The 114,239-nt window shown below is 38.0% G+C and overlaps 4 protein-coding genes and 1 long non-coding RNA gene across 7 annotated transcripts; 3 read left to right on the forward strand and 2 right to left on the reverse strand.

Annotated features, from left to right (window-relative positions):
- Positions 1-7,067: 7,067 nt before the first annotated feature.
- Positions 7,068-10,824, reverse strand: LOC129434487 (uncharacterized). The gene is made up of 3 exons (XR_012372539.1): positions 10,772-10,824; positions 10,314-10,444; positions 7,068-7,776 (listed from the first exon to the last, which is right to left on the reverse strand). It is a non-coding gene; the product is annotated as an uncharacterized lncRNA (long non-coding RNA).
- Positions 10,825-16,430: 5,606 nt separating this feature from the next.
- ak3 (adenylate kinase 3) lies at positions 16,431-25,514 on the forward strand. The gene is made up of 5 exons (XM_055208932.2): positions 16,431-16,751; positions 20,681-20,800; positions 20,919-21,091; positions 24,130-24,248; positions 24,529-25,514. The coding sequence occupies exons 1-5, from the start codon at positions 16,604-16,606 to the stop codon at positions 24,644-24,646; spliced, it is 678 nt and encodes a 225-aa protein (XP_055064907.1). The 5' UTR covers positions 16,431-16,603; the 3' UTR covers positions 24,647-25,514.
- A 6,606-nt stretch (positions 25,515-32,120) lies between these two features.
- Positions 32,121-50,862, reverse strand: cdc37l1 (cell division cycle 37-like 1). The gene is made up of 8 exons (XM_055208930.2): positions 50,595-50,862; positions 49,733-49,996; positions 44,947-45,040; positions 44,712-44,827; positions 44,512-44,634; positions 36,488-36,661; positions 36,016-36,087; positions 32,121-32,411 (listed from the first exon to the last, which is right to left on the reverse strand). Exons 1-8 carry the CDS (start codon positions 50,646-50,648, stop codon positions 32,298-32,300), a joined length of 1,011 nt encoding a protein of 336 aa, XP_055064905.2. The 5' UTR covers positions 50,649-50,862; the 3' UTR covers positions 32,121-32,297.
- Positions 50,863-51,428: 566 nt separating this feature from the next.
- exd3 (exonuclease 3'-5' domain containing 3) lies at positions 51,429-105,594 on the forward strand. 3 transcript variants are annotated; one of them, XM_055208926.2, is made up of 20 exons: positions 51,429-51,850; positions 53,651-53,718; positions 58,111-58,175; positions 60,998-61,348; positions 63,413-63,466; positions 63,564-63,703; positions 63,919-64,025; positions 64,136-64,209; positions 66,068-66,106; positions 67,766-67,932; positions 68,009-68,159; positions 68,498-68,696; positions 69,210-69,319; positions 69,513-69,690; positions 71,909-72,069; positions 72,307-72,510; positions 72,792-72,845; positions 72,924-73,055; positions 104,518-104,584; positions 104,756-105,594. In XM_055208926.2, the coding sequence occupies exons 2-20, from the start codon at positions 53,694-53,696 to the stop codon at positions 105,112-105,114; spliced, it is 2,637 nt and encodes an 878-aa protein (XP_055064901.2). In that variant the 5' UTR covers positions 51,429-51,850; positions 53,651-53,693; the 3' UTR covers positions 105,115-105,594. The 3 variants fall into 3 exon arrangements, with proteins under 3 accessions (XP_055064901.2, XP_055064902.2, XP_055064903.2); XM_055208927.2 differs by lacking the exon at positions 51,429-51,850 and adding an exon at positions 52,844-53,038; XM_055208928.2 differs by lacking the exon at positions 51,429-51,850 and adding an exon at positions 52,844-53,017.
- Positions 105,595-108,961: 3,367 nt separating this feature from the next.
- On the forward strand, positions 108,962-112,562 carry nrarpa (NOTCH regulated ankyrin repeat protein a). Its single transcript, XM_073874075.1, has 2 exons — positions 108,962-109,139; positions 109,233-112,562. The coding sequence occupies exon 2, from the start codon at positions 109,629-109,631 to the stop codon at positions 109,965-109,967; it is 339 nt and encodes a 112-aa protein (XP_073730176.1). The 5' UTR covers positions 108,962-109,139; positions 109,233-109,628; the 3' UTR covers positions 109,968-112,562.
- Positions 112,563-114,239: the final 1,677 nt, after the last annotated feature.

Consider the following 114,239-nt stretch of genomic DNA (forward strand, 5'->3'; position numbering starts at 1 on the left):
TTACCCCGCTCTCCACTACTTACTTATTTATTAACTCTTTAGGTGCAAAGGTGTATTTTTGTACTGTACGTGTACTGCCCCAGTGACAGCTAGGAGCCATTGTTTCTGACCGTATTAAGTAAACCAGAAATATACACTGTAAAAAGATGAATCTACTTAAAGAAATACTTAAATTTAGCCACTTTTAGTAAAACTTCACCTAAAATTTAAGCTTTTTCAACAAAAAATGTTCACTTAAAGTTAGAAAATGTAAGTTTTCCAACTTTACAGTGTACTTGTAATAGGAACTCTCCTGCAATGAGCGCAATCACCAGCCTTCTAATCACCGTCCCCTGTCCCTCATTATCCAGCGCACACTATTTAAGCCACTCTCACTTACACAGTCACTGTATGGTCTCATTGAAACATACCACTCACCTGTGTGTATCGTGCACTGACTCTACTCACCTCTCCGAAGATAGGAAAGTACCATTATCGTTCTATTGTCATCGTCTGTATACCTGCAAAGTAAGGAAAGTTATTTGTCTTGTTATCTGTGACTGTCAAGCGTGTATGTGTGGAGTTTTCCTGTGTTCATCATGAATATATCTCCATTTCATCTGCCTATTATCTGCTCATGTACAGTAAATATTCACTTTTATATATTTCTGTCTCAGGGTCCCCTTACATGGAAGTCGCCATTTTGTGCCGCCATGTTTCTACAGAAACCCTAAATGGACAATTTTTTTTACTAAGTTGTCTCCGATGACATGTTTGTCTGGTGGTGGCTACAGTAGCTTCTCTATGTGATTAAAACACAAGGGGTAAGCAGTGGACTGAGCCATTGGTTGCAATTCACCAGCATCTCACCACCAGATGCCCTGTCGTCATTATCATCATCTGTATACCTGCAAGGAAAGTTATTCGTCTTGTTATCTGTGACTGTCAAGTGTGTATGTGTGGAGTTTTCCTGTGTTCATCATCAGTATATCTCCATTTCATCTGCCTATTATCTGCTCATGTACAGTAAATATTCACTTTTATATATTTCTGTCTCAGACAAACACAGCAGACCAACACAGCTTTTAATCATGAGTACTTCCAGGAACTGGTCGACAATCTCCGCAGAGCTCTCTTCCGCACTCACAAATGCTATATTTCGAGATAGCATTTGTGACCCCTACTGACCATTTTGAATATTTAGTCATGCCATTTGGATTATTCAACGCCCCTCTGTCTTCCAAGATTTTATGCACTCCATCTTCAGAGAACTCCTCAATCAGTACATTGATCTACATTGATGATATCCTCATCTATTTCATAAACCCAGCAGAACACCTCCATGTTAAAGAAGTCCTCTAATGAATACTTCAACACCAGTTGTATCTGAAAGCAGAAAAATGTGAGTTCCATCAATCCACCCTCTAATTTCTTGGATACATGGTCTCCCAGGAGAGAGTGAGTACAGACGAGAGGAAGGTGGAAATCTTCAAAACCTGGCCAACACCCATCACCATCAAAGATCTGCAAATATTTCTGAGATTCGGCAATTTCTACCATTGTTTCATCCATCAGTACAGCTCCATTTTTCAACCACTTACCACTCTACTCCTATGTTAACCAAAAACCCTGAACCCTGGAAGCGGGATGCATCATCTACAAGTGTCGGAGCTGTCCTTTCACAGCCGCAGGGGAATCCACCGTTATATCATCCATGTGCCTTCTACTCTCATAAATTCAGGCTGAAGTTAACTATGACATCAAAAACTTAAAGTTGCTCGAAGTGTTGGGGGTAACTAGTTACTAAGGAATTTGTTACTGTAATTTAATTATTTTTTCCTTAAAGGTGCAGTGTGTAATTTTTTGATCTCTTGACAGAAATGCAAAATAATATACAAAACTATATTATCAGTGGTGTATAAAGACCTTTTATAATGAACCGTTATGTGTTTATTACCTTAGAATGAGACGTTTTTATCTACATATACCGAGGGTCCCCTTACATGGAAGTCGCCATTTTGTGCCGCCATGTTTCTACAGAAACCCTTAATGGACAAACTTTTTTTTTACTAAGTTGTCTCCGATGACATGTTTGTCCAGTGGCGGCTACCGTAGCTTCTCTATGTGATTAAAAAACGAGGGGTAAGCAGTGGACTGAGCCATTGGATGCTAGATGCCGCTAAAATTTACACACTGCACCTTTAAAGTAAAGTAAGGGATTACTCTTTTTCAGTATTTCCAGTAATTTAATTAGCTACTTCTGATGTAAGTAAACTAAATACTGTGTATGGACTGTAGAACATTTATATATAATACAATAGTGGATTTAAAATTATTATTACATTTAAAGTCTAAGGTTAAAATGCATGTTTTTTATGTATCCATCTCAATTTAAATACTTTGGTGAGTCAATAAGAATAATGGTACCACTCTAGTGTAGTTTCCAATTCTAACTATTAACTGGTTGGTTATTAGCATTAATATTACTGAGATATTGGCTGTTTATCAATACTTAACTCTTTCCCCGCCAGCGTTTTTAAAAAAAGTTGCCAGCCAGCGCCAGCATTTTTCATGATTTTCACAGAAGTTTAATGCCTTCCAGAAAATGTTCTTCTTTAAATATATAAACAAACAATATATCAGATGAAAGAACAGATCCTCTGCTTTCAAACAAAAAAAACGTTCCATCATACCTTCATTAGTTCTCTTGTAATCACCTCTCAAACATGGGTAGGTTTCTTCAAAAACACCCAATTTTGAGCAAAACGCTGAGATAATTCCATTTTTGCGAAGGACTTTTGATAGAGATCAGATGCAGAGCGATCTTTAAAACATACACGGAGTTCTTTCTCTTTTACGTGAGGCGCTACTTCCGGGTTGTATAAGTTGCGGAACCTGGTGGATAATAGCGGTATTGCAGAAAGACGGAAAATCTTGTCATTGGCGGGGAAGCGTTTTCTCTTAATTGACGAGATATCTCGTCAATGGCAGCAAAAGAGTTAAAAAGCACATATTAATGCCTGATTCTGCAAAACCTTATTCTACATCTTTAATCCTACCCAATACTTAAACTTAACAACTACTTTACTAAGTATTTATAAGCCGTAATTAGGACTATATTGAGGCAAAAGTAGTTAATAGTAGTTAATAGTGAAAATTAGACCTTAAAAAGTGTGACCAGAATAATTTATGTACTTGTATATGATTTATTCCAGCCGCTTCGACTTTTTCAAACCACAAAAATCTGCAATACTCATCTGTGAAGCAAAACAACTCAACCCCTGATAAGCACGCTGAGCTTTCTTCTTCACTAGATTCAACTTTACTATCACTATCGTCTCAGAAATAAGAACTGCAAAGCTGTTTCTCTCTCCAGGTTGTATGCTTCTGAAGAGATGAAAACCTCTAAAAATATCCTTACTGATACAAACTTTCCTGAATACTTGAAACTCAAGATGTTCTGCCGGGCTGTCCACCAAACCACAGGTATGTTCCACTCATCCATCGTACACCACTCATCACCAGAGCACATACTTCAACTGGCACTGGTAACCCTGGTGCAAACCAAACCCTCTCACTGGTTAAAGATTGGTTCTGGTGGCCCAATATGGCTCAGGACGTGAGTGGATGTAAAGACTGTGGCAACCCTAAAACTCCCCGTAGACTTACATCCAACTGTTCTCACCAACCACATCTGTTCTCCTGGATTGAAGAACCGTAGGAGGTCCCCTCAGTTCAGCATTGGTTCCAGGAGAGTGAGAGTGTCTGGGACTCAGCATACCACCACCTCCTGGACTCAAGATGGTAATCTAGAGTACCTGGTAGACTGGGAGGGTTTTGGACCAGAGGAATGATCTTATGTTCCAAGAGACAATATCCTCGACCCTAGACTTCCCCAATACCCACCCAGAAAAACCCGCTCCCCAAGGCAAAGGTCGACCAATGGCCCTAAGAAGTGGACCGTGAGGGGGGTACTGTTACAGAATCACTCAGTTCTCAGCACATTCTCTTGCAACAAGCACAATCACCAGCCCTCTAATCACAGTCACCCGTCCCTCATTATCCAGCGCACACTATTTAAGCCACTCTCACTCACACAGTTACTGTCTGGTCTCGTTGAAACATACCACTCATCCATGTGTTTCATAGATTCTTACCTGACTCTACTCGCCTCTCTAAAGATTGGAAAGTTCATTTATTGCCCTGTCGTCATTGTCATCATCTATATACCTGCAAGGAAAGTTATTCGTCTTGTTATCTGTGACTGTCAAGTGTGTATGTGTGGAGTTACCTGTGGTGTTCATCATCAATACCTCCATATCATCTGCCATACCATTTCCTCTGCCTATTTCTGTCTTATTTGGTCTATGGTATTATATTACAAATAAAATATATGAATAATTGTTGTTAATTCAACTGATTTTTTTGCATTGAATTCAAAAGACAATGGTACTTTACTTGGTAAACTGAGTTTTGGCCACTGATCTATATAAATGACTGGATTGCGCATGACGTCACAACTGTGAAGCCACCGCGCCGCCATGTTGGTATACCCAAACGTTCTATTAAATCAATGGACACGATCAGATTTTAATGATAAAACATCACTTTACTAGTCTTCGTTTTTATATATGAAGTTACCCAGTACATTATGACAACACAAACGTCCTAAGCATGTACATAGTTATTTACTGAAAGTTGTACATTTTAGTTTTTAATCAGTAATTATACATTCATCTTCATTACGGTAATAGATCAGCAGACAGACCGCAGCATATTTAGAATTAATGACAAACGTGCTCATTCTGAAATCTAAATAAATAATCATACTTTGTACCATATGTGCATGCAATAATTTGCTGGTTTTATGTTATCTAAACTTACAAGTTACCTGAACTTATTTAGAGAAATAACGCTGACCGTGTAGCTGAATGTCAAAAAAAACTTTATTTATACCCGTGTCATTAACAGAACGCAGCAGACACACCCTCCGTAGCCGTTTCTCAATGTCAAGGAAGTATCCTTGGAAGCTAGAATTTCGAGGATGCTACGTCATCGACGTCCGTCGAAGGACTGTTCCAATGTCGAGGATCCTCGAAATTTCAGCCAAGGACTGAGTCCTTCGTTCGAGAAATATCCCATATATAGGAAAGGATGCAAATTTGTATCCTTCGCGCTCTTCACGCGCTGAAATCACCCACAATCCTATGCGCGCAGCACCGAAAGCACACCTTTCAATCACGCAATGACGTAATGACGTGCACTTGCTAGCCTGTGCCATTTAACGTGTTCTCCGAATGCTCAAAAGGAGCCTCGCCTAGCCTCTGAAGGAAGTGACTTGTAAGGACTAGTCCTGCCAAGGAAGTATCCTTGACATTGAGAAACGGCTCGTGTGTCTCAATCAGCTCCCTTGTTCAGTAGTCAGGGCACTGATCAGGGAGTCGGCCATTTTAAGGGCTGTCTCAATCGCAAAATCCGTTCAGTGCACTGGAACGTTCGTTCCCTAAAAATTCCCACAATGCAACGCAAAAACCAGTGAGCATCGATGATCCCTATGTTCCCTAACCGGAAATCACGTGACCTTTTCTGAAGCTCGCCAACCGAACATCACGTGATCCAACTCAATAAACTGTATGAAATGTTATAGAACTTTTATAAAGACAAACGTTTGTTTTAGTTGTAAATATAAACACACATTGCTACACAGTAAGGGACCACAATCTACTCAATATTTAAAAGAATAATATTTATTTAAAATTGTAAATATATTTATTACATTTAAAATGTAATTATATGCCTCCAATTTTATGCACAGATATGTAAGAGAATAGTGACAGCATTTTTCGAAAATGTACTGTTTTTAAAATTAAGTCAGAGAGATGTTGGTTATGCCGGTTGTTGATGAGTAACAGCTGTGAGTGATTACATCGCGCTTAAGCAGCCACGTGACAGAAAAATAACACGGCCTGTGTCTCAATTCGTTCCCTAGCTCCCGAGGTCGTGAATCAGTATATCGTGTACACAGGTTCGGGCACTGGTAAGGACCCTAGCTCACTTCACTTTGGGACACTGTTCACTTATAATGGCCAAGTCTTACAACATAGCACCAACTACTGTTATCTGGGCATCGACATTAGCGCTTCGGGAAGCTTCGGTCTGGCTGTCAAGACACTGAGCGAAAAGGCTCGGAGGGGTTTTTATGCTATAAAGTCACGATGCGGTCACTTAAAATTACCCATTAAAACTTGGATAAAGTTATATAATTCAATAATAAAACCAATTCTTTTATATGGATGTGAAATTTGGGGACCAGTACAAAATCTTAGAAATTGGGATAAAACTTCAGTAGAGAAATTACAATTGGAAGTTGCCAAAAACATTTTAGGGGTTCACAGAAACACATCCAACGATGCTTGCAGGGCTGAATTAGGTTTGTACCCACTGAACATTGAGATCCAGAAGAGATGTGTTCAGTTCTGGCATCATCTACATCAGTCTGATCCTGATTCAGTCCAATATAAAGCCCTCCTAGCCAATGAAACCTCAGCAGAATCTCATCCTCTAAACACGCTCGCTCTTCAACTGGTTCATGAAACTCAATTCCCAATTGATCACAGCTATAACCCCAAAACAATTATTAAAGAAATTGACAAAAATCTAAAAGATACTCATGATGAATCACTAAAAGCACATTTTAAACTCCAAAATAAACTCCAATGTTACTCGACCCTAAATAGATCCACTAAATTGGCAAACTATCTATTGATGAAACAATTTAAAGAAAGACAAATCCTTTCCAAATACAGATTAAGTGACCATGATCTAGAAATAGAGAGAGGAAGACATAGACAAACATGGACAGCAAGAGAAGAGAGGATATGTAGACACTGTGATCTACAACAAATAGAGGATGAGAAACACTTTCTACTCATATGTCCTAAATATCACAATGTAAGAGGAACATTTCTTCCTATATTTGAAACCATCCCTGTCAACACACCCATGTGGGGCCCATAAGGGATGGATATGGGCTGGTAAGTGGGCCCCATGTGGGCTGCCCAGATGGGGCCCAGTTAGTTTTGTCCGGGGGTTCCATGGAGCCCCCACATGGGTTTGCCCAGATGGGTTGAAGATGGGCTCATGATGGGCACCTTATTGGGCCCATATGGGTAGACCAAGTAGACCCCAATTAGGACCCACATGAGACTACCCACATGGGTCAATGATGGGGCCCAGATAGGACTTATTTAGGGCACTTATGGGTTACAACTGGTATATTTATGGGCTACAATATTTGTTGGTTTGGGTTACCTTATTTTACAGTAAACCCCTAAATGCAAAACTTCCAAGCATTAAACTTCAATAAAATGTTAAAGGTATTCAATGAACAGAAAACAGCAGTTCATGCTTTACTTCGTTATGCAGTTTATTAATAATTTGAACATGACTATTAGGACTTGTACATTTAAAACTTTTTTTAAAACACAACTAAAGAAAGAAAAAAAAAGTTACATTTACAGGGTTATGTTCTTCCAAAATTTAAAATTTCTTTCATTAATAAGTTACCCTCATGTCATTCCAAGGTTTTGCCTTGTGTGGAAAGACATGAGGAAAAGTAATTAATTACAGATTTTTCATTTTTTGATGGACTAACGCTTTAATTCACTCTTGTAAAACTTTATTTGGAAAAACTTGTTTTTATACATGCATATCAGAAAAATCTAAAATAAAGGTTTTCACAAACAAGACAACATTACTGCAGCTCCTCACTCCTATGTTGTCGCTGTCCCAACGGCCCTTTGAAAAAAATATAAAATTACCTTTCATGACATTATTTTAAAGGGTAAGTTCATCCAAAAATAAAAATAATGCCATTTATTACTTTCCCTCATGTTGTTCCACACTCGTAAGACCTTTGTTAATCTTCAGAACACAAATTAAGATATTTTTGATGAAATCTGATGGCTCAGTGAGGACTGCATAGCCAGCAATGACATTTCCTCTGTCAAGATCCATTAATGTACCAAAAAGACATTTAAAATGGTTAATGTGAGTGTAGTGGTTCAATATTAATATTATAAAGTGATGAGAATATTTTTTGTGTGCACAAAACAAAAGAAAAAGAACCCCACTTATATAGTGATTGCTAATTCCAAAACAGTGGAGCGGTTATGAATCAGCGTATGGAATCATGATTCAGATCGTGTGTCAAGCTGCCACACTGCTGAAATCACGTGACTTTGGTGCTTTGAACACCTGATTCAACACACTGATTCATAAAAGCTCCAATACTTCCTTAAACAGTGTTTTGAAATCAGCCATTACTATAAGTTGTTACTTTGTTTTTTAGGCACACCGAAAATATTCTTGTCACTTTAAATTATTAACATTGAACCACTGAACTCACATAAACTGATTTTAATATGTTTTTAGTACATTAATCAATCTTGAGAGAGGAAATGTCATTGTTGTCAATGCAGGCCTCACTGAACCATCGGATTTAATCAAAAATATCTGAATTTTTGTTCTGAGGATGAATGAAGGTCTTACAGGTGTAGAACGACATAAGGGTGAGTAATTAATTAAGTTTTTTTCATTTTTGGGTGAACTTACCCGTTTTAATCTCAGACAGGTCAGAATATTTAGCATATTTAGAAAACCCATGATTCAATATCTTTTGGCTACGATCATATTAGGATCATATGTTTCCACAACCCAGCTAACAAAAAAAGTTCTAAGAATTTTCCCTGAAAGTTCCCATCGTTTCCCAAAAATGTTTTGCCAACATAAAAAGTGTTTTCTTGACGTTCTAAGAATGTTTCTGGGTTGTCTGAATGTTAGAGGAATGTTACAATGTCATGTTTTTAATGTTCGCACAATGTTTAAAACAACTGTTTTTTATATTAACTTGTTTTCTTGTGATAGAGAAACATTGCATTTTATTATTTAAAAGTAACATTATTTCTAAATGTTCGGTAAAAATGTTGCTGTAGAAAACACTATTCACTTATTTGGTTTAGATGTTGATGTTTTTATTTTAAGTCACAATTATTTAAGTCACCATTATTGTGACTCTTGACATTTTTTCTAGCTTTTCCCTGGCTGTGTCAACCCTGTGTTTACGAAACACATCTGCCACAGCAATGCAAAGCTAGTGCAATTCTGCGATGGCTAGAATGCAATGGTTAAGATCATCATGTAAATAATTGCTTTACTGATCAAAAGTTTTTCTTTTAATAATGTACATGAGATCCAGCACCATCACAACAGTTCGCCACTAAGGAGTCTCAGAAACTTTGGACAAAAATTAACAGCTGTATACTTGGGCTGCACAAACATCAGGAATCGGAATATGACTCTCAACCATGGTGACAAAGAAAATTGTAAAAAACAATAATTATTTATCCATGCTGTAGTGCATTCTGGGAGTCCTGGATGAGATTTATAATTTGTTGATACCAAGCATGCATTGCAGCATGAAGCTTTTCATTTAATTGTTACCATGGTTGAGATTCATACTCTAATTCTTGATGTTTGAGCGTCCAAAATATAAAGCAGTTAATTTTTGTCCATAGTTTTAAATATCCTCAATGACAAACTGCTGTAAGATTTCTGGATCTCATATACATTACTGACAGACAAGAAACTTGATGAGTAAATCAACTAATTATACTGTGATCTTCGTTATTATGTACCAACCACTACAAAATTGCACCAACTCTACATTACTATAACAAATGTGCTTTATACACACAAAGTTAACACAACCAGGGAAAAACTAGCAAGCAAAAAGGCAAGAGTCCAAATACAACACACACTAATCACCATAATGGTGACTTAAAATGAAACAAAACATCAACATCTAAACCTAATAAGTGAAAAAAAGGACATTTTTGGGAATGTTGGGAACTCTCAAGGAACATTCCCAGACCTTTTTTCTGTTAGCTGGAAAATTAAAATTCGCAAGACAAAACTAAGCTAACAGAACATGTCCCCTCCCGGTCACTGTATGTAATAGCACACACGGTATAACATTTTTGAAGTTGCATTGGGGGAAAATCACGGGGTAACGGAGTTACACTCCCACTAGATTATTTTAATGCCACTTAGCAATTGTAACTGCTACAGAGCACTTTCTTTCTTTAAAATCATATTAAGATTTTATTTCACCGGAACATTTTGTGTTACTATTTAAGTACATGTATTGCTGAGTGACACTAAAAATCTAGTGGGAGTGTAACTCCGTTATCGCGTGATCTTCCCCATTGATGTGCACTATCATTCGTCTTTTTAAACTTTGTATTTTCATTTAAAATGTAAATCTTAAGACTTACCCAACATTCTCCAACATGTGCCCTTGCAGTGCGATTTCCTCCCTTTTCCCGGCACCAATTAGCCACTTTGACACAGCCTTTTCTGCCTCTCTTCTTGTTATTTTGTTTGTTAGGGCATTTTTTCAAGTTTCCTGTAAAATCCATAAAGAGCATTAAAGTGAGATTAAATTTCATCTGAGCTTTGCAAGAAAGAAGCAGTCATCTACATTTTCCAAAAATACTATAACAATATCAGATATATTATTCAAATATATATACAAATGGTTAGATAGATAGTTAGACACTAGACAGACAGACAGATAGATAGACACTAGACAGACAGACAGATAGATAGAGTAAGATATTTGTCAAAAGTACAAAGTGTTAACTTTTATTAACCTTTAACAATAACCTTTGATTATGTTTTAACACATACATGCATGCTTTACTAACAAAGAACAACAACCTTAAATACTTACTTCTGACATTCTGATATTCATCTTTGCAATTTCTCGTTTCCACAGCAAACAGAAACTAGGGCTGCACGATTAATCGTTTTTAAACCGAAATCGCGATGTGAATGGATGCGATTTTCGAATCGCAAGAAATGCGATTATTTCGATTCAAAACTATTAAATATAACAATCATCTAGTACGCAGTTTTTGACAGTTCGCTTCCTGCGCATTTTGTTTGATGCAGTTTAGACCAATAGAGTGCATGAACACTGACGTGCTGACTACACGTCATCACACCATTTGGAAAACATGAGCGCGAGCAGCAGTTCAACTCCTCAACAAAGTGTACGGCCATATGATTTCCGCGATGCGGAAAACACGGACAGAATCGCGAAATGCATACAAATGGAATTAACTGCACAACGCGGAATGTCATGAAGTTGGCAGATTTTGGATTCAGTCATTTTAAAAACGCATTATAACTCATTAACCGGCAAATGAAAGGACAGAAATGCGCGAAAACATTTCCCTTTTGTGTAATGTTGGACTTAAAGAAAGGTGTATATACGTCCGTTTCTCGTCATGCATCGCAAACAATGACAAGCGCCTCATCAGACTATAAGCAGGTTTCATTAAAGCCCGGAACACAGCAGACGAAACAGGTACATTATACTTTCTTGCACGCGCACATCTGCACCGCTTTGAATATTTACAGGCATGAGGGTTCATGAAGCGCGCACACAGAGAGCAGTCAGCACACGCGTGATCACTAAACTTAAGTTTTCTTTCTTATCTAAGTGAACATAAACAGCTGGATGTTTATCAGTAGGCTATATTGAAGCAGAGCAGTTTAGCTGTCTTGTGTCTTAAAGTGACAGTAACCTGGTGCTTTCTGTGTCAGAATACACCAAAAATTAAAATCACTCCTTACTCTTAACTGAACAAGCTTCTGCAGCTCCACATTGTGAGGACTGTGCAGTCTTTTATTTGTATTTTTTGCTTATGTTAAATCATAGATTCTAATAACTAATATATTTACATTTATTACAGATGCCTGAAAAGTAAAACAAGATGAGTATAGTCTTATGATTAAAAGAAAAACTAAACATTTGCTTGTCAGATGCATTGTTGTAGTGACAGCCAAAATACATAGGCTTATATGTTATTTTAAATAAAACTTTCAAAAAAAAAAAATTTAAATTGTATTTTTTTTAATGTTCTTAGATTAAAAAAAAAGTTTGTATGCAGTATAGCAAAGTCCTGCAGACAACTTGGTACAATGTTTAAGAGGTTTTAAAAAAACAGTAGCACAGCATCTTTCTTTGGTGCTATTAAAACCACCACAACAAACCTGGATGTACCTCTTTTATTATATACTAATGAATCGCACTTTAAATCGCGAATCGCAATTTTAATCAGAAAAATCGCAATTAGATTTTTTCTCCGAATCGTGCAGCCCTAACAGAAACACTTTGTCTGTATGGTCCCATATGAAGGGCACAGTGTGAAACTGCAACACAAACAGTACAGATTAAACAACACTTTAGACAAATATAGAATAGACAAGCATTTCTATGTAATTAACTGTAGTCTCAGTGTTAATGTATACAGCTTATCTGAAATGTCTGTAAACCTACAGTGTTTTGCATTCCCTATGCATATTAAAGTTAACTTAGAGAATCTCTTAAGATAGTGACATGAAATACAAACCGATTTTAGACAAAACTCATGTTTTCTTATGTTGAGTATCTCATGTTGTTGTAAGAAGCAATTACAACATACAGTACAGTATACATCTAGACAAGCATCGATAGATTTTCGTCATTCTGTTGTACAGTCACGTGTACAGTATTTCGGAGGTTGCGAACGTGTAACTATGTCTGAATTCAAACAGGTCGCGCATATATAATGGCGGATACACGTGTGAAGTTTTGCTTTAAGTATTCACGTCATCCTACTGTGTTCTGCGTGTTTCTTGATGAAACCGCACCAGATGATTCAGTTTTTGAAGCGATCTGAACAATTCATTTAAACTGATTCGCGAACCAATTCAAAACTTTTCAGTTTTTTTTGTAAAGAATCGACTCAAAAGACTCATTCATTTGTAATACGTTGTAAGGAAACGACTCAAACGAGTCATTATTTCGCGGATACCCTAAAAACACGACAGCAATTTAAAATATACATTTAGTAATGAATTAACATCCAGTAATGAAGGAACGCAAGTAAAAGTACAACTTTTCCATTAAAAAAATATACTTAAAGTAAGAGTAAACTTACTTATTTTTTTTGTAAATGTACTATATTACCAAAATCTTAACTTAAGTAACTTTGTACGTTAACGAAGTAAATGTACCACGTAACCAACTGTGGTGCACACCTAACGAACAAATAAAGAAATTACTGCAATTGTGGGATTTATATTGTAAAGCTGTGGTAAAATATAAAGCTAGATTCTGAAATTCAGTCAAGTTGGACAGAGTTTGTGTATTAACAATTAACTTATTTAAAAAAAGATCGTTTTGTAATGGCAGAAAATGGCGCGAACTAGGAAACTGGATGTCTAACTGAAATTCTAACTTGACAAGTACATGTTTTGTTAAATATTATGCTTTAAAAACAATGTATTTTGATTAAAATCGATTTTTTTTATATATTGTATGCAATTATTCGGTTCTTACCTTGAATACACTGACAGTGAAAGTCTCCTCCGGAAAATTGCAGCAGAATGGCAGTCAGTGTCATCATGGCGCCCGCGAGATTCAAAGAGGGGTGGGGGATGGGTATTGCTGTATAAAATCTCGCGAGATCCATCCTGCATTTTTGTAAACTCTCAAATGTATTTTTTAGCCTTTATTTCTCTGTATCTGCATGCTCTTAATGCTTTTAAATTGCACAAATTTGGGTAAAATAGTGTTGACTTTTTGATTAGATCAAAGTATTGTGTTAAAGTGGCGAAATAACAAAACATATATTTGTGCATTAAGTATAATTATATTATAATGTATATTAAGTATATGTATATATTGAAATATATTAAGACCATATTTGTACTATCTACTCATGTAATTAACATTTGGGATTTACAGTGTTTGCACTTGTCTTCTTGTTAAACTGAATCAGTAGCCCATTTCCAGCCCAAGTAGGTCCCACATGGGGAGCCCACCTGGGTTTGCCCATGTGGGACCCACTTGGTTTAGCCCAGATGGGCCCCAGATAATATGCCCATTTGGAGCCCATGCCCACTCTGTACCCAGCTAGCCCATGTGTAACCCATATGGGCCCCACATACACGTGTTTGCAGGGATAATTCCATCATTTATTGAACTGAGTGATACTGAGAAAATGCCCTTCATTCTTGGTGAAGATGATAGGACAGCTATACTAGCTGCAAAATATATTTTAGCCATTCACAATACGGACTACCGGCACATCCGGGAACTTGACTGTAAATTTCGTCACCGCCCCTTTTCGGGGGTTAAAAAAGCAGCGCCTCCATTGGCTTCCATTCAAAATAGCGTTTTTACACAGCCGGCAGGCGTAAATAACTTATGAAATCACTCAGATTAAGCATGTTGAGTATTTGTCTGTCCATCCTGCCTGCCGTGGAGCGCGGGGGATGCATTGACACATTTGGTTTGGTCAGTGTAAAAGCATGTCCCTTTCATTCTCACAGCGTCAAATTTGTGTAACAACGCCATCCAGTGATTGCTGGAAATATCGCTAAGCCAGTTAGTTGTATGGCTGGACGGAAAAGTGCACTCATTACTCTAAATATAAAGACATAATAAATAAATACGAAGTAACTTTCAAATACGAAGTAAAATCATTCACTTGCTTCCCTGTTGACTTGATGAGGTACGTGTTTAATGTCCGGGTAAGACACCTCTGGCCAATAGGGAGCGTTGTTACACAAATTTGATGCTGGTAGAATGAAAGAGACATGTTTTTATATTGACCAAATATAAATGTGTTAATGTATCTTTCGCGCTCTATGGCAGGCATGGTGGACAGATAATTACTCAACGTGTTTAAATCTGAGTGATTTCATAAGTTATTTACACCTGCCGGCTGTGTACGAACGTTGCTTTGTTCCGCTATTTTGAATGGAAGTCAATGGAACGTCTAGTGCGATTTCCCCCAAAAGTGGGCGTGAACCTGTTCAGAGACAATCTATGACGTTGCGCCGGTTGTGCGTATGTTAGAAACTGAAAACTCTATAGAGAACTGTTTTATTTACTCATTTACTTTGATACATTTATTTACTGTTTCATATGACATGATGTATACATATATGTTTGTTTTGTTTTTGTTTGTTTGTTGTACTATTTATATATAATGTGTTAGTTTGTTCATGCTTTGGCAACATTGTGATCCACAGTCATGCTAATAAAGCTCAATTGAATTGATGAATTGAATTGAGAGAGAGAGAGAGAGAGAGAGAGAGAGAGAGAGAGAGAGAGAGAGAGAGAGAGAGAGAGAGAGAGAGAGAGAGAGAGAGAGAGAGAGAGAGAGAGAGAGAGAGAGAGAGAGAGAGAGAGCTGTAGCTGTATTGCAGTTTTGTAAATATTCAATGTGTTGTGCTATTCAGTCTAAAGAGGGCGCCATTTACACAGAAATATCAATGCCCAAAGCATTGCGTATTACAAATGTATACTTATCTGGAGCATAAATCTTTTCCCTGTTTTATTTTTTAAAACTAACATCCAGCATAACATCTCCAAACTAACATCTTTCTTTAACCATGTGATAATTAACATCATCACAGGCTTTCCAAATCCCGTCTTTGTCCTATTGTGTTAAAGGATCTATTGTTCTAGGCATAAAGGCTATCTACAGGAGAGAGCAAGTGTTCCTCCTTATCTTCTTTATCATATCAAAAGAACCCATCCTGTCAATCATTAGTCATATGATGAATGATGCGTATTCACTCATGCGTAAAAAGGGGCTTAAATGGACTCTCTCGTGACTGGATTGGGTTCATGAATGGCAGTCACATGCTTGTAGGTGATTTAATCAAACTGAAGTTACATTGCCAACTCCAAAGCCTGTTTGAGCAGCTACCTAACAGATTTACAAGTTACATAATCACATTGCATAATCATCATCAGAGAAGCATTGAATATATTTCAGCATTTTCTCAGGCAAATTAGGTAACGTTTTAAATATACAGTGCCCATGCATGTAAATGCAATTGGATATAATCTAATATACATAGGCTACAAAGTGCATTTACAAAAGATGCATGAAGATATACTTTAGTACTTACTTTACTAAACTGTAGTAAAATCTTACCATAATAAATGTTAAACCATACTACTACAGTTTCGTTCATTGTAGATTATTCTACAGTATACATTAACAAAAAAGTAGTAATTGCTTGCTATAATATATACAGCATACTAAACATTAAAACACTGACGTATTTACTAAAATATACTATCACACAATTATATAATAATGTAATACTCATTTTTATTTTCTACTTATGTAATTACATAGTAACATTGCTGTAAGGTGAAATATCATCATTTTGAAAATCAAACGCACTGTTGTTGTGTCCTCAAAAGCCCCTTCTTATGATGTGTTGTGTACTTCCTGTTATGTGAGCGCGTCTCAGGCTCGTCTACGAAAAATGGGCGTGCTCGAGAAAAGGAGGTCTAGGAATATAAATTAGAGTTATTTGGCTTTGGTGGTCACATGCAGGAGCGCGCACCCCAGCGTTGGTTTTCACGTTGGAGTTTTACAGGATTGTAGCCTACTAACAGGAATGGTGTGAGAGTTATGTGTCTTTGAGATTTGTCGTGGATAAGTTAGTTTAGTAAACGTTATAATTTTGAGATAAGTTATACAGGATGGCTGTGCAGGGTGTGTTTCGGGCGGTGATAATGGGGGCCCCGGGCTCTGGTAAAGGGACGGTGTCCGGTCGGATAACGCAGGGTTTCGGTCTGAAGCATCTATCGAGCGGGGACTTGCTGAGGGCGAACATCGAGGCAAAAACAGGTAACACATTTACCACAATAACAGATTTACCAAGTGTTTCGAAACATAAACGACTGTAAACGATTTTTAAAATGCCATTGTGCATGGTTTAGTTTAGCTTTCGATTAAAACTCAGAAAATGGCTGAAAACTTATGAAACAAGACGGAAGGAGAACTCAAGTCGTGAGGGTCTTAAATAAGTAAGACAAAACTAAAATTTTGACAGCGGTTATTGGGCATCACTGACGCGTTTTGACCATACGCAGATATCTGAGGTAAACTATTTAGCCTACAAATTGTTTTAGCAGGAGTATATTATATAAAGTGTGAAAAGTTAACATGTACTTCTTAGTATTTGGTGTGTGTTACTTTAATGACAGCATGCAATAGTCAATGTACAGACACTTTTATCCAATGATTTGCATTCAAGGTTCATTCAAAGTTCAGCTTGATAAAATCAGTACGTGCGTATCCGGATCGAAACCACAACCGTTGTACTACTAACGCAATGCTCTACCTATAAAGCTGCAAGTACACCTTAGATATTTGAACATAAGTGCATAACATACACTAATATTCCCTCACAGGGATGGAAAGAGTTAACATTTCCTCTGAAATGTGGCCGCCTACTAGTTGGACAACACTTTCTTTCTCTGTTGAGTTTTGTTGCACTGTGTGAATGCCTTTCTGGCAAAGCCATTAACTCCAGTGTAATCCATGCTTTTAGGAATGCACGGAGTTAAACATTGATCTTTTGTAGTGTATTAAATCTGCTGTGTCTTTTAAAATAAGTGCATACTTGAATGCCTTCCCTATAGACTACTATGTGCTCTGCATATTAAACAGATCTTGAGAAGACCGACCATGTTACTGCAGAAAGCCTCAGCAGTATGCAAATTACACCGAATCCCAAACCTGTTATATTTAAATACATAAAAAATTGGTGCATTTTCTGTTCATGGGCTATAAAGAGTAGCAAAACTGTTTTTTAAGTTAAAAACACTTAATTTAGAAAGAAAACAGATTTTTTAAGTCATGCTGTGTGTAGAGGTAAACACATGTTTACACAAATGGATGCCAGATGTTTTTCTGTGTGTCTCTCTGGGGATCGGGTACCTTGCACTTTTGTGTGACAGGTGATTTATGGTGTAGGGTGTATTCATCACTTATCTTGTGTGCATGTCTACCTACCACAGATAGATTTTATCCACTCACTGCATGGAACAAATAATCTACCAATTAACCAATTATAAAATACACAGTTTTAAAAAAGTTTCAATTTTTTTGGGGGGGGGGGGGTGGTTTGACCAATATGGATATTTTAGTGCCGATGCCGATACCGATTTTTGTTTTATCAGCCTTAGCCGATGACCGATACAGGCTGCCGATTTTCTTGAGCCGATACTGCTATTGCTCCCTCAGTTTACATTATAAAAAAGTCTCAATTTTAAAAAGTAACATTTATTGAACTTAAAAAAACCTATATTTAACAAATAGTAAAAACAGGTGAGGGTGCTATGGAACCATGAACTGCACTCTCCACAATGACGATACACATAAAACTCGCAAAAATCGGCCCAATATATCGGCCGACCGATATATCGGTCTATCACTAATTTTATATATTTTAAAAGTTGGCTTATTCGCAAGAATTTATACAAAGTGAATCTTACAAAAACATACAACTGTTAGATATGATAATTTTTAAATGTATTTTTATTACGTAGAGCATACAATACTACTAGTACAAACGACTTAATTTTTCTGTTTGTTGAAATATAATTTGAGCATACAGTAATTTTTAAAGTTAATTTTAGTATTTCTCTAGTCATTATTTTATGTGTGATCATAACTTTAAGATTTCTAAATGTATATTTTTGATTGAATCCAACTTAATTTTAAGCGAAGTTTGATCTACTTTGTTTTTCCAAATGTATTGGTGTACTGTAAAGGTACGTGTAATCAAAATGCACATGTTAACATGCTAATAACAATTACATATGAAACTCATATGAAACTCATCCTCACACTGGCATTAACGTATTTAATCTATTGGATAAACACCATCAAGTCTTTCTCTATACTTAAAGTGCAGAAAATAAAGCTTAATTTTAGCTTAAGCTTAAAATGCAGTTGAATTTAAAGCATGCGGGGAAATACAGATCCACTGCCCATTCAGTAGCCACAAAATGATTAAGTTAACGTAATTTTTACACATTTAAGTAAGTCATGTTGTATTTACTTGTTTGAATTAAGTGAATTGGACAAGGAACGAAATTGAGTGTAATTATTTTGTACTGAGTAAATTAAACAAGGTTATTGTTGTACGTAAAAAAATGTCGTATTACTTAGATACTTTTTAAAGTTCACATTATCTTGTGAACAAATGTTGATTGGTTTAAAACTAAATATATTTACGTAAAGATACAAACGTAACATTTTATAGTTGATATAACAGATTTAATTACATAAAATTTACATCCACCCAGATAAAAATGCTTTTTTGCATAGTTGTGTTTGACAAATGAAAACGTCTCGGGTTACGTATGTAACTGTTGTTCCCTGAGAAGGGAACGAGGCGCTGCGTCTCCCTTGCCATACTTCCTGCATCCCTGTAACGCCGTCTTTGGCAATATTTCAGATAGCGATATACTTCCTGGCTCCCACGCCACCCTGTCTTTGTCGTTAAGCCTCACCATTGGTTGAATTTGATATACACATTCAGTTACTCCTGGAGGCGTCCCCAAAGTGTCATCGCAGTGACGCAGTGCGAGGTCCCTTGAAAGGGAACTGTAACAATTTATCTTAAAAGGTAACACGATGTAACCTTGCTCTCACTTGAAATGTGTCCACACATTTAGTTTTTGAATTTGAGGGTATTGGACCTGGAAAGTCCTTGAAAGGTCCTTGAATTTGAAGTTAACTAAGGTGTGGGAACCCTGTAAATACTTATATATGTTAGTGCTGCACAATAACGAAGAAACATTTTATATGCAATAACTTGCTTAATTATATGATAATGCTTTAAGTTTGTAAAGTCAATTTAAATAAAGACTGCAAATTATATCCAACATGCAGTCACCTGCCAAGCCCTTCAGACAATCTGGATGTGAATACCATCTATGAAAAGCCGAGATTGTGCACTTTAAGCCAATATTCATTATATAACTGTAACTGGAATACATTTTGGCAAACAGCTAAAATAACATGTAAGTGCTTCTGTTCCAATACTTATGGAGGTGACTGTACATGTTTCACATTCTTTATGTTAAAAGTACGCATCATTAATATGTCTTGGTAATCTCTCTGCTGCTGGCATCGACTTAAAACTTTGACAACAACACATACCTTTTTGGAGTATTAAAATAGTTGCAAATCTATTTAATCTATCCATCCATCCATTCATCCATCTGGTGTATGGTTTCAATTGTTTCCAATTGAAGCGCGGCACTTTTTGAAAAAAAAGATTATTTTCATTTTTTTTTACTATTTATATTTATGTGTTAAAGTAAAATTATATTTTTTGTTTAATTCTGTCAACTGTCGACAACATTTCTGCCAAATTCATAATAAGAATAATGTTTAAATTTGCATTTATTTTCAGAAAACTGAAACCGGACAAACTAACAAAAAGATCAGCTAGTGCCAGCTCGTGACTGCTCACCCGAGGGGCGCAAATTCGAAATATGTGTTTGGAGTATCATGTGTGTTGGTTGTGTTGCATTGGCAATACTGCAACACCATAAAACCGTGCTATTTTGGCTTTAAGTTAATATAAAGCCAAAATCTCATACCGACCCATGTTATTATAGAATGATAATTATTAAAAAACTTATTTGTGTTGTAAAATGACTTAAAATTAATTTATTGATTGTAAAAATGTTAGTATTTTTGTAAAAAAAAAATTATTCAGTGACTGAAATATAGGTCTGTTGTATGTACCTGGGCAGATTTAGGTCTTTTGATGAAGTCGTGCATTGATCAGGGTCAGCTGGTTCCTGATGATGTCATCTCTCGTCTCATCCTGTCCAGCCTGAGGAGCATGAAACAAAGCAGCTGGCTACTAGATGGTAAATCATTACAAAAGTATATAATAAGTTTGTATCTCACATATTGCTTCAAATAACATATAGGGCATATGAGAGTCATATGAGAAGTTGTAGCCACTGAAATTGCCTATCCTGTCAGGGTTTCCACGTACTGTGGCTCAGGCTGAGGCTCTGGACAGCGTGTGTGATGTGGATAGTGTTATCAACCTGGACGTGCCTTTCCAGACCATCAGGGAACGACTGACGTCACGCTGGGTTCATCTTCCCAGTGGCAGGGTCTATAATATAGACTTCAACCCACCAAAGAAGCCTGTGAGTCCTTTTAATCTTTTCTCTATCAATCCTCATGTGCCGTTGAAAGCAATAATCCTTAAAAAGGTCAAAGCGGTTGAGATATTTACAGTCTTGCATAAAAGCTGTTGATTATTAAACTAAAGCTGGTTGACCATGCCCACTCGTGGAAAATACACAGCGTGTATGTGAACACGTACGTGTTTGAACGACAGAAAAGTTGGCAGCTTATACTGCTTTGCTTCTCGAATGAATCAGTTTTGCTCATATGTCTTTAACATTATAAAGATGTTGATTAAAAATAGTATTGTTTAAATTGCACATAGTATTCAGTTAGATACCTGTATATACAGTAAGTAAGGTATTCTCTAATGCATAATATATAAGATTTTTGAATAAGTTATTGCACAATTTGTAAGGGTTTTTGTCTTCTTTTAATGTAAAGAATATAAAAATGTATACATGCATATGAAATGTGACACTGTTGTGTAGATCTTGTAAAGAGTCCAATGAAGAGCTGAGATAAACTAGGCCACGGTGCTTTCTGAAATTTGGTCCAATCACAGCCTTGAAGACCGGGACGTAAGATAAGAAGAATTATGTTTACTAAGGAATTTGTTAAGGGAACTTTGCTCTCATTCGTGCAGTAAAACAGGAGCAGCCAGAGAAAGTCATGAAGTCTCAGTCCATTAAACACTGTCAGAAAATATCAATCACTTTTGACTTTTAAATACAAAGCATTTTGTGTTGCATGCCTTGTACAAATACCGATAGACTTGTACTTGTAAACAACTTTAGTCCTTTCATTTTAAACTGTACACATGGCATGTGTTCAAACATGTGCCAACAACTAATGTTAAAGGCACAATATATAATTTTTTTTAATTAAAATTTGTAAAAACTACTAGAACATTTAAATTTTTTTTATATGTTATCCAAACTGTTTTCAACAATGTTTAACTCCAGAGAAGTTTGCATTTGGTAGTAGTAACATCTAGCACATATTGCTCTGTTGTGGCTTCTATCAAACCACGCTTTGGGCCTTACACTATAATGTAACGGTTATAAAACTTTATATCAGTACTTGCGAGTCCTCTCCGATTGATTCCTATCAACATTAAACGTGAAGACTGCGGCTGGGTCCGAAATAGTTTCCTATACCTTATCGAGTGCACTTATTCAATCCTATTATGCATTGCAATAATGAGTGTACAGCGGTTGTGCCTCATACATCTTGAAAATTGAAGCCGCAGGGTCTTTGATCGCCCCCTGGTGGCTGGCTGCAGTACAAGTCATAAACCCCGCCCTCTCCATGCAAACGAATGGGACTGGGGTTTTGAATAACAACGTTACTCCCTGCTAAACCACTATAGTACGAAGCATACTTGGAGAAACTAACTAGCTTATCATGACTGTTTCCCGAAAGCATAGTGACTTTGTTGCACATTCGTCGTTTGACCCATGTTGGTTTAACAACATAGTTGATGATGTCACATGGGAGGTGGAGTACTAATTAATCTGTGCAAATCCATTTAATGTCAGATTACTGCTGTACATAGCATATATCGCATCGGAAGATTGATTTTGTTATCGTGATTCAGTTATCTGTTGTTTATTTTCAAGATATTTAATTTATGCGCAAGTTCCCTCTTACGTCACTCCTCCAACGGATTCCCCAGGGTCTTAAAGCTCGTAGTTTTGCGCACATGCGCAGTTTTTAAAAACAGCGCTTTAATTCTGTTTACAAAGTAAAAGACATAAAATGGAATTTGTATATATTAAGAATGATGGATGCATTGCATATTGCTTGCTTATATTGTTCAAAAGCATTATGAATCTAAGTCTACATTTCATATTGACTAGGAACTATGCTTTTAACCACAAGGTGAAGAGCTGTAGTTCCAACCACACAAGTTTGCGATGCAGTTTGCTAATGTTCGTTTGAACTATGGCTTCGAACAAAACGTTAAACTATGTTAGTAACGACAGAACTTGCAATGTTAGTTGGCTAACGACGCTTTTGGGAAACGCACCTCAGGATCGTTTCGAAAGATGGTTTTGGTCCTTTAAGGAAGTTGTTATACGCTGGTATAGATGGTTTCATCGGACGCACGTGCGCTGACACAATACACTTCTGGATTCGAACTTTACTTCCGGTTTCGTTTTTTAATGGTCTGATTAGTTGCTAAACTGATCTCTTGAACAAACGCCTCGTTGAAAATAACAAATGTTTTGGTTTCCTAGGCAATCTATGTGTTGTTTTTTGCTTGTTATATAAATAAACTACGTTTAAAGCACTTTGTTGTTATTTATTCTTAGCGGAGTTTACCGGAAGTTATGTGCGGACCACGACAGTATAGGAGGCTATATTGGACACAGCCTACAACTCCCATAAATCATTGCCATCAAGCTGCGTCCGTTGTCGATGTTTACCGAGCTCTAGTGGTGAAAATGACATATTATGCCTTTAATCTTGTCTGTTGTACATTTCTACTGGAACAAAGCATTTGCAAAATTTTACATTGTAGCAAAATATATTTTCATTCACTTAAACACTTTTAAAAGCTTATTTCTCCAATCGGTACCATATCTAATTTCTGTACTTGAATTCAACAATGCATTTTTTTGTTTTTGTTTTTTGCTGAATGCCCCCTTTAACATTTAATCTACTAATTTTTAATAATAAACCACAAGACAGCTATCCAGTGTATTTTATGCAAACACTGAGCTAGCCGAGTGTGAAACAGTGTTTGCCTTTTACTGCAATAGATCCATGCTTATGTCAACACAAAACAGTTTAGCTGAAGGTCACCCGCCAGATTTAGCTACAAAAAGAGCCAACATCCGTAGAAAAATCTGTTGACAGTTTCAACATCCTCATTTTTGAGAAAAAGTAGTTTTAATGTATAGTTCAACCAAAAATTAAATCCTTATCTAGTCATATTGCGGTGAACTGTTTCTTTAATATGGTATTTATAGCACACAAATTGAGGTTTAAAGCCCTGCAGTGATGTCATGTATAGTCATGGGGAATAATCAATGGTCTGTGTTGTACACAGGGTCTTGATGATGTCACAGGAGAGCCATTGGTTCAGAGAGATGATGACAGTCCTGAAACTGTCACCAGAAGACTGAAGGACTATGAGAGACAAACACAACCAGTTTTAGAGTATTACAGGTATTGTATATATTACACTTGAATATATACATTGTATAACCAGCCTGATCTCACGAGAATTCTTATGACGTTAATCATGCAATTATCATAAAAACAAAAACAATAACGAAACCCCACCCCTAAACCCCATCGTCACAGGGGTGAAGGCAAATCATAGCCTGACGTTGTCATACTCAATTCTAGTCAGAATTTGAACTTCCCATCCTGAAATAAACAAATATATATATACGTTGTGTGCCAGCTATTAAATATGATAAACATACTAGTATTATTTTGACAGGAGTAAAGGAGTGCTGGAGACCTTCAAAGGAACTGAAACCAACAAGATATGGCCACACGTTTACGCCTTCCTGAGCAGGAAAATCCCGGGAAACCAGCAGGCTATGGGAAAAGCGTGAATTTACGACGAGATTTAAGAAAAGAGACACTCACAGCTACAAATACACTTTTAAGCACAATGCACCTCATATGGCCTTAACCAGATTACAGGAAATGGAGTTTAAACACTCATATGTATCCTCTGGTTTCAAGTAAGTGCCAATGTGGATGCCACACAACACAAAGTCGATGGCTAAATAAGTATTTTGTGCAACTTGCTGTTGGAGAGGCGGTCATAAAAAGATTAATAGTTTACTTCAAAATTAATCAGTTCCAAAATAGGTGTAAGAGACCAACCTGTCCTGGAAGCATTTCAATGTTTTTAGCTGAAATGTGGACACGATAGCTCGAATGCATTCCTGTTTGTACGTGCCAGTTTTATTTAATAATGTTTTAATTATCGTTTAGATAAATGTAGATTTGAGTTTGATTTAAAATGTTGAATTGTTCAATCGGACTGCCACTGTGATTTCTGTAGTCTTAATCTTTTAACAAAAACACCTTATGTGGTCTTACGTGAAAGCCTGATGATTGTATGTTATACAGATAATGGATTTTTAATTAAGAAACATCACAATGTCAAATCAGATGACACTAAAAATGATAAAAGGGACAAACGCTGTTTTCTTAAGTTATGCTTTATAAGCCATTCTCTGTTCATAAACCACTTTTCTGTAGTTAGACTCCTACCTGACACAATCATGATGCATCAAATCACAAGGAATTACGTTTTTTACTGTTGCTTTTATAAACTGTATTATATGTAGCAAAATTTTAAGTAGAGAAATCTATGGCACAGTGAGAAACTAATAGTAGGTAGTGAATTTGCACCAGTTTGTTGTATATGTTCCATTGCACAAATGCAATAAAGTGTCAAAGTTTGTTAAATTTTGTTTATAGTGTGTATACATACTTATTCTGTATTATTACTATTTCCCAAAATTCATAAAATGGGACCCTGGACCACAAAACCAGTCATAAGGGTATATTTGTAGCAATAGGCAAATGTATGGGTCAACATTATAAATTATTCTTTTATGCCAAAATCATTAGGGTATTAAAGGGACACACTTTAAAAAAAAAAAAACACTCATCTTCCAGCTCCCCTAGAGTTAAATTTTTTTTGTCGTTTTGGAATCCATTCGGCCGATCTCTGCGTCTGGCGGTGCCACTTTTGGTATGGCTTACCATGGTCCGTTGAATCTGATTGGACCATTGGCATCGCGCTCAAAAATAACCAAAGAGTTTCAATATTTTTACTATTTAAAACTTGACTCTTCTGTTGTTACATGTAGTTTACAGCTATTGAAAGTACCAATGGGACTATTTTCAGGCAGTGCGTAATATTATTGCGCCTGCTGCAGCCATGATACGGCAGCAAATTCCTTGATTATTACACAAGAATGAGAGTATAGTTCATAGCCATATCTGCCTAGAAAATTGCAACTTTTAATTTTCTGTCGGCCTTACAGGGCTTAAAGTGAAAAAAAATCCTGAGCCTATAACTTTCTGTGGCTCAACCAGGACTTTTACCGAGCATGTTTTTTCTATTAACCAATTCTATGAGCAACGGCACAGTCACATTTTCAATGCATTAACAACTTATTATGCCAAAAAACTATGCAAAAACAAGCCTCAGGTTTCGGAAGTTTACTGCACCAAGTGCCTAAAACAGGGGGCTCAAACTGGCTATGTTGGAGGGACATAGAGCTATTTTAACATAAAAACACAATATTTCTGTATATGTACTGCATTTAAATTCTATTATTAAACATATAATAATACATAAAATAAAAAAGTGCTTTCAATCTAATTTATACTTTATTTATAAGAGTAAGTAAATCTTTTCTAAACCTTATCTTAAATTAATAATACTAATAATAAATACAAACTTTTTCTATTAAAACCTTGCACTAAATTAACAAATTAAATTCCTGAATACATTTATGAACTATTATAGCCTATACATTTATTTTGGACTTGAATATGTTCGATCTCTGTAAAAATTAATATTACTGCTTCATGTGTAACTGCATAGCAAGCAAAATAATGATACATATACTTTATTATTCACTTATATTGAGTTGAGTGAGCTGCATACATAGACTACTGTAGTCTACTTTTATCTTTTGCACGTTTCTCCTAATCTTTCCTCTTTTCAAAACCTGGGCACTTGGCTTTTTCCGCATCCGTAGTTTAATATGCGTTGCATTACATCTCCCGCTTGCACTGCTTATGACGTTTCGCCAATGAAAGCTGTGACTTGAACAAACAAACCCCACGCAGCTTTTCTCTGAGTAACAGTTGGGTAACCCCGAGTTACAGTACAGCTCTTCTCTGGACGAACACTCCAAAGTCCCGACCAGATTAACTGATCGCATGGAGACAACGATATGATTAACGTGAGGTTCAGATGAGCAATAAAATCTGATCACGTATTCTGTTATGCTCGCTGGAGTGAGAGCCGCTCATGGTTGCGTAGCAACGGAGGACGCCCAGCCTCTCACGCGCTTAGGAATGAAAAAAAAATCGCATTGACTCGCGTTTAGCACGCGTAAATGAAAATCTTTCTGCGGGGCTGATTATATTATATTTTTGAAAGCAGAACCGGCCCGCATAGAGGGGGAGAGACGGCCGCGGGCCGGGAGTTTGAGACTACTGGCCTAAAGCCTTACCGTGTCTTGTCCTCTTTATTTAATGCATGCCAAGCGTCACTTGTTTTTATACTTTCTCCTCCGAAGCAGATGTATTTTCTTCTGGTTTGATAAACTTCATTCTCCACAGCGTGTGTAGTAGGGGTGGGCGGATCGATCTAAATATCGATAGTATCGATGCCAACACTGGTATTGGTATCAGATCGATACAATTGTAATTGAATCGATACTTTAATTTAAATATCTCTCCTCTACGTTCATGATACTTTGCTCGTGTCTTCTACCTCTAAAATCCTGAGCAAACGCTGCTTTCACATCCTGGCCCACTTTGCTACTCCTCCCCTTCCTGCTGCTCTGCTGTGATTCGTTGTTGTGTCGTCACGTGACTCACTGACACAACGCGCCGAGGAGCAGCGAACTGAGTGAGAGATCAGGATGACCGAGAGGAAGAGAAGCGTTGTGTGGAGCTATTTTACAGCTGAATAATTATACTGTAGCTTCATGCGTGTAAAAAGTAAAAATTGTGTGCACTTTATTTCATTTGCTTTTAATAACAGAAAAAAGGGAGAGAATTTTGTTATTCTTTTTTTTTTTTAAAGGTTGTAACGAATTAATTCTACAGTTTCTAATAACTAATAATTTTGTGGACTTCAATACTTTAATAAAAAAAGCCTAAAGAATTTATCATTCATTCACCTCAGAAATAATGACATACTGCTCTCCCCTACACAAAAGTATTTTTTTAAGTAAAAAGTATCGGATTGGTATCGGAATCGGCAGTACTGACCCTATATGTATTTGGTATCGGATCGATACCAAATTTTGCAGTATCGCCCACCACTAGTGTGTAGGCTGCAAGCTAACTGCGAACTGGTTCACTTTCTGCACAAGACCCACCCTGCTCTCTAGCAATTGGCAAAGACAACCTAATATCATGCTCCCATTGGCTGTGACCGCTGACTCGTGAATCAAGGTGGTAGGTTGAAGGGGACCGGTTATTATTGCCAGTTCGTTAATTCAAATTTAGCCTCGTGGTATGCGCGCTCATAATGAAAGTGACGCGCTCGTTTTTTCCAAGCGCGTCCGTGCCGAAAGTGACTCATTTGCATGTTTTGCCTGCTCCGGAGTCCGGACCTGCCCTCAAGCCGGAAATCCGGCCCCCGGCCGGAGTACTTTAAGCCCTGGCCTTAGTACTCGTTGCAACTACAGAAGAGTCAAGTTTTAAATAGGAAAAATATCAAAACTCTTTAGTTAATTTTTTGTGCTATGCTAATGGTCTAATCAGATTCAATGAATTATGCTAAGCTATGCTAAAAGTGGTACCGCCAGACCTGGAGATCAGCTGAATGGATTCCAAAACAGTAAAACTCAGATGTTTAACTCTAGGGGAGCTGGAAAATAAGCCTATTTTTAAAAAAGTGGAGTGTCCCTTTAAGTAAATATCATGTTCCATAAAGATATTTTGTAGATTTCCTACCATAAATCTATCAAAAATCTGTTTATCAGTATTTTCTTAATATTCCAATTTTTTGGGACCCTCAGATTCCAGATTTTCTAATAGTTGTATCTTGGCCAAATATTGTTGTAGATTCCTAACAAATCATACATCAATGAAAAGCTTATTTATTCAGCTAATGTAAAATCTCAATTTAAAAAAATGACATGTGGTGCAGGTCACAAATAACAAAGTTGTGAAAACCATGAAATAATAGTAATGGTAGTATGAATATAACATTGTGAAAATTTTGCAGTTCTTATCAGTAACAACAGTGCAGATTAACACAATACTTATCTTGTACTTTTGTGTCGGACACCTTCATGTTAACTCATTAAGGTTATATTATGACCAGCACCATGTGATCTTATTGAGCAAACGTGTTAAAAAAGCATACGTGACAACCCTCCCCACAAACAGTTACACACCCCAAACTGCCATTATCCCAGAGTTATCTTATTTTGAAACCTTGGGTAAAGCAACATTTGTGGCCCTGGACCACAAAACTTAAATCACACGGTTATATTTGTAGCAACAGCCAACAATATATTGTGTGGGTAAAATTATAGATTTTTGATGCCAAAATTCATTAGGATATTTTGTAAATTTCTTACCATACTTATAAAAAAGTTGAATTACTAATATGTGCTGACAAGGACTTTAAACAGCTTAAAAGGCGATTTTCTTAAGTTTGTTAAATTTTGTTTAGTGTGTATACAAGTCAAATGTTGACATATGACTTATTCTGTATTATTACTATTTTCCAAAATTCATAAAATGGGACCCTGGACCAAAAAAACCATAAGTAGCATGGGAATATTTGTAGCAATAGGCAAAATACATTTTATGGGTCAAAATTATAATTTTTTCTTTTATGCCAAAAATCATTAGGATATTAAAGGGACAATCCACTTAAAAAAGGCTAATTTTCCAGCTCCCCTAGAGTTGAACATTTTTACACGGCTGTAGCAGGCCCAACGATATTACGCAGCGCCCAAAAATAGTCCCATTGGTTCCTTTCAATGGCAGGGGACTATTTTTGGGCAGTGCGTAATATTACTACACCTGCTGCAGCCATGTTACGGCAGCAAAGTCCTTGATTATTACGCCAGTTTAAGAGTATAGTTCCTAACCATATCTGCCTAGAAAATCGCAACTTTTAATTTTCCATGAGTCTTAGACACAATGTAACTACAGAAGAGTCAAGTTTTAAATAAGAAAAATATTAAAACTCTTTGGTTATTATTTAGCACAATGCTAACGGTCTAATTTGGATTCAATGGATTGTGCTAAGGTATGCTAAAAGCGCCAAACTCAGAGATCAACTGAGTGGATTTTAACTCTAGGGGAGCTGGAAAATGAGCATATTTTCAAAAAAAGTGGAGTGTCCCTTTAAAGGAACACACCACCGTTTTTCAATATTTTACTTTGTTCTTACCTGAACAAATTAATGCATACCTATCTTTTTTCGATGCGTACACTTAGTTAGCATTTAGCCTAGCCCCATTCATTCCTTAGGATTCAAACAGGGATGAATTTGAATTTAGAAGCCACCAAACACTTCCACATTTTCCCTATTTAAAGACATGAGTTATATGAGTAGTTACATAAGTATGGTAGCACAAAATAAAACGTGGCGATTTTATAAGCGGATAAAAATGAGAACTATATTGTATGGCGGGAGCGCACTTAGTTTGCAACACTTCGACCTCGGGCGCAGTAATATTAGTAAAATATTGAAAAACGGTGGTGTTTTCCTTTAAAGGCGGAGTCCACGATGTTTGAAAGCCAATGTTGATATTTGAAATCACCTAAACAAACACGCCCCTATCCCAATAGAATCTGGACCTTCTGTTGATAGACCCGCCCCACACATACGCAACCCGGCAAGGATGTCGGTTAGTAGACACGCCCCTTACTGCTGATTGGCTATAAGTGTGTTTTGGTAGTCGGCCCGTCTCCTTTCCCAAAGCGTTTTTTAAACATCGGGGACTCCGCCTTTAGGCAAAGTCAACAGTGATTACAATGTGTTATTTTATGAGCCAAGAAAAAAGTTTGCTTGCTTAGCAGCACTAATTTTACATTTGGGTTATGAAACCATAACAAATCTGACACTCCATTTATCTTAAACAAAATTTTCTAGTCATCTTGAGTGCGACATTACAGTTACGAAATGATTAATGGATGTTTCAGACACAGTATTACTAGCTAATTTGTTTATTTTTCAATCTGCCCAAGAAAATGGTTCAAATCAAATCAGATAAACTTAATGTTGTACTTATGTTATTGCTTGCCATACAAGCGTGCAATAACACTAACGGCGCATTCACACGGGGCGTAAGCGTTAACGCTTAACAGAAGGCTTGTCTGAAGCGTGGCCAACAGCCAATCACAGTGGCCGCTACACATGCTCCGTTCTTCCATAAACGTAATTGGCTGGCTCTGTATAGGTAATTTGCATAAAGCGATCTGATTGGCTGACGCACGCGTTGCCGCTTGAAAAGTTGAGAAATGTTCAACTTCTGCCGCGAGCAACGGCACTGACGGATCCACAATTCAGTTCGGCAACGCATGATGTCACCCATTAGAAGTGAATGGGAAGCGTTAACGCTGACGCCCCGTGTGAATGCGCCGTAAAACCTCAACGACTACAGTAAAATAAAAAAAATTTAGCAGTTGGGTCTGCAATACTGTTGTAGTAGTAAAGATTGAATTTAGCATATTAAACTGATTGTAAAGCTTGCACAGTTATCATTACTCCACAATTGAATATCACAGTTCCTGGGTTTGCCGTATATACGCCGGTTACAGTAACAGGCAATGCAAATCGTCAGTGTTAAGCAAACAACACATCTGCAATCTGTTGTGATGTATATGCAAAAAAGTCACATTCATGATATAAACATGGCCTTGATCATTCAGTTAACATTTTGATATGGTGTAACATTTCTTTTTATCTGAAATTAATAAAACATTGATGTTTTCCTTGTGGTTGTTGTTGGTCAGTGGGGGGTTGCAAATGAAGACGGGGTAATTTTGTTTCATTATCTGCAGGAAGCTTTCTGTAATCTACCGCGTCCATAAACTCAAAAAACACAAAACATTTGGCAGATAGCAGCAGTGAGAGTTGAACGTTGCAAGTCGCAAAAACAAATGTGAATTTTGATAATGGCTTTCAAACGAAGCCTTTCCACGCTTGTCAAATATCAATGATCAAACCAAAATACACAACAACAAAGAAAACAATTTCTTCCTCCTTTTGGACTTCTACTTACATCCTACTGCTAAAATAAGTTGACAAAATGTTAGCAAAAAAATGTGCACAAAAATATAAGTGCCTCAAAATACAGTTCCTTGTATTTTATTTAAATAGTTTCCTCTTTTAAACAAATATAAAGTGCAGCACACGCTCAGGCAAGGATGCGAAACGGAAGTCTTTGAGCGCAGCCCTTTATCTTCCCGTCTCCCGAACTAAAGCGCATTTCCTACTGACGTTTCTCTATGGACTGACCGCGAGGTCTGCTAGGTCTCCATCATTCTCCATTCATCCGTTTCTGAACTCTCGTCTTTAGAGGCTCTGGGTATATTTGTCCAAAGTCCTGCTTCCAAACAACGCTTCAGGTGATATTCTGCCGCCTGCAGTGAACATGAGAGAGAGAAAATATTAAAGAATCCATTAAAAATGCATGCTAACTGTAGTTCACAATGTGTCAGTGTACAAGTGTGCTGTGGATTTATATATAAACCAATAGGAGTTTTTTTCTTGTTTGTCATACTTTAATCTTTGAGATCATGAAAATTTTTTAATATTAAATCAAAGATAACACAAGTAAACGCAACATGCTTTTTTTAAATAAAGGTTTTTATTACGAAGGGAAAACAAAATCCAAACACACAAGGCCCTGTGTGAAAAAAACTGTTTTCCCCCTAAACCTAATAACTGGTTGGGCCACCTTTAGCAGCAACAACTGCAATCAAGCATTTGCAATAACTTGCAATGAGTCTGTCATCTTTGCTGAATTGTTGTAATTCAGCCACATTGGAGGGTTTGCGGGCATGAACCGCATTTTTAAGGTCATGCCGCAGCATCTCAATGGGATTGAGGTCAGGACTTTGACTATGCCACGCCAAAGTCTTCATTTTGTTTTTTCAGCCATTCAGAGGTGGACTTGCTGGTGTGTTTTGGATCACTGTCCGTCTGCAGAACCCAAGTTCGCTTCAGCCAGAGGTCACGAACAGATGGCTGGACATTGGGTCTCATCGCTAAACATGTGTACGCACAAATTTGTTCGAAAAAATATGCGTACAGACATTTTAACTTACAAATCATGATTCAACAAAAACTTTCATACTAAAATTTCTGCCAAATTGTAAGAACAACTTAGACCACATGTGCACAATAATCATGAACAAGGGAAAAGAACCCTATAATATATACAGTGAGAAAAATAAGTATTTGAACACCCTGCTAATTTTGCAAGTTCTCCCACTTAGAAATCATGGAGGGGTCTGAAATTGTCATCGTAGGTGCATGTACACTGTGTGAGACATAATCTAAAAAAATCCAGAAATCACAATATATGATTTTTTTTAAACTATTTATTTGTATGATACAGCTGCAAATAAGTATTTGAACACCTGTCTATCAGCTAGAATTCTGACCCTTAAAGACCTGTTAGTCTGCCTTTAAAAAATATACACCTCCACTCCATTTATTATCCTAAATTAAAAGCACCCGTTTGAGGTCGTTAGCTGCATAAAGACACTTGTCCACCCCATACAATCAGTAAGAATCCAACTACTAACATAACCAAGACCAAAAAGCTGTTCAAAGACACTAGAGACAAAATTGTACACTTCCACAAGGCTGGAAAGGGCTACGGAGAAATTGCCAAGCAGCTTGGTAAAAAAAGTCCACTGTTGGAGCAATCATTAGAAAATGGAAGAAGCTAAACATGACTGTCAATCTCCCTCGGACTCGGGCTCCATGCAAGATCTCACCTCTGGGGTCTTAATGATCCTAAGAAAGGTGAGAAATCATCCCAGAACTACACGGGAGGAGCTGGTCAATGACCTGAAAAGAGCTGAAAAGAGGTTACTGTTGGTAATACACGAAGACGTCATGGTTTGAAATCATGCATGGCACGGAACGTTCCCCTGCTTAAACCAGCACATGTCCAGGCCCGTCTTAAGTTTGCCAATGACCATTTGGATGATCCAGAGGAGTCATGGGAGAAAACCATGTAGCCAGATGAGACCAAAATTGAACTTTTTAGTCATAATTCCACTAAACGTGTTTGGAGGAAGAAGAATGACGAGTATCATCCCAAGAACACCATCCCTACTGTGAAGCATGAGGGTGTTATTCTGCACATGGGACAGGACGACTGCACTGTATTAAGGAGAGGATGACCGCAGCCATGTATTGCGAGATTATGGGGAACAACCTCCTTCCCTCAGTTAGAGCATTGAAGATGAGTCGAGGCTGGGTCTTCCAACATGACAATGACCCGAAGCACACAGCCAGGATAACCAAGGAGTGGCTCTGTAAGAAGCATATCAAGGCTCTGGCGTGGTCTAGCCAGTCTCCAGACCTAAACCCAATAGAGAATCTTTGAAGGGAGCTCAAACTCCGTGTTTCTCAGCGACAGGCCAGAAACCTGACTGATCTAGAGAAGATCAGTGTGGAGGAGTGGGCCAAAATCTGTGTCAGTGTGTGCAAACCTGGTGAAAAACTAGAGGAAACGTTTGACCTCTGTAATTGCAAACAAAGGCTACTGTACCAAATATTAACATTGATTTTCCCAGGTGTTCAAATACTTATTTGCAGCCGTATCATACAAATAAACAGCAAAAAAATCATACATTGTGATTTCTGGAGTTTTTTTTTTTGATTATGTCTCTCACAGTGGACATGCACCTACGATGATAATTTCAGACCCATCCATGACTTCTAAGTGGGAGAACTTGGAAAATAGCAGGGTGTTCAAATACTTATTTTCTTCACTGTATCTGGGTTATATATTTCTTTTCCTTGTTCGTGATTGTTGCGTACGTGTGGTCTAAGTTGTTCTTACGTTCTGCATACATTTAAAATACATTTTAGTTTGAAAGTTTTTGTTTTATCATGATTTGTAAGTTAAAACGTCCGCACGCACATCTTATGAACAAATCCGTGCTCACGCATGCTTAGCGAATGAGACCCAATCTCCTTTAGGATTTTTTGGTAGACAGCAGAAATCATGGTTCTATTTATCACAGCAAGTCTTCCAGGTCCTGAAGCAGCAAAACAGCCCCAGACATCAACTGTGTTACTTTTACGCCAGACTTAATGGGACACGCACACCTTCCAAAAAGTTCAACTTCTGTCTCGTCAGTCCACAGAGTATTTGCCCCAAAAGTCTTGGGGAGCCTTTATGTTCTTTTTGCTCAGCAGCAGTTTTCATCTTGGAACTCTGCCATGCAAGCCATTTTGCCCAGTCTCTTTCTTATTGTGGCCTTTAAGATCACGAGAAAACAAGCAAGCAAGCAAAAATAATAGTAGTACACCTCTCTTGGCTTCTTATAATACACTATTCACATGTGTGAGTTTCGATGAAATTGTATTTAGTTTACAAAAACAACAACAAATTTGTCGGCTAGTATTGCTATTTTTAATGATTTTTTTAGTCATAATTTGGACCCACTGTAGTCTGCACATACTGCATAATCATACAGTTCTGAAGGGACAAGAAAGGGATTATAGATCAGACTGTATTCACTGATCTTGCGGATTATGGCTGTTATGTAATCTTTCCTGCCTGTGTCCTTTGGCTCTCATTGGCTTAGCAGGACATTGTGGTTGGCTGACACGAAGCTGAGCTTTTGCACGAGCATATGTGGTAAAAGAGTAGCTACAGTAGGGGCTCGGCTGTTTAACACTGCATTGCACAAGCTGTAGTGTAACTGTGCAACTACATCCGATATTTATTTCATCGTAACTGCCATCAGTTATAACGTGATTATTGGTAGTTTAGGTGGTCTTGATTTATTCAGGATTCTTGAATATAAATTTCATACAATGCACAAGTAACCTGCTCTATTATTTAATGTTGCTTCGTGCAAAAGATTTTTTTAATAAATCGGTCTGAAACTCGACATATATACCAGGACCTCTGCCCGCTGAATCTGTGCCATTAGACCTTGCATGTGATTATATAATAGCCGGTTGACATTTTAAACAATAATGCATTCGTGTTACCTGTGGGTTCATGGTGCTGAGCACATTTTGAAGAATCTGCATATCTTGCATCTGGATACACGTTTTCAAATCCTGCAAATTCAACATTACTCATTTAATAGCCTGTTATTGGGTTCATTAAAGTGTACCTGCTTTAATGCAAGACCAAAAATCAACACATTATTGCAATAAAAGTTTCAAAACAACTGAATGTACACTGAGAACTAGTCATTTGAAGCTGCACTAAAATAAATGCACACCTGTGAGCACATTAATGGCAACTTAAAAAGACATTTGATTGGTTGTTCTGTTGCATTATGCTAGAAAGCACATGCTGAAATCTCATTGGTCCAAAATTCAGCTCCGCCTAATTTCACACTTATCTTTATGATCTGAATGGCTGTGGACACTGTGAAACCATGATGCATTGGGTTGGGTTATAAAAACACAAAAAAGCATTTTTTAACATTTTACAAACAGTAGCGACTCCTACCGGAGGCAAAGACTCTAAAACTTCTTTAGGATCAAGACGACATCCCGGGGCATTGTTCTGGTGTGCCGTCTCCTTTGGTGTTTCCCCTTTAGATTTCATAGTGTACTCCTTTACTCTCTGCTTGAAGGCCACTAGTTCTGCGTGGAAAACATCCAAGTATCCCTCCTGTCCAGCCTTTAAAACAATTTGAATTGGACATTAGCATTAGTATTGAGGATGATGTTGAATTTCCTCATGGCTGTCAGTTATGTGATGATTCTCTCTAGTGGTCACTGGCATTATTGCATGCATAACACGATAATTGCTTGACACGGCTTTGTTTTGCATGGCTAAATAACTTGTGTAACAAAGAATTCACTGTGACCTAAGGGTGATGAAACTCCGAAACTTTTTTTTTGAGATGCTATCAGATGATGCAACAATGAAAGTACTCAATATGGATGTTTTTATAAGAGAAAGTGTTAAGCCGGTGTTTTTAACAATTAATCTGTTATATACTATACGCATAAATAAAGCTATTAATATTGAGGTTTTAAAGCCATTGGAAAGTCTGTATTTCAACCAGTACCTTTGCTTTCAAGATTATTAACCCAATATGTGACCCTGAACCACAAAACCAGTTGCACGGGTATATTTGTAGCAATAGCCAAATAGGACATTGTATGGGTAAAAAAAATATTGTGCCAAAAATCATTATGATTAGGGCTGTGAATCGATTAAAATTTTTAATCTAATTAATTACATACTCTGTGATTAATTAATCTAAATTAATCGCCTACATAATTTTTGCTGTGAAAGTATTAAATATTTCTTTTTAAATAAATCAGTGAATAATCAGCATTAGTGACATTGAAGCTCAAAAACTCTTTTATTATTACAGTATTTTCACTGTTCAAATAATGGCCATAACAATCAACAAAAATAACCTAAAGTAATATGCTAAGGAAATAAAGTGCTTCAGGAAGATTATTTACCAAAAGTTTAACAGTGCAATATCAATTGCAGGGCTTTTTTGTGCAATTGAACATAAACCTTAAATAAAGAAACCCGACAGGTGGATGACATCAAAGTACCGCGAGAGCATTTAGGAAGCAGTCTTCTGTGATGTTTTCACGAACTGCTCTCACAGGATTTGGATGTCATCTGCTTCTTGGTTCTTGTGGCGCCACATAAAGTGTACTCACTAGTTTAACAAACCCGTTTTATCAGCCACTGGTTAGATCAACGTAGCAGTCAAAAACGGGACGCGAGTAATCACGTACGAGAGAAATCGTTTACCCACAAAATACAGGACACCTATACTGTGCTATATTTGGTTTTCTGATCCCAATCTTCATCATTCCGCTAAGCCAAGTCAATCTCCATTGGTCTTTTACACCTTTATCGATCTCCAAAACTTCGGAGCCTTCCTGCATAAGTATGTCCATGCTAGCTGAAATAAAGTTTTACCTCATCTTACGCGCTACAGCCAGAAAACCCGGAGTGGATCCGGTGCGTAGTGATTACAGAAAGCTTACAGTGGAGAGAGGAACGTGATTTTGCTCCAGTCCAGGCTTTGATCACATCCCACTTAAAAAGCTGAATACACGGCGTATTTATGAAAAGTTAATTTAATAATCTTGCAATTGACGGAAATCCGTGTAACGACGGAGAACTTTAATCCATGTGCTTTGTATGATGTGGTACTTTAGAGTGGACGAACTCTATGATATGCAAATTCTTTGCTGCAGACGTTGCATACTTTATTTTTATCATCACTTCCATCAGGCCGTTTTTTTATAAGTAAATGTTCCAGTCAATGATCCAGTCACCGCCAGCGCGTTCTCGTCTACCTCCTTTATTTTACAGTCAAATGGTGGCTAGAATGTATCCAGGTTCAATACGGAATAGATTAATCTGCGTTATTTTTTTTAACGCATTATTTTTTCTCAGATTAATTAAATGAATTAATGCGTTATTTTCACAGCCCTAATTATGATATTAAGTAAATATCATGCTCCATTAAGATATTTAGTAAATTTCCTACCGTAAATATCGCAAACTAATTTATTATTAGTAATATGTGTTGACTTCATTTGGACAACTTTAAAGGCAATTTTCTCAATATTCTAAACATTTTCTTACGATTTTTTTGCACCCTGCATTCCAGATTTTTTAATAGTTGCATCTCAACCTATCCTAACAAACCATACATTAATGGAAAGTTAAACATCTAGCTTTTTGATTATGTATACATCTCAGTTTAAAAAAAATGTACCCTTACGACTGGTTTTGTAGTCCAGGGTCACAATAACACGAAACACAAATATGTGACCCAGTCTATGAAAACCTAGTTTAAGTCATTTTATCTGAGATTTATGGTTTTCTACATAAATCATCCTAAATAATGTAAAGACAATTCTATGAAAATACAACCTTGATATCTTTAACCCGTTAATTGGCGCTGTCCCGTGAGCGGGACACATATGTTTACTTCAATATTTTCTATGTAAATGTTAATCTATCACGACAAACTATATATTGTTGGAAAGGTCTAAGAATGTAGTTTTCATATTTCAAAACCTTTTAGCAGTAATAATAATGCAGTAACTGTAATTTATTCATTTGTGACACAAGTAGGCAGCAAACCTCAAAGCAAACCAGCACAAACCTTTTACAATTTTATGTATTAAAAATAATTCTATATTGCATTTTTATTTATTACAAATAAATTTAAACTGCTTTAAAAAAATGAATATTTTCACCTCCAGACACTACGCTAAAAAACGTTGAAGTGTCTTCTTTAAAACAAAAAATTACCAAAATTAAAACCAAAATTAGGCTTCTAGACCAAAAAAAAAAAGCCAGAGTTATATTAATTTAAAGGTGTATATCACCTTTTCACCAACCCCTCACTCAAAAAGGGCTGCGCCAGTTAAAGGGTTAAAAAAAAAGGGCTGGCGGAGAATGAGTTAAAGGTGCCCGCCAGCATTTTTGTGTGATTTTCACAAAAGTTTCACAAAATGCCTTCCAGGAAAATTTTCTTGTATAAATATATAAACATACAAATATATGAAATAAAAGAACAGACCCTCTACTTTCAAACAAACAAAACGGGAAAAAAAAACGTTTCATCCCATCTTCATTTGTTCTCTTTTATAACCTCTTAAAGGGGCACTTCATCCATTTGCATTAAGCTTTGTATAGTTAGAAGCCCAGTCATGTTTTTGAATGGTCGTGCATCATTTCCTCTGAGACAGGAGAAATACAGATTTCAGTGTTGCACTTTCTTCTTTCAATGATGTAAAAATCATCATTTTGCATCATTGAAAGAAGGAAGTCCGATATCTTTGTTGAGGGAGTGAGACTACAAACACCCCTTTTCTCGGTCAAATAGGCACCAAATTCTAAATGTATGTCACATTTTGACTACAAATATGACACACTTTCAATAAAGATTTGTTTCTACGGGTGAAATGCTCCTTTAAATATGGGTAGGTTTCTTCACAAATACAAATTTTTAGCAAAAACTGAAATAATTGCATTTTTGTAAAAGAATTCCATAGAAATCAGATTCAGAATGATTATCAAAACATACACAGAGTTTAAAATGAATTAAATTACTTTTTGCTTAAATTTTTTATAAATTGGGTAAGATCAGCATCTAGTGGATAATAGCGGAATTACAAATTACAGATCCTTGTCAGGAAAGTATCATCGGCAGGAAAATGTTTTCTCTTAATTGACGATCAAACTTTGATGCTCCTAATCTCATAATTAGATTGCGTGACTTTGGTCTAAATCTCACAGTCAGGGACTCAGGGTCACATCACATATACATCTTCTGAAGTCAAATTCTACATTTGTGAGAGACAACAATATTTTCTCTCACAAAATCTCATTAAAGGTTTAGCGGAGGATTTTCCCGAATTTTAGAAAAGAACCGCCCTCTCCACTTTAAAAAAAAAATGCAATTGCGCAACACTCCTGATTGACAACTAGGAGGACCAATAGTCTTGATGATCCACCCAGAAAAAGAAAATCCTCCGCAATACCTTTAACCAACATCGGTTCTCATGTCTCATGACTAGTCCTATGCGCGTTTATCATTAGACAAGTGAAAACCAATGAGGTTAGACGTTATCAATGTGCCGCCATATCTGAATAAGCTGATCTCAGCTTACAATAATACACAACAAATTATTCGCTATATGAATACTTTTTTATATGTGCCCTTTAAAGCTTATGGGCTCTATCATACACCCGGCGCAATGCAGTGCAATGTGCGGTGCAATGATAATTTTCACGTTTAGCGCCACGTAGTTTAAACAGCAAATGCATTCGGTGTGTTCAGTCGCGTTGTTGGCGCGTTGCTATTTTGAGGCAACTAAAATAGACTACGCCATTGACCAACAAAAACCTGGTCTAAAGTCTATGGCGCAATATTGTTTTTGTCATTTAATGAGTGCGTTAGAAATATGCACCTATAAACGGGACGACAAAGCGGGTTTGCTTATATCACACACATGGTTGCGCAGCAGCAGCAAAAAAGCTTTTAAATATTAAAGAATTAAAATGTAAAGAAATATTATTGAGTCTCTTGGACATAAATGATGACCGATTATGAGATGTTAGAAGACGTAAAGAGCTGCTTCACCTGTAGCCTGGTAAGTAAATAAATGCTTTGCTTTAAACAAATACATTTGTTTTTAAATGTTTTTTAAATGCTTCCCCACAGATTTATTATATGATGACTTTGGATATGATGAGATGAGAACCTTTTTTAAGTAATGCTTTTTAAAAAATCCATGGCGCTGTCCGAGTGCTGAAACGCTTCGGCTCACCGCACGTTTGTAAATTCTTTATCTCTTGTTTGTATTTTTAGAGTACAAACCTTTTCTTACATATTAACAAATTATCAGGCATGAAAAAGAGTCAGGGGTGAAAAACGTGAGAAGGGCGCTCGAGGGGCGATGTGGCCTCTGATGGGGCCGCGAGGTGGGAGGACCCCCCCCCCAGAATAAATATTATGGCCTCATTAGGGAACATGCTGTAACTTAACTTATTTATTCTTCAGGCATGTGATTGGCCAAGGACAAAAAAGAAGGAAGGAACTCAACATCCCCCCATGTGCGCAGAAACAAAATGCACACCATAACATACGCAAAAAATACATTATGACCATTATTTCAATTATTTAATTCTTTTAAATTTACAATGTAAACATTTGACTAGTAATAGAAACCATGTTTAATTAAATGGGTTGATAAATGTGGAAAGCTGTAACAAGTAGCATTCCCTTACTATTTTACATCTGCAATAATTTTATTTTGCCATAATCTGACAATCAGTCGCAAGGCCATACAATTTTAAGTTGGCCTTGCAATGGGGTGGACCTGAAGGCCTATATCTAATTTCAAATGAATTAATTTTACAATATAGTACTGGTTAAATTAATTAAATTATGTTTGAGTCATGGGTTGAATAATTTTCAGATAAGCAAAAAAGTGATGTGGGAAAATAAAATAAGAACAAATCAAGAAATGACAAGCATATAAAATAGAAAAAAACAAAGTTACAAATAAAGTAAGATCTAACAGTATTGATTAGGTTGAAAAAACAGTATCAAATTAACATAACACTGTTTTTATTCTATAAATTAAATATAATTGATCTTTTTAAAGCTATAAAAGTGATTTTCCTTTTGTCTTTTGAAGTTGGATTAACATAATGACTCAAACTTATGAGACGAACTGTCCCTTTAACAACGGAGAAGCGATCTATACACTGACACATGATCAACTTCTCACTTATAATAAACGACTGTTTTTATGAGAATACTTGCATAGACTTTGCAGTGTCAGTCTGTGTAGATATGTTGTTTTAATTGGTTGATTCCTTACAATTCCACAATGATAGTTTTACAGCGTTTTGTGTTGACTTTACGTCCCGAAGGCAGTCGCTCTACGTATCTTCAACAAGCTTGTATGACGAAGAACACAGAAATGCGGATGACATCACAGTAGCGCGAGAGCCGTTCGAAAGCAGACTTCCTTATGGCTTCTCGATTAACTCTCGTGATACTTTGATGTCACCTGCCTGCCTGTCGGGTTTTGTAGCGCAGCATGAACTCAAACAAATCTAATGTGTGGGATGTTGGATGACAGCGAAGGGCGTGTCTACAAACAACGCGCGCATACCCCCCCTCCCCCCAAAAATGTTTTCTCATCGAATCTACATGATTCACGTGGGTCACCTTTTTTGGCTTTAAAACGGCGAATTTCGCCGAAAGGTGAGGGATTTTCATGCCTGAATTATTTTATGAGATTACGAATGATTATGCAGTATATCAATACATTTACATCAATTAAAAGCCTGCTATTTTTACTTCCATGACTGAAAGAAAACGGCTTTTAAAGGTTTTAATAAAAATATATAATTTCAATACAAATAAAAACAACACAATTTTTTAACATTATTCTTAAACTGGTGGTCTTCTTCCTCCGCTTAGTTTTTCAGTTTACAAATTGCGCTTTCTAAATAGGGATTAGGCATTGTGCCAAATGCAACTTGCTTTCAAGGGCGATGAGAGCTGAGACTCTCATTGGTTTATTGCACGTTACGCCCAAAACACATCCATTACTCATTAGGAGAATAGGAACAACCATTTTAAGCTGTGCGCTTGGCGCATAAACCATTTTTCCCGTTGTTAAATTAGTAAAAGTGGAATCGGACACACCTGTTTACACCGTGCGCTTTAGACAATGCCCTCAATTCATTAAAATAGGGCCCCTAAAGTGTTGACCACCACTTATTAATTATAAAGCTTATAAAAGATTATAAAGCTAGGAAGAGCCAGGATAGGATACAAGGAAGTCATACACAACGGGGATGGCATAATATTCATTCCTACTCTCTAGTTAATAGCATTTGTATTAGGGTTGTGCCGATAGACGATAGTATCGTGTATCGACGATCTTCAGACATATCGTCAATGGCAGGCTTTCATGGCGATAGTCACGACGATAGTTGGCGAATGGTTATTATTATTATTATCATCATAGTTTTATATTAACACCCACAATGCATGCTTTTCCTCACATGAGGGTTTTGCTTCACTTTACGTGGAGAGCTTGTAAAGAGAGAATTCCTTCTTGCACGTACCTGCATTAATGCGCGCGTCTTGCTCTCCTTCTACCACTAAAATCCAGCGCGCCGCGTCATGAGCAGCTGCGCTTCTCTCTGTCTCACGTGCACGCGCTCTTGCGTCTGTCCGAAGTCTAAACATAAACTAATAATCCTTATGTATTTGTTCAGTTTAATGCGTTTCATGCGAGTTGAGGCAAACTTTACTTTTTGTTTAAAATATGACCCGCTGCATATTAGCGCCTCTCTCTCACTCGCGTACGTGCAGAAAGCTGCGCTCTGTCTGAAGTCAGATCACTAGGTATTAATCCTGTTTATGATATGCATTTCAAGGAGTTGTAGAAACACGTCCCTTGTGTTTAATATATGATTGTGTTTAAAATATGATCGCGTTTCGCTGGACCGATGCGTTTAAAAAGGCTCCTCTGAGAGCACCACTGCTTGACACGTGTAGTCTTCTGCAACAGCACTAAACCAATGCATTGAATTGTTTATGTGCGCGCACGTGTGTGTGCGTGCGCAGATGCATGTTTTTACAGTTATTAAGTAATCATGATAGGGTTTTAATGACGCGCTCGCATTAATGGCATCAGGTTTAAGAAGGTTGCGGTCATGACGGTGTTGCTCTTGTTTTTTTGTCCACCCATCAAGACTTGTTATAATGAGTAAAAAATTAACAAATAAAAAAATGAGTAAACTACTGCCCCGCCCCCCCGATAATATCGTGTATCGCCGATCTCACAGGCTTACGATAGGACGATTTGAAAATTGGGCATATCGCCCAACACTAATTTGTATCAGGCATTAATAAGCCTGTTTAAGTCTAGAGCTAAATTGAAGGATTGCAGCACTGCAGTGCACTGCAGAGGGTGAGTCTGCTGTAATAAAAGGACGCCTACTTTTGCTTTCTGAAAGAACTGACGGAAGCAGCCTCGCGGGTCCTGCTGGGTGTTTCTGGCCATCTCCAGAATAAACTGCATGACAACCGCCTGATGTGCCACCTGCTCCATTAAGGCCCCTTTCTGTGGACCATCAAGAATATACATCAAAAACAATCGGTATCATTTATTATTAAATGCATTTGATATTGCACACTCACTTGTTCTGCCTGTAGCCGAAAGCACCACAGGATCAAGTAATTGGCTGTTTCTTCACAGATGAGATGGTGGTACTCTGATAGAAAGCGCTGGCTATCATCCCACCTCCTTAACATACCTGTATAATCACAACAGAGCATTTGACAAACCACCATGGGACTGAGCCAATGGAAAGAGTCTAAAACGTACTGCCAGAAAACAAATCAACGATACGCATTGGCAAAAACCATAACATACCAAAATGTTTCAAGAGCTCCTCGTAACGCTGGACAAAACTTTGGCTTTTATCGTGTTCGGTTTCATTAGGCCATTGTGAACGATTTATGATACTCTAAAAACGAAGAAAAAGAAATCAGTGACTGACACTTCAAGTTTTGACTATAAAAAAACAAAAGGATGACAATAAATTAAAGAGGTCCTGTTATGCCCTTCGACAAAGGTTTAATTATGTTTTTTCAGGGATGCACTGACGTATCTTCCTATAGTCGCTAATCGGTATTGGCAGATAAAAGCAAATGAAGAGCTCAAATGCAAAACCCTCTAAGTGCATCTGACATGTTTTCTTGTAAATTAGCATTTTTTAATCAGACTCTTAATGGATTTGTGATGGCATTTAGCGCCTTTTGCATCTGAGCTCCTAAATTTTTCCCTCACTCTCGAACTTTTGCCAATTGTATAAAACAGCCGATGATCGTGTAAGGTTATATCCTGCCGATTAAAGGGGGGCGAAAAAATGCACCAGACCTTCATGCTGTGTGATTATTCTGATTTGGGTGACATGTAGTGGATCCCGACCCACGGTTCAACTCGCATGCGATTTGCGAATTAATACTCAAATTTAAATAAAGTTTATCATTTGCACGTGATTCTAAGGCTTGCGAATGTTAACATTTAAGTGATTTTAAACAATTTAACCGCAAAAAGGCGCTAAAGTGAGCAGTTTTCTGTACGCACAGACGCACATGCGGTTGAATGTGTCCGGTCCAGCTCTAACCAGACGTGATCAGACTATACCCTTCAAAGATCAGAACTCTTGATGTGTAAACTTGAGAGAGTTGCGCTACTGTGTCTCACATTGTAGTCGATTAAAATACATTTGGTGAATAGAGCAATGAAACGCAACATAATTTTTACTTTATGTGGAGCGACCTTTTATGCTGAATCTCCTTCCTGAAGCGCTGTTTGGAATTCGCCCTCCGTCTGTGCACGCACACGGATTTAGACTACACAGAGAGACTAGGCTTGCCGCGATAGTCAGTGAAACCGTTGCTTCAGCCTCTCTAGATCACTTGCCCACCGTGACACCGTCTTTTTGATATTTTCGTGTAATTAAATCATTTAGTTTCGTTAGAGAGAGCACACACAATAACAACTGAATGTGTCTGCTGCCTGAATTCAGCAGGTGTCAGATTTCATTTATTTCTGTCAGAGTGTGCAATGCAAGCTGACTGACCAGATGATGGCAGAAGACGCGTGATTACTCGTTTTTGTTATAATATACATGGGTGATTCTCACGAAACCATTGAAACACCACGGCACTAATGATTTTAGCTTTAAAATGTGTAATATAGTAAGATTAAAAAGCATCAGAATTAACACAATACTGTGTTCTACCTTGCACAATGTGTGATTTCAACATAAGAATTTATAATTGTAAATTTTATCTCATTTTCTGCTGAAATTCTCATTACCGCAATGTGTCCGGCTTTGTTTGAACATGCGTTATGTTGTAATTTAATCAAATTAACACAAAAATATTAAGAAACAAAATAAATGGATGTTTTGCTAGACTACTTTAGATGACAGAAAAAATATTTACTGAATATTCATGTATAATAATAATGAAGAAAAATTAGGAAAATGATGTGTCCATACCTGATGTTCTCATCCTCCGCAACACTTTTTGAGAACAGTTTAAGCACACATACAGAATTTTAATAAAGTTTTATTTTGAGTGACCAAGCACATGGACCAGTTACTTCAAGATGGCTACCAGGTAAGATCATTTTTTTTACAGTTAATTTGAAATATTGTCTTGTCAGAATGCTTACACGACATTTTGATTATCATTACCGCAACAGATGCTTATTAAATGTTAATTTAATTAATAGAAGCATAATACTTTGATTTTAAATGCATGTGCAGAATCTCCAAATTACGTTCTTTCAGGTTTGTCATGTCATTTTGAAAATATGTCAGTGTTGATGTTTTCTGACTGCTGCGGTAATGAGATTTTTTAGGACTAATTTTTTAAATTATGTTACAAAAAGTGTTAAATGATAAGTAAAAGTTTTTAAATTAATGTTCCCATTTACTCCAGACTTTGTTTTTCAATGTCTGGTGGGAAAAAAAGTAAATTTAAGCAATTTTTAAATTTCATGCTTGACATTTTTAAAACCAAGTTTTCGTGAGAATCACCCACATATATGATGTTTAATATAAGCGAGATCGTTTTGTTGTTGTGTTTTTCATCTAGAAAAAAATTAAAAACCCATCATTCAAGCAGCGCTTTATTGAGAAGTAGCCGGTTGCTCTGACTGACGGGTTCTGTAAGAATTACCTGTGCACATTGACTCAAGCACTTAATTACCAGCTGTTGCACTCACATTGCAAGCAAATTCATATGCGATTAAACGCAGCGTATGTATGCATTTAAACAGTTGCGTAATTCAAAAGTGAAAGTAAAATGTGAACTTCTGCATGCGCATTTATAAGCCCCTCCCACCCGGTGATACCGGGTACATACTCCAAAGTAAACGATGACGTGAGTTATCGTTTCCAACGTAAATCTCTTTTCTAGCACTACAACAAACTCACGAATTGTAGGCAACAGTTTACTTTAGGGGTGTAACGATACACTAAGCTCACGGTTCGATCTCGGTGCTTGGTTCGCGATACGATACACATCACAGTTTTTTATTAACAATTTCAGTAACTTTTTTGTTGTACATAAAACTTAAATCAAGAATTTTATCATTTTAAGGCTTAACTGAACCTTCTGTCCTGCAGGTCTGTCACTGAAAAAAGGGACATTCTACATAAAATTTGAATTAAGGGACTTAGCAGGGGTGTTGTTAGATATAAAGCTCTACTGTGGCACAGGCCCCCTAATTTTTTCAAAAGCCTAAGACTTCTATACAATGTCCTTTGCCTTACCCACTATTCCTACATGTATTTTAAAATATTTAAGTATCATGTTCATCATACTTAAAATGAACATTGTTAACATGTTTGGAGGCATAAATGTCATAAAAGGTTTGGAAATGAACATATTTTCTTGCACATTTGCATTTTACATATATAACAAGAATAATTAATAACGTATTTTTACAAGAATATTTTAACAATAGCACTATTTTAAGAAAGCATTCATTTTATGACTGCTATACTAAAATAATCTGTCAGTTACCGCCAAATGTGTCCTACAGCTATACACTACATAAATAATTTTCTATCTGAAAATACAGAATAGTATAACACATACATTGTGTTGATTTTTTCAGCAACAATGCAATTCTTTAGACTTGACAGAGGTTTACTTGAGATTTCTCGTCTAATGTTTAAGACCTGACTGGGTGAGGATTAAACTACTTTAAACTCATCATCTGTCATTTCTGCTTCCCTTTCTCTGCTTTGCACAAAACATTTCTGATATCTATCTGCCAATAGTGATCGAGTCAAAATAAGATTATCATTATTATTTAGAAATTTAGTATAGTTTTGTTATGTTTTCGTAAGCGGCTGCGCGCAGCTGAACGGACAGAAGCGCGCGTCTCGACATGTTTTGGTGCGTGTATGCGTCCGTGCGATTGTTTAAGATTCCCGTCCAGTGATATGAAAACAAAATGCTGCCAGACGTCGGACTTAAAAGATGACGGGGCATCATCTATATCAATTTCTGTTTTTACCGAAGTCGTGTTGCTGACCTTCATTTCAAGCTGCGGGTGATTCAAGCGATGTCTGTGTGACTGCGGTGAAGTAGATCACGTGTTGAGTAGATCACGTGTTGACCGGTCAATTAATAAAATTAATAATACGTCATTGTATAAATATCCCCTTCATGCACAATGCAACATCGTGGCTTTTTTTGTATCGCGAAGTAGCGTACGGCGAAGTATCGTTACATCCCTAGTTTACTTCCTTGGATTTGTGATGTAGACAAGACAGACATTATCATAATTCCTCCCGCTTCAGACTCACAGCCTGTAAATTAACTCTTGTCAGCATTGCATTGTGAGCGAATCTTTCAAACATGGTAAGGAGCGTCACATTTCCGGCTGACATCAGAGCAGAGGTATTCAGGTCAATCACAACGTACAGATTAGCAGACCAATCAGGGACACAGAGCTTTTCAGATCAATGAGTTTTGTACAAAATCTGTGTATTCAGGAAGAGAGGGAAATCTAGAGCTACCAAAATGTACGGTATGTGGAAAATAATGTGTTTTTTGAACCCTAAACCACGCGTACACATTGTATTATACCAAATACACAAATAACGTTGTTTTTTTTAGCAATGAAGGTGCCCTTTATTTTATACAATAAAGACAGGGTTATTATTTATTTGATTTGATTTCTGTATTTAATGCTAATTTTAGACCTTACTTAAATGTGCAACTTTATTCTTTTTTTAGAAATGTTTGTAATTTCTTTATTTGTTCTTATATTATGCTGATTCGAAAAATGATCCTATCCGTGAGTTTTGTGATCCGTCACACGACAAAGACAACAGAATTGCAGTTTACTCTTGGAACTTCTTAGAGTTCACAAAATAATAATTTAAAACAAGATTTTTTAAAAATAAAACAACGCCTCTCCTTTTTCTTTAGGTGAGTCCTCTCCTTGAGGCTCATGGGATAGAAAAGTGTCCATCGACATACTCTTGCCTCGCATACTGATTTTTATATAGTGTGGAAGTAGGGTATTTCGGACGCAACTTTTTCTGTCCTTCTATTGATCTAGACAGAATAAGCTGCAGTATGGACCAGATGTTAAGCCAAATATTCAAAGTTCCCAATACTACCTTGTCAAACACATCTCGGCTGGCCTCCGGACACAGTGTGGGACTTCTTCCCAGCATTCTCTCCTTTTGTCTCCATTCCAGCTCGTTCTGTGAAAGTTCAGTGGAAGAAGCCAGAGCTCGGGCGTGCTCCTGTTCAACAGACTCGGAGCTGTGAAGCTCCAAACCGCACAGTCGGTCCTGCGCCTCCGCCAGCTGCCACGCAATGGAGGCCTTTACACAGTGCTGCTGACTCGGGCACATGGAAGCCATACTGTCTGCACTGGGCTGCATCATCCATCCATTAATCGAGTAAAAAAATTCAATTAATCACAGTGAATAAATGGTTAATACTACATTGGTGGATGAATAACTCCAAGGGGAATTTCAACGGATCTAATAATATCAAAACAGTCATTTCTCCAGCTGTCACAACACAGCAACAAAGAATCTTTAGTAGAAATGAAGTAATGGATGAAAGTATGGCTCATGACCTCATATCAAAGATACAGATAAACCCACAATGACAACGTGGTGTTGAAAACCCTTGTTTATGTGTTAACACTGCCTATTCAAATCGCCCTTTATCTGAATAAACGGTTACTAGTTGTGTTTTAGAAACTAGGAAGATGTCTAAACTAACACAATTTAAGTGATTTTTAACATTCTTATTTGATATCTGCTGTTTAGCTAGGTAGTTCGCTGAAACAGTCTGCTAGTGTTGCATTGAAGTTTCACTGCAGCAGCTAGTTTAGCAGGCTAACGTGTCCTTAGCGCATTTAAACTACTTAACGTTAAAACACAGACTAACGCACTTTCACGGCTATTTAAAGCAATTCAAACAGTACTTGGGTATAAATTAAGCGCTTGTAAAGTTTCTCAATACCTCGTGTGGGTGTGTGTCTGTCTTCTTTCGGTCCCGTTCATCAAACCACTCCATGTTGCTGATTTAACTCTCTCCTATGGCTTCCGATCGCGTAGTAGTGTTTATATACCGTGTGATCTTTAAATCATGCACGAATCGTTGTTGCTGATGCTTACAGAGAGGGTTATTTTCAGGTTATAACATCAGCAGTCCTAACTACAGCCACTTTTAGCTCCTCATGACAACTACCCTACACTGACGCACTGGCACGTCACGTGACCCAGAACTCCAACCACGTGACCCACAGTTTTATGCAAAATTTTGATATTTAATTTGATCCCTAAACCATTTTCCTCCAAATTAGTGTTATTAATGAGCTATTTAAAAAGATACCTTGCAAACTGTCAACATTTGGAACAGTCCAAACACAAAACACATTGCAAATGCTGAGAAATTCATTACGTATTGAAATAAATACAACTTTCCTAACATATAGTTCACAATTATATATATATTCTGAAGTAGCTGTGTATGCAAGCAAACAAGCTGGCAAGCGGATGACGGCAAAGTACCGCGAGAGCGATTCGAGAAATCATTTAGAGAAGTCTAATTTCAACTCGGTGTCGCGGTACTTTGACGTCATCTGCTTGTCAGCTTGTTTGCTTGCATACACAGCTACTTAAGAATATATATGAAGAGTTTCGTTGCAAAACGAGATAAATCCATTTTTTAACATTTTTGTCAAAACATGTTTATTATTATGTTATCATGTTATTATTTCTTTCTGCGCCGCATTAAGTCGAACGCACCTGGACACTCCAAATATATTTAATACACACGGGACTTCACGACACATTTGGAAGACGTTTGTAAATTGTCATTAAAGGAGTTAGAAAAAAGCGTAAAGTTTCGCTATTTACCGTGTTTTTTATTATTTATTTAAATTATTTCGTTGCACGTGGAAATTTCTTAACCGAAAAGTTTTAACCGTCCGTCACTAGATGGCGCCCTAACTCTTTTATGCTCAAAGCGTATGCCTTAAATGTTATTGAAGTTAATCTTTCATAAAATACTAAACTATTTCTGTTTGATATTTTATATATTATAAAATTTTTGGCAGTCTAGAATCTGCACTACGCATGTGAATAAATATTCCCACTGAGTTCGCGTGTCACATCGTTAAATGTATATAATAAACATTTCTGGCATGCAATGGTTCCGCCCGGATATATGTAAAGATTTATTTCACATCTTCTCGTTGGACATCCACGTTCTAAGTAAGTTGAACATTTTCACAAGAAACACGTTTATATAGTAACATTTAATCAATTACATAATATAATTGTTTTGTTTTTAAAACAAATAGTTTTAAATGTCATGAAAAGCACAGCAAATGTGTTGATGACATACTAGCAAGTTGACATTAGCCTGTCAAGTTAAAATTATATTATAAGACGCTGAAGTAAAACAGCTGTTCTGAAACGAAATAATCAAAATATATAATTGATCTAGTACAACTTTGTTTAAACGGTTGACAATCGGCAGTATTTGTTTGATAAAAACAGGCAACATGTAGTGCCATTTGTATTTCCAGGGAATGGTTGTAGGCACAAAGCTATAAAGCACATTCATTCATTAGTTAAGTCCTACTGTTGTTTTAAAATGTCAATGGAAAGGTTTTTACCTAACCCTTACTGACCCAACAGTTTTACACTTGAGGATTTTTTGTATTCTATTTTTTTTTTTAGATTCTTGTACTTTTACTCTGGTCATTAATGACAAAAATGTAATGTTGAAGCATTAAATCATTTGATATAAGTTGCACAAGGTACAACACATTTATTAAAAATAACCACTAATGAGGGTTATGCAGCGTAAAATTACGGCGCTTTGATCGCTTTTAGTTTAGCGTCCTGATGCGATTGGGCGCGTGCCTCTATTGTTTGCGTCATGTATACATCGTTTGAATAACGAAAGATCTACTCCCACAACGCCAATAGACGCGAAGCGTCACCACATACTGCCAGTTATATCCCGTCACATTTTTTTTAAAGAAAAATCCCATTTGTATTAAAACTTACTCAGTTCGACTGTATATTTATATTAATATAAATATTAATATAAATGCAATACAAAAGTACAAAAACTAAAATAGCCAGAAAGCTCAGCTAAATATGCAAAGATTTTACCCCTTCTGGGAGATGGATTCCATACTGTAAACCATCTGTGTCCACTAGATGTCAGTAAAGACCAGAGAAGATTTGAATTACAGGTCCGAGAGATTTTAGGCGTTGGTGCCACGAGTCTCCCTCCAGACTGCTGAGAGAAACAGTCCAGACTTCAAACCAAAAAAACAAAACAGAGTCTCAAAACCCCATCGCTAAGCCAGCTGGCAGACTGCCTTTCCCTGAGCTGCTGTTCCCACAGGGAGGAAAACTCTGTTTGTGTGTATATGTATGAAATGTGTACGTGTGGATACTCGATTGTGATTTTTGAGTCTTGACACCTGCGGCACTTGTTCGCAACACGAGTTACTTTAACTGTTAAGTTGACAAACTAGACAAAAACCTTATGTTTCATGTTTCCCTTTTCAATATGATTGTAAATCTTCATTTGTTTTTTTCTTGCACGTTACCCCCGAAGCATTGCAGAAACTAAAGAGAATCACGTATAACAAATGTTGTTGTTTTTTTTTGCTGACGGCGTGAGAATGTTTGAGAACTTGACTTGCATGCACAGTATGAAGAAATTAACACCAGCTGCAAAGCCGCATATTTTTGGGAATTGCTACATAAAAAGAGGAAAAAATCATATTCCTTTGACTACGTCTGGCAAATCCTGACTCGGCAATCATAGCTGGCATTTCTAAACGAATTTCTTGGTTGGGATTTGGGAATAAAGTGCACAAAACAAATCTTGCGATTAGTTATAAACCTGGTTAGAATGTTAAGGGAATAAACAATTAAACAATGCATGTTTAACCTCGTTCTAACCTGTTAAACAGACCTGCACCGGGTATATGTTTGTTCATGTGTTGTACAATCATTCTCAATAATGACCTTCATTCTTTGGAACAGGGTGTGGACGTATTGAACTCAGAGCGCCACCAGGTGAGCAAGAATGAGCCTGGAAAGACAATCAAAGGGTACGTTTACATAAAAGACACACTTGCACACTTTTTGCAAAGGTTTTCTTTTAATAGTTGTGCTTTATTACAATGTGGGAGGGACCCCAAGTTATTTAATGAGCACAGAATATTGTAAAGACATCAAAATCAAATTTGATGCTCCTAATGTCATCATTAGATTAAAGGAAAACACCACTCTTTTTAAATTTTTAAGTATAATCTTACCTCAACTTAGACAAATTAATGCGTGCACTTAATCTTTGTACAGCGCGTTGTGAATGTGTTAGCATTTAGCCTAGCCTCATTCATTCCTTATGCTGCGTTTACACTAGCCGCGTTTGAGGCGTCAAAATCGCATCTACCACGCCTAGTTTGCCGCTTGAACAGTTTGAATGCATTCGCGCGTCTAGAGCGAAGTATACACGTGGAAAAGCAAGCATTTGACGCGCGTCAGAGGCGAAATCCGCTTCTTGTGGGGGGGCAAGTGCTATGCGGTTGTCTGTTTGCAAGATGACTGATGTTGATTGTGCATTTATCGAGAGAGTTAACGGTTTGTATTTGGTCACCTTACTATGGGGAAAATAGTTTAAAGGTGACATAGAATGATTGAACAGGGTATTTATCCTTGTTCTGTGATGTGACATGTAGACAAAAATGTTTTTGTTTGGGTCTGTAATGCCATAGAAGCTTCCTAAAAACCTCTCTCAGATAGCTCTATTAGGGAGGGGGATTTTAAACAAGTGGTTTTGCACCTATTTGGCTCCCCCTACTGGCTTAACTTGCAATCTCATTACTGATTGGCCGACTTTGCTGCCACTCAAAAAATGTAGCCAATTATTTTAAAGGGGAGGGGCAGTTAGATGCCTGTGATGTCATAAGCATCAGTTTTTCAGATTGGGCCGTTTTCTTGCTGACATTTCTAAAAGAGGAATTTCTGTGAGACTGAGATGTTTAGCATGTCTAGCACTTTTTGTATGTTCGTGAATGTGGGTAGACTACCATTATTCAACAAAGACAAGGTAAAAATGGTTTTTCATTCTCTCTCCCCTTTAAAAAAACTGCGGGAATGCTGCGGGTTGATAAACGTCGTGTGACTCAAAAGTGAAATGTGTATTTACAACTTACCAGGTTGCCCAATGTCCTCACTAACACTCTTCCAAGCGAGGTCCTTTTTATTCCTGTCTCTATAGAAATAAGAACTTGTCGTATGGCTCCGGGTAGGGCTGTAACGATTTATCGTGCAAATGCGTGTTTTCTCAATGAATGAATTTGAATGAATTACGGTGAAATGCCGCCACATCCAAAAGCCAGGGGGCGCTCTCGTGCAGAAACTCCAATTGTGCAACAGAAGAAGTAGCATTACGAACCCTATTCCAGGAAATGTCTACAGGAATATGTATATCCTATCGTTCTTCAGATTGTTTCAGGTATTTTCATGATGATAAAGAATATTTTGAATGATTTTGTTTAACGAGTGTTGCTTTTTTAAATGCACATTATAAACGACTCAGACTCATAAGGATTTTAGATTAATAACGGACTTCTTACAGACCAAAACGTCATAGTACACGCACAAGCTGCGCATGAAACACAGAATCGCGATGCAGATTTGATTTTAGACAGGTCTTTTTAATGCGACACACGATATATCGTTACAGCCCTTGCTCCTCCACCATGAAAGAGTGACTCCGGGCGGGGCTGCCGCCTCAGCAGTAAGCAAGCTTCTGATTGGTTAACACGGCTCGAATATCCGGTAAAATTCTAATTTTTCAACTCGGGCGTCAGCCGCAAATTCGCGTCAAACGCAAAATGCACAAAAAGCACTATTTGCGCACCGCGCCAAACGTTCAATTTTTCGCCAACTAGACGCACGAATGAGGTGGAATCGTGTCTACCGTGCCGCGCTAAATGCCTCATTCTCGCCGTGAGACCTCCAGACGCGCATCAATGCGTCTTCACATTGACTTAACATTGAAATCACTTGCACTTGGCGCCTCTACCGCGGCTGGTGTAAACGCAGCATTAGGATCCAAACAGGGATGAATTTAGAAGCCACCAAACACTTCCATGTTTTTCCTATTTAAAGACTGTTACATGAGTCAGCACGCAGTAACATCATGACTCCTGACTACTCCCTCTCTCGCTCAAACTTCCGTCAATATTACTGTGCCCGAGATGGAAGTGCTGCAAACTAAGTGCTCCTCCGCCATACAATATAGTTCTCATTTTTAATCCGCTTAGGAAATCGGCACGTTTTGTTTTGTACCACCATACTTACTCGTGTAACTACTTATGTAACAGTCTATAAATAGGGAAAACATGGAAGTGTTTGGTGGCTTCTAAATTCATCCCTGTTTGGATCCTAAGGAATGAATGGGGCTAGGCTAAATGCTAACACATTCACGACGCGTTGTACAAAGATTAATTGCATGCATTGAAAAAAGATAGGTATGTATTAATTTGTCTAAGTTGAGGTAAAAACTTGGTAAAATATTGAAAAACTGTGGTGTTTTCCTTTAAGAGACTTGGCAAACGCTTTTATCCTTTTTTAAGCGACTTACAAGGTTTGAACACACAACCTTTTGCGCTGCTAACACAATGCTCTAACACTGAGCTAACGCTTCACATATTTCACAGACAGGGTCACATGTAAAAATTAAGCTTGGCAATCAAAAGTTGATTTCGGTGTACTTCAAGTTTTTTATTAGGTATTTTGCTCCTTGAGTGAAAGTAATATGGACTTCTGTAAGTGTTTACCTGTCTCTTTCAATAACTCTCTCACTTTCTCACTTCCCATTGACTGGCTGCATAGTCCACATTCCTTAATGTCCTTCCGCCCCATTTTCCTCCCATGTATGTGTGTGTATGTTGAAGAATGAGGTTAGGGTGGGGTAGACACAAAGATGAAAGAATATGTATGCATGTATATATGTGTGTATATGGGTGTGTGTCATTGCACTTGTAGGTTCGCACGGTGCTGTCGCACCAAAGCAAAGCTAAGTTATGGGAAAAGAGTAGTCTAAATAATGTTTAAGATTGCTTGTTAAGCTTACATTGGACAAATTGTGGCCAAATGCGATGAGCTCCATGCAGGAACATGCAACCCCGCAGCTTGGTGGATGGGCATGGGTGGGAGGGGTTGTACATTGAAAGTGGATGGAGAAAAGCCCTTTGCACCACTTTCCCAGGCTGTAGGTCAGGAAGGCTGGATTTTTTACACCGTGACCACCGTGTTGCCCTTTCCGGGGGATATCCGAGACAAACACGAAGCCGAGGGGGAGGGTGAGAGGCAGCGGGGACAGGAAAACCGGCCCTGGGAAGAAGTAGAGGGAGGGAAAAGCAAAGTGTTGGCCACACAGCATGATAGAGTCTGTTGCTTTCAGGTCTTCTCAAAGCACCGTATACCTCCCCTCTGTTTCTCTATTGTGATCGGCCTCTCCTACCTCACCCCCACCTTCCTCTTCGAAAAATGGCTCATCTTCTCGCAGTTCTCTTGGTCGAAAACACAAAGCCCCAACACCTCTCCAACAACAATAGTCCCCTCCCTTTTCTCCCTGTTACGCGTATTAAATGTTAATTTTCGGACCGATTCAAATGCGGTGTGAAGTGTCCACATGCAACAATGGCCGACTAAGAGAAAGAGTCAAGGAGTGCATTACAAAGGAAATGAAGGAGTTAAACCCGAATAGTGTATTTTTCAAAAGGTAAAAGTTTCTCTAAGTCCCACGGTGGCGGGAAAAGCGAGTTAAAACTGTGTCTAGTCTTTAAAGTAACCACCTTGTCCAATATCCTGTTTCTCACGGAAACGGGGCATATTACGGAAGTTAAAGGGCTTGTGAATGCCGATTTTGGTTGACTGGAAAAGTGAAGTTTGTCAAATGAGTTTCAAATTCCCCTTTCGCCTATTGTTAGACAGAATGGAATTTCGTTTGAAGCACAGAAATGACATTGTGGACCTTTACATTGAAATCATATTCTCATTTGAAAGGTTTAGAAGAGACCTCCCCACACTGTGAAAATGAAATTGGGTCAAAATTTTTCAGATTAAAGACACAAATTTGACACATTTTCTGTCACTTGATATTCTGTCAGAAAAAAATTGTCAAAAATGGTCCCAAGCTGTCAATGGGGCAGTACCCTTAAAAAGTCCTAATATGTACCATTTATGTATATATATGTATACATACACTTTAAGGTACTACTCTGATCTCTTTAGGTGCAAATGTGTTGTTTCAAAAGGGGTACTACTGCCCCAGTTACAACTAGGGACAATTTATAAATCATTTTTCTGACGGTGTACTATAACTGTTTAATAAGAAGGAGAAAAGCTACAAAATGTTAAAGCAGAAGTTTCGTGAAGAATTGTGAAAGGCAGTGATTTGACAAACAGGAAATGTGTTTGTGCTGCAGGTGTTGACCTGGCTGCCCTGCAGGAGCGCCTCTCTGACCTGTGGAACAGGAAAGAGCAGGAGGAGGTAAGAAACTCGTGTCATTAAAATCTCTTTAAGAGCAAATCTGCTGCATGTCGAGATGGGAAAAGATGACCAGCATACCTGCTGTGAGAGAAGAACTTGAATGTGGTTTAGAAATGGATCGATTCAATACCTGATTCATTAAATCTATAATTAATTCTCAAAATAAAGTCCATAAAGTAACTTTAAATGTAGGAAGTGATATTTTAAAAGGCTGCAGCATTTACACTAAGTGCTTTAAATGATATTTACACTAAGTAAACACATATACACAGATATTTTCTGTTTAAACTAAGTGACAATATCAGCATTTTCTTAGCGATATGCTATTTACAGTAGGTAAAAATAAGTTTAATAATATAATTAAATTCGCAATAAGTATTGTCCACCTCTGCTATCAAGTCCAACTAAATCCAATTTAAGCTGATGATAGTCAGTTTTACTAGCATTTGAGCCGCAGCTGCTTTGAAAGCCAGCCATTTTGTTGAAGGTTTGCCACTCGACGGGGGCGAGTTCCGGCGTCGTCATGTGGAAAAGTGACGTCAATGCATGCCTTCTATTGGGTAAGAAAGGAGGATTTGATCCAGCGATGTCGCGTCAAAATCCAGTCCCACAAGCCTTAAGCCCTACTGCATGCGCCACTTAAGTAATTGTTAAAGTCTTTTTAAAACTTTTTTTAAACTTAATGGTCCAACCAGCCATTAGTGGGTGAAGCTAGTGTAAATAGCATTTGCTAATAAGGGAGAAACTTTTAAAATTTTACTTAAACTATCGTTCAAATAAACCTCTAGTCTCTTCTGATCTGAAGGCAAGTGACTGAATGTTTAAAAAAAATAAAAAATTGACTATTTGGACCAAATAATGAAGAAAAGCAGGCAATGACAGCCCAGAATTCTTTCAATACAGTTTAAAAATCATCTGAGTGAAACCTCAAAAAGCTGGTTAATAAAATGCCAAGAATGCATTGTTGCAAATTTTAGACAAAGTCTGACCTCACCCTTAAAATGATTAGTTTACTTTAAAAAATTTGGAAATCTGTTAAATTGAGCAAGCAATTTCTATACTGTTGCGTATAATCTGGTTCACAGATGCAACAACATACGTCAAAGCAACCTTACATACCAGAAGATACGTAACGGTATGGAAATTACTTACATAATTTTTTTATAACGCAACAGGTTTTTGCTATTTTTTTTAAAGTTTAGTCAACTAATAATTTTACAGTGTACTTTAAGTATGCTCGAATATAACAGTTTTGATTCATTTTAGTTTCGCTTAGTCAAAACACAATTTCCCTGGTAACATTTGTGACCCCTCTGTGAAATTCAGGCTAAAGTTTTATAATCTAATGATAAAATTTTATAATCTGAGATTAGGAGCGTCAAATTTTGATTTGAAGTATTGATTTTTGTTTTTGACATATCCTTACTTAAGCCCTATTCGGACGGGATTAGTTTTCCAGAGGTCCTCTGTGTTTTTAATCCCGTCCGAATCGGCCATGTCTGTGTTTTTCCTCTGACGACCTCCGTAAAAATTCCAGAGCAATTTACCTACTGTTTTTCGCCGAATTTAGAGGTCCTCTGAGAAATTTAATCCCGTCCGCATGCAAATGTCTGTGTTTGCCCGCAATATCTTTTGAAAACGCGGTTCATTTCGTGTTTTGGCCAACGTGATCTGCCGTAAGGTCTTACTAATGCGCGTATATTGTATTTCCTGAGTCCCATTCATTCAGATATGAATGTTTTTTCGCATTCGGCAAAATAAAGTAATTAAATCAATACGAGCTGAATATCATATACTGTTAAGACTAAACACTGTAATATCATTAATGTTATAAGAAACTCAGTTCAAAGTTGTTCAACTCCGGAATGGTAATGTTAATTAATAAAGATATAAAATTTTATCAATCATTATTTCTTCATTACTTTGTGTTTGTTATAAGCAGACAGTTATATAAAACACGTAGGCTAACGTTACTTTAGTAGGATTTGTATATTTTATTTTGATTTGTTATAATTAAATTAATAAATTACATGTTCTGTCATGATTTTACATTTAAAGCAAAATATTTAACATTACAAACACGCGTATCCAGAGCACGTGCTCCTGCAACGCCCAAATGCATGAAACAGACACTCCCATCTCTGGAATAGCCTGCATCATTTTAATCCCGTCCGAATCGGTACATAAAATCACAGACGTCCTGGGGGACACGCTGAAACTCAAACGTTGTTTGGAAAACTAATCCCGTCCAAATAGTGCTTTAGTCAATATTAAAGATATTGGGGTTATTTTTTGACAGTGTGTTCTTTACATTACGTAGGATGATTTTGTGTTTTAAAAACAGTAGATCTGTAAAAAAAAATTAGGAAAAGTAGGAAAAATTATAAATAAGAAATAGTAAGTGACCCTCATTTTTTATAACCGTATAATTCAAACTCTATTGTCAGGTTAATGTGTATTTATTAGAGATGCACCGATATGAATTTTTCCCACCAATACCGATATATGCAATTATTCCCACTGATATCTGCTGATTCCGATAGTTTGGTGGGTAACTTTTATTAACTTGCATTAACTAAATTCTGAAGATTACATTTTCTGAATGTTATTCTATCTAATGTAATTAATATTGAACATTAAACTAGTAATGTTTCTTATACAGGGAGCTCAAATGGGTTGCATTTTCCTGTTTTCTTTTGATTGACCGGTTATATCCGCCATGGCTATCGGCTGTTTTTAAACAGATATAGTGTGAAATTTGCTTTTATTAATAATTGCTTTTATTATTAATTTTATTATAAGCTCTGCTCCTCTTCTTTCAGTTGCGACAGGTTTTAGCAGAGAGCTTCTCGCAGATGAAGGAGCCTTTAGCTCAGCTGCTGGATTTGCTGGAGGTCTGTCTTACCACCCCACAGAAGAGCAAGTCTTCAACCCTGTTCCAGTTTATTCTAGCAGAGTTTATGCGCTGGAGGACAAATAATCCCAAGGCCAGTTTAAAAAGTCTCAAGGATGAAGAGAGACTGAGTTTACAGCAGCAAGCATTGGGACTCCTTACAGACTCACAGCCAGGGTACATGGATCCACTGCTGGCCATTTACCAGCTGAGCTCACTGGAGAAACCACTGTTGATAAACCATGTGTCCTTCCTGCAAGACTGCTGCTGTTTCAAAGAGGTGTGAGCAGTTGTCATCAGTTATTATTAAATGTGGAGTAACAGTTTTTGTATTGAAAACAGGAGCCGATATTATACAAAGAAAACCAAGTGATTATAGTGGTTAGGGCTGTGCAATTAATAGTTTTTAATTTTCGATTTCGATTTTTGATTCAGACGATTATAAAAACAAGGTAATCGATGTAATCGTGTTAAAAATAGGATTATGATTTTTTCCCATAATCAAGCAGCCCTAGTAGTGGTAGGCTGTTATATTTGCATTGCCACTTAGACAGCCAGTATTTTGCATTTTAAAGGGGACATACAGTGAGCAAAATAAGTATTTGAACACCCTGTATTTTGCAGGTTCTTCCACTTGGAGATCATGGAGGGGTCTGAGGTTGTCATCGTGTGTGCATGTTCACTGTGAGAGACATAATCAAAAAAAAACTCCAGAAATCACAATGTATGATTTTTTACTATTAGTTGTATGATACAGCTGCAAATAAGTATTTGAACACCTGTCTATCAGCTTAAATTCTGACCCTCAAAGACCTGTTAGTCTGCCTTTAAAAAGTCCACCTCAACTCCATTTATTATCCTAACTTAGATGCACCTGTTTGAGGTCATTAGCTGCATAAAGACACCTGTCCACCCCATACAATCAGTAAGAATTCAACTACTAACATGGCCAAGACCAAAGAGCTGTCCAGAGACACTAGAGACAAAATTGTACACCTCCACAAGGCTGGAAAGGGTTACGGGGAATTTGCCAAGCAGCTTGGTAAAAAAAAGTCCACTGTTGGAGCAATCATTAGAAAATGGGAGAAGCTAAACATGACTGTCAATCTCTCTTGGACTGGGGATCCATGCAAGATCTCACCTCGTGGTGTCTCAATGATCCTAAGAAAGGTGAGAAATCAACCCAGAACTACACGGGACGAGCTGGTCAATGACCTGAAAAGAGCTGGAAGCACCATTTTCAAGGTTGCTGTTGGTAATACACGAGGACGTCATGGTTTGAAATCATGCGTGGCACGGAAGGTTCCCCTGCTTAAACCAGCACATATCCAGGCCCGTCTTAAGTTTGCCAATGACCATTTGGATGATCCATAGGAGTCATGGGAGAAAGTCATGTGGTCAGATGAGACCAAAATAGAACTTTTTGGTCATAATTCCACTAAACGTGTTGGGAGGATGAGTACCATCCCAAAACACCATCCCTACTGTGAAGCATGGGGGTGGTTGCATCATGGGGGTGTCTTTGGACAGCTCTTTGGTCTTACAATGACAATTTCAGACCCCTCCATAATTTCTAAGGGCCGATTCACACCGGCTGCGTGGCGTATCTGTTGCATGTCAGTTGCGTGGCGGCTGCATCGCGTTTGATATAGGTGACACATATTTTGCCTGGAAGCGCTTCCAAGACGCTTGCGTGTGGCGTGAAAAATAGGCGTCGGTCCTATTCCTAGGATGCACGCTTTTTCGGCGTGCGTGTCATGCAGGAGGTGTGCACGGTCAAACCTGCCAACATGGGAGCCTAAATAAAAACGGACACGCCACGCAGGTGAGACGCACACGCCACACAGCCGGTGTGAATCGGCCCTAAGTGGGAGAACTTGCAAAATAGCAGGGTGTTTAAATACTTTTTTTCCTCACTGTATCATGAAAATCTGACTTTTTCCACGTTTAAGTGCTATAATTGGGTCCCTAGTGCTTCTATCAACCTAGAAAATGTGGAAAGGATCAACTCAGTAAACCATTCCCTGTAAGCATGTGAAAAATAGCTCATTAAAATTTGGCTCCCTCTGTGATGTCAGAAGGGGATAATACCACACCTTAATTTGCACTATCCAACCACGGCACTGCCATTTAGTGCAAAGATCCGCTCATTTGCATTTAACAGGACACACCCCAAAACGGCAAGTCACATATTAATACATATTTTTTTGCAATATACAGAAATAAGAACTGAAGATTATAGAAGAATTGTGAATTCTGGTTATTAAAATTAATAAATAAAACTGATAAAATTTATTGTGTGTGTGTGTGTGTGCAGCTGTAACGCCGTTGTGTTGTATAACAGGCGGTGGTGTTCAGTGTCAAAGTGGAACTTCAGAAAGATCTTGACATGGAGATGGTGAGATCAACCACCCCAACATAATACATAACAAGATCCTTACTCTGTTAGGAAGTACAGATCATATTAGTTTACTCTCCTCTATTTGTATTGATAGATGTGTGTGCCCCTCATTCTCCTGGATAAGCTGTCGTTAGTGGAGATGTATGTGCGCGACCACCCAAACCTGCAGCATCGGGTTGTTACTCTGCTGGACTCGTGGTGTGATCCAGGCTTTAACATCCAGACTCTGCTCAGGTGAAAATATAGGCACTACATTCACTATAAACATGCAAAATATGCATTATTTTGGCAAAATAGTGTTATTTAAGGTTCCATGCTCATGGAAATATGCATACTTTTATAATCTCTGATTTCCTGTCCTGGAAGCTTAATGACATTTTAAAGGTTAATGGAAAAGTGTGTGAACTCTGTGTATTGGTTTATCTCTAATGACTGTTGTTTGGTTCCAGTCAGTACCCACAGCTGGTTCTCTCCAAGCATCAGACGGATCAGATTCAGCCCAAACTCCTCAGCAAACACGTCTTCAGGCTAATGGAAAAATTCGGCATCGACCCCAGTAGGTTGCACTGTTTTCTGTAGCTACACATTTTTTACACTCACGGGTAGGAATGTAAATACACGCTTATGGTATTTTTATCGTGCAATGTATGTCCCGTGTACTTCAAGGTCTGTGCCCAAATTCGGTCTACAAGAGAAAGCTGGATTCACTGAAGTTTCTTATGTACAAGACCTTTGGAGATGTAAGACAAATCCTGTTTCATATTTTTACTGCCATTTTAGCAACTTATATTTTTGGTTAAATTTTTAAGGTATTAATAAACACTAATGAACATTATTTATTAATAAATGTCTGTTTTTGAAGACTGGTCTTATGTAACATCTCTTATTACTGCACTTAATTCTTCACTGCACAATGTTTAAACAATGCTTGAATATTATCTCAAAACGTGTCTTAAATTGTTTTTCAACATTCAATCTTTTTTACATAATGATATGTAGTCAGAAGGAAATGGGGTTAATGTTGTCTTTTTGAGATAATAGCAGTGTCCCAATTCGAAGGCTGGATCTGTTGAAGGATTCTTTGGGGGACGCAGCCTTCAAAATTGGACAAAGCTTATATGTTTTGTAGCAAAAGTTAGTTCATGTTCTTGAATCTGATCGGACAAAAATAAGGGGTGTAAGAAAATATTGATACATGTAAGCATTGTGATATTTTGTTTGGAAAAACTGTATTGACTAAAAAAATTTTTTTTACTTTTTTTAATACAATATCGATTAAAAAAAATGCGGTTCATGGCAGTTATTGTTTTTGGAATTTACATCTTGCCCACTAGATAGCATTTTTTCTGAACTTAAACGGTGACAGGAAGTACTACTACCTTAGAGGCATGCACATTTTTTTTTGATATGGTTTGCATATGGTGGTGTGTTCTCAATGACATCTTCCCTAAAATGATATCCTATTATATTCCTAAGATAGCAAAAATTACAATATATTGCCCCGATGTACATTATTGCCATGCATCGCCGCATATCGCAATGAAACTGGGTGATTCTCGCAAAATTAGACTTATGAGGTGTCATGAAACATTTTGATAAAAAAGGAAATGCAAAGTAAGAGTATCAAAATAAGAAGCATACAGTTACAAACATCTCTTCATGTACTATTTGCACATGATTTCAAATGACACCATACAAAACAAATTTGATGTTATTTCCACATTTAAAGGGGAAATTTCCATTGCCGCAACGTGTCCATGACTGGATTTGGGTTCTTTGACATGGAAATATTTATAATTAAAAAATCTTACAAATTTAAAAGCTTCAGTGCATGTTATACTATATACATTTACAGTAAAGAAACATGTGGTATTTGGTGATCATTGGTAAATGTAGAGACAATAATAAGGAATATAAATGTTTCTCATCCTCCGCAACAATTTTCAATCATTGTTTACAACATTGTTTAAAAATTTTTTTGGAAGGGACATAACTGACTATGACACTCGAGTTGGCTACCAGGTAAGCAGTTCTTATTTTTTTCTCTCCAGATAAAAGTTGAAATTTTGTTTGTCATAGTACCTAGACAACTTTTTAATTCTCATTACCGAAACATGAGTTTGTAAATGCATATATTAAATGTAATATCATGTTGCGGTAATGATATTTTTTTATAATGATAATCTAAAAAATGTAAATAATTCTATAGGAAATATATTTTAAATCCTCTAAAAATAATGATTATAGTAAGTTCAGACCTAAATCTTATATGTGCAAAAAAAAGTTGGCTTCAATGGCTTTTTAAAAAAAATCTGATGCTGGACACCTTTTAAGTCTGGATTTCGTAAGAATCACCCAACTACTGTATCGTGATACGTACCGTAAAAAACCCAGAATCGTTTTGTCTCACTCTGCCACATTAACCATTTACGTAAAAATGACAGAAAAGTTATTACTTTTTCTTTCTGACATTGTCAAAATAAGGACCATAAAACAATATTGCTTTATTTTAACATTTTAATGTGTATTTTAAGTGATGTGCCTCATTTTAATGTGTATTTCAAGTGATGTGCCTATCTCTGTGTGTTTATCTGACAGAAAACAATGGCTGAAGACAATTGGAAAGATCATGTACAGGTAGTTACCATTTATGTGCTGATTATACATTTTAACATGCAAAATAGTGATGAAAGGCCAGTGTCACTATTGCATATACCATGTAAAGAAAATGCAGCATGAAGTTAAAACAACTTGGTTTTGCATGTCAATTCAACCTACAATTTTAAGATTTGAAATAACATAAGAATATATGTTGATTTGACAAAATGTTTTTACAGTGTATGTGACCCAGGACGACAAAACCAGTCATATGGGTCAATTTTTCGAAATTGAGATTTATACATCATCTGAAACATAAATAAAAAAAGCTTTCCATTGATACACACTCATCTAAAGGATTATTAGGAACACCATAATAATACTGTGTTTGACCCCCTTTCGCCTTCAGAACTGTCTTAATTCTTTGTGGCATTGATTCAACAAGGTGCTGAAAGCATTCTTTAGAAATGTTGGTCCATATTGATAAGATAGCATCTTGCAGATGATGGAGATTTGTGGGATGCACTTCCACCACATACCAAAGATGCTGTATTGGGTTGAGATCTGGTGAATGTGGGGGCCATTTTAGTACAGTGAACTCATTGTCATGTTCAAGAAACCAATTTGAAATGATTCGAGCTTTGTGACATGGTGCATTATTCTGGTGGAAGTAGCCATCAGAGGATGGGTACATGGTGGTCATAAAGGGATGGACATGGTCAGAAACAATGCTCAGGTAGGCCGTGGCACTAAGGGGCCAAAAAGTGTGCCAAGAAAACATCCCCCACACCATTACACCACCACCACCAGCCTGCACAGTGGTAGTAACAAGGCATGATGGATCCATGTCCTCATTCTGTTACGCCAAATTCTGACTCTACCATCTGAATGTCTCAACAGAAATCGAGACTCATCAGACCAGAAACCATTTTTCCAGTCTTCAACTGTCCAATTTTGGTAAACATGTGCAAATTGTAGCCTCTTTTTCCTATTTGTAGTGGAGATGAGTGGTACCCGGTGGGGTCTTCTGCTGTTGTAGCCCATCCGCCTCAAGTTTGTGTGTGTTGTGGCTTCACAAATGCTTTGCTGCATACCTCGGTTGTAACGAGTGGTTATTTCAGTCAAAGTTGCTCTTCTATCAGCTTGAATCAGTCGGCCCATTCTCCTCTGACCTCTAGCATCAACAAGGCATTTTCACCCACAGGACTGCCGCATACTGGATGTTTTTCTCTTTTCACACCATTCTTTGTAAACCCTAGAAATGGTTGTGCGTGAAAATCCCAGTAACTGAGCAGTGTAATACTCAGATCTGCCCGTCTGGCACCAACAACCATGCCACGCTCAAAATTGCTTAAAACACCTTTCTTTCCCATTTTGACGTTCAGTTTGGAGTTCAGGAGATTGTCTTGACCAGGACTACACCCTTAAATGCATTAAAGCAACTGCCATGTGATTGGTTGATTAGATAATTGCATTAATGAGAAATTGAACAGGTGCTCCTAATAATCCTTTAGGTGAGTGTATATAGTTTGTTATTCAAATATATATTTATAACTATTTCAATATCTGAAATCTTGGGGTGCTAAAAAAATCGAAATCACTAGTTGTCCAAATAAAGTCGTATTTCACCAAACAAATTTTTGAGAAAAACAACTTTGAGTTTTATATGAATGTCTGTATGTTTGTTTGAATTTGAAGGCTATGGTTGAAGGTAACACCGAGCTACAGGTTCAGTTGTTGCAGCTGTTGGTAAAGCACTGCAGCATCCAGACCGCTGCCCAGTGGGCCGCACATTACAGCGTACCCAGAGACAGGCTTCCCATCGGGGTGTGGGACAAAATTCAGAGCCTTTCCCCCCAGCAGCTGTAAGTATTAAATTAAATACGTTATTCGAATACACCAACACTCCTTCTCACAAATATTTGTGTATTTCTGTCACAGAGAGATGAATTCTGTGAGCGTCTCGCCTGAGTCATGGATGCCCCCTCAATCTGATCAGAAAAAATACTACCAGCTCCCTCTGGCCAGAGAAAACGTCCACTTTGTAGAGACATTAGATAAACTTGAGCTGTGCAAAGAGGCGGTTTTAAAGGTAAATGTGACCCGTGGTTTAAATGTGTGAGTACTTTATCACTATCAATTTACTCTGGGCATTTGCTGGTGGATAGAGAGGAGTGATGACATAAACTAAAAAAAGTAATATTGAATGTGGGGTTTACAACATGAGGTTTCTAAATCTAAAAGTATTAAATACTAATTTAAAAGTATTAAAAACAAAGTTTGCTAAGTTCATTTTTCTTTCTGATTGATTGGATACATAAAGATCCCTTTGTTTGTAAGCATAGCACCAGCATAGTATATTGTTCATCATAGTACGCAGTATATCAAGAGCTATTATTTCAATGACAGTTTTTGATCATTCGTCTTCAGGATGGCTGTGTGGTGGGAATAGACATGGAATGGAGAGCTGGTTTTGGCACCGTGTCCTCTCAGCATGTGGCTCTGATCCAGCTGGCCGTACAGGGACAGGTGTTTCTGTTGGACCTGTGCGCTCATGGCATCAGTCAGCATAATGCCACAGTGGACTTCATCAGAGCTTTGCTTTCACACAAGAACATCCTCAAACTGGGTGAGCTACTATATATTAATCATATATCTGTTTTTATGTGAGACTGACTGTAAATTCAGGCTGAAGTCTCGTAATCTTAATCTGAGATTAGGAGCATCAAAGTTCGATTGATTTCACATGACCTTACTTTATGTTATGTAGGATGATTTTATGTAGAATAACAGTAAATTGCAAAAATATTATGGCTTTAAAGGAATAGTTTACCCAGAAATTTACCTTTGTTCTTCTGTACACAAATGAAAAAATGTTTGTAACCAAGCTGACCTGGGGCCCCATTGACTTCCATAAGAAAAAAATTGAAAAAATACTGTGGAAGTCAATAGTGCCCCAAATCTGCTCTGTTACAATATTTTCCGTAAATCTCTCCATTTGTGTTCAGCTGAACAAAGAAATGTTTCCAGGTTTGGAACAACTTGAGGTCGGGTAAATAATGACAGAATATAAATTTTTGTGTAAACTATCCCTTAAACTTTGGATAGCATTACTAGCATGTGTTAACATTTGTTTCTGTAGGTTATGGGATGTCTGGAGACTTGAAAAGTCTGGTCAGCACTTGGCCCCAGCTGAAAGAAGAACCATTAAAGATGGAAGGAGTTCTAGATCTTCTCCACGTCCATCAAGAGGTGCTGCCAGTAAACATCTCACCCAGCAGAGATAACAGTCATATGTGTTTGATGCCTTTTGTAGTTTGACATGATGTGATGTTTTGGAGTAATACTGAATATTTAGCAGGAAATATTTAATAAATTTTCATCTGATTTGAGCATGGAAAAGTAGATAAATATTATTATTGTTTTATTATGACTGACCCCTCAGCTTCAGCGCTGTTGGGTGGGTAACAGAGGGCGTCGGTCAGTGGAGGTGAGTGATGGTCCGGCAGAAAAGGGTCTGAGTCTGCTGGTGCAGCAAGTGCTGGGGAAACCGGTGAACAAAATCGAGCAGCTTTCCAACTGGGAACGGCGGCCACTCCGGACCAGTCAACTCCGTTATGCAGGTGACACACAATTCATATTAAATTAATAGTTTATGGAAAAAAATATATTATCGCATAATTTAATCACCTTAAAAGGATAGTGTACCAAAAAATGGAAATTCTGTCATAATTTTCTCATCCTCATGTTGTTGTAAACCTGTATTAGTTTTTTATTCTGATGAACACAAAAGAAGATATTTTAATAAATGATTTTGTATTATCTGGACTATTAGTCGCTTCGGAGTATAAGTCGCATCAGTCAAAAATGCGTTTTGAAGAGGAAAAAACATATATAAGTCGCACTGGACTATACATTGTGTTTATTTAGAAAATGATTTCACAAAGTCCAAGCCGAAGAACAGACTTTGGAAAGGCAAGTTATTCAACTAAACAATAGCACAAAACGTCAGGCTGAATAGGTGTCCTTCCATGTTAAAGTTACATATATACAGTTATTCACACAATATAAAATAGCATACAGAACTAAATTGACACAACAAGTCAAATTAAGTTCAAAAAGGTCCCAAAGTCATTCCACATCACTGAATCTATTGAATTACATAAATACAGGAGCAGCATAGAGCGGACTCTCGCGGCTGTAGACGGAAATAATTTATCTCTGTTCATATGAAATAATTTTGACGTTTAAGTCGCACCTGACTATAAATTTTAGGATCCGCCAAATATGAAAAAAAGTGTGACTTATAGTCTGGAAAAAACGGTAATAATCACACAGCTGATTGTAACCATTGACTTCCATACTAGGAAAACCAAATACGATGGAATTAAATGGGTCTCGTCAACTGGGTGCTTACCATCATTTATTAAAATATATATCACAATACTTCATAATATTTGTTTTCCTACTATGGATGAAAATGGTTACAATTAGCTGTGTGCTTACTATCATTTATCAAAATATCATCTTTTGTGTTCATCAGAAAAAAGAAACTCATGCAGGTCTAGAACAACATGAGGTGAACTATTCCTTTAATGCCATCCTTGGTGTATATGACTTCCTTATAGGGATGCACCCACAGGATTTTTTGGGCCGATACCGATTTAAACAGACAATTCTGGCCGATGCTGATATTAAACGCTTGTATACAATACTATACAGTTGGTCTATTAGCTAGTTTATTTCTGCATCAAATTATTTTTACTCAACATGGATTGGATCTAATTAACATTCAACTGACCAACATGATAAGAGAGGCACAAATTAAGCTAAAACAAATATAAGAAGACAGCATGACAACCTTCAAAGGTGTTTTTTGCTATTCAGCATTTATTTTATTAACAACATTAACTAATTTTTTACATGTAATAGATTTCTTTATGCAGTTAATTAATAAACAATCGTTATCTGCCTTTCTCGTGCTATTGCCGATAGGCCGATGGTTTCAAATTCATCAAAAATCGACCGATAAATATCGGCGGCCGATACATCGGTGCATCACTACTTCCTTCAGTTAAACAAATTTAGAGTTAAGTTAAATAACAACCTGGCTCTTCCTTGGTTTGTAATGGCATTGAATAGTGTCCGTGCTTTAAAACCCATACATCGTAAAAAAAAAAGAACGCATACGACTTTGGTTGGTTAAAGTCCCCATGAACGGCTTCCTTATCGTGACATATTTCACAGTGAAACGGAATATCACATGAGGAAAATAGCGGGTATGAGAAGTAGATTTTCAGATGATGATTAAAGGAACAGTATGTATGATTGTGGCCAAAACTGGTACTGCAATCACACAACTGGTGGCCAATACACAAAATGACAACATAAACATCAGTTGAGGGCTGCAAATTCACTTTTTAAATGACAATATCCTGGCCAGACCACTGTTGTGAGTGATATAAGTATTTGAAATGAAAATGATTTCTTAATGTCTAGTGACATATCAGGGTCATTTTATGATTAATTGATATACATTTCTTACATACTGTTCCTTTAAAGTTTATGAATGCACATAAATAAAAAAGACCCATACAGATAAATTGTTCATAATAAAATCCGCAATTTTCTATTACAAAATAGGATTTGCTGTTTTGATTTCACGAGGACTTTAATGTGTTTTTTATGTAAAATTATACGTTTGTAAGAAAAATGTCAGTTTAAAGTGGACTTCTGTATAAAGCTAAAATTAAATAAATTAATCGACATGTTATTACTTAAATAAATAATTTTTAAAAAAATTATTTAACAAATTTGAATGTCCTCTGTCCATCTCTCCAGCTGCTGATGCATACTGTCTGCTAGATGTCTACCTCACCCTCTCGCAGGACCCGAAGGCATACGGATTGCCAGATGACCTCCGCACCATCCTCTCCACCCAACCATCCAAAAGTCGTGAGGAGAAGAAACCTAAGGACAAAAGCAAGCAAAAGAGAAGAGAGGTCTGTCTGCCCATCCTTGCTGTTTAAGAGCCCATGATACCACAACTGACTCTGTTTTCAGTTACTGTCATAAAATATGATGATCCCTTCATTATGGTTCACCTCAACTTCCTGTTTTTGATAAAAACACATTAACAAAAGGAAACAAAACTGTGTTGTGGGGTCTCAAATTTAAATGTATTTTGATGCATTATGGGAATCAATGTTAAAAGTTTGAAGTGTTTGTCCAATTATTAGGCTCGACAGAAGGCGAACGAGCCCCAGTGTGTAGTGGATGAGTGCCTCTTGGTGAATTCGGAGTACCAGGGGCCCACCATCACCCCACGTGAGCTACGGGTGGTCTGCGATAACATGCTACAGGGTCTGGGCCGTTACCTGCGCTGTCTGGGGGTGGACGTTAAGATGCTGGAAAACACAGATGACCATAAAGTCGCAGCAAAGGTGAGATCACCAGACACCTACTATATGTGGCAATGAACACTGTTGGGGATACGCAAGATGTGTAAACTGGATTTGATTCTGTGAGTTGGTACTCGGGTGGTAGATTATATTTGTAAAGACATGTGGTGTCCCCCATATGCGTCATTAAATTGTTCATCATATTGTTGCACCCTCTTGGATTCTTACATCATGCATTCTTGGATCTTAATTTAAGAAATTATTAAATCGGCCTACCGTTATCTTACTGAAAGTATTCATGGATGTTTTATTTTATGCTGCAGCTGGCTCGCGCCGAAGGTCGTGTCATCCTCACCGCAGGTCAGCCCTACCAAACAGTAAGTGTGTGTCACAGAGCTAAACATTGCATATTGTTTATATTTGGTCATGAAAGACAAGTGTTTCTTTGTGTGTAGCTAAGGTCCCAGGTTGCAGAGGGCCGCTGTCTGACTCTGGACTGCTCAGAAAAAGCACGCGACCAGGCCTTGTACGTTCTCAGGCATTTTCACATCCACCTTACCCCCGAAGACATCTTCAGTCGATGCCAGGTCAGTCATACATGTCTGTAAACAGATGTACAGTACTGTGCAAAAGTCTTGGGGCACCATGCACCATTAGATTTGTTGTTTTTGCAATTGTGTAGTGATCATATAATTATTTCTCAGTCTCTTTATTAGAATACAACCAGAAAATACAGTAAATGTGTATGTAGTATTAAAAACAGTATAAAAGTATAAGCTGAAGTGTGAAGTTTTTAGGGTAAACTTCCCTTCTACTAGAGCAATAGCAGACAGCTACAGGATCTCTTAAACTTAAAATGAAATTAAATCCTAATTTCTAATTCTAATCGAATGACTTCAGGACTTCAATCTCCTCAAAAAAGCTCAAGATGTGTTTCGTGCCAAGAGAGGTCACACTTAAAGGAATAGTCTACTCATTTTCAATATTAAAATATGTTATTACCTTAACTAAGAATTGTTGATACATCCCTCTATCATCTGTGTGCTTGCACGTAAGCGCTGGAGCGCGCTGCGACACTTCGATAGCATTTAGCTTAGCCCCATTCATTCAATTGTACCATTTAGAGATAAAGTTAGAAGTGACCAAACACATCAACGTTTTTCCTATTTAAGACGAGTTGTTATACGAGCAAGTTTAATGGTACAAAATAAAACGTAGCGCTTTTCTAAGCAGATTTAAAAGAGGAACTATATTTTATGGCGTAATAGCACTTTTGGGAGTACTTTGACTCGCCTGAAAAGTCCGCTCCCCTTCTCACTCTCATAATGGGAGAGGGAGGGTGTTACTGCGCTGAGTTGAAGTACTCCCAAAAGTGCTATTACGCTATTCCTCTTTTAAATCCGCTTAGAAAAGCGCTACGTTTTATTTTGTACCACCAAACTTGCTAGTATAACTACTCGTCTTAAATAGGAAAAACGTTGATGTGTTTGGTCACTTCTAACTTTATCTCTAAATGGTACAATTGAATGAATGGGGCTAAGCTAAATGCTATCGAAGCGTCGCAGCGCGCTCCAGCGCTTACGTGCACGCACACAGATGATAGAGGGATGTATCAACAATTCTTAGTTAAGGTAATAACATATTTTAATATTGAAAATGAGTAGACTATTCCTTTAATACTGACTGATGCCTAAAGAAGACATTTAGTCCTGAAAATTGTTTTGTTTTTAATTTTGTGTACATATTTCCTGTATTTTCTGTTTGTATCTTAAAAAAAGTGAAAAATAAATCTGGATAGACATTAAAACTTTGCTAAAACAACAAAGCTGGTGATGGTGGCCTAAGACTGGTGCCCAAAGTACTGTATGTGTCAGTGTGTCTCTTTCCTTTTATTTGTTACAAGGAACAAATGTACACAATCACATTAAGCCGGCATTTATTCACCGTCATTGTTTTGTGTCAAAACTTTGTGTCAGGGAAATGGAGGTAGAGGTTTTTCCCGGATACACATCTTCTATGAATCATTGATTTTTCAAAGCCAGCAAAGGGCCGTGTTTGTGTCATTTTATGTATTTCCTTTTAAATGCATGGTGATTTTAGAAATAAGCAAGTAATCGAGGGATGCCAAGGGTATAACACAGAGAGGTGGGAAAGTGACATGAATAGATATCCACATATTCCAAAATTTTGGTTAATAATTAGGATGTTTTGCTCAATAACCAATATGGGTAATATAATAGTCGATACTGTTTTGTTCAGAGCTCAGACGCCATGAACTATAGTAATAGTGATGTTAGGAGATGTTACCAAACTGAAATTTACAGATTGTTGGAATAGTTGGATGTGAAAGAAAACTAATGAAGTAAGAATAGTGCAAGAAAGGGCAGGCAGAGAGATGCAGAAAGAGATAACTTGAAGAAAAACAACTGGTAGAGAGACTAGGGTGTGAGACAAAGAGAGATGGAGGCAGATAGCTGGCCGACACATTCCCGCTGTAATACCTGATCGCCATTTAATGCTGTCTTTACACCTGGTATTAGATGCGTTTTGGTCGATCGGATCACAAGTGGACAATAGAGAAACACATTCACGTTTACACCTGAAATTTTAAGACGTTTCTTTTGTCTACTTTCGTCCAATTTTCTGAGTGGGTGGTTTGTGGGCGAGTCCTCTGTTTTTGTTTTAATGCGAATTGAAACAAACGAAAGAGGCGGAGAGCAGCTGCTTCGGTTTTATCAATGAAAGCCTAAAGATAGCGCTGTACACTGTGTGTTCGCACCTTAATACAAAGTGTAAACAGCCTCTTAGAGCTGCACCTCCAGATTACTTTATTACTCATAATTTTAAGATTTAGAAAAGCTTTCATGACATCATAACATAGTATGTACATTTACAAAGCGTTAAAATACATAAAAACGCTAATTTCATAAAATAAAGATGTCAGTAAAGGTACTTCGGAGGGACTAGAATACGTGACTGGAGTAAAAATGTTTACCTTGATTTTGGTCATGTAACACGTTTTTTTTTTAACGTTTTTACACCATGTAAAAAGTAAGCATGTCAGAGGTTGTTGCGTCAGACCTAATGTTGTTTTTGTGTTGTTGTCGATATGCAGAAATTAAACCATGTATACCAGCCTCATATGTTCCTGCTGCTGCTTTAGTCAGAAAGCAATTATAAGGCTTCCAAAAACTTGTAATAAAGTACACAACTTCAAAGACATCATATTGGTTTGGTAGGGTGAGTAAAAATGACAAAATGTTTATTCTGGTGAATTACGCCTTTGATATCACTTAATTAAACTTGTTATCACGTTTTAAGTCTTTGACATGGCATCATAACAGCTTTCAGCAATCGTGCAGAATTGCACGGCATCACATGCAACACACCTCATACCAGTCGAAAGAGTTTGTACCACACCAAGTTCACACCTAAAGCCACTGCAAAAAAGAGAACACTGTCAATAAAAGGTGCCAGGCACGGGGCGTTTAAACTCCCCAAATGTGTTGATTTTGTGGCCACCTACCTTTTAATGAGTGGGTGGCCGCCGGCTTCTGTCTTGATCTGTTGCATTCCACCATTTGTTGCCCGAGGTCTCGTCCACCTCCGTCTGTTTGCAGTCTGTGCGCTCTTCTTCTTTTCTTATATACCAGTATGGTGCTAGATTCAGCCTCCCACAAAATCCGACACCACCAACAGGACCCTGAGGGAGAGCTGTTTCATGCCCGATCAGAAGCATCTGTCAGGTGTCTGATCACGTGAATGCTCTCATTATTCAACCACAAAAGTGTGTACTGTTATAAAATTAAAAACCTTCTAGTCTAAAGGTATGCACTCTTAAAAATAAAGGTGCAGAACAATGTAAAGATTTGTAAGTTAAGTTTTTCTATCAACACTTTTGTAACCATGCTATCAAATTAGAGTTTTGCTTTAATATAATTAAAAATATATTAATTGAAGGATTTGCCATATAAAGACTACACTACTAATAGGGCTGTAACGATAAATCGCATGTCCCATTAAAAAGTTCCCAAAATATTCTTTATTATCATCAAAATACCTGAAACAATCTGAAGAACGGCAATATAAATATTCTTCTAGACATTTCCTGGAATAGCATTTGTAATGCTATTTCTTTTGTGGCACAATTGGAGTTTCTGCACGAGAGCGCCCTCTGGCTTTTGGATGTGGCGGCATTTCACGTAATTCATTCAAATTAATTCATTGAGAAAACGCGCATTTGCATGATTAATCGTTACAGCCCTAACTACTAAGGGTGCATTTATGTCAACATTGTACTATAAAACAGAAACGTTTTTACTTTGCGCTTCTTTTGCGTACAGATGAGAAAGTAGTTAAAGGAACACGCCGACTTTTTGGACTTTAGCTTATTCACCGTATCCCTACAGAGTTAGACAAGTTAATGCATACCCTTTTCATCTCCATGCCCCCGTAACTCTGTCAGCCGCACCCAGCGCTAGCCTAGCTTAGCACAAAGATGAAAGTAAATGGCTCCAGCTAGCATACTGCTCCCAATAAGTGACAAAATAACGCCAACATTTTCCTATTTATATGTTGTGATTTGAATAGTCACAACATGTACAAATAACAAGGTCATATGAGACACAGCCATCTTTTAACCGTATACATATTGGGAACTATATTCTCAGAAGGTGAAGCACTGCTACTTGGGCGGAGTGATTAGCGCAACACTTGCGTGAACTCTCTGCTCCGAGTAAATCACTCCGCCCAAGTAGCAGTGCTTCGCCTTCTGAGAATATAGTTCCCAATATGTATACTGTTAAAAGATGGCTGTGTCTCATATGACCTTGTTATTTGTAATCACTGTGTACAAATCACAACATATAAATAGAAAAAATTTATTTTGTCGCTTATTGGTAGCGGTGTGCTGGCTGGAGCCATTTGCTTCCATTCTTTGTGCTGGGCTGGTCTAGCGGTGGGTGCGTCAGACGGAGTTGCGGCACGCACGGAGATGAAGGAGGTGTGTGTGGACTTATCTAGCTCTGGGGGATACGGTGAATAAGCTAAAGTCCCAAAAACGCGGTGTGTTTCTTTAAAACGATCCCAATTCACATGGATCCACAAATTTGCTTTGCATGTATTTATATAATTTAAAATATATTAATTTACCCTATAAAGACTACACTACTAACGGTACATTCACACGGGGCGTAAGCGTTGACGCTTACCATTCACTTTTAATGGGTGAAGACATGCGTTGCCGAACTGATTTGTGGATCAGTCGGCTCAGCATCAGTGCCGTTGCTCGTGGCAGAAGTTGAACATTTCTCAACTTTTCAAGCAGCAACGCGTGCGTCAGCCAATCAGATCGCCTTATGCAAATACCCTAGACAGAGCCATCCAATTACGTTTATAGAAGACCGAAGCATGTGTTGCGGCCACTGTGATTGGCTGTTACTCACGCTTCAGGCAAGCCTTCTGTCCAGCGTTAACGCTTTCGCCCCGTGTGAATGTATGGTAAAGGTACATTTATATGACATCATTGTACTAAAAACGAAGAAGTTTTTTTTCTTTGCAATTTTTGTTAAAACCATCCCTGTTCACACAGATCCACGAAGTTACTTTACCTTTAATGTATAATTTAACTTTATTTATTAATTGATTGATTTGCACAATAAAGACCACACTACTAAGGGTGCGTTTACATGACAGCATTGTACTAAAACAGAGTTTTTTCTTTGTATTTTTCCAAAGGAAAAAAATCCCCATTTACACGGATCCATGAAAATTAATAGCTGTACATGCATACCACGTCAGTAGTTGGTAATGTCACATGAACGTGCAAAACGTATACACGTGACATCACCGATTTGCGTTTTTTGAGTCAAAAACCTGCACTTTAAAATCTGTTGTTTTTATTGTAAATTAAGTGACAAAACAAATAGTTTTCAGCTTATAGAAAACATTGTCACGTTATCGGCTCCTAAAAAGTTTACCCAAAACAAGTTCTCCTGACATTTCTGCAGTAAGGTGCTAGTGCAGCATGGCAGGCGTTTGAAGATTTGAATCAGGCCGACATGTTAAAATGTGAAGGTAAAGTTGAATGAAGGAATGTGTGATAGAAAGAAGAATTAGGGATGGGTTAAAAAGCCAGTTTTGAAGGTGCACCCCAGGGCTGGTATGTGGTAGCCCACCCATGCTAAGTTAACCCTTTTGTTATCTGATTGTAAAGTCCTTTGATTAACAGTGGCTGGCTGACTTGCCCCGCCGGCTCTTTTGAGAAGCATTCCTGAAGCCCCTCTGAGCCCCCTGTGTGGCCCATTGATACTCATTGCCAATCATTAACCTCTCCCCTGCTCATCCCACCATAATCCTCTCTCTCACTGGCCTTCAATATAGCTGTCTCTCTTTTTCTTCTCACTGCTTTATCAATGCCTCTTCCAGTGAATTCCTCTCTGTCCACACCAGGTTTAAGCCACGCTGAGATTTAAGCTGGGTTCAAATGAGTGTCACCATGTTGACTAGACTGCTAAATGGATTAGAGCTCGGATCCAGATGTTTTCTTTCAGGAAACTAAAACCGATCGCATACGGACAGCACTAAATAAAGGTGTAAAAATGTGCTACAAAACATTTACTTTCGTGACCTTGGACCACAATATGGGTCAATTTTTTTAGAATTGAGATTTATACATTATCTGAAAGCTGAATAAGTTTTCCAATGATTTATGGTTTGTTATGATAGGACACTATTTGGCAGAGATACAACTATTTGAAAATCTGGAATTAGATGGTGCAAAAAATCTTAGCAACACGTATTACTAATGATCAATACTTTTTTGATATTTTACCTTTGCATTTTTACATTAGGAAATGTACTAAATATTATGGAACGTGATTTTTATTTAAAGGTGTGTAATGTCTAGTTTTTAGCAGCATCTACATTCACCTAAAGGATTATTAGGAACACCTGTTCAATTCTCATTAATGCAATTATCTAATCAACCAATCACATGGCAGTTGCTTCAATGCATTTAGGGGTGTGGTCCTGGTCAAGACAATCTCCTGAACTCAGAATGGGAAAGAAGAATGATTTAAGCAATTTTGAGGGTGGCATGGTTGTTGGTGCCAGACGGGCCGGTCTGAGTATTTCACAATCTGCTCAGTTACTGAGATTTTCACGCACAACCATTTCTAGGGTTTACAAAGAATGGTGTGAAAAGGGAAAAACATCCAGTATGCGGCGAAAATGCCTTGTTGATGCTAGAGGTCAGAGGAGAATGGGCCGACTGATTCAAGCTGATAGAAGAGCAACTTTGACTGAAATAACCAGTCGTTATAATCGAGGTATGCAGCAAAGCATTTGTGAAGCCACAACACGCACAACCCTGAGGCGGATAGGCTACAACAGCAGAAGACTCCACCGTGTACCATCCATCTCCACTACAAATAGGAAAAAGAGGCTACAATTTGCACAAGCTCACCAAAATTGGACAGTTGAAGACTGAAAAAATGTTGCCTGGTCTGATGAGTCTCGATTTCTGTTGAGACATTCAGATGGAGTAAGAATTTGGCGTTAACAGAATGAGAATATGGATCCATCATGCCTTGTTACCACTGTGCTGGGGGGTGTTGGTCATGTAATGGTGTGGGGGATGTTTTCTTGGCACACTTTAGTCCCCTTAGAGACAATTAGGCATCGTTTAAATCCCACAGCCTACCTGAGCATTGTTTCTGACCATGTCCATCCCTTTATGACCACCATGGACCCATCCTCTGATGGCTACTTCCAGCAGGATAATGCACCAATGACAAAGCTTGAATCATTTCAAATTGGTTTCTTGAACATGACAATGAGTTCACTGTACTAAAATGGCCCCCACAGTAACCAGATCTCAACCCAATAGAGCATCTTTGGGATGTGGTTTGTGGATGTGCATCCCACAAATCTATATCAACTACAAGATGCTATCCTATCAATATTGGCCAACATTTCTAAAGAATGCATTCAGCACCTTGTTGAATCAATGCCATGTAGAATTAAGGCAGTTCTAAAGGCGAAAGGGGGTCAAACACAGTATTAGTATGGTGTTCCTAATAATCCTTTAGGTGACCTTTAATATCCTTATAATTTTTGGCATAAAAAATCGATAATTTTGACCCATACAATGGCTTTTGCTACAAATATACTCGTGCGACTTATGACTGGTTTTGTGGTCCAGGGTCACATGTATGCATTTGGTAGACGCTTTTATTAGTACATGCAAGCTTCTTTTTATCAGTGTATGTGACCCTGGGAACTTAATTTAGAAGTACTCGAAAATGCATTTAAATGCTAATCCGTCCTGATGCATCCCAGAAATTTGATAGCCTGTCAATCATTTTCTGCAATAATACTGACTTTGTGTTGCAGGTTATGTGCAATTTTAAAAATACAACAACCCTGCCAGAAAAAGTGGTCTGTTATTGGGGCGGTATCTTTCAAAAGTACACTTTTGCACCTGAAAAGTGCATATTAGTACCTCAGAGGTACATATTGGTACCAAATATAATTTACCTAAATGATGTTGCATATTAAGCATGGGACCATTTTTTCTGCCAGTGCATGTGTCCGAAAGTTTCCAGGTATGCTGGACATTTGCTGTTCTTCGTAAACGTGGGCAAATCACAAAACTAATGATGTAATGATGCTTTTAGCTCTGTAAAAGATCTGTAAGATCACAACAAACAAATTCAGTCATGTGTTTCCATGCAAGTAAGCTTGGAATTTATTTCCCATAAGTGGAATGTCTTTAAAAAATATTTTCATCACGGGGTTTAAGGTTTCTTTGACACCACACCTTTAACTGGTATCTGGTTATATGTTACAGTCTCACACATTACCGAGTTACTCGTATCATTTTCTCCCATGCCCTTCCTTGTGACATTCATTTGGACCCGCAGGCCCAGTTTTGGTGGGGGCAGAGTACTCTGATTTCAGCACTGAAAACTCGCTAATGTTGCCATGCAGATGGCATCTAAAGCACCGAGGCAGAATTTCTGCGTTTACTCAAAACATCTTCTATAGAGGCGTTAGATGACTGCCAACCTTTTTTAGACGTGAGACTCAGACGATTTCCCACGAGGACGTGGGGGGAAGAGCGGCTTTAGGGGCGTCGACTGTGGGGGGTTAACAGGAACTGACATAACGTGTGAAGATAGAAGAACAGAGAGGAAGAGAGAGCAAGTGTGAAAGAAGAGTTTCGCCGTCTTTGATCTGCCGAACGCTGAGAAAAAGGGAAGAATGCGAAACGCTGAGATAATTTTGAGGTTACTGCAGTGGCGCAAGTGTGCAGAAAACTCTCGGCTGATTGATCATATTTCCGTTCCTCTTTTGTTCCCATTTTTCTTGACACGTCGTGATCCTATTGTGTTTTTGTGGCCTGAAACCAAAAGCAGCACTCGAATGTGTTTAAAGGGATAGTTCAGCCAAAACTGAAAATTTTGTCATTTATTTAACCTCATGTTGTTTATAAAATTTGAATAAAGTAGCAATATAATGAAAGTGATTATTCTGCTAAATATTTCATTTGCTGTTTAATGCGAGACAGAAAGTGTCTTTAATTAAGCAATACACCAAATCACCTGTAATAAGAAACCACTTTTCACAAATCATCTGTTTTTGATGGATGGATAAAAATCCTGTTTGGTTAAAAAAAATAAGGATCACCCTGTGTATGTAAAATGGATTGCAAATGTTGTATGGTGACTAATGAAAGAAGCTCAAAGGTCGAGAAGTGCAGAAACATGCATGTTGCCTCGGCTGTTGTCCTGTTGATGTATCTCGACCCCCCGCCTCTAGGGCAAGAAGGAAAGGGAAAAGAAGGGAAGAGCAAGCGAGAGTTTAAGGAGACGAGAGCAGGGAGACATTCCTCAGACATGCCAAGACATTCCGAGGGAAACCATCCCAAATATTTCCCACTGTGTGTGTGCGCGTGTATGAGCTATGACTCCTGTTTTGGGACCGCTTTGACATATTGACTGACAAGCTGTCGGCACATGAAACCTTGCATGAAGCTTGAAGAGTGTGTGTGTGTGTATATATATGTGGGAAAGTGCAAGTGTGAAAAAGTCAATGTGAGAATAATCAAATCTGTACATGTTAGAATGACTAAAAGCAGAGGAGGGGTGAAATAGGTCACATAAAGTGCGTCTTTTGAGAACCATATAACTTGTGTTCAGTTTTCATTTTTTTATCCCTTAACAGAGAATCAAGATCCATGATCTGAATTACAGGCGTCTATATCATTTTAAGATCCATATTGCCAGTTGTCATAGAGACAATTAAAACCTGATAAATGCTACTGTAATAATAAAATTGTAATCAGTAGACCATAAGAGAATATTTGGCGCAGCCCAAAGTGCTTAGAACTAATTATATGTGAAATTTCTGTGAATAAATATGTGCGATTAAAATAGAGAGAGAGAGTGCGTGCTGTGCACATGACTCTCTGCACGTTCCTGCAGTTATCAACATCACTCATTAATAAATTGTCAGGTAAGCAATAAGGTACGAGAGGCTGTGCTGTATCGTGAATAAGTAATGGCTGAAGGGTGTTGTTAGGCAAGACGTGAAGCCTCGAGTACCTTATAGCTTTTAAAAAATGGTTACCACACACTATTAAAGTAAAAAAAAAATGTATTAGTGCAACTTTCATGAAGTTAACCTGATAAGGAACACTGTGCCGTACACGGTACACCCCCTCCCTTGCACGTGAGGCTGCATAAACGTCATTGTAACTTTGAAGCATTAAATCTTTAAAATATACAGTCATGCGGCACATCGTTTGAAAGCTTAGACTTTCGGGATTCCATTAAGCGCACACACAAAGCATGATATGATTTTTAGCAGTCATAAAACTGTAATCTAGTTGTTAGTTACCTGAACCGGGTGGCGCCGATTTAGGATATTTACTTACCTACAAAATCTTCCCTTTATCCGCTTCGGTGAAATTGTCCGAAACAAATTGTTCATAAATCCCCAAAAGTCCAAGGAAATGGAATATCCAAGCCTTTTAATTCAAAACGATTTGTTCATCTCACAATCTTGACGTTTCTGACCGAATTACGATATAAATACTGTATACAATTAGTTCACTAATGGACATTCGTTCGAATCTCACTTTTCATTCACGATTTATAATGAATATATTCGGATGTCACGATTATTGTGCAACCTCTGAGGAACAAATGTTGATTCATACCAAAATGCTTTTTTGCATAGTTGTGTTTGACACATGAAAACGCCTCGGGTTACGTATGTAACTGTTGTTCCCAAAGAAGGGAACGAGACGCTGCGTCTCTCTTGCCATACTTCCTGCGTCCCTGTAAAGCCGTCTTTGGCAATATTTCAGATAGCGATATACTTCCTGTCTCCCGCGTCACCCTGTCTTTGTCGTTAAGCCTCACCATTGGTTGAATTTAATATACACATTCAGACGCACTTTCCCCTGGAGGCGTCCTCAAAGTGTCAACGCAGTGACACAGTGCAAGTTCCCTCGAAAGGGAACTTTAACAATGTATCTTAAAACATAACACGATGTAACCTTGGTCCCACTTAAAATGTGTCCCCACATTTAGTCCTTAAATTTGAGGGTATTGGACCTGGAAAGCCCTTGAAAGGTCCTTGAATTGAAGTTAACTAAGGTGTAGGAACCCTGTTTAATGCCTGATTGTGCAAAACCTTATTTTACATCCTTAATCCTACCTAATTCCTACCAATACTTAAACTTAACTTTTTTTCTAAGTATTAGTAAGTAGTTATTAGGTGTATATTGAGGCAAACGTAGTTAATAGTTTATAATGAGAATTGGACCTCATTATTGGAGAGTGTGACCAGAATAATTTATTTACTTTAATTTGACTTATTTGAGCCGTTTCATATCTTTTACTAAATAAGATTGAGAAAGTAATTAGTAATAATTAATAAAATACTTTTGGAGGGGGTAATTTGAACATTAATCTAATTACATGATTGAATATGTAACTAGTAATTTAATAGTAATTTTTAACCGGAGTTAAAGAACATGAAACATGAAAACCAAATGTAGAGCTGAGTGTTTTGTACATTTTATACGTTAATATCTGCTTTATTAACAGTTTTTACTTTTGCTTGGTGTGAGGTAAAATATGTTTGTTCTGTACTTTAGAAGAGATCAGGATCTATACGATTCACTTACAAAGTGGATTGTGGACGTCTCCAAGATCAATCACAATATAAAATCATCAGATCGCCCACCCCTAAACTACTTCACAACCATGTTACTTTTTCTAAGAACTGCCCACTTTTTGTCTAAATGACATACAACAGCCAGCCGAACTTTTGATGCCTTTTAGATGCAGGTTTATCTGAAATAGATAATAAATAAATTGGCATTGAAAAAATTAAAAAAGTCACTAAAATCCCTTTAAACTGAGCGTTGATCCCACAGATTTGCCATAGATGTGATACAGTGCCTTCGGTGTGAACACGTTTTGGGATTGTTCATGGATATTTAAGTAATGTAATACTTGAGCACATGAGCGTAAATTTCATCTAATGGCGGAGGGACTACTTACTGGAGTGTCACTATAACTACTGTAGAGCTTTTTTCTCTTCTACCGAACTTGTGTGTGGGTGAATTCCAATCAGAAATGATCATCCCAATGCTTCATTCCCTACGAAAATCAGAGTTGCGCAATTGTGGTTCATACGTGACCGATTAAAATACACTTGGCGAACAGAGTAATGAAAAGCAACTGTTTATATAGTATTCCCTTCTCGAACTGCCCTTCGGAGGGGGAAATATCCCATTTTGAAAGCACCCTGTGTTTAGGTGAAATAAAGGGGGAAAGCAGGCAGTGGACCGAACCATTGTGAGGCAAGGTAGGGGGCACTCGCATTTTTTTAAGCTTAAAACGCAATTTTGCCCAGTTTGCATTTGTATTGTTTTACCACTTACACAATTTTTAATGTACATGTCTTTATATTATTTATAGTATGTGTGGGTTCAGTTATATTTTGGGTGGGAAAAGTTTTCATAGTTTTAGTGCTGTTAACCTGGACAGATTTGCAAATCCAGTGATTGGTTCTTCCTCAAAAGCTCTTAATTGTGTCATCACTGGTACCTTGTAAATGCAAACGGTGTCCTTCTAATCGCAGAGGTTGTGTGATGATGGTTTTTTTTTTTTTGCGCATTTTGCATCAGATGGTCGGCAAGCAGACAGTGGGCACTCTGTGAATGTGGTGTCTGAGGATGAGACTATGTCTGGGCTTGTGTTTGTGCACTGTTGAAATCTAAGCTCAGTGTGAATTGTCAAGATTGTCTTAAACCTTTTATTGCTAGGAAATATTTGTGAAACATTGTGGCTTGTCTAACCTGTCCAACTTGGGAAGTGCTATCCGCTCTGTGGTGCACAGACATGAAAACTTTGTGGTCCATTATAAGTGAGAGCCAGCGGGAACATGCCGATATGATATTGGGTTAATATCCGGACAAAAAAATGAAAACAGGCACGGGAAGCATAAATATATATTTTTTATCTTTTCATAGTCTGAAAAACCTTCAAATAACCTTGTACCTATTGTGTGGATCCTTATTGTGTGGATCCTTAAAGGTTTGTATGCAACCATTCCGGCAAAAAGTTCTTCTATGGCATTGCATAGCGCCTTTATTTTTAAGAAGATGGATGCACAATTGCACAGGGTCAGTCAGTGAGTATAGGGGTCAGTGTATGTGATTTCAGGTCTACTGTGTGTGTGTGTGTATTAGAGAGTGTGTATAATAGGAGCATATTTCCTGTTGGCACCCCTGCTTGTTCTCACTCTCTGGGTCTGCGATTAGCCGCAGTGAGGAATCTGTAGCACCCAGCAGCTGGAATGTCCTGTTTGTCTAGTTCTGTTTGTGCTTTCAGTGCTCTGTGTTTTGATTGGCCCGGCTGGCATTGGTGTGTATGCGTGTGGGACTGTAACACAGTGCACAGCCTTGCTGTTTGATGTGAGCCATTGTGTCGGAGCCAGGCTGCTTCCTGCTACTGCAGGGAGAAAAAGTGACCCTTACTTGGGATTTTCCTAAATATACATTTAAAAAGTGCGTAATTTCCGTATTTTTTTACAGCCCTTGCGGCGCACGCACACGTAGCATCCTCTGTCTGGGCTGAAGGGTAATGACTTAGTACTCTAGATATGGCATATTACCAAAAGTACTAAAAGGGGCCATTTCTAATTTACACATTTAAGTGTATTAATAGTAAATTGGGTATAAAGTAAATTGGAAATGCAAAATGAAACATAAACTACAGGTATATTTTGAGCTAAGATCCAAACAAATATCCATAAAGGTTTTGTCTGAAATCGGTGCACTATTTGAAGGGACAGCAATTAAAGGGACAGCTGTGTGTAGTAAATCCCACTCCATTTGAAAGCAGCTGATGGCAGTTTATTACTAATCAAGGAACCGGCTTTACTAACAAGATCTGCGTGACAATCGCATGTGATTAATTGTGCAGCTCTAGTACCAAAGAGTGCACATCAGTTCCTCAGAACTACATACTGGTACCAAAGAGTGCATATTAGTACCTCAGAGGTACATACTGGTACCAAAGAGTGCATATTAGTTCCTCAGAAGTACATACGGGTACCAAAGAGTGCAGATTAGTACCTCAAAAGTACATATTGGTACCAAAGAGTGCACATTAGTACCTCAAAAGTACATATTGGTACCAAAGAGTGCATATTAGTTCTTCAGAACTACATACTGGTACCAAAGAGTGCACATTTAGTACCTCAAAACTCAAAAATACATATTGGTACCAAAGAGTGCATATTAGTTCCTCAGAACTACATACTGGTACCAAAGAGTGCACAGAAGTACCTCAAAAGTACATATTGGTACCAAAGAGTGCATATTAGTTCTTCAGAACTACATACTGGTACCAAAGAGTGCATATTAGTTCCTCAGAACTACATACTGGTACCAAAGAGTGCATATTAGTTCCTCAGAAGTACATACGGGTACCAAAGAGTGCACATTAGTTCCTCAAAAGTACATACTGGTACCAAAGAGTGCACATTAGTACCTCAAAAGTACATATTGGTACCAAAGAGTGAACATTAGTTCCTCAGAAGTACATACTGGTACCAAAGAGTGCACATTAGTACCTCAAAACTCAAAAATACATATTGGTACCAAAGAGTGCATATTAGTTCCTCAGAACTACATACTGGTACCAAAGAGTGCACAGAAGTACCTCAAAAGTACATATTGGTACCAAAGAGTGCATATTAGTTCTTCAGAACTACATACTGGTACCAAAGAGTGCATATTAGTTCCTCAGAACTACATACTGGTACCAAAGAGTGCATATTAGTTCCTCAGAAGTACATACTGGTACCAAAGAGTGAACATTAGTACCTCAGAAGTACATACTGGTACCAAAGAGTGCACATTAGTACCTCAAAAGTACATATTGGTACCAAAGAGTGCATATTAGTTCCTCAGAAGTACATACTGGTACCAAAGAGTGCACATTTAGTACCTCAAAACTCAAAAATACATATTGGTACCAAAGAGTGCATATTAGTTCCTCAGAACTACATACTGGTACCAAAGAGTGCACAGAAGTACCTCAAAAGTACATATTGGTACCAAAGAGTGCATATTAGTTCTTCAGAACTACATACTGGTACCAAAGAGTGCATATTAGTTCCTCAGAACTACATACTGGTACCAAAGAGTGCACAGAAGTACCTCATAGGTACATACTGGTACCAAAGACTGCACATTAGTACCCCAGAACTGCATACTGGTACCAAAGAGTGCACATTAGTACCTCAAAAGTACATATTGGTACCAAAGAGTGCATATTAGTTCTGCAGAACTACATACTGTTACCAAAGAGTGCACATTAGTACCTCAAAAGTACATTTTGGTACGAAAGAGTGCATATTAGTTCTTCAGAACTTCATACTGGTACCAAAGAGTGCACATTAGTACCTCAAAAGTACATATTGGTACGAAAGAGTGCACATTAGTACCTCAAAAGTACATATTGGTACGAAATAGTGCATATTAGTTCCTCAGAAGTACATACGGGTACCAAAGAGTGCAGATTAGTACCTCAAAAGTACATATTAGTACCAAAGAGCGCACATTAGTACCTCAAAAGTACATATTGGTACATAAGAGTGCACATCAGTTCCTCAGAACTACATACTGGTACCAAAGAGTGCATATTAGTACCTCAGAGGTACATACTGGTACTAAGGACTGCACATTAATACCCTAGAACTGCATACTGGTACCAAAGAGTGCACATTAGTACCTCAAAAGTACATGTTGGTACCAAAGAGTACACATTAGTACCTCAAAAGTACATATTGGTACCAAAGAGTGCATATTAGTACCTCAAAAGTACATGTTGGTACCAAAGAGTGCACATTAGTACCTCAACTGTACATACTGGTTCCAAATAGTGCATAGTAGTACATTAAAGGTACATTCTTGTACCAAAGAGTGCATATTAGTACCTCAAATGTACATATTTGTACCAAAGAATGCAAGCCACATGAATTAAGATGTCAATCATGTACATATCACTAATGGTACAGGACAGGGTTTGTTCAATGACTAACTCAAGTATGAGCAAAAGTAATATTGATGCTTGCCTTAACAAACACCCCCACTTACAACATGTCAAAGCTGGTGAATATCTGTGAGAAAAAATCAACAAAAGAATGAGATACAGTGAACGTAAAAGCCACAAAGGAAGTGAGAGAATTCATCCCAAGTAAGGGAACAGGACGGTAAATGATTGACAGCTCTTTTCAGAAAGAGATAGGAATGGAATGAGAGAGGGAAAGGGTGAGAGCCAGATGAAATGAGCTCTTCCTCTCGCTGCTTTCTGCTTGAGAGCATTCCTGAGCTGAGATGATGTCATGAGAACTGGCCCGGGGCAGACAGGGCTGCTTATGTTCCTCATAGAGGAGGGGCTGCACTCTCTCACCTCACGGAAAGAGAAAACCATATATCACTTCCATAAACACACAAATATGTGTGTTGAGAAAGAAGCTCGGATCCAGACAAAAACACAGTCTGTGTTGAATGTCAGCCTGCCAGGAATGCTTCAAACTTTTTAGAGAGACTTCTCGTAATACTTCACTAGATCTTGGCCTTACTGAAAATTATAATGCAGCATGCTGTACATGGTGGAAAAATGAGAATTCAGCATTTTTAAAATGTGGTTATGTTTGCTGGAGGCATGGTCGGCTATTCTTTAATGCCATACATCAAATGCTCCAGACAGAGGTTAAAGGTGTCTTCACTCTTTATATTCAAGTTTCCTGCCTTGTTTTTTACTAAATTATATTTTATGTAAAGCTGTTTTGGAAAAAATGAAAACATCTATTTTTTTTATTAAACTTGAATTAATTTTTCAGCGAGTTCTTTGCAATCCCATCTGGGATTATCTTTACCATGCAGGACAGAGCAAAAACTCCTATCTGGATAATTTTGCTGATTACTATAACAGACAATATCTTTGCTCCTTCAAAATGTATTAGTGAAAGTCTTATATTGTTCTTGCTCCCTCCTACAACATATTAATAATATTAATAGGTTAATGTTGATGTTATAAACCAAACAAAAAGGTCTTTATAATTTGAAATGGAAGCATTCAAGTAAACACTAAACGGTAGCGTACTTAAAGCAAAAATAACATTCAAGTCAGCAAATGCAAACTTTCATCAAACATAAGAGGTGATGCATTTAGCCTACATAATTCCTTATTACTATAATGTAGCAAGTTTCTCTTCAGGCATTTCACGCTGTTAGTATAATGCTGCATTCACACCAGCCGCGGTAGAGGCGTCAAGTGCGAGTGATTTCAATGTTAAGTCAATGTGAAGACGCGATGACGCGTGTCTGGAGGTCTCGCGGCGCGAATGAGGCGTTTAGCGCGGCGTGGTAGACGCAATTCCGTCTCATTTGTGCGAATGGCGTGAATTGAGCATTGCTGTGGCAAATGCGCGAGTTAAAAAAAATTGAACTTTGGTGGAAAAATGCGCCACATTAACCAATCAGGAGCTTGCTCTAGTAGTGGCGTGGTTACAGGAAGCGAGCGTAGTCGTAGAAGCTTATGGAAGGCCCTCCCATGATACGAATTTCCGCGTGAATGCCTCAATGACTACAATTTCACGCGCGAATGAAGCGAGTAAACTCAAAATGTTCAAGCGGCAAACTAGACGCGGTAGACGCGATTTTGACACCTCAAACGTGGCTGGTGTGAACCCACGGTAATAGTTCATTGTTCAGAGTTCATATTAGTGATTTTATAGTCCATTTAAAAATATTCTTACAAAACTGACGGGATTCGTCAGAAAAACACCAAATAACTTTACTTGTCGATGTTCTCTGTGCGTGTGTTTGGTGTGTTCCTTTACACATGTCCTCTGCTCATGGCAAAAAGCGTGGCTGGCTAAAGTATTAAAAATTATTACGACGATTTCATACACACACACTGCAATCAAATGTGCTGCTACATCATACTTTGAATGTGCATGCAAATTAATTTATTTATGGACACGAAAGGCTGTTTTTTTGGAATGCAAGTGATATACTCGATAATATGATTTTACACATCGTTAAAACAACAACGATATTATTGGGGGCGATAATATTGCATTTTTTCAAGGCTGCAGTAGCATTTTGCAGTAGTTTGTATTTGTTACGCATCAATGAGATGCACGGTGTTCCTTTTAATGTTCTTATTTATTTATGTTAACAAAACATTGATTAAAATTAATTTAAAATGAACAAATTATATGAAAATAAATTTGTTTTAAAGAAATCCACTCCAATTCTTCCGTCATATTGGCCTTCAATACATCACAACACCCTATATATGACGTTAAAATTACACTCTGTCTTTCGTAATCAATTAATTAAATTGAAACAAAACATAAACAACATTACAACAATATTCAAACACAACAATATATATAAAACATATAAACAGACATGTTCTCTATTAGAATGCATGTTAAAATCTGATATAATAGTTGGTTGCACTGTTTAATATTTTGGGCAAAACCTCCGTTGCAAACTTCTATTTAACTAAATACAGTCACTTTTAAAATGATGCACTGTCACGTTAAAACCAGCTGTTGATTTGCATAAGACTCCCCTATGTGCACTGCAGCGCAACCCCGGAGTTCTCTAAATGAAAGACGTTAACGTGGCAAAAGTAATGCGTTTTAAAACTTAAACTCATTCATGTTAACAAGGCCTTAGATTTCGATCAAAAGCTTTTGCTACTGACTTCATGAATAGACATCATTTGTTAAATCTAAATTTTCGTTTTAAATTCAATTTTAAACTTCTTTAATTATACTTTCATTTTGAGGAACTTAACACATGTTCTTTCTCAGAAATGCAAGACACAGTAATACTCATAGTTGCATATAAAATGTCCATCAAAACACTTTTACATAAGTTCTGCTTAGAGGGTTGCTCAATGCAGTCATTCTTTTGAATGGTGTGTGTGTGTGCGCAGTGAAGGAATGCATCATGTGGGTCTATGATTTAGCGTGAAATGGAGACTGACTCTTACCATGTGTGTACTTCTGTCAGCTTTTCCATCACCAGAATTTATCTTGAAGTTTCCGTGTTGTTACAGACTACAGAGAGTTATGTCTTTTCACAAGCTATGATTCAAACCCATTTTTATCTTTGTTGCTCTTCATGAGCTTACATTCTGAAAATGACACACAGCATGCCTCTAAAGTGCAGGGCTACGTGCAGTGTTCCCTGTAGGTCTGCAGACTGGGTTGCTGTTGCCAATGCTAATGCTATGCTCTTTTGCTTTGGTTGACCAGTTAAATGGGGCTTAGTTGGTCATCTAGATTAAGCTTATCTCACCGGTTCCCTTAGCCTGAACAAACAGCTTTTGTGTAATTTTACCCTAGCAATGAAATTATGCTTAAAACTCCACTATATAGAAGTGCAGTGGCCTAAAAAGTATTTAAACTTGAGTTACACTTAAAAAAGCACGAATTTCCAAACCATGTGGCATTTATTAAAACAGTATGATTTGCAGAAGCATAATAAAGAACATACTGAAACGCTGCTGTAATGGCTACCACTGTCCAAAGACTTTGTCTAGTTGGTAAGGGTTGTTATGTCTGTTGCAGCCAATTTCGGCTTGCCATACTGGGTCCATGGGAATGTTTTTGCTCTTGTGATAGATTCTGTTTGGATGGCTGTTTTGTGCACTAGTAGACACTGTCGAGACACTGAAAACAGGACCCCCAATGAAGCCTGTCACTTCAGCATGTGAGCTATAACAGCCCTGGAACCCCACGGCTAGTGTATGTTTGTTTCTCTGTGTGTTAATGAGAGAAGGACCGGTGACCCTTAGTGTGTGTTATTGTGTGCTAGCTTGATGTTGAAATTTTTGGATGCATGAATGCATTCAAGTACAGTACAGTGGCCCTTGTCCAATGTTTGGGAAACTGAAGTCACACTTAAGAATGCATTTTATTATATGTAATAGATCTTGTAGCACATTATATTATGAAAAAAAATAATCTAGATTTTTACATAAAGTTAGGTTTCAAATTATTAAACAAAAGACAGATTAGTAGAAGATGGTCGCTGGACCTTTATGTAAGTGCAAAAATGGCCTGGAAGCCTTCTAAAGAAAGATCTGACATAATTTATTTTACAAATGCCTTTTGGTTTCAATTTTTTGTTACCTAATGCCATTAAATTCGTGCTTTAAGCATCCAAAAGTGTCCAAATGCATTTTTGGGCCATTGCACCCTCTCTGAGTTAGGCTTGGGAACTGGGGTCAACAGAGGCTGGCAGTGCTTCCTCTGTGTCTGATTCAGTTGATGTTATCAAAGGTTGGAAGTCTGTTTGCTTTGGGAGTACTGGGCAGTTAGGGGTGGGAAGGGTCAAGGAACAGCCCCCCCCGTGGGACATTTGAGGTATATGGACACTGAGGTCAGCCTCTCTGGCTTGGGAAAGGGCCGGGAGAGCCTGGACTACTGTACGACATTGAATAAAAATGGAACGGAAAAATGGCCAAATTCAGACAAGAAAAGATACTTGCTCGGCCCTTTTCTATTTTCTCCCCTCCTTTACACTAAACCGAGTAAAGTCAGTTTTCTCACAGGAACCGCATTACTGCATCCGTGGTGCTTGCGTATAAGGAAGAGGAGGAGGCGCCTAAGTTAACCTCATCCGTTTCACCTTTAAAGGATAAAGGGATTCCCCAGTGATATCATCTAAATTTGAAATATTAGCTTGTTCATTGGTGAACTAATGCATGGTGGGACATGCTCAGTACCTTCTTGGGACTCTACCGGATTTCCTACGCAGTAAACTGCCACATTTGATCTCTAGATTTCTGTCCTCTTTGAAGATCTCCATTACAAAGAACAGGGACACAGAAGGCCCCAAAGCCTCTGTGTAAAGGCAGTGGCCCAGAGAACCCGAAATCAAAGCGACAAACTCCACCACTATGGGAGAACTTTTCTGCACCCCCTTACCTTCCCCTGGAAGTTCCCGATTGGTCAGGTTTCGTACCTGTCTGCATCCGTCTGTTTAAACCCTCCCCATGGGAGGTATTTCTTGTTTTCTTTCTCACCATTTTTTCATCGCTGTCTATTTTGTTGAGCTGGGCCGGTCCAGCCCGTTCCCACAGAGCAGTTCCCATGGTTATCGGCGAGGAGATAGCGTCAGGGATGGAGGGTGATTGGGATTTGGGGGGGTTGGGTTATTTGACAGAGACCGGGAAAGACAGCTCTGCAACTGGAAGATAGCAGCTCCGTTTCATGAAGGGTGGGGGCTCAGGGACTGGGGTTATTGGGGTCCAGCTCTCAGATATCAGTGAAGAGTAGGGGGCAAATAGAGTCTGGAATTGGTGGGGGTGATGGTGGGCAGAGGTGGGGCGGAGCAATAGAGTTGCAGGGGCACTCTGAGAGGGACAGATTCAGTTCCCACACTCATAATGACTGTGTCACAGGAGACTGAAAAGGGACAGCCTCTGGCCCTGGGGAATTTAGCAGGACCGATCAGAACGCAAAAAAGGGAGGGGTGGCAAAGGCTGCCGATGGGGTCTGTGACACAGTAACTCTCTCAGGCCATTTTAGACTTCTCCTCTTCGCTTTCACACCCAAGGTGAACCCCGATCCCAACCCCCAGCAGTCCTCTACCTCAGGGTTTCCACTTTAACTCCCCCTTTTTCTGTGTCTTTCCCTCAAGCCTTTGTTCACCATCTTGTCCCATTTCCTCCCTTGTTCTTCTTTCTCTCTCACACTTCTTTTTGTCCACCCCTGCTGCCATCTCAAAGACCTCTGGTTTTGTCCTTTTCTTGTGGACACCAACACTCTGAGAGGGATGCTTTGAAGTAGGCTTTCTCCTCTCTTGCTCTCATGTCTTATCCAGCATCATTAGCACTTGACCTCTGTCCCCTCACGCCCTTTCATTTCACTTTATCTCCCCCTGACTGTGCGTGTGTGTGTGCACTATTATCTTTGTGAGAAGATCAAGCTCATTGGGTCTCATTTGCACTCTAATTCCACGGCACAATGAGCCTTTCATGTTCACAAAATTGTTTTCCGGAGTTCGATACTGTCGGCACATTGGGGCCCCTTTAAGGTGGCTACCTGATACCCCCTTACAACTAAAATGGGGCTGTTTTCTATGCCCAAACCACCTTTTCCAGCGCTGCCAACCTGTTGGTGACAGGGGCATGACATTCCTTTTATGTAGCACTTAAGGTCAGACTCCTTTTGACCTTGAGCCAATACATATGTTTTTTTATTGCATTTAGGTCCATTGACACAACCTTCAGGTTTTCAAACTTTCAACCCACCTTGTGGTCTGGAAATTTTGGCCCTGTTTACACCTGGTATGTGTCTGTTGACCCGGTCACAAGCGGACGATACTAAGTACAGGTGTAAAAGGGGTGTGAACATTTTTTTATACATTCAGAGGTAGTCAAAACTGCATTGGAACAGGTTGCGTTTGTGGTATAGACCATGTGTGAACGGGATTGTGTCTCTCTCATCCATTCGTGATCCGATCGACCAAAGCGCAGGTTAATACCAGGTACGAATAAGCTCTTTTTTCGTTAGCCCGATGGGCCCCAGTGGTGGTGCCCAGTGGAGTGGGGTGAGCACCAGTCAACCCACATCTTTCTCAGGCTCGTCCCCCCCTTCAGGGCTGCCATAGTCAATATTTACAGTTGGGAATGAATCACAAAGACTTCACAATAGCATACCAAACATGCTTAAGTTTGTCGGTTAAAGAAAGCAAGTGAGAAAAGAAAGAGAGGTGTGAAACGTAACATGAGGGTTGCGCAACAGATTCTGGTGGCGCTCCCATGACAAGACATCAGGAAACAGGACAGGACAAATACCACAGTGAGTTACAAAGGGTGTGGTGGGAAGACTTCGTGACATGACAACCTTGCCAACACTTTTTCTCTCTCTTTCTGTTTCTTTTTTTCACCCTTTACATGCATGAGTTCATCTGTGCTGAGAAGGCACTCAATATTTGTCAGGTGTTGCGTTATCATCCACTAGTGTGAGAATATTTTAGCTGAGTCTGACAGCTAACAGTAAGCAGTTTTTTTAACAGGGTTTTTTAACTTCAACTAGTGCTGTATAAATAATAATGCTGAAAAAGAAATAATAAAAGGAATAATAATAATTATTATTATATATTTTTAATAATATTTGTTATTTTTGTTAATATTTGTTAACTACATTAGTTTCAATGAACCAAGAACAAACAACACTTTTAATTTAATTAATGAAGAAAAAAATAACATGAACAAACAATAAATAATTGTATTTGCATGAACTAACTGAAACATATTCATAAATGCTATAAAAATATATTGCTCATCATTAGTTTGTTGAATTGACTAATCTTAAAAAATAAAACTGTGTTAACATAAAAGAAAGCATTTTTTTATTTTGCCGTCAATGGGTCTCATTCACTAAGCATGCGTATGCACAAACGTGTGCATGAGGATGTTTTCATGAACAAATCGTTATTCAACAAAAATCTTATCAAAATTTCTTTTAAATGTACGCAAAAATTAAAGAAAACCTAAAACCGCAATAATAACTTACGCTATAATCAAATACTAGGCTATAATTATAATGTGTATAATGTTGATATATACAATTTACATGATTATATTTTATATTATACTATTTTCTGTATTATATATTATTATACATGATCTATATTATTTATTATTATTATTATTGTTATATACGTTATATTATACATTATATAAAGAGATTCACGTAATGACAAATCTTTACGCTTTCCTTTCTCACTTTTTAAATCTCTATATGAATTTCAAACGTCAATCACTTAATCTCCTGTCTGTTTTATATTACATACAGATGCGCGTTTCTGTCATATTAATTAAATGTCATATTTGTTAACGCATCCAATACTTCTTTAATGTTACTCCAGTGGACATACAGCACTGGCTTCCTCCAGTGACAGCAAAATCTCCCAAATAAAAAATGCAAAGCAAAACGGAACTTTACCGATAATAAATATGATCACAAATTTCTTTTCAAGCTCTTTTGCTTCTATGATAAACTGCTCTAAAATTTTCCGTGGACCAGCGCTGCGGAAAGCCCTTATATGGAGCTGGTTTGGGCGTGTTTTATGCAAATTACCAACCATGTACACGCGGCCGCTCTTGTACAACCCTTCAAATTCACTAACGTAAGAACAAGTTTAAGAACAAATGAATGTGCGTACGCATGTATTGTGAATTAGGCAGAAAGTTTTCGCGAGAAGTTCAAGTGTGCGTATAAATACGAAAAACGTACGCAATTATTAGTGAAAGAGACCCATTGTTTCTAAGTAAATACCTATAAAATATAAGTTTAAAGCAATAAAAATGTAATTGATTCAGATGAATTCAGTTAACTTACACCAATAAAAATATTATTTATTTATATTTAAATGCATCAATGTAATTTCATGTAAAGGACCAGAAATCTAATTACATTTATTACGCAGAAGTTGACATCCTCAATGGTATTTGGTGCTGGAACTACATAAGAGTCATTTATCCGACCGCCTGACACCGGAGGATGAAGAATGAGCTAAGAAAGAGCTATGAACCATTCTTGTTTTCAGGGCTCGTAGTGGGACTATTATCCCCCTATTTGGGCAGCGCTAAAGAGCTCAGCTCTGTGAAGGGAGCAAGTATCAATGGGGTGGGTGGAAAGGCTAGCTTCACAGAGGCCAAGGTACCACACAAAACCCCCAGTGCCCCCCTGAGCCCTGCAGCTAAAGCCCACACAAAGAGTCTCCTCACTGGCCATTATTCCCCAGCTCCTGTGGTTCTCTGCAGAACTTCAACCCCCCTCGTCCGAAGCTGCCAAGAAGCTTTCCGAGTGTGCAGAGTTTTTCCAAGACCAACAGAGGACCCTTTCTCGCACACATGTATGAAATCGGGAATGTGCGTCCTGTCCTTCTGTCTCTGTCTGGTTCAACTCCCGGGGCAGTGAACGGACCATTAGCGTTGACAATAGCGCTAATCTAAAACACCTTGAGGCGGGGTCATTGTAGAGCGGGGGGTCAGCACTGATGAGCTTTCCACTAATGCCTCGAGTAAACCAGCGGTCTCGCATCTTATTACCTGATAAGTTTGGCTTTTCTTTTCCATTTCTTTTGAAGTTATATAGCAGTGCTCTGGAGGCTACTTCGAAAATTTAGTTTAAAATGACATACTACTAATAATTTTAGTAAATTTAGTAGCTATTTAATTTTAATTATTTAACAGTTGATGTAATTGGTTTTAATGAAAATAAATTTTTAATCATTAATATTTTAGTATTTGTAAAATGTCAGCTAGGAAATGGCATGTATTCATTCACAAATGTTTACTAATCACTGTATTGTAAAGTGTTACCATTATTTATTTTTTTATTTGTTTAGTCGTTCGCCCAGCAAAAATTGTCCAATAGCTAACAAAAGTATTAGCAGATGTCTCCTTACATATCTCAAGACAGTTTTTCTTAAATGTAAGCAAGACCGTGTTTGAAAAAAGTTTTAAAACTAATAATATAAAATCATAAAAATAAATAATATTTTTATTAAAAAAAATACAATAAAAATAAACTTCAAAATTCTTGCAATATAAAAACTTTTTTTTTACTTTCGTTGTACATTAGTTGAAGAGCGAGGTTAAACTAATGCCAGCCAATTCTTTTGTCTCCACATGTGCAAAGTACTGTGCTTGATGATGTTATTGGCTGCCCAAGCTTGCAATAAATGTGTCAAAAACTGAGGTTTGCATTCCCAGCAAAACACTTCTGTTCCCACGCTTACCTGCCTCTCACTCAGTTTGAATCATAGCACTCTCCCCTTATTGGTCAGCCGGTCGGTCATGTGACCCAGCCACAGCACAAGTCCGCTGCCTGTATGCAGTCCGGTTTCCAGATTTTCCCATGGGAGCGGCGGTGAGTGAGAGGGAGAACAGAGTCTGTGTGAGTCGAAATAATTATTTTCCCGCCACCCCCGTCCCCCACCTCCCGTCTATGAGAGCTCCCTATATCTCGGATCTGTCTTTCCTCCGGCAGGTCTTACTAATTGGGAATGTTTGAGCTCGTTGGAGGCTCTTGTTGGCATAAACTGTTGTGCTGTAGGTACAGTGGCCTGTCGGCTCTTTTATACCTGGTATTAAGATGTGTTGTAGTCGATCGGATCACCAGTGGACTGGGGGGGACACATTCCCTAATACACCTGGTGGGTTTAATCCGACTCTTTTGTCCACTTTTGACCGCTTATGTTCTGATTGCTTAAAGAGGATAGTCTATGGGCGAGTCTTTAAAACACGAGCGGTAGAAATGACGGGTTCAAGTTGATGCGCACTGCGTTGTTAGTAAACATGCTGCATAGAGTTTTGTACATGTACAGTACTGTGCAAAAGTCTTAGGCCACCATGCCACAATTAGATTTGTTGTTTTTGCAATTGTATAGTGATCATATATAATTGTTACTCAGTCTCTTTAATAGAATACATCCAAAAAAATACAGGAAATGTGTATATAGTATTAAAAACTGTATAAAAATGTAAACTGATGTGCCAAATAGTGATGCACCGATGTATCGGCCGCCGATATTTATCGGCCGATTTTTGATGAATTTGAAACCATCGGCATATCGGCAATAGCACGCGAAAGGCCGATACCGATTGTTTATTAATTAACTGCATAAAGAAATCCATTATATGTAAAAAAAAAATAGCTAATGTTGTTAACAAAATAAATGCTGAATAACAAAAAACACCTTTGAAGGTTGTCATGCTGTCTTATTATATTTGTTTTAGCTTAATTTGTGCCTCTTTTATTATGTTGGTCAGTTGAATGTTAATTAGATCAAATCCATGTTCAGTAAAAATAATTTGATGCAGAAATAAACTAGCTAATAGACCAACTGTATAGTATTGTATACAAGTGTTTAAATCGATATCGGTATCGGCCCAAAAAAATCCTATCGGTGCATCCCTAGTGCCAAGTTTTTAGGGAAAACTCCCCTTCCACTTGAGCAATAGCAGGAAACTGCAGGATCTCTTAAACCGAAATAAAATTAAATCCCAAATTAAAATTTTAAAGAAATTAAGTATTTTTACTTCATTCTGCTCAAAAACGTTCAAGATGTGTTTAGTGCCAAGAGAGGTCACATTTAACACTGACGGTGCCTAAAGAAGACATTAAGTCCTGAAATTTTTTTTTTTGTTTTTGTACATATTTCCTGTATTTTATGTTTGTATCTTATTTAAATAGTTATTAATAAATTAATAAATATGGATGGCATTAAAACTTCTAAAACAACAAGTCTGGTGGTGGTGGCCAAACTGTGGGTTTACACTTGCCGCGTTTGAGGCGTCAAGTTCGCGTCTACCGTGTCTAGTTTACCGCTTGAACATTTTGTGTGTACTTACTTTATTTGCGCGTGAAAGCTGCGCATGAAATTCTAGTCATCGAGACATTCACGCGGAAATTCGCGTCATGGGAGGGGCTTCTGTGATTTCGCTCATTTTTTGTAATCACGTCACTATTAAAGCAAGCTCCTGATTGGTTAACGTGGCACATTTTTCCGCCAAAGTTAAAATTTTTCAACTCGGGTGTTTGCCGTGGCAACGCTCAAATCGCACGAATGAGGTGGAATCGCGTCTACCGCGTCGCACTAAACGCCTCATTCGCGCCGCGAGACCTCCAGATGCGCATCAACACGTCTTTACATTGACTTAACATTGAAATCACTCGCGCTTGACGCCTCTACCGCGGCTGGTCTGAATGCAGCATAATACTTTTGCACAATACTGTATATGTAAGAGCTTTTTCTGATATTTTAGAGCAATTGATGAATTAAGAGCGCACAGCTTTTACACCCTCGCAAAATGAAACAAAAAAGAAAGAGGTGGAGAATAGCCACTTCAGTTTTATCAATCAAAATCTAAAGACCTCGCCAAACGCTGTGGGTTCGCGCAAGAAGTCAGGACTGATGTAAAAACATTATGCTCAGTACATTAGGTCAGTAGGCATAGAGTAGGCGGTCTTTTGTGGCTAGCTGCTTAAAAACATACCACACACTGTAAAAAATGAAAGTTGGATCAACTTAAAAAAATTCTTTAATTGGTATGCCTGAAAATTTGAAGCTTTTTCAACTTAACTTTTCTCGCTTAAGCAATTGAAGCAGGACTTTTAAAGGGCAACTATCTGATTCACGTTTTTACTTTTCTTTTGGTGTGTAAGTGTGTATTAGTACATGTTAAAAATATGGAAAAGGTACAAACCCCAAAGTAAACGATAACGCAAATCTCTTTTCTTGGACTACAACAAATACACAGATTGTAGGCAACAGTTTACTTCCTGGGCTTGTTGATGTGGACAAGACCAACATCATCATAATTCCTCCCGCTTTGACTCACAGCCTGTAAGTTAACTCCTGTTAGCATTGCATTGTGACCGAATCTTTCATACATGGTATTTCCGGCTGACGTCAGAAGTATTCAGGCCAATTACAATTAACAGATTAGATGGCCAATCAGGAACACAGCGCTTTTCAGATCGATGAGTTTTGTACAAAATCAATGCGTTTGCGGAAGGCAGGATATCTGGAGCTACAAAAATGTATAGTATGCGGAAAATAATGTGTTTTTGAACCCTAAACGACGCAAACACATTGTATTATACCAAATATACAAAATAACCTTGTTTTTAGCAATGAAATATGTGCACTTTAAGTAGAGCAGCTTTCACTCTTTACAATGGATGAGCGTCTACACCACAAAAACAATCAGGATGCGTTTTTGACTATCTCTGAATGTGGTCGAAAGTGGATAAGCTCGAAATGTTTCACACCCCGTTTACATCTGTATTTAGCATGTGACTCAAATGACCAAAACGCATCTTGATACCACATGTAAACAGCCCCTTAGGCACAACAATGCAGAGTTATAATAGCAAAACTACATTTCGGAAAACATTAGTAGTTTCTGGGGAATTGCTAGGGTGTTGTTCTGGGTGGTACTTGGTAGTTACCTCCGAACCCAAGTCAAAAGTGAAAACCACAGTTGGGTCCATATATGTGGTTTGGGTCCCCTTCAATTTAAGTGTAAAATATATTTTTTTAAAGTAACCGTCCTGTTGAAGTCTCTGGATGCAGTTGCGAATTGTTGCACATCATGTTTCGTGCTTTTTTTTGGAGACAGATATATGGCTTGTCAGTGGAAGAATTCTGCATCATGTCTTGCCTTCCAGCAAATTCACAAATTTTCCACCTGACGTGACAGTGTTTGAATTGTTAAGTACCACAGTATTACCCTGTAATCGAACAAAAGTGACTTCAAACCAAAGACGAGCTCGCCTTGATGTGCCAACAATGTTCAAAAGTCAATACTGATTACTTATTAAAGTATCTGTCAATCAAGAGTAAAATCATAGCTGGACCTGTAACAACAACAGCACCTGGCTCCTACACATGGCATAGACATATTTGCCATAGGGCTTGGTCTAGTCACGCCTCTCTCTCTCTCTCTCTCTTTTTCTCTCTCTCTCTCTCATGTTTACATATAAGAGAGAAAGCTTGTGTATGCGGTTTTGGAGGCAAACACAGATGGAGAGAGCAGCGCAGGCGTACAGTGCGTCTCTAGAGTCGGCGGAGCAGGTTTTGACTTGCTTTTGCATGGGAAACTCAAGAGCTGGATAGATAGTTGCCGGTGTGTTTGCGCGGTGTGTGGGAAGAGATCACACAAGGTGCAATGACACAAATGCACAAACTTACATGTACACACACCTCACTTTTGACAAAAACTCGTGGGTGTGTGAACGTTAAACCTTTAAGTTTTGGATCTGTGTGCAAAAACTTAAAGCTGAATAATGTTGTCACAGAGATGCTTTTGAGGGTATTTCAACATTTTCCGTTCTTGGCATGTTATTGATTACGAAATATAATAATGTTGAGAAACGTGACTATTAAAACCAAATTGAGAACCAAAAATTTGAATTTTGTCATTAATTCATGAAATATTTGTTTCGAGCCCATATTTATATTTATTTTTTTCATGTAAACCATGAGAACAAAGCATGTTGGACGAATCTTTTATGCAGCTCATAGTGATCACGTGTTTCTTTTCAAAGAAAGCTGCTATATAGCTTCACAAGACCGAGATATATCGACTACTTTTATGCATTTACATTTATGCATTTGACAGATGCCTTTATCTGAAGCAACTTAAAGTGCATCCGTATTGTGTGGTCTTGACTACAACACTAGTTGCTGGGGATCAAACCCATGGCCTTTGAGTTGCAAATTCTACCATTGTGAGTTTACTACCAGTATTTTTCATTTATTTTAAAGGGCACCTATGGTCCAATTTTATGTTTTTATGTTTCTTTTGGTGCATAAGGTGTAGTAGTACATGTTAAAGATATGCAAAAGGTACATACCCCAAAGTAAACGATGACGCAAGTTATCGTCTCCAATGTAAATCTCTTTTCTTGGACTACAACAAACACACAGATTGTAGGCAACAGTTTACTTTCTGGGATTGGTGATGTAGACAAGACCAACATTATCATATATGGACTCATTTATTGGACTCGGCTTGTAAGTTAACCTCTGTTAGCGTTGCATTGTGACCGAATCCTTTAAACATGGTAAGGGGCGTCACATTTCCTGCTGACGTCAGAGGTATTCAGGCCAATCACAACATACAGATAAGCTGGTCAATCAGACACACATTGCTTTTAAAATCAATGAGTTTTGTACATAAATCCGTGCGTTTCAGGAAGAAAGTGAAATCTGGAGCTACAAAAATGTATGGTATTTGAAAATTAAGTGTTTTTGAACCATAAACCATGCGAAAACATTGTATTATACCAAATACACAAAATAACCTTGTTTTTTTAGCAATAAAATAGGTGCACTTTAAAGGAAATAAAAGAACTGTTTCGTTAAGCTGTATTTATGGGTTTCTATTGCATTTCCCTGAAAAGACAATTCCAACGTATACCACTAAAATGCAGAAGTACTTCTATTAAACCACTGAATTGTCATTATCCCAGTTTAGCTAGTGGAGATTGAGTTTAGCGACAAGGCTTTTAGCGGCCATGTGTTGTTTGAAAGGGTGGGAATCGGTTCCCTGCTGAGGAAGAGACAGATGCCACACCGAGGTGTGAATTCAAGTGAAGCGACGCAAGCTATTAACTTCACACCTTGGCTGAGTCAGTCGAGCAGAGTTTCATAAACGTGTTTGTTTATGTGCGTGTGTGAAACTGATTCTGAGATGTGGTCAAACATATAGAGATAAGCATAAAACCTTATCCCCGGTTTCACAGACAAGGCGTACTGGTAAAATGCCTCTTGAGTTGCTTTGGATAAAAGTGCGGTTTATAAAATGTAATGCAATGTGTAATCTTGTTAGTGAATGGATTTACATGTTGTCATGACATTTTATTACATGGAAATGTGTTTTTTCTGACACTTGTTTCAAGGCCTGTAACTGTGATGAGTACCTGAAGCTGTCCAGAGAGGATATGACACGTATGATGAAAGAAAGAGGTTAGTAATCGTTTGCCATTTGTTTCCGTTCACCATGACACGGTTGAATGCACACAGTCTAAAAACACATTTTATTACACTACAAAGATTTACAGAGATATATAATCTGTATGATCAGATGGTATCCTAAAGCATTCCTCAACCATGCCTATTCTTTCTCTTAAAAAAGAGGTCTTCTTCAAAACATTGTTTCCAAACGGGATGATTGCATGCTGCAGGATGAGACACAAGCAGATTATTATATGTGGAGGTCCCCAGAGGCCCCCGACTTCACCCCTCGCTGCCGCTGGGCCCCACATACTGCCCTGGACCCCCAGACCTTTAAATTCCCCAGCGGGGCCGAAGTTCAGCTGGAGACCGTGCCCCCGGGGCTCCTTCCACGGATTCCAGTTTACTTCATCTGCACTGGCTGTGGAAAGGTGTTCTGGGAAGGGACCCACTTTGATAAAGTGCTGTCACAGTTTCAAGAGGTCCTGCATATTGAAAGTGCAAAAGATCAACTTGGAGAAATTCCAGGTGTGATGGCGTGACAATGTCGCGTTGTTCGTTTTTCACAGTGAAAAATGTCAGTAGTAGTTTTTTATTATTATTTTTATGGCGACATTTTTTATGTTTTATGTGCTACATTGATTACTGCACGTGCAGCAGTTAATATTGTTGTTTAAAGTTTAAAGTTGTTTGCATTGTAAAATATAACATGTTTACACTGGCACTTCTCTCAACATAGGCCAAGAAATTGATTTTTATAATCATAACTTTTAAATCTGTGTAGTGTTTTATTTAGGCACAGTTCAAAAAGTTTTGTTTGGTTTAAAATCTGACACGGTTCATGTTTAGTTCTCAAATCTGTAAATCTTTCAAACTACAAAAATGTCTCGGCAGTGCTCAATTCATGCCAGCGTTCGTTTTCCTTCCATGTTTTTAAGGACGATTTGTTCATAAGAGGATGAGCGGTGTCTTTCAAGCTGCCCTTCCAAGTCCAATAAAACATGCTTAAACATAGCAGCCTACACCTGTGTCCCTTATATTTGTGCCCCCCGATTATAAATATCAAAGTGTTCACTGTAACTGTAGCTCTGGGTGTTTGCATTCGCTTGAGATAATCTCGACTGCTTTCAGTATAGGAGCTCTAGCTAACTCTGATCGGTCTTCCCCGACTCTTCTGCAGTTCTGTTATTTGATACTAGCTCTTTCTTTGCTGGGAAGAAAAGCTCGCCTCTTTCCCACGCTCCTTGAACACGTGGTACTGGGGCTGAATTGGACTCCGTAGGCCCTCCCTCTATTGAGACGTCATGCTAGCTCCACAGAATCCCCGGCCCGTGACTCAGGGGCCTCAACCCGCTCTCTCCCCCCTCGACTCAACTGTCTGGCTTAGGCGCCAAAAACCTTGCAGAGGGGCTAGCTGGCTGGCTGATCTTTGACGAGCTCCCCCTTCCTGTCCCGATTGAGTAAAAATGCCTTCACATTGTGCACAGCTATGAAACGGCAAATAGTTCTACTTGCATGTGCTTTGGAGATTTAGGTCAGAGTCGGAAAATGACTTTCGAGCCCTGATGTGTTGTTTATGACACACATTAATATTTAATAACACATCTCTGCACTTGCTTACATTGGTATGAGCTTCTGCATAGCTCTCTTTCTCTCTCTCTCACTGTGTTAGGTTTCTGATAAATGTGACCTGGTGGCATAGGCCCGGGTGAAATGATACATTCCTGTTAAGTACTGTAGATTTGACATTGTGCAAATACCCTCTAGGCTATTCTCAGGTTTGGCTCAATTAGCACCTGTCTGAGGTGTCATTATAACTTGTCGCTTTGATGTCAATTTAAATTGCCATTTTAAATAACACATTTGGTTAAGTATCATATACTTGTAGTGAACAAGGTTGTTTGATGTCTTTTTGTATTTTTAATAAGTAAATTATTCAATTTGTATTTTAACTTTTTTTAAATGTTAAGTTGACAGAAGCCCATAAAACCTATTTGAAGTCTAATGCCATGCCTAAAAAAATAGGAACTTGCATATTGCATAAACAAGATCAAACCAGGTGATATAAAAAAAAATCGTACACTTTGTCGGAGAACTTCATTTTTGTTTTAATTAATAATCACTTAAGTCGGTTCCTCTCAAGTTTTGGCAACTTAGCTATATAAATACAGGTGTAGCTATTTTTTGTTTTTTTTTACATTTGACAACCAGAATGTCTTAATTTTGTCTTTATATCAAGTACATTTTATATTTTTGTGGTTTAATTTGCAAAGACATTTATTATGTAATTCTAGGTACATTTTATATAGCATATTGAGTACCAGATATTGTCCAGATAACTTACAACTGGTAGAGGCCTGTGTTTTCTCAGCACATGTTTTCCAAATGGCCAGTGCACGGACACATCTTTCTGATTAGCCAACAGATGTGCTGAGATATTTTAGCTCTGCCCTGACAGGTTTTAAAAAACACTTCTGTTTCACACATGGTCGAAATCCTGCACTTCGTCTCATTCGTTCAAATGATGGGAATGTTTTTTTGCTCGGGGTAAAAGTCGCTTTGTGCTTTAGCAAGTTGTAATATAAACTTCTGAGCATACTGAAATCTGGTACGTCTCGAAACAAGTGTCTGAAATTCATTATTCACACATGACCTCCAAGAGATGTTGAAGGAGATTTCTTAGGGGAAAATACATGTTAGGATTAGTTACTAAGAATAATTAAGAATGTGGATGGGTTATGTTAACCCAGAATGAATATGTGTGCACTTTGGCACCTTTTGATTTTTTTTTGTGCGATAAGTTCTATACAAAATAAGGCTATACAAAATATGTTAAAATGCGAGTTAAAGCTCTAGTTTATAAGTATTTTTATGATTTTTTTTAATATAAAAAATTTAACAAAGTGTCCATACTGTATGTCTGTAAAATAAAAAAGTTTTATGTTAATTCTTAATAGCTAAACCACATTTAGTATGACTTTTAGGCTTACATTTCACTTTACTACAATAAAGCAAGATTGATGTTTGATTTTAGTTAAGCACAAACATGATTTTTTTTGCAGTGACTTTAATATGCAGTAGCCTACTGCACATCAGTTCAACGCGTATTTGTGATTACTGTCATTGTATTGGTATATTAAACTCAAAAGCCTATTCAGAATTTACAACCTAAAATTAGCTGTTTTCATCATACGAGGAAACTATATGTAAAAAAAATGAATAAAATATGTAAAATGCGCTATAACTAGGTAATACTTGAAATACTGCGTTATTTATTAGTAAGTGCTTGGCGTTAAATGTCAACTTATAATTTGTTTTGTAAAAGCAGATTCCAAAATTTTCTGTAAACGCGTTTTAATCACTGATCTAAATCCGTTGAAAGTCTCCAACAGTCAGAGCCATTTGCAAAATTGACGTTACTGACGGACGGAGCGGTTTTAAAGTAAAACAGTCTGGTAAATTAAACCGTTGAAGCCACTGTACAAACGGAGCAAACGGTTGCACACTAGTCTGCGTGTGTGGCTTTCCACGCCAAACTGCGGCGTGTGAGGAAAGGCGAGAGACCTGTGCAGAAATTGCAGTCGTCCGGTTCCCACGGTACAGCTGCTATGCTTGTCACTCAATTTCCAGTTTCGCGCATGCGCAAAGCGTGATGCAGGGAATTTTGTACAGTGCGCGACGCACACCTCAGTTGACACGCACAGGAAGTCGTACACGGTCTTATTGCCTGTCACTTAAAACAGCTGGAATGGCTTCTTCACAACAAGTCTTAAAATGTAATGATCCAGAGAAAAGTGTTTTTTTTCCTGTTAATAAACAGTAGAGAGGTCGTTGCCATTTGTTGGGACAACGAACTATAACAATACTTCTGCCAATACGAACATTTTCCATGGTTTACTAAAAACAGACAAATGTTGCTTTAGGATTAAAGGGTAGGATTAAGGATGGATTGTGACTTTCCATTAACGTTACAAGAAAATCTATTCTGTATTACTCTTTCTTATAAAGGTTAGTTATAAACGAGTTTTTCCATTACCATTAAGTGATACAAAATACTGTTTATTACTGTTTACTTTCATTATATCAAAATTGCCAGTATTGCAATGGAACAGATTTATTTTACCACAAACTGAGTTTTTTTGTGGATACCATTCTATTTTTCATTTATGCACAATAATTACGAATCTAAACTAGTCTGTGCAACTAACTACTAAATATAAACTGTGTTAATTTCGCATCATATTAACGCAGCATATCATGCAGTCGCTTAACAGATATGGTGTGTTTAGCCAGTTAACCACGCCCCGTCCTTCGTCCTTTCGTTTTGAACACGCCCCCAAGCCAAGCCCGCAGCCTATCGGTTTCTGCCAGCCCCTCCCATTTTACAATACGTGATTCTAAAGAGACGTATTGTTATGCAAAGTAGTTCGTCTGAAATATCCCCCTGGCAACGCAGATCTGGGCAGAGAATCACCGGGACCGCTCGACGGACGCACACAAGGACGCACTAACGGCAAGCGGACAGTTTGTTTTTTTGAGTAACGTCTACCCGTCCAAACGTCAAGAGGCAAGTACCAAATCTTTACTCGTTTAACGTCTAATGTTTTTTGGTATGTTTAAGATGTAACAGACATTTAAACGGTACTCATGTTTGTTTCAGTCACCCTTGCCAAAATAAAGTACAGCGGGACGCGCGAGACGCATTTCCTGAGGTAAATTACCTCACACATCTTTAAATCTAACGGCCCCTCAATGCGCTCAACCGGAGATACAGCCGTTCACACGCCTCCCCTCTCTCGGTAAATAACTTCATTCTACCAAAACCTGGTGCTGCTACTGAGGGAGAGAGAGACGGGAGACTTACAACTTTTTGGATTTGAACATTTCTCTTAACGTCTTTGGATATAACTTACTGGCCATTACACACCAAGTGTGTCGTTTACTTGTCCTATTTGGGATATACGCTCAAATCTAGTGCCTAATAACGACTGGTTTTGGTGCAGTTAACCTGAAGGTTGTGCAAATATATCTGAAACCAGGCGAGGTTTGAAGCATCATGAGCCAGGCGGATATATCGACGTGCTCGGCGCCTCAGAGAGTCTTCCAGGAGGCGGTGAAGAAAGGCAACACGAAGGAGCTCCATTCACTGCTACAAAACATGACCAACTGCGAGTTTAACGTCAACTCATTCGGCCCCGAGGGACAGACGGCGCTCCATCAGTCGGTCATCGACGGGAATTTGGAGCTGGTGAAACTGCTGGTGAAATTTGGAGCTGATATTCGGCTTGCGAACCGAGAGGGCTGGAGCGCGTTACACATCGCCGCTTTCGGGGGACATCAAGACATCGTGTTATACCTCATCACCAAGGCCAAGTACTCGTCCGGCGCGCGGTGATCCGATCCGATCCGCTGGCAGGTAAAAACTCACGGAAAGACCGGGCTCGTTTCATAATCTTTGCCAAGTTGACAGACGACGGCGGCGAAGTTCCCTTAAACCAAATGAGGGGTCGTTGGGGTGTAGCCTTTCGCTTTCACGTGAGGTCCATCAGTAAAACTGAAACGTGCGTCGATGTTTGACGTGCGTTGGTACTATAGCTTTTTATTGAATGTTTAAGGCATCAGATCTGGACTGCGGGGCTTTTGACCTGTTGACCTGTCCGCCGCTGGAGAAATCACGATGGCACTTGATGCTGTGGCTGAATGCTGGATTATGTGAAAGGGAATGAGGTGAACTCCAGAATGAAGGCCATCCTCTATTTTGGCTAAACACTGTCTTTTTAATACGAACCTTTATGTCGTTTCATCAATCAAATCACGTGGCATGTGGCGGCATTCGTGATCAATGCTGAAATGTGTCACGGACATAACAATGACTTCTTCGTAAGTACTGTACACATAGCTTTACTGTGTTGTGTTTTATCATTTCTGTAAAAGTAAGTTAGTCCATTGCGCTCTACCTTCACCTAGCAGATGGCTTTTACACAGCTTTCAGGCCAGTGCGACCCATGTCTATGTTTAACGTGTTACTAAAAACCGCTGCTTTCGCTTTTTTTGTATCAAAACGTCAGGAAAGTCGCATTTGGGACACACTTTATAATCTTCTCTTTCAGTATTTTGTATTAACACCCTGGTCATCACTGTGAATACAGGCTGGGTTTGTTTTTTATTTATGAAGGTACAGTGAGATGATGCATTTAAATTATGTTGTGGTTATTTTTAAGAATATAGCCTATGTGTAAAAGTATGTAGGGTTGACCTAAAGCTGCTTCGGACTCATTACAGGCTAAACTGTCCCGTGTGGAGATTGCGCGCCACGACCCCCACGTGTAGAACGCTTCATTTTTTCCCGGGAAAAAAAACGTCCCCGCTAACTTACTTTAATTTCTGGTTCTCTGCATCAGCTACCTCGACTTGAAAGTATTCAACAATATCGGATATATGCTTTCTTTCTCAAGCCTTCACTTTAACCGTTTTCAATTACCACCGTGCTCGTATATTGGTCAACAAAATTAAATAGGTCCTATTTTTGAAATCTTCACTCGGGACGAGAACCAAAATTAGATCAATTGGTTATTCAAAACATGGATATGAATATATATATTTTTTCTCTTTTTAATTCGTCAAGCATGGTTGAGACATTATAAATGTTATCGCTTAATTGTGCATTACTATTTTTTTGTTTCCGATGTTAGTTACAAAAAGTGGAATGCGCATTGCATGAATATTAAATGCAGGGAGTTTTGTTGCACATAAATGTGGAGCCTTTTACGCCCCCTAGTGCCTGGTCGGGTAACTGCAGGAGCTGAGGCTTACCAATAGTTACTACTGAGCAGGACTATTCTGAACATTATTATTAAGAAAACTATGATTTATGTTTCATGACTGTTGCAGGATACATGGACAGATTCATTCAAAAGCCTGCCTGCTGCCTTTAAGGGTCATGGCACCTGATGTTTATTTCAATGCTGCTTTTTTATGTATTTTTTTTTCTTTTTTGTTACAATGGCCAACAGTGAGTGAATGAGGAGAAATATCAGTCTTTTTTTTAGAAGCCCCATGCGAATATGTGTGAGAGTCTGGTCATGTATGTGTTCAGTGCTGTGGGTCCAGACCCCATCACTCATCATTACCTGGTTATTAAACTGTTTAAAAAATAAAACAAAACAATGTAACTAGGAACTCCTTGTACAGCTGGAGATACAAAAGATGTCATTCTCGTGACCAGCTAATAGTTTGGTATAGACAGAATATGCATCGCTTGTCTTAAACTTGATATTTTTACTCTTGTTGAAAATATTGCACTGATGACTGTTGTTAATTTGTTGACTTCATGTCAACATTTTATTTTTTCTAAATAGAAAAAAGGAACACATCAAAATACTATTGTATAAAAAAGCTCCAGGTTATATTGTGTGAGTGCGTTACGTTGTATAACATTATGTTTGCAAAGATGTTAATATCTCTGTGATCGAGTGTATGTGTATACATATATACATATGGATATATATGGATATATATAGACGCTGTTATCTCGGAGCACTTTCTTATTTGAAGTGCTCTCCTCCTGATGTTAGTAAAGGGGAATAATACTTGTGATGGTAAGATCATTGTAACAAAAATAAATTGCACGATGTATAGTTGTTTTACCCCCCCTGTTTGTCATAACATTTATGACATGGGAGTTAAATGACTGGATAGGTGTATATGAATGAGCGAGAGTTCTGATATATATATATAAATATATTTTTCTCTGTTTTGTGGACCAAGTTATCTTGCGTCTCAAGCGAACAAAAACGTTTTATGTGTAATGGAATGCTCCTTTGTGTTGACTTTAGCTTTTCTTTATTTTTGTTTGTGTGTCTATTTTGTTCGTATTTTTTGAACATTTGTAACACTGTGATTCATGTGTGGTGAGAAAATGAGTGCTGTAATTTTTGTATGGATGTATGTGTGTGTGTGTTCATGCCAGTAAAGAAATCATTAAACCTTCTTCAATGCGTGGTTGTGAACGTTTCTCTCATTCGCTCTATCGGTTTAGTTTAGGCCTCCTCTCTTCTTTGGGCCAACCTGACCCCAGTTTCCATTCTCTCCTTTTTTGTCATTCATTTGGCCTGATCCTTTCATATGCCGGATAAAAGAGTGCAGGGGGTTGTGGGTAATTTTGTTTTAAAGACAGATCCCCTCCCTGAGTGTTTGCGAGGGTTTTATGTTACAACCCTGAGCATGGAGCAGCCCTTCTGTTCTGTAAGGGACCGATAGTGTTACTTCATATTTCCACATGCAGGTTTACAAACTTGAGAGCGCACACACTTTAACTTTTCCATTGTGAAAATGTTTCTCACAGACAGCAATGATGAGATTAAATGGAGACTTCTTGGATATTTCTCCTAAGAAAAAGAGATCTTTTAGAATTTTTAAGTATAAACAACTTAAACAAGTCATTTCTTTGACTAGTGAGAAGTTGGTATAAATTATAAAAAAAGTTTAATGGGCTTAAAGGAATAGTTCACCCAAAAATGTAAATTCTGTCATCATTTCCCACTCTCGTCTTGTTACAAATCTGTATAAATTTCTTGATTCTGACGAACACAAATGAAGATATTTTGAGGAATGTTTGTAACCAAACAGTTCGTGAGCCCCATTCACTTCCATAGTATTCTTTTCTCCTACTATGGAAGTGAATAGGGCTCATGATCGGTTTGGTTACAAACTTTCCTCAAAATATTTTCATTTATACAGATTTATAACAACACAAGAGTGAGTAAATAATGACAGAAATGTTAGATTATTAAGTTAGATTATTTTTATAATTTATAGCATCTTCTAAATAGTCAAAAAAGTTGAAATAACTTAATTTAAGTTGTTTGAACATTTAAGTTTACAGTGAGACAACTTCTGTGCCATAAAAAACAATAAATCGTAAATGATCAAATTACATTTCAGTACTGACACTAATGAATATTGTTCTGAATTCTGTTCCTGTTCTTCTAGTTAAACTAGTTGCTTGTACATTTCTAAAATTCTGCAATAAATCACAAGTCATGTCGCGTGTAAACTTTTCATTATCCGAAGATTGCATTGCTATACGAACCGCAACAGAGCACAAAGAAAGTGCTTTGAACGATTGCTGTTTTCGGCAGGTAGACAGCTCACTGCGTGCTTTTGAAGACAACCCTCACTAGAAGACTGACCTCAATGGCATCCTTCTCTCTTTCCACCCCCCCTCCACATCCCCCTTCATTCCCCGGGCAGGATGTTATTGTTGAGCTGGATTTCCATTGTCCGACGGCTGAGTTGGCCACCTTCCCAGAGTGCAATAGAGAGGCCCCCTAATAGATTCTTCATGTGCCTCAGTCCCGACACACATCATTGCAGGAATTTGGAAATGATTTTAGCAGAGTCCCGTCGCTCTGCGTGTTAACCTTCCCCCAACGCCAGCTCGAGAGGGAAGGAGGGACGGTGTGAACCCAACAATGTGAAAAAGAATTTTGTGAATGTACTTCGGAGAGAGAAGGAAACATGCTCGTCGTCTAGTGGAGCCTCATTTCACTTTTGTTTGGAGTCGGTTGCGCAGGAATGTTTAGTTTTCCCGTACCTTTAGTGCTTTGGAAAATCATCAAGTGTTTCACAGATCAAAAAACGAGCTTTCCTGCGCGGACAGATTCTT

This window comes from Misgurnus anguillicaudatus, chromosome 12 (genome assembly GCF_027580225.2).
Source record: "Misgurnus anguillicaudatus chromosome 12, ASM2758022v2, whole genome shotgun sequence".
Classification (NCBI taxonomy): domain Eukaryota; kingdom Metazoa; phylum Chordata; class Actinopteri; order Cypriniformes; family Cobitidae; genus Misgurnus; species Misgurnus anguillicaudatus.

What these genes read in the sequence shown, in the direction of transcription:
- ak3 (XM_055208932.2), top strand. Translation starts at nt 16,604, where the DNA reads ATGGCTGTGCAGGGTGTGTTTCGGGCGGTGATAATGGGGGCCCCGGGC. An exon ending in GAACATCGAGGCAAAAACAG is followed by an intron (nt 16,752 to 20,680) that starts GTAACACATTTA and finishes GTACCTGGGCAG; the next exon opens with ATTTAGGTCTTTTGATGAAG. An exon ending in TCAACCCACCAAAGAAGCCT is followed by an intron (nt 21,092 to 24,129) that starts GTGAGTCCTTTT and finishes TGTTGTACACAG; the next exon opens with GGTCTTGATGATGTCACAGG.
- cdc37l1 (XM_055208930.2), bottom strand. Translation starts at nt 50,648, where the DNA reads ATGGAGTGGTTTGATGAACGGGACCGAAAGAAGACAGACACACACCCA. An exon ending in GGAGCTCTTGAAACATTTTG is followed by an intron (nt 44,828 to 44,946) that starts GTATGTTATGGT and finishes GTGATTATACAG; the next exon opens with GTATGTTAAGGAGGTGGGAT. An exon ending in TTCGGCTACAGGCAGAACAA is followed by an intron (nt 44,635 to 44,711) that starts GTGAGTGTGCAA and finishes GATGGTCCACAG; the next exon opens with AAAGGGGCCTTAATGGAGCA.
- exd3 (XM_055208926.2), top strand. Translation starts at nt 53,694, where the DNA reads ATGAGCCTGGAAAGACAATCAAAGG. An exon ending in CCTGGAAAGACAATCAAAGG is followed by an intron (nt 53,719 to 58,110) that starts GTACGTTTACAT and finishes TTTGTGCTGCAG; the next exon opens with GTGTTGACCTGGCTGCCCTG. An exon ending in CAAGAACATCCTCAAACTGG is followed by an intron (nt 68,697 to 69,209) that starts GTGAGCTACTAT and finishes TTGTTTCTGTAG; the next exon opens with GTTATGGGATGTCTGGAGAC.
- nrarpa (XM_073874075.1), top strand. Translation starts at nt 109,629, where the DNA reads ATGAGCCAGGCGGATATATCGACGTGCTCGGCGCCTCAGAGAGTCTTC.